This window comes from Epinephelus lanceolatus, chromosome 7, assembly GCF_041903045.1.
Source record: "Epinephelus lanceolatus isolate andai-2023 chromosome 7, ASM4190304v1, whole genome shotgun sequence".
Lineage (NCBI taxonomy): Eukaryota > Metazoa > Chordata > Actinopteri > Perciformes > Serranidae > Epinephelus > Epinephelus lanceolatus.
Window position 1 is genome coordinate 24,835,674 of NC_135740.1, and position 121,896 is coordinate 24,957,569.

The 121,896-nt window shown below is 41.6% G+C and overlaps 4 protein-coding genes across 7 annotated transcripts in view; 2 read left to right on the forward strand and 2 right to left on the reverse strand.

Moving 5' to 3' along the window:
* The window catches only part of dock2 (dedicator of cytokinesis 2), a 149,706-nt gene extending 140,282 nt beyond the window's left edge, over positions 1 to 9,424 (reverse strand). Inside the window, exons 1-10 of the mRNA XM_033633098.2 lie at positions 9,238 to 9,424; positions 5,888 to 5,971; positions 4,432 to 4,472; positions 4,218 to 4,273; positions 4,030 to 4,126; positions 3,801 to 3,949; positions 3,359 to 3,494; positions 2,579 to 2,736; positions 472 to 553; positions 91 to 226 (exon numbers count right to left, since the gene is read on the reverse strand). Coding sequence (XP_033488989.1) covers positions 91 to 226; positions 472 to 553; positions 2,579 to 2,736; positions 3,359 to 3,494; positions 3,801 to 3,949; positions 4,030 to 4,126; positions 4,218 to 4,273; positions 4,432 to 4,472; positions 5,888 to 5,971; positions 9,238 to 9,280 — 982 coding nt within the window. The 5' untranslated portion in view covers positions 9,281 to 9,424. The remainder of the gene's footprint in view (positions 1 to 90; positions 227 to 471; positions 554 to 2,578; positions 2,737 to 3,358; positions 3,495 to 3,800; positions 3,950 to 4,029; positions 4,127 to 4,217; positions 4,274 to 4,431; positions 4,473 to 5,887; positions 5,972 to 9,237) is intronic.
* An 8,735-nt stretch (positions 9,425 to 18,159) lies between these two features.
* hrh2a (histamine receptor H2a) lies at positions 18,160 to 36,285 on the forward strand. 2 transcript variants are annotated; one of them, XM_078169366.1, is made up of 5 exons: positions 18,160 to 18,266; positions 29,207 to 30,811; positions 32,427 to 32,598; positions 32,924 to 33,108; positions 35,049 to 36,285. In XM_078169366.1, exons 2-4 carry the CDS (start codon positions 29,806 to 29,808, stop codon positions 32,931 to 32,933), a joined length of 1,188 nt encoding a protein of 395 aa, XP_078025492.1. In that variant the 5' UTR covers positions 18,160 to 18,266; positions 29,207 to 29,805; the 3' UTR covers positions 32,934 to 33,108; positions 35,049 to 36,285. The 2 variants fall into 2 exon arrangements, with proteins under 2 accessions (XP_078025492.1, XP_078025491.1); XM_078169365.1 differs by having other exon boundaries at positions 35,082 to 36,285.
* Positions 36,286 to 55,660: 19,375 nt separating this feature from the next.
* On the forward strand, positions 55,661 to 58,380 carry tlx3a (T cell leukemia homeobox 3a). The gene is made up of 3 exons (XM_033633476.2): positions 55,661 to 56,235; positions 57,160 to 57,397; positions 58,046 to 58,380. Exons 1-3 carry the CDS (start codon positions 55,809 to 55,811, stop codon positions 58,227 to 58,229), a joined length of 849 nt encoding a protein of 282 aa, XP_033489367.1. The 5' UTR covers positions 55,661 to 55,808; the 3' UTR covers positions 58,230 to 58,380.
* A 1,008-nt stretch (positions 58,381 to 59,388) lies between these two features.
* On the reverse strand, positions 59,389 to 121,306 carry kcnip1a (Kv channel interacting protein 1 a). Of its 3 annotated transcripts, none has more exons than XM_033633478.2 (8): positions 121,020 to 121,306; positions 67,821 to 67,945; positions 65,764 to 65,833; positions 65,056 to 65,126; positions 64,847 to 64,954; positions 63,622 to 63,726; positions 63,080 to 63,142; positions 59,389 to 61,018 (listed from the first exon to the last, which is right to left on the reverse strand). In XM_033633478.2, the coding sequence occupies exons 1-8, from the start codon at positions 121,105 to 121,107 to the stop codon at positions 60,971 to 60,973; spliced, it is 678 nt and encodes a 225-aa protein (XP_033489369.1). In that variant the 5' UTR covers positions 121,108 to 121,306; the 3' UTR covers positions 59,389 to 60,970. The 3 variants fall into 3 exon arrangements, with proteins under 3 accessions (XP_033489369.1, XP_033489370.1, XP_033489371.1); XM_033633479.2 differs by lacking the exon at positions 121,020 to 121,306 and adding an exon at positions 101,192 to 101,838; XM_033633480.2 differs by lacking the exon at positions 121,020 to 121,306 and adding an exon at positions 81,718 to 82,003.
* Between the last annotated feature and the right edge of the window lie 590 nt (positions 121,307 to 121,896).

Genomic DNA, 121,896 nt, shown 5'->3' on the forward strand with positions numbered 1-121,896 from the left:
CTTCACACATTGCCTGAACACTTGGATTAGCAATTTAGCAGCACCTTTGACCAAAAAAAAAAAAAATTGCGTTGGCTGATCTTCAAGTACCTGCCACCCCAAATGGCCGCCTCAGGCCTTGAGTGCACTTCTTGTTGTTTGTCTCTTTCAGGTCCATCCTGCCCACTCTCACTATCTGACAGATTAGATAAATCTTTTCTCTGCACAGGTCCTTGTTCCCCAAGTCCTGGTGGACACAGACAGGCAAAGGAGAACAGAGAGAAAGGAAAGTAAAAGAAGTACGGTGTGGAAGAGGGAATAAGAGATACAAGAATAAACAGATGGAGGAAAGAGAAGTTGGGGAACAGAAGGTTAAATGGGAAAAAGGGTGAGGAAGAAAACAAAACAATGTGATCTTCCACAAGTGGATGAAGCCATTCATTTCTGTAGCGCTAACAAACAGTGTGATAGTGCCCTCCTGTGGCCACTTACTGTAAAGACAACCTTCAGGTTGTTGAGCATGTCGATCTCCTTGGGGAATCCTTTGCTGCCCCAGCGTACCAAGTAATTCTCACTGCACAAAGCACGGAAAATAGTTGTTGTCGTTATTGTTCTGCACAGGATTTTGATATACAGCCGCACAAAGTATAAAAAATTGCTGTCACTGTAAAGATCATCTCATTCTCCTTGACTGAAACACTCCAGATTCACTCTACTTGAGAAGATAAAATGTTGTTTTTTGGGTATGTGTATTTCCACCTTCAGGGGGTGATGAATCAAAAAGATAGAAACGCTATCTGTCCAGTCCAGGACTGAGTGTGTGCTTAGTCCAGATAAAGCTGGAGTGTTTGCTTCCCTCATCTTTTAGTGGTTTCTGGGAGAGGATCACAGAGCAGCCTGTCTGGTGTACATGAGTAATACTGTATGCAGTGTACTAATGTGGCATTAAATGATTTCTGGGAGAATGAAGTTCAAGGTTTCAATCACCTTCCAGACACTGGCTGAGGGATGAAGAGAAAGATAAATAGCAAGGTAGACACAGTGATGAGTGTCTATTGGAACAGCAGGATGAATCTAAACTGAGAAAATGTTCTTAAAACATTCCTGACAAGGTAAGAGGACAGGTTGTATGAAAATAAAAACCCAAGCGTTTAACCAATCAAACACACATAACAAGCAAATGTGGCAGACTTGTGCCAACTGGCAATCGGCTTATAAACCAACAATTGAAGGGCTAATCAATGCTGTTTTTCCCATGCTGACATTAAGGCGATTTTAACTTGCTTGCTGTCAGAACTACGATGTTATACAAGTAATCTCTAGAATCTGCACACTACTGTGATTTAGAGGTGTTGCTGGTGGATTGGCCTGTCTGCCCACTGAGCCCTGCTACTCAGCCTGAGTGACGAGTGAATTTTAAATCCTTAATTTCAAACCAGTTTGCCGTCTCTTTGTCACGAATCTGACACCCAGCATTTTCATTCTCCACATGCCTGCTCTACCAAAACTTTGCTCTACGCTCAGTAATTGTATTTAACGTAATGGATATGATTTGGCTTGTGATGTTAAAGGTGAGATAATACTAAACGGATCATGATGCTGTGATATTGTTGCACCCAGCAGAGACACACACATTTTGAAAGAGACTGATGAGACATTTTTTTCTATTAAATAGATTTTTATCTCAAATTAAATGTGTACAATCATTAATAGATGTTTATTCCGGTAACTTTAACTGTATTGCTTGCAAAAAGCTTAAAAGTGTGATTATTTCTGATGTGACATAAGTCCCCTCACCCCTTCCTACTCCCCTGTCTCCTAGTGATCAGATCACCACGATTGCACGATACAGAAATGGACACAATCACCCAGACTTAAAATGAAACAGAAAAACATCCGAATCCAGGGCAAACGCCAAGAAAAGAGACAAACAGTGGTGGATATATTGAAAAAAACACAATCGATCCTGGTCTATCTTAATACTGCCAGCTGCTGTGGTTGGGACCTAGATAGACCCAGTATGACAGTGAGTGACAGGACATAGCATCAGCACTGTCAGGCACCACACAGCACTGCCAGTCAGTATCTGCTGCCCTATAATTTAGTTTTCTTTATTCGTATTTTTGACACCCCGTTGTTCTAATCTAGAGGAGTTCAACAATGGATGAGAGAGGACAAGATGCGAGAGAAGGAGAAGTATATAGACACCAGAGAGAAGGGAGGAGAGTGTGTGTGGGCTAGAGCGTGTGTGTGTGCGTGCATTTTTCAGGGATGTAGGGGCTAAACCCACCTTATCTGAAGTTTCCTACAGTCTCATTTTATGTGATAGACAGAGTTTACTTGTTTTCTATCTTGATGTGACTCAATGCTACACTCCAAAATTAAATTAAACGCACAGAGGGAGAGTTAAATTAAATCTGCCAACCTTCAGGGCTAAAATTAGTTCATTATCTGAAGCCAAAAAAGAGACACATTTGAATCTGGAGCTTCAAATCCTTAAAATCAACCGAAAAGAAAACATCAGCATGTACTAAATCACCTTTTGAAGCTCACTGTATGAGGCTAGGGATTACAGCTAAGAAAGATGGACAAGTGGCACCTGATGATGGTCTGTTTGATGGGGTCATAGAGAGACATGAAGAGCTCCGAGTCCTCTCCGATGCGACAGACGAAGTTCCTGACAAAGACGTAGAGGCTGTGAGTGGGGGAAGACTGGATCCTTGCTGAGATCCCACTGTGGTCCGTCTGGACATTGGACTGCAGGAGAGGACATTAATTGTGGGAGGTTAACTTGGGACGAGGGTTAAACAGGATAAAATGCCAACTAAAACCTTTCATTTCAAGGTCCTGATGAATCTGGTTGGCTGGAATAACAATCAATAATAGCGGGTTACTGAGTTCTGGGATGTACCAGCTGCAGGATCCAGATTGTGGGTTTACGAGAGAGAGGAAAGTCATAGAATAAGAAATTCATAAGAGAGTACATTCACTTCTAACTAATGAATATAATAAGAAAAGGCTGTGCAGGGGTGGAAATAGAGTCAAGCCAATTTGTAATGAAGAGAATTCTTAATTATGCTTGACCAGCAGACATGAGTGGCAAGCAAAATATTTAGTCCATGGCATTCTTATGTTGACAGTACTTTTTTTAAATCATAAAAACACTAAATGAGATCACACAGTTTCCCAGGGAAACTTCCATGATACACAAATTTGTGGGAAAGTTTAGTGCTGTCATACCACAGCAATGTTTAAAGAATTCGCCAAATAAATTAAACTGTAATTACAACATCCACCCATTACGTTCTCTCTCTGCCCCATGAAAGTTTCCGTGTGGCCCGCTCCCTGCTGGGTTCTGCCCTTGCATCTTTTTCCTTACCTGCTCTTCTTTGATACGCTCGTTGATCTTGGCTGTGGCTTCCTCGTGGGCCCGAAACAGACTGATGACACTAGCCCGTTCTGGGTCCAGGATGTTCCCATTCTCGTCTCGAACTACCTGGTCCAGCTCCAGAATCCTGCCAAAGGCACAGGAGAGCTCAGTTGAGGATTGAGGAGATTGATAGTAGGAGTACAAATGAGCACATCTTGTACAAAAAAAAGTAGCAAGTGGAGGCATCAATGCTGAAGGGAAGAAGACAGAGGACTGACAGTTTGGAGCAGAGCGGAAAGGGATGAGGGGAGATGTTGCTGAGAATTATGTGGTTAGAAAGACGAGAGCAGGTGTGTGAGACAGGAAAAAAGTTGCTTGTTAACAAAGATCTGCTTCAAACAGCGAGCATATTAAAGTGTGACCAGGCAATTTTGTTTTTCAGCACACATACTTGTTGCCATAGTCGATCTTGGAGGTAACTTTCTGCTTGAGCTCCTTGAATTCATCACTGGGCAGAGTGCCAGACAGGAGCTGCGAACGCCACTCCATCAGCTCCCACATCAGCCTCTTCACTTGCGTCACACGCATCTGTTTATTGGCCTGGACAGGTAGATGTATGCTGTTAAACTCAGACACACACATTCATCTCGAAGTATTTTCTCTTGTTTGTTTTTTTTTACCACAAAGAGCTGCTTCCATATGCTTCCCCACTCCCTCAACGTGGTGGTCACCTCCTTCACCAAGGGCATCTCTGCAGACATCACGACCTCCTCGCCTCTGTAGTCGCACACACACACAAAAACATAACAAATTTAAAAAAAAGATATACGTTTTAGAGTCAGATGAAAACTTTTTTAATTCCACTCACCCTCGTTTTTCAATGATGACCTCCTTAAGATGGATGAAACTGGCGGGGAACACTCCCTGGAGAGGAATACATGTGGAGGAGATGAATAAGATGAAAGAAATAAACAGTGTTAGCTTTCACATTCACTTGAATGTGTTTTTATCACCTTTCTGCTAAAATCAATGTGATGCACAGTCTGGTGTAAAAACCAGGTGATGTGTGTATGAGCTCTTACCCGCTGGGCTTTGTTCCTGACCAAGTAGCCTCTGTACCATCCTGAAAGATAAATTGACTGTCACCTTACTGCCACACTGACATCTCTGCATAGGCAAGCCTTTGGTGTTCACAGTATGGAAGTGTTTAGACTGTGTGGAGTCCTAAAACCGGGAAATGTTTTGAAGTCAATGGATTCTTTGAATGGGATTTTGGTTAGATGCCTGAAATAAGTTCTGTGGTTAACACAAGCTTTAGAGTCTACATCAGTAAGTATCCCAATCCTGACTTTTTAAACTTTGTCCTTTAAAAGGTGGATGCTAACAAGTGGCTAAATGAGACTAAAGAATGACATCATGCCAAACAGCAGTGTATTTCGTTTATAGCTAAATGTTAGGATTTTATTTTTGGCTTTCGCATTTAGGTTTCAAAAATTATAACAGGGGTGTTCATTTGTGGAGATTATCTCACTGAACAAAACATGTAAGGATCATAAACTTTTGTTTGCCACAGAGCTCATCTTCTGCAATAATCTGAAATCCAACAGAAAAATCCCTGCAGCTTTCTGACAAAGGAACCAGGTCAGAGCTAACCTCCGCGTCGGCCTACAGAGAAATGTCAGCCCTGAAGCACTTTATGGTGCACACAATCTTTTAACTGATTTGATAATTACTCAACAGTTGCAGAGTGTCTACAGGTATCAGACAGTTTTATGTAATGCTTTGTCAGACCCATTCAAGACAGCTTTAAACCAAATTAAATACAGATTTTTGGACAAAAAACTATTTAAGCATCACAGGTTATCATTGCAGGCAAGTTGTACAGTATGTATGTGGTTTTGTGCAGAGGGTAAGTATGTAAGAATGTGGTTATGAGAGTAAGTTAAGTCAATCTATATTTAGCCAAAAGGTAAGTGCAAGTATGAGGTAAAATGACATTAGAAATGTGGGCTTTTACAAGAAAGGCTTCACACATTTTCATCAGAAGAAATTAAGAAATGGATAAATGAAATTAGATATAATGTCTGTAGTGGTTAAGACCTCTCAAATTCAGATTTAAGACTATTTAATGACTTTTAAGGCCGTACTGTTGTAACATTAACATTTTAAGACTTTTTAAGAACCTGTACACACCCTGTGCATTTATTTATCATGCAAGTTATTTTAAATTCTCATTATCTTATAATGTGAAATAAATAAAATATGAGTGACAGTTTATAAAAACTATAACTGAGCCTATTAGTATTTGTTATTTTTAGTGTGTTTTTCATTTTGTTTAAGGCAGCTGGTTTATAGGGGAAAAAATACGACACTAAGGTTTTAGGACAAGCTACATGCATAGGCCTGGATGCTAAATATTAGCACAGGGTATTTTAAATGTTAACTGATGGTGAACATGTTAAAAAAGGCTGTCTATGGGCATCATACAACATGAGTGATAATAACAGTATAATTTTTTATATTTTGAGATATTCTTACCATCACAGGCCTCCAGGATCTGGACTGTATCTCCTACCTCCAGGGAAAGCTGCTTCTCTCCTTTGCCGGCAAAATTCCACTTAACTAAAAGTTAAGACAGATGTTTAATGGTGACATAATGGGAAAAAAAGTCCAAAGCACACAAGCAGCATCTGTGCAAAGCTAATATGTGATTAATGTTAGCAGCAGTGACTGTATGATTAGCACAGCTGTAAGCTAGCTTCAGCAGTTCCATGGTAACCTTGGCAACAGTTCAGTCAATCTGCCACGTGCAGGTTTCAGGCTAAACAGCTACAGAAACAAAAACCAGCATGGAAACAACAGGACCTTTCATGACCGTGCACGGAGTGTAGGAGTGACACTTTAGTGTATCAATGGAGGAAAGCTACTTATAGATAAACACAAGTTAAAAATAGTTCAGCTCATGCCACAACTGCAGCATGGATCAGCTGTCAAACTGCCACAACCACCACAGTGACAACAGGACCAAAACACATGGAAATTTATTCCTGCCTACATATTTCTTGTCAACACCACCTTGGCTTCCTCGGTGCACTAAAAATGCATTTACATGGGCACACAAGTAGCAGGTCAGCTTACTTATAAGATGATTTAAAGGTCCAGTGTGTTGGATTTAGGGGAGTATATTAGCAGAAATGAGGCTAATCAGTGATGTAGTGGAGGGTATATGCAGGTATACAGGGTATACCCACCTCCACCAAAAAGCCACTGGTATACATAGGACAGTGTACCCACCTTCTCCTCAGCCAACTACCTAGTAGTACACCCACATCATCAGCTACCATTACACCCATGAATATGATGCAATACATACGTTTTGTTGCACTGCCATATTTCTACAGTAGCCCAGATTGGACAAACAAAACACTGCCTCATAGTTAGCAGCTCCAATGCAAACTAGCAGTGGTGGAAAACACTGATTTGTCATTGTGAAACTGCTTTATTCAGTGATTTTAATGGTGTAAATCCCTGGTCCATTTGTTTTGGAGAGAAAGAGACTGTGGAAAATTTGGCTCATGCAAAAAATGAAAAATGGGCCCTCTGTGGGGCTGACAAATGGCTCCATATTGGCCCAATGCTAGTTGCCCACATAAGTGGGTTTACCTAGGTGGGCTCCACATGGGTTATGCCAGGGCTACCTGGATACCAGGTGGGTATGGGCCCAAAATAGCTATGAGTTAACCCATCCGTGTGGGCAGTTGGCATGGAGCCATTATGGAACCTGTCAACAAACCCATACGGGGCCCATTTCTCATCCCATTTACTACCTACATGTGCCCCAAATACAAATGCTGGCCAGGTGTTAAAAACATCCTCAACGTCTGTATCAGAAATAAGGTGAGCACACAACAAGTTCTCTGAAAAAAAAGAAAGATGAGCACAAATTTACAAGTCCTGTGCAAGTGTGCCGGCTGTGACATGCCAGACAAGGTAGGAGAAAGGCCAATGTGTAACGTGAAATCACCTGGACCTCTGCAGATAATTCAGCTCCTGATAAAAAGCTCCTCAACAATGAACACTGTAGGAATTCTAACTAAGTGAAGTGTCAGCCGGTTGCAATTTGCAGTCTTCACCACTGCACGCCACAAAGTCCTAAATCTTACACACTGGACCTTTAAAGTTACATGGAGCTGAAATGATTTCAGTAACAGCTGGGTCTTAACGATGCTAACAGAAAAACCACATTGAAACTATTTTCAAAAGCGATTAACAAATGTTTTTAAGTCATTTTTTTACGCAAAAATGCCAAACCGTGTCTAGTTCCAGCTTCTCATGATGGCAAGGTAGCTTGATTTATATAGCACATTTCAAAAAGAGAGGAAATGCAAAGTGCAATACAGGATATTATCAATTAAGATGGAATACAATTTGATTTTAAACATAGATGAAATGAAATAAATACACACAAAATGAAATAATATACAAACACAACAGCCCAGAAATGATGGATTTAATAAACAAAATGCCTTAGATTTACTGTATGTGAGTACAAGCAGTACAGGTAACATGTTTACAGTAGGAATGAGCATCGCAGGAGCAGCTTGGTAGAGCAAAGAGTAAGCAGAGCACTGGCAGCAGCTCCTGTGCATTGGGTATCAGTTTGTTGCAGTAAGTAAGCGTAGCAGTGAAACCTGCATTAACTGTCTGCAGTAGCTCACAGGCTTGCTTTGCTCCATCCTATTCTTGACAAGCAGTTGCACAGCTACAAAATGACCGCTAATTAACATCATTCTTGTGACAGTATATGGTACACTATTTTTAGACCAACACTTGAGTTGCAAAAAGCTATAAGCCTAGTCTTTTAAAATGAAAACTGAGGTGTGTACAGTTTATAACACGATGCGGTTTCAACAACAGTACCCTATTCTGATGTGTAGCTACGAGGTACAAAAAAAAAAGAAGTCCTTCCTTCTTCTTCCACTTCCTGTGTTGTAGTCTTACACAGCACAGGAAGAAATTCAGTCTAGATACAGTAGATAAACAACACTTCATTTAGTAATCTTATTAGTGACTGATTCAAAATGGCTTCTGTAAATCCTTGCCATTGTCACTTTCAGTCTTTTAGCTATAAAGCAACGGAAGAATTTAAAAACTTTAAAAAGTTTTCCCTCACGTATACAACACAAACTATATGCCTTTAACTTACTGCAAGTGACAAATCAATGCATCGTCTGCAACAGGCCAGTGAACTTCTGCTCTTACATTTTGTATTAGACGTCAGAAATCTGTATTCATGGTAAGTTGTGTGTCTCGTATATCTAACAGCAACACATGCTGATCAGCTCAGCCATATTCAACCCACATACTACAGATAAACTAAAGATTGTACTGAGAAGTTGCTCCTTAACTATCTAGGATTTGTTCCTGGTGCCAAAATCAGTCATTCTGCACGTAACACTGTCATTTTCAGGAATAATTCATCTTCTTGCGTCTGCATTTATGCGCTGCGTAATGTTTAATGCATAAAAATTGCCTACCAACTGCCACTCATTTTTCAGTTCAGGATGGATGATGATTTATGATTTTATCCCCCTCACAATCTCCTACACTGTAGCACTTATAAGTTGAGTTGCATTTAGGGTAAATGGTAAATATGATTTTTGGATTTAAGTCTGTTACGGGAAATACATCTGATGTGTACATCCTAAAGTTCTGTGAAGCCGTTAGCACCTGCTCACATCCTGTTAAGTAGGAAGTGATGGGCATCTATTTTTTTTCGTTTCTTTTCACAACATGGATAGTCTACCATCACGTCAAAACTAAGAGATACCTTAGCAACATGTATGTGCAAACAAAGACACACACACGGTGAGCACAGAGTGACTTACCTACACCATACCGCTCCGTGGTGGTCCTCGTCCAAGGAGCCATGATTGCATGTAGCCCTTTACCTACTTTCTATTCTGAGTCGTGTCTTTCTGATTATTTCTCCCTCTGTGTGTTTTTTTGAGGGTGTCTGCTGAACTTCTCACTTCTGTATTTTTTTTTTACTTTAAATGAAAGCAACAAGTCCAGCCCTCTTTGCCTCTCTTCCTCTTCTGCCTCTCCTCTCTTCCTGCCTTCAGGCCGTGAAGGGGAAGTGGGTGAATACAACAAGGTGGAGTCCTGTAGAGCTCACAGGCCTGCGCAGTGTGTGAAGGCTCCATTTTGCTCATTTAGATGTAGATTACTTCGTCTGTAACCAAACACAAAGCATCAACAACATCTCCTGTTACAGAAGGGTTCAAATGTGATGGTGAGTATAAAATGCAGAATTACCCACAGAGTATAAACTTCCCATCAGAGCAAAACTGGGCCTGAACATGTGCTTTTCTTAAGATGCAGATGTCATCAAATATGACAGACAGCAAGTCTGCATCTGTGATCCACTCTCAAATCTGAACAACATAAGTACTGGATATCACACAGTGAACAAAGTCGTTGAACCGTGGATGACTTCAATCGATTGTCTGCCAGCTCACGCTGCGTACCCTCACCTCTTCTCTTTGTGCATCACCCTTTAAGCTTTTGAAATTCAAAGTGAAGATGCAACATCACTGGCAATAGCTTGATGTTGTGTTCCTGTGTAAAGAACTTCACCTCTGCTACTCTCTCCTCCCTCCACAACAAGAAAGACTGGGAAAAAACACCATAATCAGACTTGATAATTATATGACTTATAATTTCATGTTTCCAAAAGATCATTTTCAAAAAGGATGGTTGCAAAATGCTGATATCACATGTTACAAGAGGCCACTATGAACAAAAACTGTATCAATTATTTTAAAAAATCCATATATTTCAGCAACTTATCTCTACTTCAGGTTCAGTAAAAGAGATTTTAATGTCTCTGTGGACTGGGCATCAACTGTGTTTTAGTGTATACAAGACACATTAATACAGAAAAAAATCTGATTAAAATATTTTTAAAAAACCTATTTGTATTAGTGTTGCAGCAATAAGGTATAACGTGATATAAAAGTTGACAGTTATCGTACTGTGTACATTTGCTGATCTACGATATTGAAAAAAAAAAAAACTTTTAGTTATTTTCAAAAGGGACACTTTTTACACATAGTACTTCCAATAACAAAATAGTCTCAGGGTTTTAATTATAGTAATAAAATGTTTATTTAACCAAAAATAACCCTTAGGCCTAAATTTTCATTTCTTACAGGGCTACTCTGACTGATAATAAATCATACCATGATACCCTGAAACCACGATATTTTCTGAGATGGTTATTGTCCCGTGAAAATCTGGTACCGTTGCAACCCTTTTTGATACCATATATAATATACTAATACTAGGCTATATTAGGGATAAGATAGTAGCCTAACATTTGGCTTTTTAAATGTTTGATGTGGAAGGAAGTGCACTCAAAATGTAGAGCTTCATAGATACAAAAAATATATACTGGTGAGTAAGACGGAATATAAATGTAACTTTTGTATGTTTACAAGAACAAACTACACAGAATTATAAAGAACTATAAATACCTTATATATTAAACTCTTTACATGTATTTATACGTTTTATATTTATACCTTTCATTATGAACATTTCACTACACCCGTGTTTACATTCTGCTTATTTATTGCAACTACACACATTTATATCACTTTAATTTATATTCTATTTATGAAATATTTTATCTCTATATTTTAATTTGAACTACTTAATGTCTTAGATTCTTTTTGTTTCTACTTGTTTAGTTAACTGCATTGTTGGACAGAGCCTAAGTCCCACAATTTTCTTTCTTTCTTTTTAAAATCAATTTTTTTAGAATTTTACAACACATGTAAACTACTGTATATAACAGCAACGATAGAAGGGGGGAAAAAAATACATAAATATCATACATATATACATACAGTACAGGCCAAAAGTTTGGACACACCTTCTCATTCAATGTGTTTTCTTTATTTTCATGACTATTTACATTGTAGATTCTCACTGAAGGCATCAAAACTATGAATGAACACATGTGGAGTTATGTACTTAACAAAAAAAGGTGAAATAACTGAAAACATGTTTTATATTCTAGTTTCTTCAAAATAGCCACCCTTTGCTCTGATTACTGCTTTGCACACTCTTGGCATTCTCTCCATGAGCTTCAAGAGGTAGTCACCTGAAATGGTTTCCACTTCACAGGTGTGCCTTATCAGGGTTAATTAGTGGAATTTCTTGCTTTATCAATGCGGTTGGGACCATCAGTTGTGTTGTGCAGAAGTCAGGTTAATACACAGCCGACAGCCCTATTGGACAACTGTTAAAATTCATATTATGGCAAGAACCAATCAGCTAACTAAAGAAAAACGAGTGGCCATCATTACTTTAAGAAATGAAGGTCAGTCAGTCCGGAAAATTGCAAAAACTTTAAATGTGTCCCCAAGTGGAGTCGCAAAAACAATCAAGCGCTACAACGAAACTGGCACACATGAGGACCGACCCAGGAAAGGAAGACCAAGAGTCACCTCTGCTTCTGAGGATAAGTTCATCCGAGTCACCAGCCTCAGAAATGGCAAGTTAACAGCAGCTCAGATCAGAGACCAGATGAATGCCACACAGAGTTCTAGCAGCAGACCCATCTCTAGAACAACTGTTAAGAGGAGACTGCGCCAATCAGGCCTTCATGGTCAAATAGCTGCTAGGAAACCACTGCTAAGGAGAGGCAACAAGCAGAAGAGATTTGTTTGGGCCAAGAAACACAAGGAATGGACATTAGACCAGTGGAAATCTGTGCTTTGGTCTGATGAGTCCAAATTTCAGATCTTTGGTTCCAACCGCCGTGTCTTTGTGAGACGCAGAAAAGGTGAACGGATGGATTCCACATGCCTGGTTCCCACTGTGAAGCATGGAGGAGGAGGTGTGATGGTGTGGGGGTGTTTTGCTGGTGACACTGTTGGGGATTTATTCAAAATTGGAGGCACACTGAACCAGCATGGCTACCACAGCATCCTGCAGCGACATGCCATCCCATCCGGTTTGCGTTTAGTTGGACGATCATTTATTTTTCAACAGGACAATGACCCCAAACACACCTCCAGGCTGTGTAAGGGCTATTTGACCAAGAAGGAGAGTGATGGAGTGCTGCGGCAGATGACCTGGCCTCCACAGTCACCGGACCTGAACCCAATCGAGATGGTTTGAGGTGAGCTGGACCACAGAGTGAAGGCAAAGGGGCCAACAAGTGCTAAACACCTCTGGGAACTCCTTCAAGACTGTTGGAAAACCATTTCAGGTGACTACCTCTTGAAGCTCATGGAGAGAATGCCAAGAGTGTGCAAAGCAGTAATCAGAGCAAAGGGTGGCTATTTTGAAGAAACTAGAATATAAAACATGTTTTCAGTTATTTCACCTTTTTTTGTTAAGTACATAACTCCACATGTGTTCATTCATAGTTTTGATGCCTTCAGTGAGAATCTACAATGTAAATAGTCATGAAAATAAAGAAAACGCATTCAATTCAATTCAATTCAATTTTATTTATAAAGCTCAATATCACAAATCACAATTTGCCTCACAGGGCTTTACCGCATACGACATCCCTCTGTCCTTAAGACCCTCACAGCGGATAAGGAAAAACTCCCCCAAAAAAAACCCTTTAACGGGGAAAAAAAAACGGTAGAAACCTCAGGAAGAGCAACTGAGGAGGGATCCCTCTTCCAGGACGGACAGACGTGCAATAGATGTCATACAGAACAGATCAGCATAATAAATTAACAGTAATCCATATGACACAATGAGACAGAGAGAGAGAGAGAGAGAATTGAATGAGAAGGTGTGTCCAAACTTTTGGCCTGTACTGTATGTGCTTGCTGGCCATCAGCTGTAGTCTTTGCAGTGTGTTCATGTGCAACTTTTTGGCTGAGACACAGGCAACCTGAGGCAATGTGAGGAGATGCAGCAGAGGGCTTTCATTGTCGCTAGTTCTCTGTAGTCGAGTAGTGTGTGAGCTTTAAAATGAAGTAGACTGTATAAACTCATTAGAAGTAATCACAGAATAGATCCAGAATGTCTGGATTTGATCACATGACCAGGACAGGTGAATAAATGTATCTTTGTGTGTTTTACATTTATCACAGAGGTTTGAGTTGTTGGGGAAACAGTCTGACGGACAAATTTCAAATTCTGTTCATGTTTAGAATTGAAGTACATTTTTAAAAGAATTCCACTGCAAATCTTGGTCCAATCAGCAGGACTAAATGTAACCCCCAGATAGTGTCACTTCAATAGCTTCAGGGAGTCATAAACTGAGGAATTAAAACACTGCAGACGAGTATAAATCTTTGAGACTACTCCCTTGAGAGATTTGGCAATGCAGAGCCAATGGCATTTTTCAGTGCTGGCAGTTTTGGACAGATCTTGTTCTTCTTTAAAAGAGATTTTACAAAGTCACAGATTTGGAGATATTTGAAAATGTACTGATGCAGGATTTTAAAATCAGATAATTTGCTCAAAAGTGTTACAGAATCTGAGATCAAGAGGTCAGCAGGATCTGGAAAGGTCCTTGGAAATGCCAATACTCCTGATCCGGATTCAATGTCAGGGGACCAAGCAGAAATAACAAAGGGGATATTTAGATAATTTCTCACATAACTAAAGACCAGAGATGTGTTAAAAATAATTATACCATTGTTAAGAGAATTTATCAGGTCTATATTGTTGACAAAGGAAAATTACTTAAGCCTTCCATCTCTAGCTGGTGTTTAGCGTTAGTGCCTATACCTGTCAGGAATTCAAAAACTTCAAATCATTTATAGAAACAGCAGGGTACAGGAACTTCAGATTTATAAACGCTAACTACACAGTCAGCAGGAAGATACCCAAGCAAAGTCGTGTGAACTGACTGCTAGCAAAACATCTGCTAATCATGAATAACTAATCTACCCCTATCTCGCAAAATGAAATACATAACATTGGCCTTTGTGCCTCTCTTACCCTTATCCTCTTAAAATGGCTGACTCACTGCTGACAATGACACATTCCCACTCCCTATTGAAAAATATAAATTATTATAAAACTAAAAATGAAAATCATCTACCATCATGCTTGCTCCATCATGCTAGCGTCATAAAGAATTGCAACATGGAAATACAAAACAAAAATAAAATAAAATTGCATATCCCCACTCACAACCTCCAGCCCCCATGCCAAATGCCCACATAGATGGATCTACTCAAGTGGGCCTCATATGGGTTATGCTAGGGCTGCCTGGGTACCAAGTGGGTCTAGGCCCAAGGAATAAGTCCTAGAATCCAGAAACGAGTTAGCATTTTCGCACTCCTGTTTCCTCAATTCCCTCAGTCAGTGGGTTTTTTAATGGGTTTTTGGTTAGATGCCTGAAAGAAGGTCTGTGGTTAACACAAGCTTAAGGGACTTTCAGGTTTTGTTCTATGACATAAAATATGTCAGTAAACACCCCACTTGTGAACTCTGAAGCTTCAATGTGTCTTTTAAAAGACAGTTGCTAAAAAGTGGCTATGTTTGGTCATGCAACGGTGGTGCAAGTCATATAGCCTAATTAGGGTCCGGGCAGCTAAGCTGCCAGGACACTATTGTAATCCTAGGTCTTCTTTCTTCTTCTTCTTCTGCTTCTTCTGCTTCTTCTTCTTCTTCTGAGGAAATCATACTTCCCATGGGTGAAAACTCACCAAACTTTGCACAAAGGTCCAGTCTCATGCCAGATATCCTCAGCTGTAAACTCAAGCCAATAGTCCTGATGGTGGCACTACAGCAAGCGTCTAAAGTTCAAAACTTTGAAAATTCATAACAAATCAACCATATGTGCTACAACTTCACAACTTTCATCAAACTGTAGCCCCAATACTGAAGAGACTTTTGTACATTTAAATTATGGAGTTCATCACTCTGGTTTTTTTTTTTCAAAAACTGTAAAACTTATTAAACCTATCTCCTCCCACAATTTTTGCTCAATTGACACCAAGCTTGCTACAGAGCATCTTCAGACTGTCCTACACAAACTATGTTTCTCAGATTTTTGATTTATCAAAAATTGAGCCTACAGTGCATCAAAATGTTTGACTGTAAACGGTACTGTAAACATATACATGCAAATTCTTGCTAAATAAATCTTCAATGTTCATGAAAAAAAATGACAAAATTCTAGAGTCATGATAGATGATGTGTGGCAAATTTCAGAATTTTATCTCAAAAACTGAATTTTTGACAGCATTTTGAATTTTGCTCTAATGTGAACAATTGGAGTCAATGTAAAAATGGCAATTTTAAACATCAGTTTTTCACTTATGGAGCAAATCAATCATTGTTACAAATTTACAAATTAGCAACATCTCCATGCTGTCTAGATGCAATATGTGTATTTTCAGATTTTTGTCTTAATAACTGAATTTTTTACAGTGGTTTGAAATCTGCCTTTCCATGCATGGACGGCTGCTAAACCTGCACGTCTGGCTTAGTCAATTTTTGAAGCTACACATGAATTGTCACTGACTAAGTAGCTCAGTGAGATAGAAATTGATTCTTAGTCTCAGAGGTTGTGAGTTCAAGCCTCAGCTGATGCAAAAGGCAGATTGTGTTGCTAAATTCCTAAATGTCTTCCAATTCTTCTGCTTGTTGCTCAGAATTGCCTAAAAATGCCCGGACCCGACCCATCGCTGTGCAGCAGCTATAATTTAGCTTTTTACTTTTGAGAATTGTATTTAGGCTTCAATAACTATGAAAGCGGTGTTCATTTGTGAGGATTGTCTTGCTAAACAAAGTAAGTATGTAAGTATCATAAACGTGTGTTTGCCACAGAGGTCTTTTTTTTCATTAAAGTTCGGTGAGTTTAAATTTTTTTACCATCAGAATTAATTTTATATTTAACACAAAACACAAATATTAGTTATATTTATTTATATTTAGCTTATTGCTTTAAAATTCCACTTGCCCGGCTTCATTCAAGAAGCTTTTGGATATAGACAGTTTTTTTCGCCATTATCATATGTAGCATTAGTAAGGGATTTCTAAATTTGGCTAAATTTGTCTTGCCTGTTTGCCTGTGACTAACAAATGAATGATTTCCTTGATAATTATGTCATTACTTTGCAGATCCAAAAGAGGGTGGTAGAGTGCTGAATCATTTTTCAGCTTTTGTTTTATTCCCCTGGCATTACCTCATCTTATCTTATCAAGATAAGCATAGTTTAAACTGTTGACCTAGACTGGGAGCTGTGGTTTAACTTCCCATAATAAAGATTTATAGCACAATGCTAATGGAATTTGAGGTACCACTGCCAACTGCCTCTTTCACACTACCAGTTCAAATAAATGATCTCTTTCCTTACCCTGCCTTGCATGGGAACACTGGGGCCCAAAGGCGTCAAAGCCATGGAACACCCAACTATGGTGTTAATTACAAAACACATCACTTACATGACTGATGTCACAGCTGACCTAAAGGTGGGAGTGCCAGTCAGGTCACCTCAGCCAGCTCAAAAACATCAGAAGGTATGTTGTTATGGAAACACGAGAGCTGTCAACACACTATGGATTTAACAAGGACAGAAAATAAAGGTGAGCACAGAAACATTAACAAGTATGTGCATGCGAGAAGGTGACGCTTGGAAATGAGTGACAGACATTGTGTGCTTTTGAGAGGGAGAGTGCGAGAAAGACAGGCAGGTGGATAAAGAAAGAAGGAGAGAAGGACAGAAGAAAGAAAAAATGATAAAGAAAGATATGTTATCGCAGAGTTCAGTGTAGTGGAACAAAACTGGAACCTTGTTGCTGTGACACAAGGAGAAATAAGGGTGGAGCTTGAAAGGTGTGTGGAAAGAAAAAAGTGACAAATGGAACAGGCAGAGATGAAGCGATATGCAGATGAAAGAATGAAAAGAGACAGCGGGCAGAAGGACAGTCTATAACAGAGACAATAAGGTACAAAAAGACACAAAGAAAGATTAAATTAAGCAGCAGCTAAAATATGAACAAGGCCACAGAAAGAGAGACAGAGCCAAAGACAGACGGAGATGAGACCGATAAGAAAAATGGAGCCAAAAACGGACAAAAGTTATGAAAAGAGACGTGATAATGACTTATGAATGTTAGCCTTCAGCCCAGAAGATGAATTCACATTGGAAAGGATGAAGGAGCCACACCGGAGGCCAAAGCGCATGAAAAATAGATACAAAGGCTGAGTAAAAGGCTGCACCAGAAATAGAAAAGATTGATTTAGAAATCCTTGTGACCTATCGGGTCATTGACATCACACCAGTGCAACTGGTGCCAGTTCTCATAGATTTATCCGAAAGCCACCCATCCATGAAGCTCAAAAGAGTCGCTGAATTACTAAATTGTTTAAAGTTTAGAGAGATGTGGTATTTGTGTCAGCATGGGACATGAAAAGAAGAAAAAAAAAATCCTGAAATACAAGAAATGATGCGTGCATGCATGAATACCATGTCTTTCTGTGTTTTTATCCACTACAAACTTGACTTATTTGCCAGCTCTTCCATTAGGCCTGAATGCAACAGGTTGCTTGGATTATTCAGGTAACACAGGCCGGTCGCCAACGGCAACAGTTTTGCTTTATCGCAGCAGCTGGCACATGCAAGTTAGAAGGCGTGAAGAGAATGGAGGAGCTATTAAAATAATTTCAGGAGCAAATTACCCTGAAGAGACAGAGAAGAATAATAGGAGGAGATGCAGAGAGAGTGAAAGAGAAAGAGAGGGAGAGGGCTGTGTGTGAGGTGCTCCCTCGCTTTCTCTCTCTCTCTCCTCTCTTTCCCACACACTCTTACACACTCATTACGCACACACTTCACGGGCGAGACTGTTGTTCTCTCGTCTCTCAGGGAGCAGAGCAGAGTAGCGGGGGCAGTCGTCTCAGAGAAGGAAAAGCAGCACTGAGGTGAGTTGATAATTTCCTACTTTAAACTTGCTGAAATATATTTAATTTGTCACCACATTTGAATTTGAATGAGTTGTGTGCGTGAAAACATGGTGCATCCAGCTGTGTTTGTGGCATGACAGCGTAATTAAGTTTGGCTCAATATTTGCTCTAAGTCTGCATTGATTTGCTGGTGTGCATTTCAGCAGCCAAACAAGAATATCAGAGGAAAAGAAATCACACATGAGTTACATTCATTCAATATTTGTGAAATATTTAATAAACGCTTTACTTAATTACCAGCACAACTAAATAAAATGTTGCTTAAATCACTTGTTGATATTAGAGGGTGGAGCAATTCCTGCTTTTTAGAGTTATAATTTTTAGCATTTCAATGCAAAGACAGGAAAAAGTAAAAGATATAGATCGGGAAGCAGTGTGTGTGTGTGTGTGTGTGTGTGTGTGTGGTTACTGACACGTGACCTCTGTCTTCAGCAGACTCACAGCATCTGTTCCTGCCCTGAGTGTTTGTCAGTTCAGTTATGGGGAAACAAGGTCTTCGTCATTTTGGAATTCTCTCTTTAGTGTCGAAAATTCATCGGTCTGTGGGTGTGGAGAGTGTGACTGAGTCAATTCTGACCCTGTGAGCATGTGAACTCTGCCCAAGGGCAAATATACAAAGGGGTCATTTAATCAGTCCTGGAAATGAGGAAGTGAGATTATTCTGTGTGCGTGTCTTATTTATCTTTTAGTTGTTGCCACATGTCATACTTTGAAGTTCTACATTTGAACATCGCCTCTCCGGCTTTAAATTCCAATGTGTGAATTTCCATAGTAACACAATGACGGGCAAACATTTAGATCATTACAGATACACACACAGATAGACATAAAGAAAGATAGAAAGAAAGAACATAAGAGTGCAGAGGAGCTGATCACTGTTCCTCCGCTCATTTTCTTGTACTTGAGCACAATGGGTATCAGAGTTGCAAATTAGTAGATATGAATAGTTCATTATGATAGGACTTCTCTCTGACTTGCTAAATATAATGATTATATTCTCCACTCTACTGGAGCACTAAGACGGGAAATCTGAAAAAAAAAATTAAATCAAAATTAAAAAACTAATAAAGCCCTCCTAGAGAATTTCATCTTTATTTCAAATGATAATTCACAAGTTTTATACTGGCTGCATCAGGAAAGATAAAAAACGTTCATTGTGATGGTTTTCCTGCTCTGCACTTCTCGGAGATACGAATCATTCGGCCTGTACTGTGACAGCCCTGTCCTTGGGTTTTATGCTGATAAAGTTTGAGGGTTTTTCGGAGCTGGTGCGCTTTATCTTAAATGTTCAGAAATTGTGGCTTTTATTGCTAACTAATGCAAATCACTGGTAAAGGATGTGTGTGTTTAAGTTCTACCTTAAATGATTTCATGCGACATATAAAATGACTGATTGATTGATATAAAAAAAAATATTTCCTGAGCCCTCAGTTTGGATTTTGGTAGGTGCTCTTGTTCAAAAGATGCTCTGTGCTTTGTCTCCATTTAATAATCACCACTGTCTCAGAACATATGATGAGACATTGAACTACCCGTGGGAAGAACATGTACAGTACTAGTCTGTTCATTTTAGATTAAATGTTCTGATTTTGCTTTCTACTCTTCTCTCCATAGAATAAGCGTGAAAATAATTTCCTCTGACTCACTTATTTGTCCGACTGTTGTCTGTCACCTCATCTCCCCCGTGAGTGTAACTCACTCAGGTCGCAATGCTCATCAGAACACACAGATTTGTTTGGCTAAGTAGCATCACATGAAATGACTTGTGACATTTCTGGTTGCGAAACCAGTGCTACAAATACTATGCATGTGAAAATTGAAACTGATGTCAAAGTTTAATCAATCATTCTACACAATTTATTGGTTATATGTCTGGGTCCAGACCCCTGGTAAGGAGAGGGACAGATGGTTAGGAGGGACGTATTTTAGTCATTTTGCTAACGGCGTCCCCCCTCAAATTGCCACCTTGTTTTTCTTCTGTTGCCGTAATAAAAGATTTTTTGCAAGTATTATAGCACATCAGATATTTAAAACAAGAAATGTTAAATCTCTTATGAACTGCCACTAAGCTATATTCCTTATAGAAGAGCAAAATTCATTACAGTGAAAATGTGGCACACCATCACTTACAGAACTCAAACTGGGAAGGGCAAACCCCGGTGAGCAACCAAAGTCAATCAGCATCAGCTGAAGCCGCCAACAGAAGAGAGAGAGGATGTGGTTTAGTGTCATGATTGGGTCAGAGAACCGTGCGTGGTGCTCAACAGTTGCTAAGAAAGTTCCCTATTTAAATAGCTACTAGGAAGTGCAACTGTGAGGTATAACAGAAAATGTGTTGATTCTGGACTCCACTTCTGTACAAATATCTGAATGCGTGTCTACATGAGCCACTTCATACAGAAGCTGTAATGTTTAATAGAGGTATGGTGAGGACAAGATTGACACATTTGAGGGCAAGCCATTATCCCCATGTGACCTGAGCTTGTTTGTGTATGTATGTCTGTGACACAGCAATGCATGCTGTTAGCCTCTATGCATATTTAATGTGTCTGCCCCCCCCCCCCCCCCCCATCCGTCTGTGTACCTGTCTGCACTCATGTCTGTCACTCTGCATGTTTCGTTTTCACGCTTCGGCAAGATTCCACAGCTTCCCTCCGCTGGTCAGGATACACAACTGTTACCAAGCAACCCTCCATCCCAGACCACTTCCCTCTTTCTCTCTCTCTCTCTCTCTGGGTCTTTCTGTCAAGGACAAAAACAAAGACAAACAGGAAGACAGACGCACACACATATAGACCCCCCCCACCCCACACACACACACACACACACACAGACGCAGGCGCGGCACAAAAATGCAGACAGCTATAGATTTCTTTGTAAAGGCAGAGGAAGTGAGTGAGCCAAATATTTTTGCTCAATTGAATTATAATAGGACAACTGAAGCATTCAGATGTCTGATTGCATTATGTCGCTCTGACGGATGCTGCGCGCAGGGACAAAAGTTGCTTTCAACATCTGCCTGCCTGATTTGTCAATATGACAGACCTCACTAATTAAATGTTTACTGACCTAATAACAGTTGCGTTTCCCTCCCTTTCTGTTATGCACTGACCTTTTTAACTTCACAGCATTAAACATTCTAAATGGGTCCATTTAATCTGTTTTAATAACTGCTATTAATGTGTTTCTGTAATGCGAACATAAATAGACAGCCGAGATGCATCGCTGTTCACAAGTGTGTCTACCATGAATCACTAGCTAACCACTTGTGTTAAGATTTTGTTACTGCCTGTGTCACTACGAAAAGGTGTGAGGGCCCTGCGCAGTTATTACGTCCACACTCTTTAGCTGCTCGCTAGCATACTCGCCAGTCATGTAACCGTACAGCTGAAGACATCGCCGTCAGCAGAATTCAACAGGTCTCCCTCCATGGGGCAAAACAATGGACAGGTCAAATGCGTCCAAGACTACCTCCAAACCAAATGGTTGAAGTGCCTGAATCACAATGTGTCTTGGTTGTCATTTACACTTGTATTTAGCGCAGTCCACTTGTGATTGGATCACTTGAGATACATCACGTAATACGAGGTGTAAACAGGCTGTTTATATTCCTGTTGAAATTATTGTTAATGCAGTCACTGTCAGGAAGTAAACAGGGGCCAATGCTGTTATAAAAAGGCAATAATAAGCAAAATAGTAATAAAAAGGTCTATAGACTGAATCACCATGACGTTGCACTAACTCCTCCAGCTAGACAACATTTGTTTTAAATTGTGGATATATGTGAAAGGGGAAAAGTTGCTTATTTCTGTTCTTATCTTCAGCCATAACTTTAAAGATATATAGTTGCATAAGATGGGCCGACCTACCTGACGTTACTGCTGTGCTGATTTCATGTCCTGTGCTGCTCTGCTAGTGTCTTTGATTTACTAAATCTACCATTATGGAAGCTAGACAATGTACTGCTGTGGAGGGGGGTAGCAGCAAACTTATTTTAGTCACTTAAAGAGACCCACTTAAAAAAATAAATATCAGCCTATACATTACATTTGTAATAGGGAATACAGAAAAGGGTTACACAGGCTAACAAGTCTAAATTAGTCTATCAAAATTACTAAGGCTAACTGAGCATTGATTGATATGTTTCAGTGGCTACATTTGGCTAGTGGCTACTCTGCAGTGGGCTATTTATACTTTAGCTTAGCAGTGTTGATGGTAAAAGCAAACTAATCTGTCCACACACTACTAAATCCTCTGATTTCTTTCAAGACTTTTACTTTTTTAAATTTGGAATCCATAGCAAACCTAGCTAGGGAGACTCAGAACTAGCCACTGATATTAATGTTTTGCAAAATTTAGAGGAAAAGGCACCAGGCCGTAGAGGTGTGCAGCACTTTTAAGCTGACTAAACGTTAAAGCATTTTTTTAAATGCAATAAAGGGCTACACTTTTTTCTTTTACTTTTTTTGTGAAGAATAACTGCAAATCATACAGAATTACAATTGAAACAATACTTTTAATTCCATTTTTTCTTTTCTTAACAAACATCCCAGTAGACCTGCACCTCCCATATTCTGCAAAGTAAATTACTGTTTTTGTCAGTGGAGTTTGGTGGCTTTGAGATAGCAGCTTCAGTTCCCCGTCTGAAAGAGGCTGTCTGACAGCAAGATAAAGCTCTGAAAATGTTCTAAACATAGTGATACTTAAACTGATACTGATGGGCCTTTTTATAGGTGGCTTAAAACTAACCAATTCAGGCAGTGTTTGCTCCATGCAATTTCTTTTTATGTACATGATGTGGGGGTGAGGTTATTTTGAACAAACCCTGTGATTTGTGCTATATTAAATCTAAAATAAACAACCTACAGCTCTGAGAAAAGGTTCAGAAGATCACAGAATAAACACCAGCTACTGCTGATTTCCGTCTTGCGTTTGTCTAATTTTGTGGCCCCTCTGCAGTTGATCATCCACTATCAAAAAATCTTGTGACTGATGGTATCACTGCAGGTACTTGTGCATGCAGTGCTGCTGACACAAAACTTTCCACAAATTTCAGCAGCATTACAGAGACAAGGCCGGTGATATGGTTCAATGAGTCATTTCAAGACTATGGTCCTACTTCCGACGAACCGTTAGGTGGCAGGTAGGCTGACTGTGAATGAATTTTAATGGGCTGAAGGAATGAATAAGTGAATTAATGAGTGAGCGATTTGCAGTATCTGTGTCTCGTCTGTGGCAGCCGCATAGATAAAGTTAATTTCACACCTTGCTGACAATTCAGAGCTAATCCCAAAATTGCAGTGAGAGGGCAGAATTAATCAGTTTCCTGACCCTGTGTGAAAATAGTCCGACACATCACATTGCATTTGGGACATGATTATTTTGGTTAATGATCGGGCTGAAGAAGAACAGATATTCCTTATCTGTTTATTTCTAAAAACACACATCTGGCCGGTAAAAAAAAAAAGAAAGAAAAAAAAAATCACAAAATGAACACTTGGTATTCAGAGAATCTCACAAATCAGGAAGCAAGCCCCAGCTGAGAGGTAAATAACCTCATTACTCATCTCTGAGCTCAGACCGTGTCTGGTAAAGAGCTACTGTTCCAAGTTCTGTTCTGCCTTGCCTTTCATCTCAATACCCAAATTGGGCTCTTTTCACCAGACCACTTACTGAGTAATGGAAGGTCTAGATGGGGCAGAATGAAACCTCTCCAGCTCATCTGCATCGTTCTCAAGCTGGAGGATGGGAGACAAGAAGAGGAAACTGTCTAGGAGCTCCTTCACTTAATATTTCATCTCCGTTATGTCCACCAACTGTTGCTTGTGACACTCACATAGACCTGTCCCGGGATGAACCCTTCGTGCACTGTCCTTAACACCACATATGCACGTAACATTTTGTTGTCTCTTCTCGGTGCAGAAAACCACGGAAAGTAGAGCAGCCTTTACATCCTGTGGAAAACACAGCACTCAGCAATCATTACAATCCATTACAGTCCTCAAAATCCATTACTAAGACATATGTTTCAGGCTGTGTGCATGCACGCCTACATGCGAGTGTGTCTGCGATTGTATATACAGATGTAGCAACACTCACACTTGTTTTCCATTAGGGACAACTAATGAGAAGTTTGTGAAGTAAAACAGATGGTCAGTAATAAAGTAGCAGACTGTCTGAATGAGTGATGCTTTATTTACTATAGGAGGGGATCATACTTCAACATTGAGGCGGATGACTTTTCACTGACTTTCGCTGGGACTTTTTACTGTAACCGTAGACCAGGAAGACTCGGCTTGCTTTGCAATTTTGCAAAATGACAGGAGGCCTGGGGCCAGTTAATAAACAAACATTAAGAATGTAATCAGATAAAGTGAGTAAACAAGGCAAATCCAGTCGCAGCAGCTCCGCACAGATCAGACATCAGACATTCGTGGTGTGGCCTGCACCTCAAACAGGGAGTTGACTCCTCTGGCATTTTTTTTATATAAATAAGCTCAATTTTCTGCATTTTTTTTACAATTAAAGTGCACAAAAAATCCCAATGTGAATCAATGTATTATCACTGTGAATTAAAAAATGGTCGGCAGGCCACCCAGCACTTTATCGGTGGGCCAGATAGGGCCTATCTCGGGGGTTGTAAGTTGAGTAACACTGCTGCAGACCAACAGCGACTTGATAAAATAAAAATGCATGTACGTTATTTGCACCACATAAGTCTTACTTGGCTTACTTGGTGGTTCTTGATAAGTGAGTGGACAGGATTGTTATATTAATATGGTTCTTATAAAAACACAAATGTTTATGCAAAAATAAACAGGAAACCAATATGGTTGTGCTCTCACACACATGCACTGAAACATGGGAAAAGGAACTAATGCGTTTGGCTGAAAGTAGATATCAAGTATGCCTGTGTGAACACACACACACACACACACACACACACACACAGACACACACACACCCTCATATACCCTTATGTCCCAGGGTTGAGACTAGGTTACTGAAAAAATTCTAGTGACTGCAACACATGTCCATATGTGGACATTCCTCACAGGCCTGCGCTGGATCCAAGCCAAAAGTCATTCCTACTGTGAGCAAGTGTGTGTGTGTGTGTGTGTGTGTGTGTGTGTGTTTGTGTGGGAGACAAAGCAAGACAGTGACTGTCAGTGTGTGAGAGACAGATTTGGCTGATGAAAACAGCAGAAATGTGTGTTCCTGGTGAGTCAGCCTGTGGTTCTGTCAAATATAAAGACTGAGATGTCATGTGCATTTGAGAGCTGCACTTCATACGTTAGTGGCTTTGTTATCAGTGTTTGCGCTGGATGAAGTTCAAAGCAGCGAGTCTGTAACAGAAATGTGTCCACGGAACAAAAGAAGCGAAGATTAAAAGAGTTCAAAGATTAGAGATGGTGGTGTGGTTTTCGTAGACCGAGATTTAATTAAAACCTGTCATTCTGTGATTTTCTTTTATCATGTAAGCTAATGCTCTTTCTGCACATCTTCATGTGAAGCCGGTGGCGTTCACCTCTCCACCTCCCTCTCTCTCGTTGAGGTGATAAGTGAGCGGCTCTGGATCAAATCTGGCAAGTTTCCCAACATCCATTACAGTGTTAGAAAATAGACGAGCAAACATTACCCACCACCCACTGACGCAAACACATGGACTCCACACACACCGACACACCGACACACACACATCCTCACTTATCAAGTGGTTACCCTCATTCCACCAAGCACACATTAAAAACTCATGCCCACATGCCATTAATGAGTGAGTTCACAGAGGACAAATAAAACTCCACAAGGTCTAAGAAACAGAAACTTTAAAGGGAAAGTTCACCCCAAAATCAAAAATACATATTTTTCCTTTTACCCATAGTTTTATTATTATGGGTAAAATTATTAATCAGGACTATTGATCAATTATTTTTAATCTAGGTTGTTTTAGTGTCTTTGAGTAAATGCTCACTTCCATCTGCACAGTGACGCGGCTGGCAGGTGTAGTTCAATAGAAAAAAAACAGTTCCTATATGAAACTGCTCAAAACGTCATCTGTGGGTTATTTTGAGTAACCGGCTTATGATCTCTAGAAAGAGACATTGTGGTTGAATTTATCATCCATCCATCCATTTTCATCCACTTATCCAAGGTCAGGTCGCGGGGGCAGCAGGCCAAGCAAAGCACCCCAGACATCCCTCTCCCCTGCAACGCTTTGCAGCACCTCCTGGGGGACCCCAAGGTGTCCCCAGGCCGGATAAGATATGTAATCCCTCCAGCGTGTTCTGGGTCTGCCACAGGGCCTCCTACCAATAGGACATGCCTGAAACACCCTAACCCTAACCCTCATTTCGGCCGCTTGTATCCGCGATCTCATTCTTTCGGTCACTGCCCAGAGCTCATGACCATAGGTGAAGGTTGGAATGTAGATGGATCAGTACATCGAAAGCTTTGTCTTCCAGCTCAGCTCTCACTTCACCACAACGGTCCAGCACAGCGCCCACATCACTGCAGAAGCTGCACCAAACCGCCAATCCATCTCACGCTCCTTTCTACCCTCACTTGTGGACAAGACCTCGAGATACTTGAGCTCCCTCGCTTGAGGCAGTAATTCTCCCCCAACCCAGAGGGGGCAATCCACTGGTTTCCGGCAGAGCACAATGGCCTCAGATTTAGAGCCCATGGTTCACTGTCCGAAACCAGTGGTTGACTTTATCAGTTGTTTTGTTTTGCTGCTTTAAGTATCACAAGCCAAGTGCCATGTAGTTCCATTATATTGGAGTGAAGGCAAACACTGCTACGGCCGATATCGCCAACACTCATTAAGTCACACTAAAACCTAGACCAGTAGTTCCCAACTGGTAGATGCCAGTCCAAAAGTGGGTGTCGGGTCCATTCTGAATGGACCGCAAGTGACTCAAGTCTGTAGTCTGTAAAAACAAACCTTATTTTAAGTGCAGTGAATTTCTGGCACAGGGCTTTTATTTTGAAGTGCCTATTTTGATTTTTGTTATTTCACAGTCTGTAAGATGACAGCAAACTAACTCGATGACATGTCCAAACACAAGCATGACACTGAATGCATTAATCTGTGTAGACCTTGAACTAATGACTGAGAAGAAATCTGGACCCTGTGGCTGCACCAGATGGGAACCACTGATCTAGACTGATAAACAGCACTGCAATACTGTCACCTCAATATCGATAAGAAATTATCTTTTGCCAAAAAGTATTTACTTTACTAGCAGACGTTATTTTTACATGCCATTTGATCAAAAACCTGTCTTTATTATTCATGGGCATTATTTGGTCACTACATTTATTATCATATTCATCAGCTCTAATCATATTTCCCTCATCAGTCAGGCCGAACCGTCCGCCTGAGGCATTGCTACATCAAAATGTTAATCATGTTTAACAATACTGAAACCAAAACAAGACCTGACATCACCTCAGCTGCAGCAGATTGTTTAGAGGCACTAAGCCATGCTGGCTGTTTACACAGTTACACATCTTGACCAAAGCCAAACAAACTACTGTCCTGGTTCATGGTTTTATTACAGATAGACTGGAATTTCCATTAGCTGACTGTGTAAAATGACAGCTTTACTTTTGCTTGTAATAACTGAAAGTTATAAGTAACAAATACCTTTACATTTGACAGCAACTTGCAGCAGTACTGATACATAATTTTTGTGACTGGACTAACTATTACTGTGGCACTCCCATACTGAATTCTTTACCATGCACGCAAGGCTTGACTTTAGAATCACACATCAACTATGAAGAAGTTTTGTTTCACAACTCAGCAATCAAGCATGCCGGAACTAAATTTAGTTCACGTGCAGATGTGCTTGTAGTGCTGTCCTTTTGAGGACCAATTTTAGTTTTATACCTTCGCAGTGAGGCAAAGGCGAAGGTTTCATTTCAGCATGAGGGGTTTGGGGCTCCTCTGCCAGAAAATGATGAACATGAAACACTTAATTGACTGCATTGTCTTGATTTTTGATGCACTAAGTTGTGCGTTTGCTGCATCAATTTTTGGTGTAACTGTCTTAATTTCGTCAGAATAAAACTCTCTGCTACTTTCATCACACTGGGGAAAACAAATGTCCTAAGTATTGAACGTACTCCCCAGAAAAATGTACAACTATGTAGTGAGGAAAAAGGACAGGTATGGAAAGACAATTTGTGTGTGTGTGTGTGTGTGTGTGTGCGCCCACAGATCGGCAGTGTCTTGCTTAGTCTTGAGATAAATCTTTTCACACTGTTTATTTGAACCTTATCACAGAACAAAAACTGTGTCTCAACATAAGTCTTCAGAGTTTACTCGATCCAAAAGCAGATTTTTTCAACTTTTTCCAACAAGCTGTAAATCATTGACAGTGGGTGCTAATTTATCATTTTTATCAGCTGCTACAAACCTGTTGCCAAATCAGCACTTCACATATTTAGTTTTGTTTTACTTGATTTCTTTATATTCTCCATTCTCATGTCAGTTAGTGACTGTGTTTGTCCAATAATATTTTGAATAGTCTGCATTAGTTGATTTCGTCGTTTAGTGCACTGTATCAGTCCATAGATGGAAAAAAGAGGCTCAGAGGCCAAAGCTATACTACACACACAAAGACACATGCACTGATAAAAAGACTGTCTCAATATTTTACACTGAAGAGTAATGAGAATGTACCCATAGGTGTTTTTTTTCATCCAGTCATAGTTGTTTTATTTCAATACATCAACTATAAATTATAAACTATATATTAAAAGTTACAGTTATAACCTAACCAAAATGAAGTAACTGCTCTTTGTTGTGTGTATGCATGGCTATGCAGTATCTGAAACTACAGGAACCACTGTGCTGATTACTAACTGTGTTTTTCATCTCTGTCCACTAGGTGTCACCGCAGCCATAGAAGATGGTGCTGAAGCCAAAATGAGACCATGGACCACCAGGACTCCGCAACACAGACAGGAAGCTGTTCAACAGCCATCACAAATATTTCGACAGCCAGGCGTACTGCTAATTTAGTAATTCTCAGGAGCAGCATTTATTAAAAATGTTGTGCGACCATATTCCTGTAGTAGTTGTTTTGATGAATATTGTCATGAGTGCTGGTGTGGTCAAGTCCTAGGAGAGTTAAAAGCTATGATTCAGGCCCAGCAAGAACAGCAAACTGTCAAGTAAATTAGAAACGAAGAGGAAATATTGGGAGAAAGACGCTGAGGGATCAAAAGGGCCAAGATCTTAAGTCACATTTGACCATGGAGACCCCGAGATTAGATTGTATGCACCTTAATAAATGGGAGCACTCGAGCGCTCTGCGTGAACATATTTAATAACATTACATGCGAGCCTAAGGCTCATTATGTGAATGTCCTCTTTGCAAAAAAAAGTGAGACCTCACATTGAGTTTGAAACTAAAAAGTAACAATGGTTCACACAAAGCTCCAGTGATGACATCATCAGATTGTCTCCGGTGAAGCACCAGCGATAATGTTGTCACAAGTGCTGTTGGGTGCCATACTGTCCCTCCTCATCCTTCTGACTGTCGGCGGTAATGTGCTGGTGTGCCTGGCTGTCTGCGCCTCTCGACGCCTCCGCTGCCTCACCAACTGCTTCATTGTGTCTCTAGCTGTGACAGACTTGCTGCTCGGCCTCTTGGTTCTCCCTTTCTCCGCCCTCCTCCAGCTCACCAACGAGTGGCCGCTCGGCCCATCCTTCTGCAACTTCTACATCTCCATGGATGTCATGCTGTGCACTGCCTCCATCCTCACCCTCCTGGCCATCAGTGTGGACCGCTACCTGGCAGTGACCATGCCTCTGAGATACGCCTCACTGGTGTTGCCATGGAGAGTTGCTGTGGCCATGGCCAGTGTTTGGACAGTGTCCGTGGCCGTGTCTTTCTTGCCCATCCAAATGGGGTGGAATACTGTAAATGGCACGGTGCAGAACTATGGGCCTTGGGCTCAAGAGGGGAGATGCCGCTTTGAGCTGAACAGACCCTACGCCCTCACTGACTCTCTGCTCACTTTCTATCTGCCTCTGGTGGCTATGTGCTGGACCTACCTCCAAATACTTCGGATTGCACGGGCACAGGCCAAACGCATTGTCAGTGCCCGACCCAATAGCAGCACGAGTAACAACTGCAGGAACAATCCTTCCAGCAGTATCACTTTGGTTACCAGTATTACAGCAGTGGCTCTGCGGGAGCACAAAGCCACAATGACACTGGCAGCAGTGATAGGGGCTTTTGTTGTATGCTGGCTGCCGTATTTTATCCTCTTCACAGTGTTGGGCCTGGAGGAGAATCCAGACCCAAGCAAAGTACCATCATTCCCTGTTGTGTTGTGGCTGGGTTACGCCAACTCAGCCTTTAACCCTATCCTCTATGGAGCCCTCAACAGGGACTTTAGGTCAGCCTACAGTCATCTACTGAGATGTCGATGCCCTTCTTACAGTGGGTGGAGGAGCCGACAGCCATCTCCCACTGTGACAGCAGGTAAAGCTGTAGAAAGCTTAAAGGAACAGCTCATTCCAAAATCACGACGTCCTATTTTCCCTCTTACATGTATGTTATTTATCCATCTTGATTAATTTGGTATGAATTTCCGAGAGTTAGAGATATCAGCTGTAGAGACGTCTGCTTTCTCTCAAATATAATGGAGCTACATGGCACTCAGCTTGCTATATCTATTTTCTTTCTATACCCAACGACCGTATCACTGCGCAGAAGGAGGTGTGCAGCTGCTCATAGACGAGAGGCTAATGCTTGTGTAGGGCTGTACTGGGGATTAAATTTCCGCTGCTGTGATTAAGGGTGGCTCAACAGTGAGATATGCGATATTAACGTAATGTTTTGTTGATTTTGGGAATTATGTTATTTATCTTGATTTTAGAGCTTTGTAAATAAACTTTATTGTTAGGCTGTTATTAGGTATATTGCTGCTTTTTAAATGACAAAGATGACGCAGTTTTGAACCAAATTTAGTTCTTGTTTGTTGTTTAAAGCAAAAAAAAATATGAGAGTAATAAAGTGCAAAAAGGGACGCAGCATTTTCAGCTGTGGTTGCCTCTGGTTGCTGTCATACTGAATATCCACGAAAGTAAAGATATCCGCACAAGGAAGAGTACGTCCTCTGGATGAAGGGAAGGCTGAAGCAGGTGGGAAAAAAGGATGGACCCATCAGTATATGTGGGTTCAACATTCATTTTTCCTCTGGTGTTGCTGTTCAGCGATGTGATGGTTGATCTTTGTGATATTTGTCCCAACCCTCCTCCTCTGTGTGTGGACAGCTGTGTGAAAAGTGACAGTGATGAGAGGCGGCAGTGTTTCACACAAAGTTGAATAATTATGTTTCAACTCTCAGCGACCAGACAAAAACGCCCACACGTGCAGCACTCAGCAGGTAATCATGCTGCTGGCATTTGTAGCATAGTATAAATATGCAGTTCTCCCATAAAAAAAGAAAGAAAAAACATGTAAATAGCACACATAGAACATATTAATGTTATCATGACAGCCCTATGCTTGTGACAACGCGAGAAACAAACATTAATGGTGTCCTCCCCGGCTGAGCTGTAATGTTAGCAAGCTCAGTGGTGCTGGGTGTGTTAGCAGTAAATGCACGCTTCCTTCTGCACAGTGATACAGTTGGTGGGTGTAGTCAGTTCGAGAGAAAATAGTTCCTGTATGAAACTGCTCACAACAAGGTCTGTGGATTATCTTGAGTAACTTGGTTATGATTTCTGGAAAGAGACATCGCTGTTGAGTTTTTCAAATGTATTTTTCTGGTGCTTTGAGCACCACAAGCTGAGCAACATCTGGTTCCATTGTATCCAAGAGAAATCAGACATCTCTATGGTCAATATCTCCAACAATCAGCAACTAAATCCAAATAATTATATTAATAAACAGCATTACAGGTAAGAGGGGAAATATGTGTTTTTGATTTGGGGCTGAACTGTGCCTTTATAGTGCACAGGTAAATTTACAGTTTCAGAATTAGTTTCATTTGTTTATGACCAACACACTGTTGCAACCAGTGTGAATACATTATTTGTTCTCATCCTGTTCCTCCTGTTTTTATTCTTCCTGTTTGTTCTCCCCCTCTCAGCCAGAGAGCAGCTTACAGAGGTGACACTGCTGTGTGGCCACACCCCCGCCACCTGCAGGGCAGGTCTAGCAGAGCAAAACTTTATGCTTCAAGAAATGAACAGCGGGACATCCACAGCTACTATCCAAATTGCAAATGGCACTGCTGCCACAGATGTCAATGGCAATGAAAGGTAAATTATAATCAGCAAATACTTATCCTGTCCATGACTGAACATGATGCAGAGACATTAATGTCAGCAGTAGAGTTCTTGAATGTAGAGTCGTGACTCAAAACTCATCAATTATAATTCAACTACTTTAAAAAGAGTGATACTTCATATTCAAATTAGGGTGAGACAGGACTGTCATCAAGTGCATTATGCTGGATGTGACATGTTGCTCTCAGTAGCTTATTGCACTGTTTTATATATTTTATCTCTGTCTTACTATAAAACACAAAAGCTAAATCAGTCACACACAAATGTTCTACTTCTCTAACCTTTTCATTCATTGCAGGTCGTGCTGAGCCTGTGCTGGTGAGGTGGGTGCTGTGTTCACTGTACCGCGGCTGCAACCAAGAACCAGAATCCATCAGCCCAAGAGGAAAAGAGCAACAGACAGACAAAAAGATGGACAGAGATTTACAGCTCCTCTACTTGGAAGCCCTCAGCGCCGCAGTAGGAGCACCCATAATACACCACGTAAGTAGATATACACACTGACATCCCCATTGCCAACACAGAGCATGTCAGGCCCAGAACAAATGAACTGTGACACACAGATCCTCACAGTGTCTTTCACAGTGCATCAGGCCATATGGCAATATGCTTATTAGGCCAAGAAATTTCCTTTCAGCACAGAGGAGATACATTATCCAGTTTCACATCCTGCTCTCGTTTCTTTGTATTGACTAAGTGGTTTGCTCTTTGTCTGTGCTGCTTTGTAAAGTGTTTATTAGTTAAAGCAACAGAAAAACAAAAGTAGTTTTTGTTGCTTCTTGACTACAAATACATTGTGAAGGCTCTCTGGTAACTGCCGCATTCAATCTTGAGATCAGTAAATGCACTTTAAAGTGGAAACAGACAACTTTAACTTTAATTTTCTTACACAGTTAGTTCTGTTGTTTCACCGTCCACCATTTCCACTACTGGGCATAGTATCTGCACAGAAGTTACACTGTTAATCTTACGTAACTAGGGATAGCTACTGGGGAAAACAAAAGAGTTAGGCTATCATCTTCTTGTTTTGGTTGTGCAATGGTTTAAGAAATGGCTTTGTTCCCCCAGGAGATCGTACCCGGTGGCAGAAAAAATTGCAGAGTGGGGTGAGGCTTATAGGGAACCACTGTGCCATTATTCAACAGCCATTACATTGTGCAATCCAAATTTACTTCATAAAGGCAAGTTAAAGCAAAAATGTGTCAGTTGCCACTTAAATACATAAAAAGTGCAAAGTCAAACAACACTTATCAAAATTCACCATGTGAGCCAACATGAGCACTGTGTTATGATACTTGTCATACCAGTATATGATATTACGCTTGTCAAGCGAACTACTTTTGTTGGACAATTTATTGTCCCAAAAATAATTGTGATACAAAATGTTATTGTTAATTTAAGACCATTTTATTCCACCTATATGATGACAATATAACAGTATAATAATGTATGAAAACCATCAAAGAGCAATAAACATTAAATTAAGAATATTCTAATACTGGAATTGGAATGTGGAAAAAAAAATACATCTGAAATTTTTAAAAATGAATAAAATACAGAGAAATATAGCATGTTCTTGTTTGTTTTTTTCCTGCTCATTGACCTTAGGTGCTGCACCCAAGTCTCATAATGGCCATAAAGACTCTGCTGTTTATTCTAGCATCATGTTGGCTAAAACTTTGGTGATATTGTTATGGAAACAAATGTTCATGTAAGCCCAAAGGCAATATCATATGATTTATGGACATGGCCTTGATACTATTTGCTGACCTTGATAGGTTCATAACAGAAATATTGTGACAGGCCGACTGAATATAGTCAGATACATGGAAAAGAAACAAACTAATGATGCCTTGTCATGTCTTTAAGAGGAGAGATCCTGACAGCACTCGCACAGGAAGCTAATTTTACATCTCACAACTACTGTATTCAATTGGGAAAGATTTTTTTTACAGATAATACTGCAAATAGTGGATGATCGTTTTCACAAAAAAAAAAAAAAAAACAAGGTGGCTTCACTGTAACCAGGAAAAATTATTGTTATTCATTTTTTATTGTTAATTTCTCTACTTTATCTAAACTTGCTTACTTTTGCTTAATTAAAAATATCTTATTTTTTATTGTTTTTACAGCTAAAGAAATATAAAAAGTATTGTCTCTTAAAAATAGTATTATTACAGCAGTTTCTCAGCAATATTTTTTGTACGTGCACACAACCTTTAACCCCCCTAGCACCCACGTTAACCTCCTACAACATTAAAGTTATTGATGCAGCAAACTGACTTGTCTCTCTACCAAGAGTAGGAGCTCATCCACACTCACCATGGTGGTTATTAAGTGAATGATTCTTTCCTTTCCTTCCGCATATTGTTCCCCCAAAGTCATTGAATCCTCTCGATTTGTGTGTCTCTTCCGCCTGTTAGTAACCACTCTCTCTGTAATTCAACAAACAACAGTGGGACAAAATGGGACCTCAGCAACTCCACACCTCATCAGCAAGAACCAACTGTGCGCAGACAGCCGGCCTCCACCCGTCCAGGATTGAACATGTGATGATGCTTCTATGTGGATGGAGCTAAGTTGTCTAACAAAATCCTTCCACTGCAGCCAACCAACACACAGAGCAAAACATGGCCCTGATATGCTCTTGATCTAACTGTGAATAGTACTGAAGCTCTGGAGAACTAAATGAGACCAGCCCGATAACTTGTTGGTCATCAATTTAATGAGCTACATTTTTTTTATGCTGACTCAAGAGTGCACTCCAGTGGAAACACAAAGTATCACAACTTTAACCTGGACAAAATAATTGGAAATGTTTCACAACATGAGAGAATGGAAGAGAAAAAGTGATAAATGGACTTTTATTATTATCACTTTATGTAAAATGTGTTGTGACATTTGAATGTGTAGCAATTAATGTTATGTGTCTATTTCGAAGAACGCAGATCGTGTCTCTGCTGTTGCTCACTCAGTGGCATAAAGCTAGCAAATGTATTGTATCATACTGTAAAAGTAACTGAGAACTGTTTCTACAAAACAGAAAATTACAACCATACTGTACCAATAAAGGGCAGCTTAAATAAAGACTATAATATATACTACCATTCTCGGAGGCAGTACAGATGTGCTGTAGTTAAGTATGGATGGGGATTATCATGTGGGATGATGCAGAAAACACCATGAGTGGTAACACGAGTACATTGGAAACAATTCATCACAGCTGTCAGCACACATTGCCTCAAACTATTGCCACATTAACACTTAACCTTCTCCATACTTCAAGCTATTTCCTTTGAGGACTGACACTGAAGTGTACATAATATCCATCTGCATGTCAGGTACTGGCTGGAAACAAGTGATGGAGGTGGTTTACAAACCATTCAACCACATGGAAACACTTATTTGGTATTTACAACAACTAAGGTAGTCATTTCTTCAGTTCGGCTCAACAGATTTTACTCTGTCTTTCCTGTCTGCCAGGAAGTGATTCCTTTCTTCCATGACTATGTTGTAAAATATGAGGGAGGAAATACACAGTCCTCAGTCAGACAGAGACACTTCTGTCAATCCTTTAACTATTTATAGAAAATGGTTTTACAGTTTGATTTGGTGGAAAGGGCTCTGCTCTTTATGAGTTATGGTAGAGAGTCACAGATAGACAAAAACATACATTAACATTAAAGCTTGGCAACAACAAAATACCACACCTTGAATCATATCAAGGAGGAGTATGCACAGTGGAGAGCCAACTGAAACCCGGATGCACATGTGCAAAATGTAGAATTTATTATACCATCGACAATACTTGATGCCTCTTTCGATACCACAGCAAAAAGACAAGTCCTCGGCACACAAAATACTAGGATAATCTTGTTTTTTTTGCACACAGTCCTGGTACTGAAAAAGTCACTGAACACACACCTCCAGTTGCCTGGTGGGTGCGTTACTGGAGAGAATGTCGTAACAGCCACAGGTAGGGGTGTAGCGCTGCTGTAGAGCACCAGCACAGGGCTTTTTTCTACAAGTGAGGAAATAGAGTATTTCCTATAATCTGGTTGAAATGCATAGACATTTTTTATGTGCTTGAGGATCCAATCATCATATAAAAACCAGTGTAATGTTCAATGTTGTCATGTTGACATTTAAGGTGTGTCAATTGATTCAAAACATCAATTCATGTATTGAGTGACATGAAAACATTCTAACTTAAAAATTGCTGGTGATTCAGTGAACGAGTGATCGTGTTAACCATTGACTCTCAGCCAAATGCATCGTGTTTGGTTGTAGTGTGATAGCAGTTAAAAACATGAAGTTATTACTTATGGGCGGGGGTGCCATCTTGGATCATGCTCTGTTACCTGTGCCTGTTAGGAAATGGTATTTGGACAAACTACTTTCGATAAACAACACTGAATCATACGACTTTGAAGCCCAAGCCTAGATTACAGACCCTGGTGCAGTACCACCACTCACATTCCCAGACATTGTAAACTACTTTGTTTTTGGACTGAGTGCAAACACTTTGGTAGCAGAGAAAACAGAGTGCATTCCTCAGATGACGGTGCTCACATCCCACATGGCATGACGTACCTTTATATTCTCTACAGCTGCTAACTGTTAACTAGTAAACACGAAAAGGCAGCAAAAAAAATCTCTTTATTTGATAGTTACAGTTGACGAATATAGCCTATGTAAACTCATAACCATAGGCACAGTGTTATGCATGTGTGTGCGTCCAACTCATTCGTATTCTGACCTCATCACATATAGATGTTTAGTCATGGACTTTCCACATCAAGATACAACATACAAGGTACCATGGGTGCGTTGGTTGTTGACGTTCCAGGACGCTGTGTCAACTTTAGCCTGTTACATGCATCGTCTGTTTTCAACATACTCTTATGTTTTCACAGGAAATGTACAGTTTGCATACAGTCTCTTTCAAAATAAACGCACTACGGCGGTACGACAACGTATTAACGTTTTTTTTACTTCAACAACAAACGCATCTGGGTGAAAGTTGGTGGCTGTTTGACCCACCAGCCCTACGCGGATTTTCGCCACCTTAACTTTCGTCGCGTGTCCCCCTGATGCCGCCAGGCGCCGTTCAACTATAATGCCGACTGGCTGTGTATCATGTCAACATGAAAGGATAGCTTTATTCATCAGTGTCTGACACGAGAAATCACTGACCGAGTGCCAAATTTCAACAAGTTTGGAGTGAGACCAGGTTGGTGCATCACAGGTGCACTCTGGCACTTAAATAAATGGCAACACACTCCTGGCCATGGGTTGAGGACATAAACATTTTCCTGTCCGTTGTTTCATCTGTGCAGCATTGGTTTGGAAACCTGACTGTAGATCTGTTTTTGATAGCTTTGATACCATCAAATGCATAATTAACTGTAATCGTATCATGTTAAGCATGTGGTATCTACAAAGTATCAATACTTTATATACACACATACATCATCACACTTCTAGACAACAAATTATAGCGTTGCTTTCAAACAGTTCACAGTCAGTGTTTTGAGCAATCTTTATTCATTACCCTCATGAAAAACCTCAAAATTGTGTCTTTTTTTTAATGCTGTGTACAGAGCTATTTTGTTGAACAGAAGGGTAACAGGACCGTATCTTTAGCCTGGCAGTTTGTAAAATACAGACATGTGACTACAAGGACGTATCCTTCCAGTGTGGCTCCACAAGAAACATAAAGAACAATTTCTCACTAAAGAGACTGTGACTCTGAAAGATACTCGCTTAACTTTGGCTGTAGCGCGACCACTGAAGCCTCTTATTAGGCTCAGATGAACATTAGGATGCATCTTTGCACGGAACAAGGACTGGATTTAGTCCCCAGTCACTTACAGTGTATCAGCGCTAGAAGGGATTACTTCTTGGGGAGGAATGATTACAGTGAACAACTCTTTCCATGCACTGAGTAGTGAGTATTTTATTAACATAATAACAAACAATGTATCATTTAAGTGCCTTTAAAAAGGCTTTTAAAAAATCTGACTCACAGTGAGAGGAAAATGACAAACAGATGCAGTAAATGTTTCATTTGGGGTTTTTCATGGCTGAAAACCAAAGCAGTTAATAACTCAGAGAGTTGGTCTTATCTGTGCTCCGTCCGCTCTAACTGAAAGACATTTATTATGCTTTCATCTCCTTGAGTGCCTCTGTTGCTACATAAACATCATACATGTGTCTCTTGGTAATTCTGGTCACTCGCGACTCGTCTCCATCTCCTGACCATCAACAGCTCAAACGACATGAAAACCATTCATCATTGCTTCTTTAACATCAGATTAATGTGGGGGGGAAACAAAACATATGGACTCTCTTTCTGTCACTCTCACACACACACACACACACACACATACACACACAGACAGACACACACAAATACAGTACACACACCCGACTAGCTCTGTATAAGCTATCAATCATAGATATTGTCATTATTCAACTGTGTCATCGACAAGCCCCTCTCCTTCTTCTTCTCTCTCTCGCCTCTATCTTTGTCTCTCTTTCTCCCTTTTTCCTTCCCTCCATTCTCTCTCTCTCTCTCTCTCTCTCTCTCTCTCTCTCTCTCTCTCTCTCACACACACACACACACACACACACACACACACACAGAAGAGAGGGCATCATGAATCATAAATCTTATGAATGCCATCTAAAGACTGTTCAGCGCTATGAGAAAGAGAGATGATTGATAGATGTGAGTGACTGTGGCGAAAGCAAAGAAGATGGCCAGAAGGTTGTAACCAGCAACACCAAGGTCAGAAACCGCATGTCAGGGGTCAAACATATCGGAGGAGGCACAATATGTCCAAGAAGGAGGGAGGAAAATGTGTGGGGGGAAGGAGGGGGAGGGAGCAATTGGTTGAAGGGGAAGGGAGAGAGGAGGGAGGATGGAGGATGGAGGGAGGATGGGGGGCGGGGGGGGGATGCTGCCACAGTGAGGCTAAAGCCATAACTCATCTTTTATTAAAAATAATGAAAAAAACTTAATGAGTTAATAATATCATGGAGAAAGAGATGGGGAGTGAGACAGAGATGAAGGAAGGGACGGGAGGACGGAGGAAAGGAGAGGAGGAGAAGAAAAGGAAATGAGGAGGGAGAAAACGACAGAGATATAAAACAGAACGGGGTCAACGCGTGTCTCTTTTCACCCTTTGGTCATTTATTCCAGTTTTCAAAGTTCACACAAGATCCATTACAGCGGCAGGGACAATCATAGCAGTCCCCCTCTTTCTGCCGACCTAAATCCCAAAGCCTGCTTGGTAATTAAAGGCACTTAACAACCAATTAACAGTGATGAGCTAAATTAGCAGGATATTGTCTCCTTTGACTAGGCTACTGCATTATCAGTGTATTGAAACAGCGATGAACAAACCTCAGTGGCCCGTGTTTGCATGTAGGCAAATGACGGATTAATTACTATTAAAACATCAGCATCTTAATGAGCTTGGAAACAATTAGAGAGGTCGTTAGCATGTGGAGAGCGGCTGAGAACAGAGGAAGGGGGGAGCAAGCGCAAAACAAGAGAGAAATCTTCATTGGGAAGCAATACTGATTAAATGGACGCACGGTCGCACTCATCGCCCAATATCCGCGGACCTATTAAATACATGACATCACCATTTGTCTTTTCTACCATCAAGCTACTTTTCTCCTGCCATTATCTTTCCCCCTTCTTCTCCGGCTTCCCCAACTCTCTGCCTTCGCCTCGCCTCTCATAAAAAGCCTTTTTCTTGCTCTTCCACTCCTTTCTCTACTTTCTGCTTTTTCACTCCCATTTCTTCCTTCCCTCCTTCATGCTTGGGGGGCACAGTCCTGTGAAGGAATTTAATATGCAACTTTTATATGAGAAACCAATCGCATACGTCTGGGTCTATTGGGCTCGCAATCTATCGGCCCGGACGGCTAATGCAATAGAGAGAGCCGGGGCTATTTATCACACGGGGAGCTATCTTTTCCTCTCTCCCTCTCTCCCACTCTGCCCTCGCTCTCTCTGTCTTTATTCAAGCCCAGATTCCTGGCTGCCACTAAATCAGGCCAACTATGAGCTATGGCTGCCCAGAGGGCATCTCCTCTTTTATAGGGGGATTTGGATTTTGTATCTACTGGTTCCTCAGTGGTCGTTGAGACTGTGCTAACGGAAGCTATAAACATTCGGCAAACAAAAGGCAACCACTTAAATGTCCCTCCATCCCTACTGTAATGATCATGAACGTGCCGAGATATATAGAGGGATGCATAAACCTGATGAATAAGATATCATTGGCATTTACAGTGATGCTGCAAAGATTTGTTTCGGTGCTTCAGACAGAAACACATGCAAAGACTACACATGAACAGACGTGTGCGCACACTTACTGTTATAGTAACGTGCTATACAGACTGAATCACAATGTTTATTTACAGTAACTTCCAGGTTGTAAACCCCTGCATCACGTACATAAATTCAAATGCCGCTGAACAAACGCTGCCTCAGTTGGTTCGATTTTAGCCACATTAAAAAGGCCACCTAAAACAATCAGTATCAGATTAAGTGTACACTATACTTAGAATATTTTCACTGCTTTACCTTGCTGTCAGACAGCCTTCTCCGACGGGGAACTGAAGCCGTTATCTCAAAGCCTCCAGACTACACTGACAAAAATTCATTTTACTTTACAGAACAGGGGAGTTGCCCACCTACCACTGCCTCCATCAGCTTACTGAGGAAGGTAAAGCGGTGAAACTATTCCAAATAAAGCATACACGTATACTGGTGTTGTTTTTTTAGATGGCTGAAATATATTTTGCTGCGGCCCCTATCCACAGCAGTACATTGATTAGCTGCGGTTTATCAATGACGCTAGCAAGGTGACACAATACATAAAATACAGCACAGCAGAAACGTCAGATAGGTCCGACCACTGTGTTTAAAGGAGCTATATGTAAGAAATCTAAAGCAAATAGTCATAAAATCATCCTAATATGTCACAGAGACTAAGGATTAATGTTTATATAACATACTGATCTCACCGACAACAATAGTACAGCCAGAATATTTGCTTTTAAAAAACATTTTTACAGTCTGCAAATCATGTTTATGTTTTGAATTTGTGTTTTGGCCTGCACCACCCACCGCCGTCTACCAGTCACGCAGTCAGTAGAGTCTCAACATCAGTTACAGTTATGACTGAGCTACAAGCAGCACGGCAAGCAGAGTTAGCAGTGTCCCGGTACATGACATTAGCAGCCGGCTCCTCCTCAGCTGTATCCCGGCAACAGCGTTAGCAGTGTCCGGATACATAGCATTAGCAGCCGGCTCCTCCTCAGCTGTATCCCGGCAGCAGCGTTAGCAGCAGAGAAGCCGGACTTGCTCAAACGGTCCGCTGGAAAACCGAAGATCAAGGACACGGCCCTGCCACGGCAGCCACCCGTGGGCAAACAAATCAGTCTCCAGTGTGCCGCTGTCCAGCAACCTCGAATCTGTAGGGGAGGGGGGGCGGACACGACTTGCGGCAGTATTTTGAATTTGAGTGCAGTAACCGTTTTGGCCACATTCTTACATACAGCACCTTTAACTATGTGTCTTTAAACGTTACAGTCACAGCTATAAATGGCAACAGAAATAAACAATTTTTCTAATGCCACATATCTCCACAGTTTAAAACAGTTGCCAGCTGACGACCCAGAAGTGACTGTTGCTGTTAGCGTAGCGTCACAGTGATTCAGTCTATAGGGCCGGGTGAAATGGAGAAAACCGGATACCTGGATATAGATATTGCGATGATATTGTAGGGTTGACTACTGGCGCTTCCATTAAATGTTTAAACAATGAGATTTTTGATAAATAATCCTCCGTAACATGGATGGATGACTGAACGGGCCTACTGGGAACAGGCCCAGGGGCCCAATGCGTCAGGCGGCCCCTGCAAAGAGTCACTCAAATGAACAAGTATTAACCAGGAAGAGACTCAAAATGACCACAAAGCGACGCAAAAGAACTGCAGAGAGACACCAAATTAACAACAAAAACAGCCACAAAATGACAACAAACGACATAATACAACCACAAGGAGACTAAAAATGACCAAAGACAGACAAAATGAAATCAAGGAGACACAAAACAACCACAAAAAGTTGCACAATGACGACAAAGAGACGCAAAACCACCACAAAGCCTGTGTGTCTTCCTCCATGGTAGAAGAGGTGGTGGGGCCTTTTGCAAATCTGTGCTCAGGGGCCCATTGTCTCATAATCTGCCCATGACCAGTGATGTGGATATAAAAACTAAGTAATTGAAGGCAAATAACAGAACAGAGCAGTCTAGTAAACTCAGAAAATTTCACTTCACCGTAATGCAGCCTTTAACACCAGGAAAAGACAACACTTAGGATATTACAACATCCAAAATCTAAGACAACATTTAGTCTGATATCACGATAGATATAATATTGATTTATTGCCCAGCCCTAATGTGCTATAATTTACACAACATTACTAACACTAGTCACACAGCAGCAGCAGCAGCAGCAGCACAACTTCAAAAGTTTCCTGCTGAAAAACAAAAGCGACAGTGTGCAGGGGACGCTGCCCACCTGCAGCAATTAAAATGCCTCCGAAAACCCAAATTCATTTCAACAAATTAGCCACATTACTGGCCACTGTGTAATCGCTGATGGCAATTAATAAGAAATTAGTCACAATCAGCCCTATATTAACATCTCACCCAGGGGCCGCGGCTGGAAATTAATAACCGGAGATTCATCTCTCTTACTGTCTTTCTGGCGCTCCCTCTCTCACACACACACACACACGCACACACACACACATACACACCTATGCCCACCTATATTGTTCATGAATCTCCTCTAAGACACCGATTTTGTCTGTGTGGATCGTCTCATATGATCCGCAATCTGCTCATGTCAGCGAGCCAGCTTCCTCTTTACTGGGGTGTGAAAACCCCCTGAAAGACGTGTGTGCGTGTGGGTGTGTGTGTGTGTGTGTGTGTGTGTGTGTCTGTGAGTGAGTGAGTGAGTGAGTGTGTTTTCTCACCAGTGCATGTACAATCAACACATGTGCTACAAACAGTTTGTGGACATATAAAAGATATACAATACACTATATATCTGTGTTGTGCGTACTGTACATGTGTGTGTGTGTGTGTGTGTGTGTGTGTGTGTGTGTGTGTGAGGGAGAGAGCAAGAGGTGCTACACAAATGGGGAGGGGGCATCGGTGGAGACTGGGCCCGCCTCTAGGGGTCCTCACACCAATCAGCAAAGCGCACCAAGAATCAATTAACACCAGTGGGAGGGGGCAGAGGGTACGGCACCACACACACTCAGACACACACACGCTGTCCGCACGCACACTGCCCACACACATGGTACTGTCTGAGGAGATATCCATCAGATCACACGTTGTGCCAATGTGTGTGAGCGCGTGTGTGTCTTTGAGCGTGTGTGTCCCTATCCCGGTGTGCCCCGGTCTCTCATGGTGTGAGGTTGGGGAACAGATTGGGGGTCAGCGGGGGGGTCAGGCCAGGGTCACCCCCGTCTGAGCCGTGTGTGTGTGTGTGTGTGTGTGCGTGTCTGTCTCTATGCGTGTGGGTAGCCTGACCACTACTTCCAGGGCTCACTGGCAGGCAGAAGTGAATAAGATGGATGGTGTTGATTCATACTCTGAATTCATTGCTCCCCCTGAATCCATGGAGAATAAATACATCCACAGAAATTATGAAGCAAGGGACCAAAATGAGTATCTCACTTTTCATATTCCTCCTTCACTTTTTCCTCTCTCTCTTGTTTGGGGACAGCTGCTGGCTACATGAAAACCATTCATCATTGCATCTTTACCATAAAATTATTGACAGAGAGGAGGACGAGGAGCTTTATTGGCTGCATTTTACAAGGTTGGACAAAGACAAAAGTCACCCGTCAGTGAAAACATCAAAACTTAAATGAAGCAATAACAAAAGGTAACCATGTTTTGGGGGACGGTGTGGATGCCTGGCTAAAAAGGAGGACAGTGAAAAGAGAGAGCAAGAAAGCTTGACAAGACATTTCCGCTGCAACAGACAAAACACAACGACCAGATAAAGTGATCAAAGAGTGTCTACCATTTGCCCGTGAACGTTCCACTGCAAAACCCCACCTCTTTCCTCTTTCTCCCTCTCCCTCTCTCTCTACACATTGCCGTCTCCATCTGTTAGCCCGTTGCACTCGTCCGTCCACTAAACCCCCCCCTCCTTCCTCGCTTCCTCTCCTCCTCTGCTCCTTTCTGGCCTTCCTACCCTCAGGGAGGTAAGGTGATCTCCCTGTGCTGGTGTAAGTGACTGGTATTAGTCTCCTTCTCTGTCTGTCTGTTTGATCCCGGCACTAATGACTCCACAGGGACTGGGGTCTGATAATGGGAAATCAATATAGAGAATAGCGCTCTGGAGTGGCCTCACTTAGCTCTCGCTCTTTCACGCCTCACAGCAAAGTGCCTCTGTGTATTTGTGTGTGTGAGGAGGGGAGTAGTGTACTCTGTGTGTGTGTGTGTATGTGTGTGTGTGTGTGTGTGTGTGTGTGTGTGCGAGCATGTGTATCAGGGAAATCTGTGTGTGTGTGTGTGGAGCAGAATTTAAATAAAGGCCTATTGCCTGGTGGATGTAAGTGTACAAAATATATAACTTTTTCAGGATTAAAAACAATGACTTTCCAACTTACTTAAAGGTTGCCAGTCTGAAAACCATCTGAGGCATTAAAAGATAATAAGTAAGTTAAAATCCTTTATTAACAGATGGATGGCCAATGGGTTTTGACGAGGGATGGCAGTTTTGGTTAACGTTGTGTAAAAACCTTTCAAAGCATTATCCATTTAGAGGTGATGAAATTGTTTTGTGTTGTAAATGTCTTGCCTTTTATTTTCTGTAAGCTTTTCTGACAGACAGCCAGTTGGCTGCATTAGTATACAGAAACATAGTGCTCACTGCCCACCCTCTGGTCTCCACTGGTTTGCTTCGCTTAGCCTCTGTCGCTCTCCGGTGTGCACCAACTAGATAGGATGGGAGCTAACTAGCAGTGCCGCTCATTTGGCGATTACCGCTAGTAACAAAGTCCTGGTGGCGGTACAGCATTGCTGAAGAAACATTGGGCCTTCCCTCTGGTCTTGCCCAGGTAACACTAGTGACCAAGCAACTTTATTTTGAGCCGCAAAACCCTTTAGCACTGTTAACTATGTTAGCACCACTGGCTGTCCTGACACTGCTAACGGCATTAATAGAGCTAACAGTAGCGATGCTAAAGGAGGTTTCGCAGCTCAAAATTGTAGGGCTGTAGTCTCCTGGTCGACTAGTCGATTATTTGGTCGCTATGCTCTCTTCCAACCAAATTCTCATTGGTCGAATAATCGCCGTGTTACATTCATAAGGAGAAAATTGCTAATCCATTATTTCCTGCGGTAGGGGGACAGGCTAAGTTACCTGTGAAAATGGGGGTGTTTTCAAAACACCCCCTTTGTTGACGGAAAGTTGGACTCGCCCACCCTCACGCTCAGCGTCGCGGTGACGCAGACCTCCTGTCAGTTTCTGTAAGCTGAAACCATTTCCCTCAGTGGAAACGAAGCTTGTATTTACTTGTATTTCACAGATAAGAAACAATAAATTGTGAAGACAGTAAAGCCTCCGCTAAAATAGCATTTTAAGTCTTGTGTGTGATTTATCCTTCAGGGATTTATACTTCAGGATTTATCCTGGCTTCATATGAGTAGAGGAAATCTCAGCTCATCGCTAGGCTAATGTATACAATGTAAAATGCCTTAGGCTTGTGCTAATAATTTTAGCATGTTGTATTTGCTTGGAAAACATGTTTAGTATAAGACAGTTGTTTTGTCAGTGAACCCTGTGAGCTGTAATGGAGCTGAATTATGTGCTGTTACCTTTGTTACATGTTGCTGTTGTCCCTGGCTTCATATGAGAAGAGGAAAAGATCACTAGACGCTAGACTAGTTTATACAATGTAAAATGCCATAGATTTGTGCTAATAACATTAGCATGTTGTGGGTGGAAGTGTTTGTCGGTGAATGCTGCGAGTTATAGTGAAGCTGATTTGCGTACTTGTGTTTGAAACTGTCTCTATTAAGCCATGTTTAAATTATGTTTTGAATCAACTATATAAATAAAGTTTGATTTGAACTAAACTTAACAGCACTTAACACAGTCCTCCACCGCTGACTAGTGTTTTGGAGGCATAACTGCAGAGTGACACAGACACACCACCGCAGAAGTAAAAATAACGTGCATATTTTTTTTTTTTTTTTTTTTTCCACGACTAATCGATTAGTTGAAGATAATGTGCAACTTTAGTCGACCAAGATTTTCTTTGGTTGACTACAGCCCTACAAAATTGAGCCATTTACTCACAGAGGCTCAAATTTGTGTGTCCTAGGATAGCAAAGTCATGACCCCAGCCCTACTCTCCTTATGATTGGCTAGTATTCGTTGCCTTTGTTGGTTGGATTGGTTAGGACTGGCCAATGTGTTCTCATCCCAATTTGTCAAACATTACCATTTGTTAGCTGATGCGTCTACATATGATGCACTAGCATCCTCCTACATCTGTTGTTGATCTTCTGGGACGCTGTGTCAGTTTACAGTTGTTACATACATTGTGTCAAAATACACTTTCTTTTCGCAGGATATGTACAGTTTCTGCTCAGTAGATGTATACAGTCTTTTACAAAATAAACTTACATCAGTAAAACACCTCGTATTTAGATTTATTTCCTACTGCAAAAAAATCATGTGGAACAGCGAGCTTTCAGGTGAAAATCTCCTCTCTCCTGCCCTACAGCGATTTTCCAACTCCTTATGATACGTTGTCCAGCTGCGTTATAAATTGACGATGCCCGGCGGCATATCATAGAGCTGTGAAAGGTGCCTTTGAGTTGGTGTCTGATGCCGAAAGCACTGACAAAGCAGTGGTTTTTAACAGTTGAGAATGAGAGGGCTGGTTTAGGCAAGAAAAGTAGGATTGGTAAGGGTTTGGGTAAGAATGTCAGGATAAGTCAATCAGAAGCAGAGTACGGCAGAGTAAAGGGGGCCATTCCTTTGCTATCCTAGGAAACAAATCAGCCACTGGGGTGACCCTTGGGGACAGACAATGTTTCCACAGCAACGCTGTTGGGTCAGTACGACGTGAGAAATAGTAATCATCGAACGAGTGGCGCTACTAGCTAACATTAGCTTCCACCAGACCTGGGTGCTGTGCAGTGCAGTCAACTGAGGAGAAGCAAAATTAATCTACATACGAAACCAGCCAAAAATATTCTTGTCAGTTAACCGATTCACGGTTTACTTTTGACCCCCTAGTTTCAACTTACACAATCTTCACTGGAGCACAACATGCATAGTTATTCATGTATTAATAAAGGATTTTTACATACAGACCACATTTGATGCTTTTTAGGCTGTCAGCCGTTACCATGGACTTCTACACTAAATAATGTTGACTATCATTGTTTTGTAATTCTTTTCTAACTACTTACCCTGTATCCTTGAGCAGCACCTGATTTATTACTATCACCAACACCTAATTTTTAGACCCAGTGCAGCAATCCCAAACTTTTCTTAATTATATAACTTTTTATTTTCCATCATTTGTAATTCAGATGAATTATAACTTGCACTTCTACGGACCGTATGAACTCTTAGATTACAAAGCATTCTAAAGGCACATTGGAAGTTACCAGAGAGTTGACATTTTTGGGGTCATCCGGCAGTAATGTGCATATGTGGCTGTGTATATCTGAGTGTGTGTGTCTAATCAGTCACACTCCTGCGCCTGGGGCCAGACAGGTGGGGCTGGTGGCATGAGGCTGGTGCCCCCCCTCCACCCTGAGGGGCCAGAAGGCCCAGCAAAGCAGGGGGCTGGAGTAGCTCCCTCTGCCAGGCAGCAGAGCACTATGGCTGGTGGCAGCTGGTCCTCTGTCCCTCCCTCCCCCTCCTCCCCTGCCTGTGCGCCCCGCGGGCAGGCAACAGGAGGGGTGAGGAGGTCAAGAGGCAGAAGAGAATGGGTGGAACGGCGGCGACATGCAGGATAATCAGCTTTTATGAAGCGGAGAGGGCACAGACAGCGAGAGAGACGGGAAACACGGCTCTGACACAATGCAACTGACTACAAGCAGTAATGAATTAACACATTAGCGCCACGACCAGGGGCGTTCAGGAGCACTCAGCTGCTCTTAAACACAAACCCGCACTGGCACGCTCCCTCACACACACATAAATCAGTCATAAGTCATTAAAGCAGTAGCAAACACACGCACTTATTAATTACATCAGTCATTTTGTGGATGGCAGATCCCCCTGAAAGCCATTGAGTGCGATGAGAGACTAAAAATGTCTCCACAAAAACAGCAGAGAACTTTTACTCAGCACTCAGAATAAAGACAGAGATTAACCCTTGAAGCACAACCGCACACACACGCACAAAGACGAGACAATGCGATGAGAATCCTCCCGTCCAAACTCAAGCCATGTGTTCAATTATCATCAGCCCCAAATGATCCCCATTAATGCTTTAACTCTTTCTCTCACATCTCAGTCTTAGCCATCCATCCATCCTGTTTTTGCTCTCTGCTCTCCGTCCATCCCTATAATTCACGTCTGTGCGGTTTACTTACTTCCCTTTCTCACTCTCTTCCTCTCCATCCTCCTCTCCCTCCCTCCCTGACTTTTAACCAGCGTGAAGAGGCAGCCATGCATTCAACCATCAGACAGGCTTACATGGTCTACCCTCACACACACACGTACACACAGAGTCAAAGCACATTGTTCCTCAAGTGTAACAAGAATGCAATGTTCACTGAAACAAATATCTACCATATCAGGGCATCTTTATGTGGTTAAATGTGCATCCTGATACTTGCAGAAAAAAAATGACTGATTTGTATACAAGAAAATCACACCGAGGGCCCGTCTATTGGTGCTGTTTGACTCCATGTGAGGAATATATCAAATAATCCACCACAAAGTTTTTATAATCAGCTGCTACGGCGTTTAAAAAGCTACATTTTTGCTGTCAGCCCTCATTTAGGGAAATGTGACTTATCTTCTGGTTAAACATGCATCCTGATACTTGCAGAAAAAAAATCTTACATGACTGATTTGTATACAAGAAAATCACACTGAAGGTCTGTCTATAGGTTGCTGTTTCGCTCCATGTAAATACATATCAAATAATCCAGCACAACGTTTTTATAATCAGCTGCTACGGCATTTAAAAAGCTACATTTTTCCTGTCTTGCATCATTAAGGGAAATGTGAGTTATCTTTCCTCTAATAAAAGAACCTTGTGGGATGACAGCTTTCATATTCGGTAATTAAAATCCTTTATTATCTAACAGGCCGTATATGTGACATTTACAGTGACATTTTACATCAACGGTGTATAGGTTTCATTTCAACATGGGGAGGGGACACATGTGAAACAGAGGCTGGGAGTTCTCCGCCAGAACATTTTGAGCATTGAATAAGTTTTTACACATCAGTATATGGTGTAAACATATTTGGTTTTGTCTACTATTTTCATGTTTTTCTTGGGGGAAACCAATGCACATGTTCTAAACCTTGGGTCTTTAACAGGGTGTCCCCAAAGTTACTGCAGGGGAGCTGCCAAATTATTGTTTGATAACTTAAGTTTTAATGCAAGTAATATTTTGTTTTGTTTATTTCAAAAATTAAAATATGTCTAAAAATACACATAAACATAAATCCAGCATACGTGTAAAGATAAATTGGCCTATTCATTAAAAAAATAAAACTAATTTACGGTACACAACATTAATGACTGGCTGACTGTTACCTGTGAATCCTTGCGCAATCATGTGAGCTAGCTAAAGCTAAATCACTGTGCAGCACCTATCCATAATGGCGAGGAGAATTAGATTGCCAACATGCATGTTATTGAAAAATATTGGCCAATTAACTGCATTATTATTAAAAGTGTATGGACATTTTGAGCCTCAATCAAAAATTTGGTAACTTTTCAAAAAAGAGACTCCAACACGCCGTCCACATCAGAAAACACCAGCAAAAGTGCAGGGTGAGGCTAATGAGCCTCACCATGCTACAACTGCTGCTGACTTAGCAGCTAACGGCAAATATAAATAAGAGAAGACCAAAAAATATTAAGAGAATTATTTAAGTGCACCTCAACTGTATACAATATATGTAGCCTAGTAGAGGGTCCCTGCTCTGTCTCTCTTTCAGTTAAGGGGTACCTACTTAGATATCTATCAAGCCATATATTTGACATTTTTCAGCAACATTTTACATCATGTGCGTTGCTTCACCAAAGTAATCCAACTTATTACATTTGATTACTTTTCAATTACTTTTCTAAAGTGGTAATAAAAGATTTCCACACACTAACATCCATGCAGTGTTTCACTTTATTGTTGAGCTTTCGGTCTATTTGATCTTCATTGGAGCAGATGTATGCTCTGATGAAGGTCAAATAGACCGAAAGCTGTGTGTGGAAATCTTTTTCAGTTTGGACTTGATATTTCCAGCACCTTGCCAAGACCAAGCCAGGTGGAGCGGTGGTTGTTCTGCATCATCATGATTACTTTTCTCACAAATGTTTTAAACTGGGCAATACAGCTGAAAAATGTCCAAAAAAAGGCTACGCCAAAAGAAGGCGTGCCTGCACGGTGACAAGATGCCAAGCAACAGAATGAATGTTAAATTCTTTTTACCAAAAAAAAGTATGTATTTGGATGTAACCCCTTTTCAATTTATGGCGTCAATGTCTTTAAATCTGTCAAAATTAAAGTCCTCTGCTACTTTCATGTTTTACAAATTAAGGGGGCCATGATCTCTGCACCCCCCCACCCCCCACCCCCAAATCTACGCCTCTGTCTGACATGGTTTATCCGTTTTTTTAAGGGTCTGGCAGATAAATTGTGTCCACAGCTTACAGAGCAGAGGTCCAGTGACAGCCCAGGGATGATGATGGCCCTGACAGGGTCCCTGATGGGGGATCCCATTCCTCTCCTCTCATCCAACAATCCCACTGAGCATGTCAATATGAAACACTATCCCCCCACACTGGGGCCACGCTAGGCTATCCCTCCCATTGCAGACAAGACGGGCTCATATTGATAGGATGAGCCTGTAAACTGCTGTGTGAGAAGATGCATGGCGTGCTATGGAGAAAAGTGTAAATTAGACTAAATCAAGTCTCCCCAACAGTAAAACACATTTTCTCTATATTGCACTCAATGTGAGCGTGATTTACTACACGCCTTTTGTTGTATGTGGGCTGAGGGAAAGAGGGGCCGTAAAGCTTTGTTTACCCAACTTTAAAAAATCCACAGCCTTGTAAATGTTGTCAGATGGCCGATGCCAGTGTCTTTCAGCTTAATACTACCTATATTAAATAGTTTAAATATTTCATAAGGGCGGTTTTTAGAGCGAGGGAGGGGAAATCGTTAGCTGCGGTAAAGTTTCATTAACTGGTCCCCATTTCGCTGCGAGGCAAACTCATCTCCTCTTATTGTAATAAAACAATCTCTCCCTCTCTCTCTGGGTGCTGCTATCCACTCATCTCCCTCTCTCCACCGCCTCTCTCCTTCTCTTTTACATCATAATAATACACTACATCCCCTTTAAATGCACTATTACTTACCGCTGCCTTTTCATATTGTAACATCACGGGCACTTTAGCGACAATATAAAAGCGTGTCATTCATTATTCAGAAGCAGCCGGCCTCGTCCCCCTTTTAAAAAGTCAGGCGCGCTGCTGAAATTGATAACGGCGAAGAGACGCGCAATAAAAACGCAGCCCCCGGGTACCGAGCTGCAGCCCAGACCCCCGATTATGCAGATCAAGTGGTAATTTCTCAAACAAATCGCACTCTTTCACTCTTTTGTTGTCGTTTCTTTTTGGACTTTTGGAATCAGGGTGTCAGCTTTTATATTGCCTGTGGAAAAAAACGAGGATTGATGCGCATCTTAATTGCTGGTGTGCGCTGCAGGCTTTCCAGAAACACTATCTAAATATTTTGGCCTAAACGAGATAACCTCAAGGCTGCTCTGTGAAGGGGGCTTTTTTTTAAGTGGACTCTTGGTATCAATTATTTTTTACCTTTTCTGCTGTAATCATGAAGCAATGAAATGATCCGACACTGTCTTCAACATTCAGAGCATCAATAAATTCAGAAAGGCTGGCTGGAGGCGGGCCGGGGCTGCTCCTGGTGGGTTTAGGATAACGGGTGTCACGGTGGTGTCCCGGTAGGTCAGAGATAATGTGTCGTAATCACTCATAATCATTGGATTACACCGGATTACTAACACCCAACATCTGCAACCAGTGGGACCCCGTCTGCTGTGTGTGTGCGCAGGCTGGAGAGGACTGCCTTCACTCTACAGAGCAGCCATCATAAACGCAATAATTGTTAATTTACACGAAGCAGTTGTGATATGCGTCGTCCTATAAGTGGCGGTGTAATTGTTATGAATAAATTAAATCAATTTAAACACGCGGCCCCTGTTCGAGTCACAAACTCATAGCCATAATTACTGTCGGGGAATTATTCTTTGCAAATGTCATCAAGAGGAACATAAAAATGTCCACAAAGATGACAGCTATAACAGACCAATTCTCCCCCATCAAAAGCCACCGGTGAGCTCACATATGGCAGGGTGAAGCAGCCAACACTCAGAGTCTGTCCATATTGCCAAACAAACACCTCGGGCCTTGTCCCATCTCATATTGCTTCATAAGACTTTATTGTGAAGGGCGAGATGCGGATCTGGGTTTAAATATATATTACCCCACATTATCTTTGCATTTGCGCGTGGTGTTATGGCGTATAACCTCACAACTTACACTTTAAACATTTCATCTTCTTTATTTTAAGATTTTTTTTGATGCACTATAAAATACAGTATCAGATAAATTCACTTTACATTTAAAATAATGGATTGTGATCACAGAAACAGTACAAACACAGGAAATATTATCCAAGGGCGTAGGGTTCTTTTAACATTTGGGGGCACACATATGAAACAGGGTGTTAAGGGGGTCCTGTGCCAGAAAATTTTGAGCATCACTTAATTTCCTGCATTTCTGGCGAATTTTTATGCAACAATTTGTGCCTTCAGTGTCATTAATTTGGTCAAAATAAAAGTCCTATACTACTTTTATGTTTTCATGTACCAAATATTGAGGGGGGCATGCTCTCTGAATCCCCCCTGAAACATGCACCAAATAGCCCACATTAAATTTGCCAAAAACACAGACTACCCCAAAAACATTTTAGTTATGATATAGTTCAGACATTAAAACACATGGCCACAAAAACGATGATTAATGAACAGGTTTGAGCAGATCTCTTAAAAGCCTACAAATTTAACCCTCTTTGTCACTAAATGAAGATGTTGGGCATTAGTTTAAGTACTGTAATGTGATATGTGTGAGCCTAAAAAGCCACCTGCCGCATCCGAACCCGACGCGCATTTGTCTGTCCCTGAGACAAGTTAGTGGAAATGTGATTATCCGGTCACTTTGGGCGCCTGTTACATTGAATCTGAGCGGTGAGCAGCTTCCAGAGCCCGGACACTTTATCTGAAGTAGCCCATGGCCTTCCCTTGTCAGGTCATTTAATGTGGCACACACTGGCTATCCAGGAACAAATAAGGCCACGTAACGCTTTGCCATGCTCAATAGGTGCTGGTGATTCACTGACAATGTTCAATTAGGCTGCTGTCCTTGTCTTTTAAAGAGAGACGTGGTGGGTTTCCTGTGCGTAATTACGCACCAGTTAAATGATCATTTTAATTCTGCCTCAATAATCCCACACACATCACATTTAATACAATGTGTTAAAATGGATTATTAAGTGTTTTTACATTATTTTTTATGTAACTTCACCAAGCCAGCATGAATTAACGCGAATGTGGCTGCTCTACATTTGGTTTTAAGGTGTGAACATTTAAGGTTTTTAATTCGGCGTATTACGAATATGGGAAAAACATTCCATCATTTTAGGTTCCAGGTGAAAAATCAAACATTTTGAAACTGTTAAACATTAAATGTCACAGTGCAGGCGAATGTCAAAGGAATACAAAAAATAACTCCCTACATTTGATTATAAGGCGTGGACGATGTGAAGGATTTTAATTAATAGGAAGAGAAATTCAGACCGACATTTCTTCCTTTTGGTCTCTCTTTTATAACATATCCATGACGAATCGTCTTCAGGTTATAAAGCACTCCTTAATAGCTTTGGAGCAGTTTTCCTGTAAACGTATTATTCGTGTACATTTCACGTGTGTCAAACGACACAAATTGAAGAGGTGACACAGACACCAAGAGGACAAATGATGCGCATTTTGTGTCTCGCCTGAAAAGTACGCAGAAACATCAATTCATCAGACCCTGGGGTGTGTAAAAAGTTTTTCTATCTTATATCATTTGTCACCAGAACTTATAAACCCGTACACAGTGCAGACATTTACGGGAATGAGCGGAACGCTGACAGATGACTGACCAAACACCAGTTGGTTGAAACGATTAAATATTAGACGTTCGTCACTAAAGACGCGTAAAAGAACATTGATCTTCAGTGATCCCTGGTGCGACTCTTTTTACATAGGCCATATAAATTTCCATGAAGTTGTCGCTCGCTCCTTACTCTCCATAATAATGATAAAAAACGACAACATCAAAGAGTGACTCACTCAGAAAGGCACGAAGATGCCATATCTTGCCATATATATAACAAGCTGACGCCCGTGGTTATGGGAAACCTTGTGCCAAATTGTGGGCCTACCCCCATTAACATTCAATCAGTCATTCTGGTGCCAGCCAATGAATGGTGGAGAGGGATGGAGGAGGACGGAGCTGCTAGACTGAGCGTTTTGACGCGCTGAGAGGAGGACAGAGCGTCACATCTCTCCAAACGCCCATCAAACTTTCACCACAGCCTGTAGAGAGGACCCAGTCCTCTGAAAGAGGCCTGTTAGAGACAACGAGGACACGCTGGATTCTGCTCACACGGCCGGACAGCGATGGAGACACTACTGGCGATTACTTTTGGTTCAGTTTGACCCTGTTGTTCTTCCCCTTGAAAACATCCTGTTCAGTTTTTGCGTCCTTTTTGCGACAAGGCGACGGGGATGGAGCAAGCACCCAGCGCGCCGAGCCCTCCTCCAAAACCGGCCCATCACGAGCCCATCAGCTTCGGCATCGACCAGATCCTGGGAGCCGGTACGGAGCCAGAAAGCGGGCGCACGGCTGGAAGACAAAGTGGATCCGATTTAAGCAACGGGGACGCTTATTACAGTTTAGGAAGCCCGACCGGGGCCAGCGCGCCCTCATACACCGCGCTGTCTATCTCCCTCTCCGGTATAATGCCTCCGGTGGAGGCTTCAGGTTCATACGGGGAGAGCAGGAGTCTGGGCAGCCGGGGAGTGATTCGAGTCCCGGCACACAGACCCATGACAGCCCCGGGACCCCCGGCCCCCGTCCAGAGCGCTGTCCCTGGGTTTGGGGGGTTGTGCTTCCCTTGGATAGGAAACAGGTTCGCCAAGGACAGAATATCAGGTAGGCCAGCTGTTACACCTGACGGGCTCCTCTCATTTATATTTTATTATGTTTGTTGAAACATAAAATAACACGTGACAAATATCTGTAAAGGTTTTTTTTAAAGCCAAGAGAAATGTTTTCACTTTAATTATTAAATTGGCTTAAAATAACAACAGGAGACAAGTTTAAATGTTTTTCTAAATCATGACGTAAACTACATTTCCAGATTATTATTATAACATTGTGTTTGTGTGACTGACTTCTATTTGGGAGCTGAATATTTCCTTCCAAACAAATACTAATGTGCAATCACACACTACTTTCATAAGGCGTTGTTTTAAAATAGCAAAAGCATTATTTATCAAAATGTACTGTTGTAGTGAAAATAACTAAAATGTTATTCATTGGATAAATTGAAGATAAATAAGAAAAAAAGCCTGTTAGGCTGTCAGATTATTTATTTTAGAAATTGTAGAGAAAAGTAAGATGGAAAAAAAATCATCTAAAACAATAAAAATGTGTGATATTATCTGTGTATTTAACATAAATGTGGAGATAAATTAACAGGAGCTTTTATTATTAAAGGCCTAATAGGTATGGGAAAATATTAGGCCAATAGGCCTGCTGTCCTCTCTGTAATTAGCAGTGCGGATATTATCTGTTAAAGCTGTCATAGTTAAAGCTTTTTTTAATATACTTTTTTTATAATTACATTGTTTGCCATACTTGGCCAGACCCATCCTTCACAATAAATTTCATCTCTCATATCTCACACGTGGCTTACACAGTCTAAATAGGGAATTGTTGTCAAACAGGGCAGATATCTGTGATATATGGCCTTGAATTTCCATACAGAGTGGGGAGTGAATTAGTCTGTTTGGTGCTGTAGCAAAATCTCATCTTCCACTCACCGCTGTGTCTCTGCTCTCTGCTCCCCTGCAGCGGCTCTGGTGCCGTTCGCCGTTACGCGGCGGATAGGACACCCGTACCAGAACCGGACACCGCCCAAACGGAAAAAGCCCCGCACGTCCTTCTCCAGAGTTCAGATCTGCGAGCTGGAGAAACGCTTCCACCGGCAGAAGTACCTGGCCAGCGCCGAGCGGGCGGCCCTGGCCAAGAGTCTGAAGATGACAGACGCACAGGTGAAAACCTGGTTCCAGAACCGCAGGACCAAGTGGAGGTTGGTATGACATTTCATATTTGAGTTTGAGTTGTCCGTACTTACACTTGGAACTCAATCTCATCACATTTTGTCTTTTAAAAACCCGCACTATAGCACGTTTACGCAAATAGGTACACCTTGCTTGTGAAACCAAACTTTCCTGGTTGTGCAGGTGACCCCACGCGCCATTTCCTGTGGCTTGACCTCATCGACACGGAACAAAAAACTATGGGCTGAATATAAACTGCAATTTAAAAACACAATCCTGGATGTAGTTTTATTATCATATTGTCATTTTTCTCTTCTTCTGTTTCGTCTTTTACAACTAATTAGGCCTATATTAAATATTAATTGGAGTAAAATCGTTTTTAAAAATCTCAAAAATGCAGTTTCTACCAAATATTACAGCCAGTCAAATACTATATATTTTTGTCATGTTTTGCATATAATTCATGCTTGATACAAACCTTGACATCCTTGTAAAGCTCTATACATACATTTATTTTATTCTAAGAGCTCACCACCGCTGTTTTACGCAGCCACTGGGGTGTTTTCACACTTGCACCCTCTTCCTTGCTGTCCTTTAATCTTACATAACTCCTCTTTTGGTTTATATATTCATAAATATATGAATGTTTCACATATTTTCCCCCTGTCTTTCTCCAGGAGACAGACAGCCGAGGAGAGGGAGGCGGAGCGTCAGCAGGCCAATCGTCTCATCCTGCAGCTGCAGCAGTCCGCCCTCCAGAAGTCCCTCAGCGAATCAGCGGTGTCGGATCCACTGTGCGCCCATAACTCCTCCCTGTACGCCCTGCAGAACCTCCAACCCTGGGCCGAGGAGAGGGAATAAGAGACCAGACGCCATGCTGTAATCAATAAGCATCAGCTATTATCCCTGGGAGGATAAAAATCAATTTAATTAGGCCCTACATGAGGACAGTGGGACTTACTTTTTTGATCCATGCAATGGATTTAAAATTAAAAAAAAAAAAGAAAAGAAAGTTGGAGCAGAAAAACTGAAGAAGGGGTCACAGCCATTTGAGTGGACGGGTGAGAAAATGGACCTGAAGTGATGGAGATGGTGAGTGATGCCTGATTTGAAAGAGAAACAGAACTTTTCTTGGAATAAATCTTGCAGCTCTGTGCTTGGGAAGAGACTTTTTCAAATTCAACAACAAAAAAAAGGAAACAGAACTTGTCATTAAAAAATTCTGTGATTGTCCTCTAATGCTTGTACTTATTCTGTTTACTAGAATAAGAGGGAGAAATGTACCCCTTTGTCTTCTCTCTCAAGCATCAGACACATTGTTCAACACTTAGAAAGGGAAGAACACCAGCCATATAAAGGCAAGGCCTACATCCCAACACCTATACAATAGAGTACTTGCATACAAATGTGAAAATGTCTGTTTTATTAAAATACACACACAAAAAATGCAGATATGAAAGCTGCTCCAGATATTTTTCTTAACTGTTCTGGTGCTTAAACTTTCCTTCCAATCTCATTTATAAATGTACCCACTCCAGCTGCAATGCACCACCACGGTCACCTGTCCGTCTCCAGGTTTAGTGCACCACCTCAGCCCAAAAAAAAGATGCCTAAAATGTTTCATTATGGGGGAGAAATGCTTTTGTTGCGCAGTAATAAAAGGGAAATAGATGTCAGGATAAGAGGGGGGAGAGAGGAAATATGAAAGAGGCTGCAAGTTGGGTAATAAAGGGAGTGATGCATGTTCAGTGATGGTGGTGACGTTTTTTTTTTTTTTTTTTCATATGCACATTATCATGCTTTATTTGTGTGTCCTTTGGGAATCGGGGCACAAATGTACAATTCCTTTTGTACTTTCATTGTATATGTGTAAATAACAATATAAACTGTTCTTGTGACTCTTTCTGCTCGTGCTGTTTATGGTGCACCATAAAAAAATGATTTTAAGATTTTAACACACCATAATTATAAGCTATAAAAAAAGATTATGGGGTGACAAGGTGAAAGAAATCAGACGTGATTTTGTTTCTTGAAAAGTTTATTGATAAATATAATGATTTTATACAATATTTCAATACACACATTATTTCATTATGACAGTTTGAAGCTGTCTGTTTGTCTTCCTGTCCGTCAGTCTATCTGGAAGTATGTCTGGGTACATTTGAGATGAGCCGCAACACATTTTAGCTTTTTTTTTTGCTTTTTTTTTTTAAATCACGCTATTGGTAGCACAGTGAGTGGGCATGACAGTAAAGCATTAATAAATCTGTGTTCTTTTTGTCCTGCTCAATCGTCAAAACGATGGCTCTTGTTCGAAACATGGCTTCCGTTCCTTCAGAATCAGTGAAAGGGTCTCTCTCGTCTGCCTCTATTCTGTCTCCACATCCCTCCTCCCTGCTCCCCTCTACTGTCTCTCCCTCACAGTGAAAGGTTGGTTGCTCCAAGTCGACTTTTTTTTTTTTTTTTTTAACAGACAGATCTGACGATGACACTCTCCTCTCTGGCACAGACAGCTCAGCTGGACTGATTAGTGTCCACAAGATGAATGCTTGTACATGCTAGGAAAAATGACACTAATATTCAGGCAAACTTTTACACCAGGACACCACACATAAACACATGCACGTCCCCTGTGTCACTCTGCATCTGTACGCCAGTGCTCTTTATTTCACAATGAGTGTCAGGTGGAATAAGAACAGGTAAATCTAATTAGACAGAAAGACAGACAGACAGTCAGAGTCAGAAACACGCAGACAAGACAGGAATGATTCCACACAGCAAGAAGAACCCACGAATACGACAGTTAAATATCTACAGTTGGGTCGTTACAACATTGAAACACTGACTGACACCACTGGAACACGCACAGTGGGTGTAGAGAGGACCGTAGCAAGCTGTCACAGGACGTAAGACTGATGCAAGCTGGCTGAGGTCAAATTCAGCTCTGCGAACCTTTACAGTCTGAGAACAGATGAGGTGGCTCTGTAAGATGCTACGCCCAGACCTTCCCAAATGTATGCACATATAGCTGAGTATATCGCCACGGAGTTCTTCATGGCACATACGTTAAATACGCCGTATAGGCCTCTGTCTTGCATGCTTCACAATATTGCTCATGTTTTGTTGCGTTGACACAGATAGTCATGATGAAAACAGCTATTATTTACGCCTCTTATGCACTAACTATGCATCGGGTTGATCTCGCCGCTGAGCTGCTTTCGGGAATTTCAGTCCTGCTTGATAAAGTTGTTCAATTTACACGTTTCTGAAAAGCGTTCAACCAAATGTTAGATAATCAGTATTTACACAATGTCATGGATACACAATGTCCAAGGCGACGGTAACGACACCAACAAACGAGGAGGATGGAGACGAGGTAAATGGTCACATGAGGGGTTTGAGTCCATTTTCCAAAACCGGTGATGGTTTGTCGCCATGGATTTGTTTCGTGGCAACCATCCCACACAAAGCGACAAGATCCATGTTTCCTATTGATTGCACGCCATCCTTTTCTCTTGCATGTTCATCTTTCTTTCTCCTCCTTTGTTCTTTTCTCCTCTCTGTGTTTTCATCTATTGCACCGTCCCCCTCTTCTTCACTGTCTAGATGACATTTTCAAACAGCTGTAGAGACCTCATGATGTTTTCATCCTGTAAAAGAGGAGAGATGGAAAATTAAGAGGCTGACTGTGAGAATGAAGTCATCCAACAATCACCACTTAATTCAGTTTACTGGCCACTAGGGGGCAGTAAAAGCCTGTAAAATGTTGGTCAGTGATCTCTGCAGACAAACACACACAGTGATATAAAAGGTCGCAAAGACCTTAATTAATTGCCAGTATAGTCAGACCTGCATCAGACGAACATAAGAAAATAATCTGAGGGAATAAGACTTTTATGCAAATAATAACTATAATAATTTGAATGTTTCTTTTAAAAGCTATAATACCCATACTACCATACTGAGATTTTGTATGTCCCATTACATTGCACTTCAAACGCAGTGTGCTGAAAATACCACCATTTCCTACTTTACCCAGTCACATTTTGCAGTATGCAAGCCAGCATGCCTTTCTGGCTATTCTGACCCACAATCCTCTGCGCAACAGAAGATTCGTCACATCAACTGGGCCGCAGACAGATGACAGCTCGTTGACAGCTGACAGAAGTCGCAATGACGAATGACATTCAAGTGTCAGTACTACACATTTTTTGCAACTCGTATGAATAATTAATACAATAGGCTTGTTTAAGATAAGATGTTCTGTAGAAAATCCTAATTTTATGTGTAATTCTAATATTTAATGCTAGATTTTAGGCTATTTTTCTTACGTTGTGCAATGGAGGTTTAATTTGTGAGCAAACATACCTTGTGTGCTTGATAATAATACTAATACCACTAATAATGATAATAATACATCGTCTGCAAACTACAGGTAGCCTACAGATTAATGTAACAGGATTTAAATAGTTCTGACTTCCTGTTCATTCTTTGAAGGCTGGTGGAAGTAGAGCCACTTTGCAGCAAACTGTCTGATTTGACTTTTTCTCACCGCCCCCTGCTGTCTTCTCATGCGAGACACAGGGAGCGTTCCGAATCGCACACTTTTTCTTTTTACTTTTAGTAGGTTCTGCAGCTGCCCTTAAAGAGTATGTACTGTTGCATGCAGTATGCACACAGATGAGACATACTACTTTCTCATAACATTACACGATGAACTTGGACCCTCTTACTCATATACCCATTACCATGGAGATAAAACAAAATGCCGTTCACCGAACTCTCCAGAGACAGAGGTCAACCCGGGAGTTCTGCTGTTGTTACTTTGCAATAAGTAATAACTGCATACACTGAGGATTCTAACATATTATAGTCATGATGATAGAATTACAGAGGCTATACATTTCTCTGTTAGTGTTATTTAACACGTATGCTCTTTTGTTGTTGGTTATATTTCTGATTTTTTTATTCAATCAAACAATTAATATTCCTAATATTACCATTCAACTGGTCATCGGTCACTTGAATGCATTTTCATCCATCACTGTGACTTCTGACAGCTGTCAATGAGCTCTCATCTGTTTGCAGCTCAGTCGATGTGATGTATCGTCCGCTGTACAGAAGATCGTGGGTCAGAATAGCCAGAAAAGCATGCTGGCTTGCATACTGTAAAACTGGACTGGATGTAGTAGAACATCCTGGTATTTTGGCATACTGCATTTGACATACTATGTACTGGGACATACTAAATCTTTTTCTGCCAAACTATACAGTATGATAGTATGGGTATTGGAAAGCACAGACAGTTCATCTCAAACAAGCCCTTTAACATACATTAGTTTTGCACTTTGCATTGTGACGAATAAGCAAGAGGGTCAAAGTTCAAGGTGCAATGTTATGACTAAATAATATCTCCCAATTGTATGCATACTCCATCAGCTACTTTGTAAGGGGAGCTGCCTTACGCACTGAAAGTGAGAAAAGTATGCCATTCAGAACACAGCGTAGGTCTTTTTCAAAGCAGACATTGTGTCACAGCAGGAAAAGCACAGGTGTTATTGACATTAACAATGACTCTGCTCTATAAATGGAATTCAACCATTTTTAATTTTAGCATTTACACCTGTGCATTTCCTGCTGTGATGTTAAAATGTCTGTAATGTAATGTGTGTAAGGGAGATGTGAACTCTAAGGACAAAACGAAAGAGTACCTCTTGACAGGAGAGGATGAATTCATCCAGAGTGACCACACCGTCTCTGTTTTTGTCCATTTTCTGTGGAGAGCAACACACAAACGGTCAAAGTGAGTCAGATATTAAGATTTTAAACAAAGATACTGGGGCGTTGGTGGCTTAGTGGATAGAGCAGGTGCCCCATGTACAAGGCTGTTGCTGCAGCGGCCTGGGTTCGAGTCCAACCTGTGGCCTTTTGCTGCATGTCACTCCCTCTATCTGTCCCCCTTTCACACTCACCTGTCCTCCCAATTAACGGCTAAAATGCCCAGAAAAATATCTTAAAAAAACAAAAAAAAAACAAATGTAGTTTGTAAATAAACAGATTCTTGTTCTGTGAGAGACACTACAGCACTTCTCAGAGATCACCTGCTACTAGTCAGTGTGTCCAGCACGTCTTGTTCCTGGATTTTTGGGTATGTTTCCTTAATTTTCACCCTTTTATTTGCTCTGAAGCCATGACAGATATCACTGCTCATGCTTACTACCCAAATTTGGTCAAAGGGTTCAGTTGTTGTTACCTGAAAGAAGGCATCTACATGCTGTTTGGGTGCGTCGTTTTTCAAGACAGGGTAAGTGTACTTCCCCATCATGTCGTATATCGCTCTGACGATGTCTGTCATCTCCTGTGAAACAGAACAGAAGCACATACACATAAACACAAGTGAGGCCTGAAGTATGAGATCAACATAAAAATACAAACACAGCGGGTATATGACCACAATAGCTTGTTTGGAATCAAGTGACTATTAGAACACGAAACTCAGATGGAGAGCAGGAAGTGATAAATCCCTATACTGCATGAATTGGAAATAGAGGAAAGTGTCTACATAAAAAGGCTGGATGAACCTGCAGGCAGCACGTATCGTCAGAAACTCATTTCAGATGTGATCCATACAAAGTGAAGAAAAGTGATTTAACACAACTTGACCCAGGGTGGAGAGGATCTTCATTACAAATTACATCGTCCTCCGGACCTCCTGATGCATGGCAAGCCAGATGAAAGAGTCTAACTTTAGCAGACTGTAACTGCTATATATCTTTTCATATTTCAGCTCTGTCTATGGATGCACAGCTAGTGTCAGGCTGTGAGCTAGCTAACTTTACCTACTATCCTCTACTTGGTCACCAGTCCCAGAGGTCTCATGAAATGTTGTTAAAAACAGAGAAGTTGTCACAGCACATTATAATTGCATAGCAATACCAACTCAAGACATGTTTAACACAATATTTTAACTGAGTGGTTCTCAAACGTTTTCTGTCAAGCGCCCCTCAGAAGCCATAAAAGATTAAATGCCCCCCACCCCACGTTTTTTGTGAATCATTAACAATAGTTGAGGAAGCAAATAATAATAAAAGAATGTTGAAGTTTAGTGAATTAAAGGTGACAGTCAAGTGACAGCATCAGCAAACTCTTGTTTGTTTATTTTCCCTACATAAATCATATACATTTAACATTATTTCACTCCATATTTTTCTGCTGGTCATTCACGCCCCACCTGCAGTGGCTCTATGCCCCACACTTTGAGAATCACTGCTTTAACTTAATGTTAACTGACTCCTCTTCTCTAGACTTAGGATGGTTTTTGATCCTTGTTTGGCGCCATGTTTCTGTGTGCCCTAGTTTATTCCTGATTTGGTCTATTGGAGTGGCCATGAACAGCACAAATCATAGGCATTTGTTTGGCAATGGTAGTTGTTGCCGCAAAACCTGTCTACAGCTGCCTGCCCTTCACAAACACACACCTCTTTGTTGATGTATCCATCTCTGTTGATATCGTAAAGGTTGAAGGTCCACTGCAGCTTCTCAGTGATGGAGCCTCTCAGCAGGATGGACAGGGCTGTCACAAAGTCCTGATGGAGACAGGAAGGACAGAGTAATAAACTGACAAAGGAAAGATAGTTTGTAAATAAAAATAAGAGTGTTACCACGTTAAAAAACAAATCGAGCAAACCTCAAACTTTATGGAGCCACTGTGTGCTGTGTCAAATGCATTGAACAGGTAGTGTGCATAGGTGCTGGCATCTGCAGGAGGAAGGAGAAAGTGCTTGTCAGAAGCGATGGGTACCATTAGGATTTCATTGGTACTGATATCAATGCCTATCAGTAAAGACTACTTTCCATAGTTTGATCTAAAAACATAAAGACATGGCATGAAAAGATGTGAAAAGACTCAACAGTTTGTCCTGCATATATAACAAGGGATGAGAAATTGCTACAGATGTCTGATCAACAAATGTCTGTTGGTGATGTGTCTTCATGCTGCTTCACTTCAAGAGACTAAATTTAAACACTATTACAAATTACCACAGAACTCCAGTCCTTGAGCTTCACAGACGTCAATAGCAATAGATAACAAAGAAAACAATGCAGTTATACAACATCAGACATAATTGCCTGACGCCAGCAGCTTCATCATCAATAGGGGAGGTTAGGAGTTTAAAAATGCTGTCTATGTTGAATGAATCAATGTTATATAAAAACCAATAGCATCATTGTTTGTCCACAAAGTTATTGACATTTTGGTACTGAGCAGTCAGGGACTGGAAACAAATTTTTTACCAGTTCTCGATACCCATCCCTACCTGTCAGTGTACTTGATGGAGACAATACAGAGACACAGACAGGTATAGATTCAAACAGCACAACACTCTCTCTTTACCTCCATGAGGGAAGAACTGGGAGTATATTTGCTTGAACGTTTCCTCATTGACGACGCCACTTGGACACTCCTGGAAAGACAGAAAGAAGCAGAAAGAGAGAGTGAGGAGGAGGAGGGAGATATGAACTGCAGATACCAACCTGAGGGACACGTCAAAGAGAGACTGATGGAGGGTTTATCAGAATCAGAATCAGAATAACTTTATTGTCCTCAGAGAAGAAATTTGTCTTGGACAACAAGGCGGCTGCAGCTCACAATTTAGAATACAAACGACATTCACATTTGAATTATAAACAGCATTCAAGACAAGACATAAGAACATACAAGGACAGTTCGGTGCTTAGATGGTATCCGGATAGTCCATCCGATTTTTTTGCACATGACCCAGCAAGAATTTATTGCACAAGTTCAAATGTTTGATGGAATAAATTTAAGAATGACACAAAGCTGATTGGAGACTGGCATTTGGTTAAATCTCTAAATTATAGTTTTAATGTTTACCAGTTTGTAGTTGGTTTCAAGCATTATTGCGTTATATCACCAAAAGTAGATCAAGCTGCAGTTGCACATTTTGACCACCTGTCCAGGGTGTCGCTGTTGAGTTTAGTTTTACATGGAGCTTTAATTAAAGTGTAACTTAGCAAAACAAGCACCAAAATTGTTCCTGTGTGATGTCTGCTTCTATTGTAATACTCATAATACTTATTAAAAACAGCATTTATTAAAACTAAAATGCATTTTTGAAGGGTTCACTTGCAAAAAGACATCTCAGTTCTCATTTTGTGTGTGTGCAAGCCAGGGAGTATTAAACTGGTATAGACTGTTTATTTATTTTTTACCATGCACTCATATGAATATCAATCAGACTTACTGAATGAACTCTTTATGTTGTATAAGTAAAAATAAAGGGCAATTGCAAACAAGAACGACATAAAATGAATATTAGCAGTAAAATCAGAGGGAAACACCATTATAACCAAATATACACAAGCATATTTAAGTAAGTAAACAAATGGCCCTCAACCCAAATTATTTGTTCTACCTATGAAACCCGAATACATTTTTACTTTGTTTTTTAATACACTGAACCTTTACAGAATGTTTTAATAAATCTACTGTAGCTACAGAACAGCACTTCAAACATATACCATGATGTCATTTCATTTCATTTATTTGACTAACCACTATTATCACATGGTATGGAGTACAAACATTACACACAATAACAAACAATGACACAAGACGTGACTAAAGTTCAACCAATGTTATTTTAACAAAGGAAGCACATTCTTCATAAAAACACCTAGTTTACAAATTACTTCTGGCTTATCTGATTGTATGACAAAATAAATTTACACATAGATGGACAGTTTAAATAACACTCTAGCAAACTGTTCAACAGTTTTAACCAGCTGATGTTGTTACACGTTTTAATCCAGCAAAAATTATCTCAGTTCATCCTTTAATACTTTCACTGGAGGCAAATACAGACTGATACTGTGGACAACTCCTGGTGCTGAGATGATGTTTATTAATTGATTTACCATAAGAAACCTATATTTAACAAAATCATGTCTTTAAACCTAGTGTTCATCAAATTATTCCTTAAACCATAAAGGGATCTTTGCTTTGCTTTGCTTTTATAGAGGCATCCGTTTCAGTTTTTGTCGTGCACCTCTTTTTCACTCAGTTCGGAGAGAGAGATGATGGATTTTACCAAGAGGGCTCATGAATGTTTGCATGGTTACAGCACAAGCCAGAATGAGACTGAAGGATTTAAGGATTCATTGTTTCAGAAATCTTTTATTCACAAATAAATAAATTAATATCCAACATAATTTAGAATTCTTGTGTGTGAAGGTATTATTTCTTTCTTTACTATTCTTTTTTTCTTACACATCCAATATGTTAATATACAAAATCACCAGTACACTTGAAATACTGTCAATATTGAGTGTAGAAGTATCTTTTAAAAAGTGTATAAGTATAAATATATGTCCTGTACGTATCTATGAGGAGGAAAACATCCTTTGAAATGAACCTGTAGTGTCACTTACATTCTTAAAGCCCCGGTAGAGCACTTGGAGCTCTCTTTTGCTGAAGTTGGTTTGAGCTTCTAGTTGGTCGAGGCCCTCCGGTCGATGGCACACCATGGTCATCTCCAAGTCATCATCAGCTTTGTCTGGAAAAAACATAAAGCAATATTCCTTAACATAAACTGCAACACACGGTGAGCGAGAAAGCGAGGGAAAGGGAGGATAAATAATCCAAGACACAGCGCCACAATAAAAATGATGTGCGAACTACAAGTTTGAAATATCTTTAAAGTTTTTTTCCACTGGAAAAGGCAGAAATAATAAGACTGGTTTTAAGAGAGAAGGAGGGGAGAGGATGAGACGTAGAGGTCGGTCTAACAGCTCCATGTTCCTCCTCTCACCGGCCCCATCATTAACAACTCATTGCTCTCCTCGCCGGAGGGGAGGAGAGAGAGGACAAACCGTTGACTCTGAGACAACACGCGCACACACACACACACACACACACACACACACACACACACACACACACACACAGGCACACACACAGGCTCAGAGTGCCTTAAGTTCAACATGACAGTATAAAAGCACATTCGTCTACACATTTGCACGAGTGCGCCCGCACTCCCTGAAGCAATCTACAATGTAATAATTATGCATAATATTATTACTGTGCATAATTTAATAGAAATAGTCATAAAAATTCAGAATATGATAAAGTGGTCATAATGTGCAGTAGTGAAATGCTGGACAAAAAAACCCCCCTGATGATTAAGTAATAAGGCGGTACGTTTTATGGACACCATTTCAGAATAATGACTGTCTGATGGTCTGTCACTGACCTGTCTGCACCTGTCCAGCCGTGTTTACTTTAGTGTGGAGCACTTATCATCTTCTCCTGCTTCATTAGAGTTAAAACTCACAGACTGATATGAACGTTTAACATGTTTAAAGATTGGTGTTACAGTCTATATTGCTGCCTGCGTAGACCTCTATTTATAAGAGCTAACTTCCCATCTGAAGTGCTGCGTGGTGATCGAGTATAATCGTCTCTGTCCTTTTAGCATTTAAATGCAAATTACGGTCATTGAGCAAAACTGATTATTGTTATCAGAGGATATAAGCAGACAGTTTGAAAGAGAGCTCCCACAGTCACAGTGTCTGCTGCAGATTCAATGAGTAAGCTAAAGTATTTTTAAGTTCTCCTGTCCCGCTTTAATGAAGTGTCACAGAGTGCAGTGTTCACACCGTCCTTGGCACTCCACATTTTAAAACATCAACAGTCTTGAAATAGAAACGTTTTTATCTGTGTGGCGAGACCATTAGCGCTTTGTAAAGCTTCATTACACCAATACCTCTTCAGCTCTGTTCTCACAGAGAATCACGGGCAGCAGGTCGGCATTTTTATTGTGCAAGCGGAGACAGCTTCATCTCACTGCAGAATTAAACCTCAGTCAACAGTCTGGTGTTCACATTTGTTCACATCAGCAAGACTTTTCAGGTAAATAGTCACATACAAGTGCTGCCATCATGGTTTAAGAGCAAAGGTGGGTTTGAATTCATAATTTGTAGTTGCTGCACACATAAAATACAATAATATTTTATGTCATCCAGCAAGGGCTTATTACACCGTGCCCATTAATTTTCTACAGAGCATTATTACAGTATATGATGACTTTGTAGCTTCTGTTGAGTTGCTAAGCAATCTCTCTTTATATAGCTCCTTTCCCCATCACACACACACACACACACACACACACGCTCTCACAACCCCTGAAGGCCAATCGTTTCATCACTCAGGCAGTTCAGTGTTTCTCAGTGTCACATTAGAGTGGAGGTTCACACTCCTGGCTCAAGGTGAGATTATTCACATCCAATTCCCAGTGACGTTCAGGTATAGCCCATTATATACTGCGTAATGACACACACACACCACAACACAGACAATACCAAACTAGTGTGCGAGCATGTATTTAAAACACAGATCCTGATGTGATGCTCTTAAGTACTGTACACTGTATAATAAACGTTCTGGTGTGGCGTAACATTGTTAAACCCACACAGCATATGATTCATGCACCTACAGAGATAAAGCTCTCCACTGAAAGGCTTCACTGTGACTCTATTGTCCATGTTAAAGCCCTGGTGGCACCTGCACAGTCACCATCACACTCAGTGCTTGCACTAAAAACTAACACAGCTCAGGATGTTCCATCTCAAATTACAGCACAATGCATAGTTAAGCCTCTGAAAGGAAAAAGTTACACCAATAACTTGAATGGTTTTTGAATCAGCATGTTTTTTATATCATCTAACAGGGCTGCAGAACTAAAATCCTTTGATAAACACAGCATGTATAAACATGTAGAGCACAAACAGTATATTGTGGGTCTCGATTCCACATTAGTCTTGATTCTGATTGGTCGAGTGCATCATCCCACAGTCTGTTATTTCTGCTATGGACACACTTCTGAATGAAGTCGATTTTTAAGATTACTTTTTCGACTTCTGCCTTTACTTCACAGGACAGTATTTAAGTGTGGAGGGGGTGAAGATATGCAGCAGAGGACCACTCACTGGAATCAAACCCACAGCTGCTACAGCAAGGACACTGCCTTTACATGAAACCCCAGCTCTCCCCACTGAGCTACAGGGCTCCTCTACAACATTTTTTAATCAATATTTGTGTCAAATTATTGATTTATTTAGTAAGACGCGTTGTAATAAGCTGGATAATGTACAGCTCGCAGGTCATTATTGCGAAATAAACCCCCACAGGGTGATTCAGGACTACAGTGTACGACGCAAGGCTGTACATTATTTCTTACAATGAGCCCTTTGAGGCAGTTTGTGGTGCCATTGAAAGAAAATTGACTCGACTTAATTAATAACACAACTGTGAGAGTCAGGATCAGTTAGTATTCAGGTTTAGAATTGCTTTTTATGCCTTTGTTTTGTCATTTTTTCTCAGCATGATCATATGGGTTAGGTGGGTAAGGACACTGCAGCATGTTCAGAGTATGTGCATGCAGTTAAGACAATCAAAATAGATAAAATGATGTAATTAATGCAACATTATTATCATACATGAAGACACACAAGTTCAGATTTGTAAATTACAAGCTGTGGAAAACATGAGTCAAAATTAGGGTTGTAATAAGATCACAAGTGATACCATTTGTTATCACTTTCAGTTAGTTATAGCTGTATTAGACTCAGTTTCCTGTGTCTTGGATGATATCAGACATTGTAGCTATAGCAATATCTACTGAGTATTATGTCAGAATTGTTATCAGTAGATAAAAAAAGCATGAGAGAGTCGACCAGAGGAGATTTAGAATATCAAAAGCAGCAGAGAAAAAAGCATGCAAGCCCTCAACAGCGAGCAGTTGTTAAAGGTAGTAGTTCAGAATTCAATACCAGTACATGGGGTTGAGAGTGCAGTCAGTCTATGTCCCAAATATCCAACATTCCCACATAAATAATACTTTTTTTTCTTTAAATCTCAATAACTTGCTTACAGACAAACAGTAGTGAAAAACACAACCGCTCTACAACTTTGTTTGTTTTGTCGGAGCGCTGGATCGCAGTGATAGTAGCTGTAGTACTGACTCACCCTCCACAGTGATGACTCCCAGTAGGTGCAGCATTTTCACGGCCCCGCAGCACAGCAGGATGATGGCTATAGTGTGTAAGCTGTTCTCACTCTGCTCCTCTCTTTCCATTCTGATTCACTTCTTTGTTTCCACTGGACTCTAGAAGCTTTGTGCCTCCAACTCACTTTCCTTTACTTGTTTTTAAATTCTTGGACTTTTACCACATAAAAGTATGCAAGAGAGAAGCTATTCTAAACTTTCAAACTTGCTTTTTACCCAACTCTGACTACAGTTGGCGACCGTTTCTCTCCGCCTCTCTTATTTAACTTTCTATCCATCCTGCCTTCTCCTACAATGAGATCAGCACTCGCCTGCCTCTCTCTGTCTCTGTCTTTTTATCCCCCTGTCTCTCTACTCCCCAGGGCATCTCCCTCTCTTATCCTGACCTTCGCTCCATCCCACTAACTCTCTCCCTCCTCCCCCCCTCTCTCTGTCCCCCTACACAGTCACTGTGTCCTTCACTCTTTGGGAACGTGGCTCTAACTTGAGGGTCCGACCCGAGCGCACTGTAACAATGATAAACTCACCTTCTGCTGTACGGATGTTTGTGTTTGTCTTGTGACTGTGCGCCCCTGTGCATGTGTGCATGTGTGTGTTTGTGAGCAGATCAGCACTTGATTAATTGGCCCCATTAAGACACACGGTCAACCCCCAACAACAGGAGGCTTCATTTACTGCAAAGTGACTTTTGTAACTGAACATGGCTGAGTCCCTTTAAAATTATTTAATCCTACAATGTAAACACTTTTTCTGAATCTGTATCATGAAGACACCTAACAGGATCCATCCCTGATTCATTAAATCTGGATAAAATTCAAATAACTGCATCCCTAGTTAAAAACATAATAAATACAATGTTAAAAAGGTAATACTGGTTTAAAAAAAGGGCCAAAATACACAAACTTTAAATAATGTTTGATTAAAAACTTAGTACTCTCTTACAGATGACCAATGGGACTCCATCTTAGACTCGATACACACTTCTTTCACATGAGCTTAACATTGCTTAACACACTGAAAGTGGTACACAGAGCTCATTTTACTAAAGCTAGACTAGCAAAGATCTATCTGAATGTGGCACCAATGTAGAGGTCAGCCAGTAGACTTAATGCATGGGTTCTGGTTATATCCAAATCTTTGCTCCTTCTGGATAAGTATTCTTAAAGCTTTAAGTGACATGTCTGCAACCCAATTGGACCCTAACCCAGTCTGCACACTCTTTGGTTTAACTTCAAAGGGATCCCATGCTATCTTGCCAAATAAAGCCTGTGTGGTCAAAGCTTTCACTACTCTCCCTCATCCTTTTCTCATTTGGTCAAAGACATGTATTTCTTACAGCTATAAAAAATCAAATCCTTGTTCAAAAGGTCCTCTGAAACCTTTATTAAAATATGGAGACCCTTTTGGACTTTTTTGATTCGCGACAGGACAATTTGATAAAGAATAGGATGGTACCTATAAATGTTGCATCTAAGCATAGACCTTTTTCTGGTTTTCTTTTTGTTTGATTATTTATTCTTTCTTTTTCTCTCTCTTCCTACATTTGTTTGGGTAATAAATACAATTACTTGAATGTATTTTGTAATCTGTAAACCTATGGGTGGGTGGGCAGGGTGGTAGGGGTGGAATCAGGAATTCCTGATTTAGATTTTTATTTGTTAGCATATTTGAGGAATAGTGTTTCTTTATAGTCAAGGGGGAATGATTAAATTGAAGTTAAATATACATATTTTGCATTCTTGTTTGAGGGACAAGGACTTTAACAATCAATAAAACATATTTACAAAAAAAATAAAAAATGTATTCTTGGAGCGACCTCTAGCTCACCTGGTAGAGTGTGAGTTTTTTTCTCCCATGAATTAAAATATGTCTGAAAATACACATTAACATGAGTCATTCATATTTTGTCTTTTGCAACAACTTATCTTTGTGAAAGCAGATTTTTCTCCCTCCCCTACATGACAAGCAAATACAGCTTAAGACTGCAACTTGAGGCTGATATCACGTTCTGCCTCCGTCCTCCCTGAGAGAGACGAGCTTTGTGCCACTCACCAGGGCAGATAGCTCACTAAGGTAGCCATCCACTGATACAGTTAAGCCTAAGGATTCACTTTCACTGTGCCTTCCACATGTCTGTATAACAATAAAATATGATGTATAAATCAATGAGTCTGTCAGTAAATATAATTTTAATAGCATCACATTATATCTATAATAAAGAGGTATGTTTATACATAATTATTATTCAATTCAATTTTATATTACATATGTAGCAGGGGGTCCCTGCCCTCTGTCAGCTGAGGGGTCACTGGTCTATACAAGAAGAGCCCTGGTTTAATCAGTCTGACTGAGGAGTGTAACCTGCTATAACCAGAGAATACCAGCAGGGGGCAGCAGTAACTAACACAGGGGGACACCAGTCTATTTCAAAGCTGCTTACAGAGGTGTGTTGTACATTTCATTACATGTTACTTCAGATTTAGCTGATAACGTTCAGTCACATCATGAGAAAGCTCTGAAAACACAACAAAATGTCACCTTTTTTAAATAAAACCTGCCATCTTCTAAAAATATAAAGCATGAAATGATAAAACAAACATGGGAGTATTCTCTGTAGTCTCTGAGCACTGTGAGCAGCTGGCACTCGTTCATGGTCTTAATGTGAATGTAAAATAAGGAGCCGTGATTGCCCAACGAGCTGAAGTGTAGCCGCTGACTCGCAGGCTGCAGGGGGCTCTGCTGTATCAAGAGGTTTCCCACAGAGTTGCCGATTGAAGGTTCGCTTTATTTACTGTTCTGGGATTAAAGCGGCAGTGCTGGGTAAAATTAAATTTATTGGCAAGAGTAGCATTTAATTTAATTTGCCTGACATTTAAAAGATGCGCGGTAGTGTAAAACATCACTTGTTAAGGATGATTAAGTGTATATTGTGTTCGTTCATGTAATCAGCCCTCAGCTGTCTCTCACTGTGACCAATCAGCAACGTTTCTGTCATGGTGTAATGCGCAGGCACAGTGGAGGAGAAAGCTTCCTGCCTCAGTTTATTTCTGTAGGATCCTGTACCTCCACCAAGGAGGCTATGTATTCTGCCCAGCTTGTGCGTTTGTCTGAGCCTTTATCTGTTTGTCAGGAGGATTAAAAGAAAGAAAAACATTCACCTGATGTTCATGAAGCTTGGTGGAACGTTGTAGCACAGGCCAAGGAAGAACCCATTAAATTTCGGTGAGGATTCTAATGATTGGGCGGATACACAAATTGCCAGTCCAGGTGTGCCGTGGGATTTTGTGATAACTGCACATTATTATTGCATTATTCACCTGGGCCTAAAAAGTTATGAGTGATTTTTTTAATTGACTATCAGTATGTTGTGCGCACCCATTTCCTAATAAAGAGGCAAACTCTTGCTAAAAATGTAATATAATTGAATTGAATTTAAAAAACCTTCACAGGGAACCTATTTGTCGCCATTCTTGCGTGGGAATTATAAGTGAGTGACACATCAAAAGCCCTGACTGGCAGCCAGTGTGAGGGATGATAACATTTAAAAGCAGAAAGTAGTGAGTGGGACAATGGATTGCTTTACTGTACGGAGCAAATTACAACAAAGCACCAGTGAAGGTGACCTACCACGACAAGAGAACAAAAAAAAATGTCAGTCGACAGAATCACAAAAGCTACCTGTCTTATTTTTTCTTATTCTTATTGTCTCATGTCGTGATAAAAGTGGTAACACATGCTATTGTGCACAGATATAAATACAGGTGTGCTTTGAGATTTTGGCTCACCCTTTGGCAAGTCTTGGGCACATAAAGTTTGAAAACCACTGATTTAGGTAGCTGAGCCAAAATGGTGGGGGCAGAGCGAACAGAGTGATCATACGGCCATGTGAGAAGTGCTTCCCCATGCAAGCCCAATCCTGGAAGTGCGCAGTGAATGAATAATAGTAGTCTGCTGCTAAATGAATGTTCTGAATGTCATAAATTCACCTTCACCAACAAGATAAGGCATTCGTCTGAGTGTCCTTCTAGTGTCTGAAAGAGAACCTTTCAAACATATTAAAATTGGTTAATGTGCTCTGAGCACTCACAAAAAAGCCCATGTGAAAGGAACTTGAACTTATCACATGTGAAACACAGTTCGCATGTTTATCACATAACAATGGTGAGAAAACTTAACCTATATAACATATTACATACAAAAAGACGCACTGCAATGTGCAACAATAAACATAAAAAGTTGGATGCTGGAAGCAGGAAGATTACAGATTTTTTTTCATAATCAAAGTGGCAGTGGCAGGCTGGGATCGGCTGAAAATAAATTTGATTAGGTCATTGCTACTTTAGACAGAGTGGTTTGACTTTCAAACAAAAAACTTTTAATAACAGCAACTTCAAAGTGAGGCTCCGGCTTATGGGCCCCCTGACCAAGTGGGCCTGAGTCTGTTCAGTAATCCATTCATGGATATTAGTGGGTGATTTGCTCCTGCTACCCTCTCACAGTCCAAGTGCACATTAAGCATCCTGTTTTTCTCATTCTTAAATTGTGAATAATTTGGTACTGACTGCAGAGTGAGAAGCACTTTTATGAGCAAAGGTCTGATTCCAAGATTCTGATGCAGGAAACATCTTTTAAAAAGGGTAAAATTAGCATTTATAAGTGGCAGTGTGTAATTGAGTTCTGGAAGGGCAGTGGTGGAAAGAAACTAAGTACATTTACTCAACTGCACTTAAGTAAAGTACAAGCACCTAAAAATTGGACTCAAGTATTTCCATTTTGAAGTACTCACTACTCCACAACAATGAGGCTGTTCTCATGCACTGTTAGTACATTTTTCTACAAAATGGAATGCACCAAAATTCCTACATATCCTATGTAATTGTGAGCCAGTAATTCGTAACTCACGTTATTTGGGAAGACTGCAATCACATGACCAATGCACTCCCGGGAGTAAGGAATAAAGAAGGAAGCTGGGCTGTAAGTTTGGAGGTGGGGGTAGTGGACAGGTAACAAAACACAGGACTTTCCCACTCTGAGTCATTTCAAGGCACGTCCTCGCCATGTTTCTTTTACTAAACCCAACTACAGTAACTGTACTTGCCTAAATCTACCCTCCCTAACTTCACATTACAGTTGTACATGACAAGCTGCTACAAATCAGACGATAATATGGTACTTATCACCTTTTCTAGGTGCTTTCAGACCTAGAGTTGTCTTGCTTTGATCCGAATCAGGGACTAATTCTGTTACAAAGCTGCTTAATTGCCTAGAGTTGGTTCGTGTTCTCACGGCAACATTTACAAACGAACCAGATCAAATGCCTTGTGTGAGAAAGCTGCTCTTGACTGGTCAGAATTTCCATGTGGGAAAAATCCAGGAAGTAAACCAAACACTTTCTAATGTTACAATGGAGGGACAAGTACGCAGGTTGATTTTAGCACTGCTAATTGTGGACTATATTGCTGTCATTGTTCATTTTAGTCAAACCATATAGTTTGAAAATGAGGCACGGCTACAACTAGAAAACAATGTTTTAATGCATTGGATGTGCTGAATGTGCATATTAAGGCAGTACAGGAGGAGGTGCACATTAATAATCCTCCAGGACTGTGACATGCTCATGTTTAACCCAAACAATGTGTCATGAGACTGCAGTTGGTTCAGATCGCAGTCTGAACACGTTCTCACCACAAACAAACCGCACCAGAGTTTGTTTGTGACAGGACTGAGACCACCTCTTCAAGAAGGTCTCAGTCCGGTTGTTTTGGTGCACACCCGAGTGCAATTACTGTGTTCACACCTGCCCAAACGAACCGCACTTAGGGGGCAAATGAACTTGAGTGCCATTGAACCGAACCAAACAGGGCAGGTGTGAAAGCACCCTAACTTACTTTGTAGGTTTAGATCAGTGGTTTCCAACTCGTTCAGCCACAGGGTCCAGATTTCTACTCAGTCATTAGTTTAAGGTCCACACAGTTTAATACATTCAGTGTCATTCTTGTGTTTGGCTGTGTCGTTGAGTTAGATTGCTGTGTCTGTCAATTAGCTGTCCATTAGTCACTCACTCTACAGCAGGAAACAGCACTTAAAGAATGTGGCTCTGTGACGGAAATTCGCTGTATGTAATACTAAAGAATGCTTTTTAAAAACTAGACACATTTGCAAATCACTTGGGGTCCATTCAGAATGGAAATCCAATAGATTATTACTACAAAATATGAATAAACTAATAAATTATGACATGCTATTTTAGATTAAGCTACCCAGTAGTGTACAAATTAATTAAAATTAGCCCCACATTCATCAGCTGCACTATTAAAGTAACTGTACACATTAATGCATCACTAACTCTAATCCAGTAACATAAAATATGACTCTGAAATGGGCCATTCTGCATACTGTTGGCACTTTAAGGATATTTTGATGCTAATACTTTTGTACTTTTACTTAAGTAACATTGTGAATCAGGAAAACATCTGATACTTCTTCCACCACCAATATTTTTTTAAAGTATTGCTAGAAACCTGCATGATTCATGATACTAAAAATAAATCTTTAAACTTAGCAGGTTAGGAAAGCCAATATAAAATCAACCCAAACAGCCACCTTGAGAGCTTCTCTTCCATCTGTTATACAAGCTAGTATAAGACATGGAGTTTGACAAAACCCTGAACCCATTTCTTTCAGAGCTTGTTTGGAGTATTAAGCGGTGACCTGAACTGTCAGGAAGGAAAAGACTGGCTGTCACTCTCCCCAGCCAGCACCCTGTCACACAAGAATACCTCTCACATCAGTACACACACACTTCCTCCAGCCCAGAAACAGGATTTAACTCCTTGCTTTCCTACCAACTACTGCTGGCTCACGCATTCAATGTTAGCTCTCACTTCTCCTCCCTCTCCTCCTTTCTTCTGTTGCCCACTGATCCCTCCTTTTTTCCTCCTGCCAAACTCTCGTCTCACTCTGCCACTCTGTCTCTGCCATGCTCCCTCTTTCCTTCTCATGCAGTGTCCTGTAATCCTTGCCAGGGAGTGTTTCATTTGCATAATCTGAATTAGCCTAATCTGCCGTCCTGGCGGCGACGGAGAGGGCTCCCTCTCACAGGCCTCTTTAATGGCGGAGAGCGCTCTCCAAGAAAGTAGCGACTGGCCGTGGGCTCCCTGGTGGTACTGAGGAAGTATCTTAAAAATAGATTCTCCCTGCATCAGTCCGATTTACGCCGTGCAAAAGCTGCGCAACATAATCATGTTCACGGCATGAATTCAAGCTCTCATTCTGAGACGCATTGTTTTCCACAATAAACATCCAAGTCAGAGGACAGAGGGGCCAATCCCTATGTGATGGTTCACTGAGAGTCCAACGGCTGGCTCCGCTTGAAAACACACACAAACACTTGAACACGTAAAGAGCCACATGCATCCAGTTGCAAACATGACAAACATGAGCACATTATTTCGAGGGTCATAGATAAAATATCAAGCACCCGTGTGCATAAAACAATACACACTCCTATGCTTGTAAGCTCACAAACACACACATCTGTTTGCTTACTAACCCTCAGCCTGTGACTGAAGCGCTGGAGGGTGTTTGCTGTAATGTTTGTTTGTACGTAAGGCAAGGACACACACACACACACAGAAATCCACACAATGTCACTTCCTCACATGTTAGTGTGTCACTGCTGATTATGTTTGGGAGGAGTGAGTCAAATACAGCTCATTTACACACACGCACACGCACACGCACGCACACACACACGGAGACACACCTAGCGGCATGCCAATATTGATCTTTGAGTAAATACATGTCTAGACTCAGAATCTGCAGAAGTGCTCAAACACACACAAAAGGCACACACACACTCTGCTGGATGCCAAGAGAGGGGAATGACGAGATGACTTAATAAGCACTCACACCAGCTAATGGGAGCGTGGGTGATGGAGAAAGAGAGCAAATGAGAGGAAGAATGGAGGCATAAAAGAGAGTGGAGGGAAGAGAGGTATGGAGATGAGGGGCGCCAGGAGCAGATTGTGGCAGCGGCATGTGAGAGTGTGGTGGGGAAAAAAATTTGAAGTAAAGATAAAGGGAAACAAGGGTGGAGGAGGAGTGGGAGGGAGGGAGGAAAGAGGGGGGAACAACAAGGAGAGGAGAAAGCAGCAGGGTAAAATGGAAAGAAGAGAACGATGTGAAAAACACAAGAAGAAGAAGAGGTTGAGGAGTGGGGAGGGAGGAAGCAGAAAGCACAAAGAAAGCCAGATAAGAAAGGGAAGCTGAGGAGTGACGGAGGAAAGACAGGGAAAAGATTGAGACAACATTGCTGAAGGGAGTAAGTGAGGAAGACGGTGGTACAGGGGCTGAAAAAGAAATGAAAAATTCACCAGGGAGAGGAGGGAAATGCCAGGTGAGAATGTTGCTGGAGAGATGAGTTGTCAGAGGCCACCACAGCAGATGTGAGGGGGAAAAACAAAACAGGCAGACAAGACAACAGGTGGGAGAGAACTACAGACAAAGAGAGGCTGTCAGGAAGCACCTGACAGAAAATAAAACAAGTTGAGAGAACAACAAACAGCCTTGATGAAAACAGACAGAACAGACATGGAAAGAAATTTCAGGAAGGTGCAGGATGCAAACACGGCGAGGTGGGGTTTTTTTTTCGTCTTCAGAGCACACAGTGATGAGCCTGTGCTCAGAGGATCAATCATGTAAGAAATCTAATCTCACAATATTACAGCCGTGCACCGTCTTCCCCTCTCAGTGTCGCTGTCAGTGTCACGATCCCGGATAACAAGTTATCTGCAACGCCACAGAATAGGAGGCTGCACACGTACAAGCCCCCATTGCACTAATCCTGCATACAGCCAACATGTTAGAGCGGGAGAGAGAAAGGGAGACGCTCAAGCACCACAACACAACAGCAGAATTACAAACAACCTCCAAATAGCTCCAGCTCTACATCCCACTTTGTCATGTGTTTGGCTGAGGAGAGGCAAATAGGCTTGTTTTTCATTTGCAGGTCGAGTCACATTTCACAGGTTCCCACAATGCGATCACCTCATTATTCAAAATAGCAACAAATTTACGCCTTGTCTCTTTTAACACCCGTGGGGTTAGGTGTGTGTTTGAGCCTGTGGGGAGAGAAAAAAACAACAGGGAAGCTTATTCAAAAGATGAAACGAGCCATATGCACTCACTTGAAAAATGTCCTGTATGGTCTAATTTGCACTGAAACACCCATAATAGCCTGCCTCGACAAGTAAAGTTGAAATGACTGCACACAATTAATAGGATATTTTCACTCTGGCACCGGTCTCCTGCTCGGCGTGCCCATTCATCGGAGCAGCCAGTGTGGATTTGTTAGATTTGTATAAATGAGGTTTACAGGCTTTTATCAGAATGAGTAACGAGGGAGTCAAACGTTTCACACAGGCAACAGGTCTTCATAAAAAAAAAAAAAAAAAAAGCATCTGCATATTCACATCTCTCACTATCTCATTCTCTTTCACATGGCCTTGACTTACTTAGGAATACCCCAATCTCATCAAGCCCCCCCCGCCAAAACCCTCCCACCCCAAAACTGACATCTATTGTTGCCATGGCTACCGTGCTTCCAAGGTAACAGCAAGACGAAAAAGCGGTGTGTGAGCGGAGTGACAAATACCTTCGACATGTGTGTGTTTAGCAGTGTTGATACCCGAATCTGCGCGTACGCACAGACAGACAGAGCCACACACATACACATACACATACACACACACACACACACACACACACACACACACACATGCGCATGCAGTCAAATAAGCTGTCTCTCACTCTCCTTCCTCGGTTTGCTCTGTTAAAAAAGATAAGCTCAGCAACAATCACATGGCTGCACACACACACACACACACACACACACACACACACACACACAGTCACACTAAAACTTTGTTGTGGAATAAAAAGATGCTCTTTTTCCTCTGGGAACACCTGTTGGTCTCTCTCTTTCAAACACACACACTCACACACACACAGTCCAAGCCACATGCCCTCTTTCTTTCACTGCATCTTAACTCAAATACCAGCAGTTATTATTCTTTGGTCTGCAGCTTGCGTACGTGCGCTGTATATCTGCACTGGAGTGAGTGTGTGTGTGTGTGTGTGTGTAAGATACAACAAAGACACACTGTTAAAAGTTTCACTCTCCATACGTGCATTGTGTTTACATATGTGTTTATGCACATGCATGTGTGTGTGTGTGTGTGTGTGTGTGTGTATTCCCTCACCCCTGGACGGCCTCCTCGTTTTGGTCTGCATGGTCAGCGTACCCACCACAGCCCCCATGTTTGCCGTCGTCGTCGTGGAAACAGGCGCGTCTGTGAGCTGAAGTCTGTATCTCTTTTGTCACGTGTTTGGACGGCTACAACGCACACACACACACACACACACACACACACACTCCTTCGCCCTCTTTCCTCTCTCTCATCCTCCTCTCCCTCCCTCCCTCTCCTCCTCCTCCTCCTCTCTTAATGGCTGCTCTTGGCAGAAACCCCTCTCTCTATCATCCCTCCTTTCACGCTTTCTCACTTCATCTCACGGTGCTCCTCCTCTCTTTCTCTCTCCCCTTTTTTTCTCCCCATGTACTCCCACACTCTCTCTCCCTCCCTCCCTCCAATTTCCTTGTTTTTCATTAGGGGTTTTAGCCTCAATCCCTCCCTCTCTTCCTCTCCTGCTCTCTCTGTCTCCCTCCCATCTACACCCGCAAGCCAAGAGCCAAGCCGAGCATCAGTGATTCAGTTTGAAATCGCCAGGATGTTGATTCACTAAATCATAAATTAATGCGACTGTACCCATCGATTTGTAAATGATAACACTCAGTGAATCACTCAGAGGAAAGAAAAACAACAAACATGCCCTGTTACATTTCACACCTAAACGCATCTGTTTCCCTCTGATGGAGGACAAATATGCAAATAGATACAGCCTGAAATATTGATTTGAGAGGTAAATATGAATTATGGAGTAGAGGGAAAACATGTGCATGTGACAAACATTATGAGGAGCCCCGTGCATCACCTCTGTTTTCCCTCAACATCACGGTTTGTTCATGAAAAGGCCACTTCCATCCATCAACACCTCCACTTACTCTATCCATCATTCCTGTTCGTCCATCCATAATACCCCCTACACACACACACACATACACGTTAACAGGGGATGGATAAAGGGATCGAGAGTGTGTGTGTGTGTGTGTGTGTGTGTGTGAGTGGTGGCAGATTGGCTTCCAGGGCAGGAAGGAAGGAAGAAAGGGAGAGACAGCAAAGGCAGCAAGAGTGCAGAGGGAAGGGAAAAGGCTTAAAGTCAAGGATGTAAGAATAGAGGGAGATTAAAAGCAGGAAAAGGCAGGGGATGAGAAGAATGAGATATTTAATAGGGTAGAAATAGAGGGATCAAGACAAGTGTCAGATAATACTGCAGGAGTGTGTGCTCCTGCCGGTGAGAGCTGCACGCACACACCAGATGAAATCACATTTTAATTAAAGCCCGATCAATATAAACAAGGTGTACGGTCTTACTTGATGAAAGCACAAAGAGACAAATTCAAAGACAGTTACAGATGACAAACAACATGTGATGTCCTCGCACAACACGCAGACACTGCACATACAAAATATATAACAAGGATGCAGTGGAGGAACAAGTGGAAGTCGCGACACCACACTTGTACTCAAGTAAATGTGCAAAATTTTTAACAGCAACATCTACCTAAAAGCAAAATAAAATGCAGAAAGATCCCTTTCTAAATGTTACATTGCTATTCACACTATATGGACACTTCCTTTGGTACACCAATACAATCTCATCCAATCCAGAAGCAACAGTTTTGTCATAAAGTTGACTTTTATGATGCCTAAAATCATAGTTTTTGTTAATTCAACACGTGTTAGCATTGAGGTTATAGTTGTGACCGCATAACAACCAAAGGTGTTTCTCAAAGTCTGCCTACCTGTCATGTGTGTAAACAAGTAAGGACAAAAACATGGGAAACACCTCTTGATATAGTTTAGTCCAGTACAGCCACACCTTTATGACCTTCCTAAAGTTAGAATTAGTGACAGAGCAGTTGTATTGAGTTTCAACAGGTTGTACAGCTGTACCTAATAAAGTCGCCTCTGATTTATTGTTATTACAGTATTATAACTATATAACTGGAGAGAAGAATTTTAAAGGAATACTTCCCCTCCAAATAACCATTTGTATATGAATTACTCACCCCATGTTGTATTGAATTCATGAAGAAAACTTTTTTCTTGCAGGCCTTCGTGATGAACAGAGAACCCAAAATGGAGAAAAATCTTGATGAATTGAAATCATAGGGGCTCGCATTTAACAGCAAAACTATATCAAAACATCCATTTACAAACTCTCACAAAACTCTTGCAGTATAACCCAAGTCTCATTTATCCAGTCATACACTCAGTATTTCCCAAACAGACAGCTCGTTCCATCAACAAAACCGAACTAAAAGTGAAACTTATCTTTGCTCTCTTCTCAGCCAGACTCCCTCCTTTACCTTGCTGAACACTGGAGTTGCTGGTCTACTGCCGTCTCTGTCACTTAGTCAATTAAGCCCCATTTCCACCAAAAACTTTAGGTATGGTACCTTTGGAACCAAAAGTAACCCTTCAGACATGGTACCTAGACCCTAAGGTTTCCACCGCAAACAGTACTCTTAAATGTGGGCTGGGTTGTTGTCACTCACTGCTCCATCCAGCACTCACTGTATTTCCTCATTATCGGTGACACAGATGAAGTCTGCACCTCGTTTATCGTCCACAGAACGAGGCTGCACGCAGACATTTTCAGAGCAAATTTGAACAGACTGCAGTGAGAGTCTCTATCCATTAGGGGTGGGGGAAAAATGGATTTTTAGATGCATCAAGATTCTGTCTTGAATGATGCGAGCATCGATTTGGAAAACTCTTAATCGATTTTAATTTTATTTTTATATTTATTTTTCAAATTACTGTAACTCCTCGACCATTCATGCTATCGACGTAATTCCAATGGATTCTGAAAGCAGAGAAGCGGAGCTTTCCAGTGATATATGGTAGTGATGTCATTACTTGTGGAGGAGGGGAGGGAAGTGGGCACAACAGGAGGAGAGTGCAAGTTGGAGTGATTTAGCAGTGTTTTGGTGAGTTTTAGTGGAGTTAGGGTGTCGTTTTCTTTGTAAATAATATTTAGTGTTGTAAATAATAGTATTTGTGTTTTTTTGAGAGCTTTTGAAGTTTTTTATGCCGTGTTTTCATCATGTTTTCACCATAGTTCCTAGTTTTGCCATAGTTCGTCTTTTTTGCAATAGTTCGTGTTTTTATAGTTCATAGATAGTTATAGTCAGTTATAGTTTTGTAAATACTGGAGGAGAAATCTCGAGGAGGTCAACAAGGGACAGGAGAGTCCCGATGAGATTTGTGGATGAGGAGGATGGACTGGAGGAGACTGGTGGAGTGTAATCATCTCAACCACAGTGAGTAATACAGTTTGTATGCACTGGATATGTATTCCCAACTTTATTACAAAAATGTTTTTCAATATCTAGTGTAAATTTTCTTATTGGCTCGTCTTATAATCGAGAATCGTTTTATAATCGAAATCATTGCCCTCGGAATCGGAATTGAATCGAATCGTGAGGTGCCTAGAGATGCCCACCCCTACTCTCCATGGGTTTTGAAAAATAGCAGGTTTGTGCATTCAGTCCTTCTCAGGCAAACTCAGGGGTTTAGTGTTGCTGCAGCCCACACGAAAGATGCTCCGCGATGCTTTCTTTTTCACCAAGCAAGGAATGGAATTTATGTCATTCACATATCCCGCTCGAAATTAATATATATACAGTACAGGCCAAAAGTTTGGACACACCTTCTCATTCAATGCGTTTTCTTTATTTTCATGACTATTTACATTGTAGATTCTCACTGAAGGCATCAAAACTATGAATGAACACATGTGGAGTTATGTACTTAACAAAAAAAGGTGAAATAACTGAAAACATGTTTTATATTCTACTTTCTTCAAAATAGCCACCCTTTGCTCTGATTACTGCTTTGCACACTCTTGGCATTCTCTCCATGAGCTTCAAGAGGTAGTCACCTGAAATGGTTTCCACTTCACAGGTGTGCCTTATCAGGGTTAATTAGTGGAATTTCTTGCTTTATCAATGCGGTTGGGACCATCAGTTGTGTTGTGCAGAAGTCAGGTTAATACACAGCCGACAGCCCTATTGGACAACTGTTAAAATTCATATTATGGCAAGAACCAATCAGCTAACTAAAGAAAAACGAGTGGCCATCATTACTTTAAGAAATTAAGGTCAGTCAGTCCGGAAAATTGCAAAAACTTTAAATGTGTCCCCAAGTGGAGTCGCAAAAACCATCAAGCGCTACAACGAAACTGGCACACATGAGGACCGACCCAGGAAAGGAAGACCAAGAGTCACCTCTGCTTCTGAGGATAAGTTCATCCGAGTCACCAGCCTCAGAAATGGCAAGTTAACAGCAGCTCAGATCAGAAACCAGATGAATGCCACACAGAGTTCTAGCAGCAGACCCATCTCTAGAACAACTGTTAAGAGGAGACTGCGCCAATCAGGCCTTCATGGTCAAATAGCTGCTAGGAAACCACTGCTAAGGAGAGGCAACAAGCAGAAGAGATTTGTTTGGGCCAAGAAACACAAGGAATGGACATTAGACCAGTGGAAATCTGTGCTTTGGTCTGATGAGTCCAAATTTGAGATCTTTGGTTCCAACCGCCGTGTCTTTGTGAGACGCAGAAAAGGTGAACGGATGGATTCCACATGCCTGGTTCCCACTGTGAAGCATGGAGGAGGAGGTGTGATGGTGTGGGGGTGTTTTGCTGGTGACACTGTTGGGGATTTATTCAAAATTGAAGGCACACTGAACCAGCATGGCTACCACAGCATCCTGCAGCGACATGCCATCCCATCCGGTTTGCGTTTAGTTGGACGATCATTTATTTTTCAACAGGACAAGGACCCCAAACACACCTCCAGGCTGTGTAAGGGCTATTTGACCAAGAAGGAGAGTGATGGAGTGCTGCGGCAGATGACCTGGCCTCCACAGTCACCGGACCTGAACCCAATCGAGATGGTTTGGGGTGAGCTGGACCGCAGAGTGAAGGCAAAGGGGCCAACAAGTGCTAAACACCTCTGGGAACTCCTTCAAGACTGTTGGAAAACCATTTCAGGTGACTACCTCTTGAAGCTCATGGAGAGAATGCCAAGAGTGTGCAAAGCAGTAATCAGAGCAAAGGGTGGCTATTTTGAAGAAACTAGAATATAAAACATGTTTTCAGTTATTTCACCTTTTTTTGTTAAGTACATAACTCCACATGTGTTCATTCATAGTTTTGATGCCTTCAGTGAGAATCTACAATGTAAATAGTCATGAAAATAAAGAAAACGCATTGAATGAGAAGGTGTGTCCAAACTTTTGGCCTGTACTGTACATATATACACACTTGAAGATCCACTCATCACTAAGTGTATGTCATATAAAATCTAAAGTAATGGTCAAAGTTGTCACAGTGAAATTTAAGGTGGGCTGATTGATTCATGTCGTCAATATCAACAACACTGAGTAACATTACATGATAACGTTCCACCTAAAACGTTGCTGGCAGTCGGTCCAGTGAATCAAGTTGTTTTGGGGGTGTTTTCCTCCAACAACAGCTGCTGGCAGAGGCAGCAAAACATCCTTTCATTTTTTAGTTACAGTTTACTAATATATGTCAAACTTGCCACGGTATGAACAGTAGTTAAGCCTTAAAATGAGCAACAACTCAGCCCTGAGCAGAGTGACAGTTAGCTGTTCACAGCTCCACCTTTTAGTACCAGATCTGTGTTCTAGGTACCCCAACAGAGGGGCTGACCAAAAATGGGGAAGGTATCGAACAGTTCCATTGGTACCATCCACAACTTTTCACAGTGGAAACAGAAAAAAAGTGTACCAAACTGAACTGTACCGTACTGCTTGGTGGAAATGGGGCTTTAGTGTTGTTGTGTGACTTAGGTGTTTTTAAGGGTTAGTTTAGATTCACCAGTCACACAATAACACAAACTAACTGAATAAGACAGAGACAGAGCATCGGTTCCTGTGTTTGGCATGGTAAAGTTACTCGCCCCTTTTACACTGCCAGATTTTCTGCGAATGTTGGGCCATTTTGCCGGCAAGCTGTGAGCGTTTAGACACACAGAGCTGGATTGGCGAGTTGATCTGAGGTGCCCAATTTTCCACCTCGTATGGTAGTCATATTGGCGGAACCCTCTTAGTTTAAAAAGACAGAGGCGGCGTTCCACAATGGAAGGGGCTGTTGATGACTTGTGGGAGGAGCTGTTGATGACGCTGCATGTGCGAGCCACTGGCAGTGGATAAACAGGAAACAGCTGATAGCAGGAATTAGCGAGCAGCTAGTAGCAAGAAGGAAACACAAACCTGACAGACACTGTAAAGATGATCAACTGGGGAGACAAAGAATTGCACGCTCTTCTTGCCCTCGCAAACAAAGAGGCCATTAACCGTCAGATGACAGGAATGGTGAAGAATGTCCGACTTACGAGAGAATCGCCGAAGGACTGACTAGCCGCAGCTTCCCTCCCACGTCACTGTTTACGTCACACGCTGAGCTACACGTTTTGTTACTTGCTCACGCCCCCCATTGTCCTGAAAAAGGCACATTCTGTATAAATAAAAGTAGGTAGGCGTCATTTTGTCGCACTCCCCGATTTTGATTTTATACTGCCAATGCTGAAAGAAGACTGATTGGGCTTTCCTGCAAATTTGCACAACTATCTAAAAGGGGCTACTGTTTTTTGTCAATGGAGTCTGGCTTTTAAGAGAGCATAGATGAGTTTCACGGTTAGTTCAGTTTCCCATTGGGAGGGACTGTCTTTGTGGGAAGTACTGAGCATACCATCGGATAATGAGACCTGGATTATTATGCACGAGTTGTGTCAGAGTTTTAAAACTGATGTTTTGATGAAGTTTTGCTATTGTTAAACATGTTCGACTGTGACTTCAATTCATCAAGAATTTGCTTGGATTCTCCATTCACTGTGGAGGCATGCAAGAAAAACAATGTTTTCTTAACGTTCCACAGGGGGAGTAATTGATATATAAATGCTCATTTGGGGGGTGAGGAATTCCTTTATTTTTTTTTTAACTTTTTATTTATGCTGTGCAGTTCATACATTTGTCTTTTCACAAATAAGCATTTCACATTTCTCTTTAACTTTGTATGAATTTAAGCAAAGAAAAAAAAACGATGAATTCTTTTAATGTTGTTGCTGGTTAAGGTAGAACTTAATCATACATCTTTATATACTGTCTGGTCATATATAACGCCTGTGTATTTGAATCTAAATGAATAAATGTAATGGAGAGAGCACTAAATACTGCATTCAGATAATAATGTTGTGTGTCAACAGGAAGTTGCTGGATGCTCGGATCAACTCATCACTGGCTGATGGCCTGAGCTTTCAGATTTAAAAGCTGCTACCCCGAGGACACAACATGTAAAAATGTCACTGTCAACTAAGAGCAAAGTTACAGTTTTGCTCCAAGGGTGAAAACATTTCAAATCTTCTCTTTGCCAAAAAATGAACATAATGTCTAATAGAGTTGCAATTGCCTCTGCAGATGATGATGATGCATATGTCAGGTTTTACAGCCAAGTTTTCAGGAGTCGATTTGGAGAATAGACACGCTGTCCTTTTATATCAAGCCAGTCATCCGTAATAATGTTTCTGCAAATGTGGCAACTGCTCCAAATATGGGCCACTTTTTGTCTGCTGATAGTGAATAATGAACGAGGCGTGATTGTTAGGAAGCCATATGGGAAGATTTAGCTGGAAAGATTTAGTTTGGTGAGTAAAAAAAATCTGCTATCTGCTTGTGTGAAAATCTGCTCATGAATGCATGAATATGTGTTTTTTCTTTTTTTTTTTTCACAACAGCGAGAGAGACAGAATGGACAGCAGTGGGGAGTCACGCGTTCACCCTGCCTACACACACACATGCTCACACATACACAGAGAAACACACACATATGTACGCACATACATCCTGGACATGCACCAACTGTGGGCAGAGAGAATGGTTGATGATAGGAAGAGGTCTCTGTGGACTCTAGTGGCATCTACACAGTGTGCAGCCCCGTGGAGTGTGACCATTTCCTGCTACACACACACAGCTCTTCCTCACTGCTACTGCCTGTGTTATGCCTATAGAAATTTACAGGCTATCAAAGTCATTTCTTCCTATCTTCACTGCACCCTACTTCATCTTTAACCCTAAACCATATCTATCCATCTCGCTCCCCCCTCTGATCTATAAATTTGTCTCTAGGCATACGGCCTTCACCAGTACACATTTATCTGCCCATCTCTCCCTATAAATCTCTGCGAACATATCAGCCTAGTGTTCTTGTCGTTTCAAACGCTGTTCCCAACTTGTTCCAATCTCAAATCTCCATCCTTCTCTATCTCCCTGCGGTCTCTGACAGGCCCGTTTCCACACACTGACAGAAATGTTTCTCCTTCAAGTAATCATTTCAAAGTCTGTCTGTAGAGCAGAGAGAAGGAGCCAGAGGTTGGAGAGTGTGTGTACGTGTGTGTGTGTATTTGTGTACAACATTGCAGCCGAATTGCCTGGTGTTTCCCTGCAGGCATCGGCGGGAATGGCTGCAGACTGTTTTACAGGACCCCTGTCACACTTTTGAAGAAAGAGAGGATAAGAGACGGAAGAGAGAAGAAAAACTGCAAGAGTAGGAGGTAGGACGGCAGAGCATCAGGGGCAAGGAAAAAAAAAAAAAAACAAAGCGGCGAAGGCAGAGATGGAAACATATTTGGCAATGAAAGATAAAGAAGGAGAAGGAGGAAACACACCAGGAAAGCTTCCAGCTGGAGATTAGAGTGCGATGCAGAGAGCAAAAGAAAGAGAAAGAAGAGAGTAACAAGAGCCAGGAGAGTGGGCGAGCGGCAACGCAAGAAAGAAAAGGCAGAGGAGAGAGCGAGTGGGACACACAAACACTAAATTTCCAGAGAAGAGGATGGAGGAACAAAGAGAGAGAAACTGGGAGAGAAAATGAAACTCTAAAGATCTTTATTAAGATTAAACCGCCGTGTGGAAGCTTCCAAAAATCAGCTCAGCTCTCCAGAGCACATTCAGACCAACCTCAGCGCTAATGTGCAGGCCTGCCACATAAAAACTCACCCTTACCTCCTAAAAGGTTCACACTAACGGTTATAGATTATGAATCTATCATGCAGCTGTATGACACTGTCTTGTCGGCACACAAGGCCTCGGCAATTACTCACCAGGAGCAGTGTGGCTTTGGACAGGGAAGAACATGTCTATTAGGAAAATCAATACTAATATCTGCTGCTGTCCAAATGACTTCTCACACAGACACTCGTCTGTATCTTTATTAGTGCATGCATGCTGAGCCTCCTGCTGGCTCCCATCACATTATGAAAAAGGGAATAATTAAAGGAGCGTCCGCTATTGATCTGTCATCATCTAGGAAGAGAGGGAGACGAGAAAAAGAGGGGTGGAGGGGCAAAGTAGGGACAAAGATAAATGGAGAGAGTGAGAAATAGTGATGCAAGAGAGGTGGGAGGGGGGGTGGGGGTGGAGTGAGAGAAAGCAAAGAGATAAAGTTTGAATGGGAGATAGAGAGTGATTAAAGAGGGAATCAATGAGAGAAACTAAAGAGACACAGGGAGAGAACGACTGGGCGAAGGGAATAGAGTTGTCTTCCTCTTCGACACGGTTTCTGCTTTCACTGTTATTCTCAAAACTAACTACTCTGACATGAGGCGCCTTAGTAAACACACACATAATGTTAGACGGAGGGAGCTGCAGGAAAATACTCTTCCTGATTCAGTAGGTTGTTGAAAAGGGTTTTTTCCTGCAGGATTTTAAAAAGAGGAACAGAAAAGCTAAGGGGTCGAGTTCCAGCATTACTAGGTAGTTTATGTTGCAACACATTCTCACTCCAACCTCTCTGCATACTTGCCACTTAGTCGTGGACTTTCCACGTCTACATATGACGTGCAAGGTATCCTGAATGTGTCGGATGTCAGGGTTCTGGGATGCTGTGTCAAATTCAGCCTGTTACCTGCATAGTTTGTATACAGACTCTTTCAAAATAATCGTACTACATCAGTACTACATCACAAACAGACATTTTTTCCTTCAACAACAAACGTACATGGTTACATTGAACCAACACACGCACGTTAGGGCCGTAACGGTACATGTATTTGTATCGAACCGTTCGGTACGCGACTTTCGGTTCGGCACGACCCTGTACCGAATTATTGGGCGCAGGATATTATTTTATTTTATTTTGTTTTATTTTAATTCCGTTTTTGCGAGCCAAACCATTTAAAATATCTAGTTCTCCGACGGACATAATTGAGTGACGGACCGAGTCCGACCGTAAATCTCCGCTTTCACTTTGTGCAGCGCATTCTCGCATTTTGACAACATGGCAAATGAGCCTGACGAACCTGAAGACCCACCCGCAAACCTTAAGTCCTCCATTTGGGAACACTTTGGTTTCAGGGTAAAATACGAAGATGGAAATAAACAAGTTGACAAGACAAAAGCAGTGTGCCGACACTGCAGAACAGCGGTCGGGTATGTACTTGGAAACACGTCTAACATGCTAACGCATCTAAAGCGACACCACCCGAGTTTGAACGTTAACCGGCACGACTAGAAAAAGCAATCTGGTGCAAACTACGATATCGTCGTCATTTAAAAAGAAAGCGTTCCCTGACCATCGCGCTAAAGAAATAATCAAGGCCATTGGAGTTGAGTAAAATTGTTTAAGCTGCACTTTAGATATAAGCATGTTTTGTTTACTGCACTTTAACAAAGTGGGAAAGCTAAGTAAGTTCCTAGTAAAACTGAATCTGAGCAGGCTTTAAAGCTGACCAGCTGCACTATACTTTTTATTTTAATTGAGTAAAATTGTTTAAGCAGAAATTTATATTTATATTTTTCATTCAAACAATGTGTTAAAAAAACCAGCAGGATTTTATTTTTCACTTTTATATTTCTATTTTCATTCAATGTGAAAAAGCAGGATTTTATATATATTTGTTTCATTCAAAAAATGCGTAAAAAGAGTTAACTGCTGTGGTGGTATGTTTTAATAAGGTTACCAATAAGTAAAAGATATTTAATAGTTGTCTATTTTTTTCATTACTGTACCGAAAAAAAACGAACCGTGACTTGTGTACCGAGGTACGTACTGAACCGTGATTTTTGTGTACCGTTACACCCCTAACGCACGTGGTTAGGTTTAGGCAACAAAAGCACGTCGTTAGGTTTATAAACAAATAAGAGGGTTTGGCTTATATGGGAAGTGAACACCGCCCTCTCTGGTGAAAGTCAGTCATTGCTGGACCCACCCACCACTGCTCGCACCCATCATACTCCAGCCTTCTGCCCCCTTAACTGATGTTGTTGTCTGGCCGCGTTTCCCCCTGATGCTGCCAAGTGCTGTTTAGGGTTACAGGAGAAACCAAACGTTTTTTCAGCTTCAATCTGTGACTTTACAGTTAACATAACTTTTCAGACACACATAATTGTGTTGTCCTGTTAAACTAACATTGTCTATTAATGTTACAGACGGGCATGACTGACTAAGTTTTCTGCTTAGCTCCCACATTAATGTTAGAAGTTATATTTTAGTTTGATGCTGGCGACACCAGCTGCTCAGCTGCTAGTGAGGGGAGGGGCTGTACCTGCCGTCTGCAGCGTGCTGTGTTCACTTCACTAAATATTTCCAAAGAGTGCTTTTTCCTTTATCATTTTTGACCAAAACTGGCTGCTCTGATCCTCCTGCAGCCGCGCTGGCCATATTACAGTAACAGAAATGTGTGCATGCATGCAGAGAGACGACAACAAGCCGGGTTGCAGCGAGGGCTCTGTGCCTGCCAGACGCTGCCTGCACAGCGCGTCCATTGGACCCATCGCACGCAGCCGACAGGCGCTGAGGTGGCGTGCACTGTTAGTATCGATACTTTTGTAAATTAGTATTGTATCCGGATACAGCGTTTGAGTATCGATACTTTTCAGAGGATGGATGGATTGACGGATGGAGATATTAATAGTCAATTAATCAATTAGTCAGTCAAGAGAAAATGAATTATCAACTAGCTGAACACTTCACTGGTTTTATCAAGGATATTGTTGCTAAATGTGACAGTAAACTTTATGTCTTAGAGTTTAACAGTTGGTTAATACAACAGTTCATATGAAATCCTAATGATATGCATTGTGTCTTTAACATAAAGTTAAGTAATTAACATAAAGTTACGGATGTTACAGTAGGTTTAGGCAAGTTAAATTACTGTGGTTAGGTTTGAGAAAAGAAACATGGTGAGGACGTACCTTAAAATGACTCCAATTTGATTTGATCCATTTTTTGACGACATAATTGATGTGCTCACATTCAGTGGTGCTGTTCTGGATTAGTTGGAAAGGTGGATGGGCCAGAACTTGATACCACAGAGATCGCCACTGCACAGGCGTTTAATACAGTCACCAGTGCCAGAAGGCAGCGGCCGTATCTGGGATATTTTGGCTGCAAATTTCTACACTGGAAGTAAGTGGAGACCCGTCGTCCAACTTGTATTCAGTCTCTGACCGCAGCTCTAAAGTGCAACAACTGTAAACTGAAAAACATTTGTTGATTGTCAACTTCCAAATTTTATATTTCTTTGTTGCTTCATTTTACACATGCAGAGATGAATATGAATCTATCATGTGCATGACACAACTGTGAACCATGAGTCACTGACCTGATGCTCATAAGGGCACAGGGATACTCCATGCATTATTTACAGCAAAACCACAAGCGCATACACACACACACACACCCTTAGAGTCGATGACGCACTGTTTTCAGTCACTGTGTTATTTCCAGTGTCACGTTGTTGTGCAACACAAACAGCGGTGCAGTGAAACAAACAGAAACACTACAAACTGTCTGAATGTCAGCGATGATAAATGACCCCCATTTCTTTCTTTTTTTTCTTACACATTCACTTGAGTTTTTTATCTAGCAGATAATTGAGGCTGTTCATCTTTTCTCTGTCCTTCATTCACACAGCAAAATGTTTTTTATCTCTCAGAGGTCACAAACCAAACTTCAAGATTCAAGTCTCCTCAGTTACAGCTTGTTCATCAATAGTTAAAAAAAATGTCTGTGTAACATTAGTGAAATCGTTATCTCCTGTTCTTTTGCTGCCCCACTTAAAAGTTAAAAAATAGATGTTTTTTCATCAGGCATGAAAGCATTCCTGTAGGGCTTAATTAGTGTAATGAACATGTAGATAGAAATGACTAATTTGTTGTGTTTACATAACCTCCACCTCCTCATTTTTATATTACACAGATACTGTACAGGCTGGAATGGGAATGTAAGATAAATTAAATTAAAATATGAAATTTGCTCCATATTCAAAAAAGGTGTTACTCTCAGAGTGAGTCTGAGGAAGTGTTTTTATTCATGTTGTTCTTTTGTTTCACTCAACATTAATTATTTGCTCAGGGGACAGCATACTCACTCTTGATGTCCAGTAGCTGCTGAAAAGAGAGAGTTTTAATTTTAGTTTGTCATCATGTATGTCATGGTGTAATCTCCTACTTTGGCAATATCCAGAGTTTACTCTATACAAGACTCATTTCAGCTGTCGCATTAATTCAGTTCAAGCGATGTGCGTCATCACTGTCATAACTGCGCATACAGGCTAGGCCATATAGTCAGAGCTAAGTAGCTATCTATATTCATCATCTGCATTTCTCTCATTGGCTCCAGTATTACAAAGGCCTGAAGGCAAGCACAGGGCTGAGCTGTCTACGGAGATAAATTGCATGGAAAATGTTGTTTATCTTTGAAGAAGTGAGTCAAAGCATTTGCCTGCAAATATTATGCAAATAAAGTATCTTTATTTATACAGTATATTGATATTTTTATTTAATAAAATGCTCCGACGTGGGTTTAATTTGCAACACTGAAAGATCAAACGCTGACAGAGGATCTTAAACGACGGGCAGATTTTTTTCTAAATGGAAACGATGCTTCCTGTGAAGATCCACTACAGACTGGAGTGTCGAGAAATGTGAGATACAGTATGAGGTTGTAATATCAAAATTCCATCATTACACACGCAGTCACACAATAACACACACATGCTTCGGGCATGGGATTAGCCAGAAACCAGTTTTCACGTTGCCATGTGCCTAATAAAGCTCTTTTGCCGTCCTAATTGGCCCTTTTGGTGCACTTCTTTTGATGTGCGGGGATGAGAGAGAGGGGTGGAAACTGTAAAGCCTATTAAAGAAACAAGGCTCCTCTCCTCTCAGCTCCTTGGCCCTGAAGCAAATGGAAACATTGAACCAAACGCACTTGTTCTCCAGACGACCCGCATACACTCGCACATGCACAAACACACGTATATTTACATATATTCTGCAAGGCCCCCAAACTAAAACTCCACATGAAAGCAGTCGGAGTGATCTTAGAGTAGGACAAGGCTATCTGCAAAAACTCAAGACACGAAGAGATGTGAGGGTTCAAGCGAAAGAGACAGACGGAGAGAGATAGAAACCCTGAGATTAACAGCAAAGTGAGACGAGTAGCCATAGATCAAGGAGAGAGCGGCTCGGGGAGCAGAGGAAGGAAAACTTGAAGGGAGGAACACATAAAAGACAAAATGAGGAGGTGAAATGAGGTGAAAGCGAGCAAGACAAAGAGAGAGAGGGTGAAAATTCACTTGACAGAGCGAGGGAGTGCAGAGAAATGAAAGTGGAGGCAAAAACAAATGGAGCGAACGGACAGGGAGATGAATGTGTCGGCAAGGTGCAGGTTTTGTAGTTTATAACATACCCTCTGGGAAATATTTCACAGGAGCACAGTAGTTTGTGCACAGTGACAGTGGATATATTTTCTTTTCTTTTTTTGTGTGCTTCAGGTGACACCAGAAACACATAGATAAATTTTTTAATGGCAACCTATGGCCATATGAACTGAGCAGGACGCTGGCTAATATCTCAAGTGAGAAAGCTATGACTTTATGCAGGCCACAGCATCAGTTTGCCTTCTTTCAATAAGCCACACGAAAAACAAAAACACCTGCTTTAGTTTGTACAGCATCTCTCTTGAATTCATTTCAGTCAATTCATCACTATAAAAAGCTCTGAATAGGACTGTAAATGGACTGCATTTGTTTAGAGCTTTTATACCAGAGCACTGCGCAGAGTGCCTCTCATTCCTAATGCACAGCACAGGCATGGATATGGAGAGCAATTGGTTTAGTGTCTTGCTCAAGGATACACTGAACTGTAGGAAGCATGGGGGATCAAACCACCAACCTTGCCATTAACAGCCAACCTGCTCGACCTCCGGAGCCACAAGAGGATTAAATCCAAGGTGTGCACTGCTCACCTATCACTCTGGAACAAATGTTCTCAACATTTTTGATGAGTGTCCCCTTAGAATAAAACATTATCTACTAATGACCCCTCATCACAGCTTTAATTCAGTGTTACAGCCCACTAGGGACTTTCCCTTCAAGTGTTTTACATTTCAGCCGTTTTTAGGGGGCTGAAGAGATCAACTATGCACTAGTTTACAAACAAAAGCAGTGATTACAAGGATACCTGGTGGTCAGGTGATTAAGATGTAAATAATCCAACAAGGACTCCAACCCATTCAACCCATTCCTACCCTCAGGAGTGTTTTCTAAATGAGTGTCCCTACTGGTTGCAGGAGATCAAGCAGTCCGACTGGTAGGAGGCCCTTGGGCAGACCCAGAACACGCTGGAGGGACTACATATCTCATCTGGCCTGGAAACACCTTGGGGTTCCCCAGAAGGAGCTGGAAAGTATTGCTGGCGAAAGGGATATCTGGGGTGCTTTGCACAGCTGCAGTTTGGTTAGGTTAAGAAAAGATCATAGTTTGAGTTATAATAAGTATATTTGATACGTAGTTTAAATGTTGAACGTTACATAAGCTAACTTACGAACGTAACGCAAAATAACTCAACACTGACTTTGGTTTTCCATGGGGCACAAACAGTGGTCTCCTGGGTCGATGTCGCTTGATGTTTGACCCATCCTGACCAGATTTGTTGCTTCCTTCTTTGCTCCCATCATCATTACTGTGGCCACTAGAGGTCACCACGTAACAATAAACATATATATGGATCGTAAAAGGTTGTTTTCACAAATGACCGATGGGGTTGTCTTCTGAGGGGGAGGGCAGTCTTATATAATCTCAACGTGGGGGACCTTTGCTGCATGCCATCTCACTCTCTCCTCAGGTCTGTATGTCTTGTAATAAACAAATCAGCATGGGCTAAAATATATATTTGATTCTTTTCTATCCCATTAATCATGTCATGAACCTCTTGAGACATTCATTTATCTTGAGACGCCCAAGTTGGGAGGCACTGTTGTAAATAGCTCCTGCCTCTCTCTCAAGGCATCACACCGGTTTGTTGTCTGCATTTATGAAGACGTCTTGTGCAGCAGAGCATTCACTTTGCCACAGGTCTGAAAGCATAAGCTCCACAACAGTCCAGATAGAAGTCAGCTCCCAGTCAGGGTAAGAATGACAATAACTCAGGATCTCTGTACACCTGTTTTATCTGTGATAAATGGTTACATATTTATTGTTTAATCATCTTATGTAACTGTACTGTATAATATACTACTGAGGAGGCCTGTTCGCTGCTGTTGACTCAAGTCCCAAGTCTTATACTAACAGGTCCTAAATCAAGTCCAAAGCTAAACGTTGTGTCTTGAGTCCTAAGTTGGCATGCACCACTGCATTTCTACTGACGTAGTACATTTGCTTTGAAAGAGACTATATGCAAAGTGTAAATCTCCTGTGAAAACGGAAGTGTATTTTGAAAAGACACAATGCATGTAACAGGCAGAAGTTGACATGGCATCCCAGATGTCAACAACAGATGCACCAAGGCTACCTTGCACGTCATATGTTGACGCAGAAAGTCTACGACTAGGCGGTGATTTGTGACGAGGTCGAAGTGAGAACGTGTTGAAGTTCGGAGTTTATTTGATCCATCCATCTGCCCTCCCAGCTGCCCTATGCAGACTTTCTTGCATTTTAAACTACAGCATTTGCTCAGACTGTCAAAAACTGCTGCCACCCGGTGCGTCTTACACTGCTTCTGTGTGTCGGTATCTGATGCCAAGGGCCACTGCCCAAGCGTCAGTGTTTGATGAGTTGAGATTAAGAGCAGGTTGCTGGAACATGTCCAGTTGTGTATAAAAGCTTAACTGATGATTTTTCATGATAGAAAATGTAGCCATTTTTTATAGTCATTTCCCCAGCTGCAATGTTGGTGCAGAGACACCATGATGCATCAGACCTGGAAACACTGACCGATCAGAGTAGACCAGGCTTTTTCAGGAGGGGAGCTTAAAGAGACAAGCGCTAAAATGAGCATTTGAGACAGGGGTGAATACAGGTGTTCCAGCACAGTTAGTACGAGGAAAATAAAGTGTTTTTTGAACATTAAAGCATGTAAACATGTTCTGGTACAAACCTAAGATATGAGTATGAACCTGAAAATGAGCAGACGAGGCCGCCTTTAAAGACACGATTGGCTGCACACAATTTTTTTCTGCATTATTTATAATCTTTGCGCTTCTGGGAGGATATCAAGTCACTCCAGGTCAGGAGTCGCAAGGGTTAAGCCCAAGAGAAATCATGTCATACTGCAAGTCTTTTTGATTTTGCCTTGTCACATCTAGAGTGATCACATTCATGAGTTTGACTCATGTGTGTCATGCCTCTGCCTTGCGCAAAGTCACACTGCATTTTAGAAAATAATTTTTTACCCTGACAAAGTTCTGTATCCTCAGCAAGTTAACTTTGGCTCAGTTGGTTGCTGCCTCATGTTGGGTGGTGATCAAGGATGGGCCAACCTTCCATGCAAAATGAATCCTGCCCTGCTTTCATTAGGACACTTTTTATAAACACAGCAGCAGATGGTGAAACACACACACATTCGCTGACACTCACACTGCAGCCCCCTGAGGAGCAACCTCGCCTCCTCTCAACTTTTCTCAATTTTTCACTCCCACTTTTACTCATTTATCGGCCTCCTCCTCTCACCCTAACAGCACATACTTCAAAGTGGCTGCTGTTTGGAGGTTATCCTAACTAGAGTAGAGCCTTTCCCGCGCAAAAAAAAATAGCTAAAAATACATCTCAGCTGCTTCGTAAGCATTGTTGCTTTCCCCAACTAGTAAATGGGTTAGAGGACAACACGGCTGACACGTGTTCTCTCTGTGGATCTTGCTATAGTTTTCATATTTTAGGGCTCCACCTTGAAACTGTGCCTCGTGTATCGGTTCAGCATGGATCTAAAGTATCTGAGCTGTTGCTGTGCACTGAAATGAGGCGTAGGTCGGGAATTAAAATAAACACCCCACGCAGGATGCTATATGTGCCTGTATTTCACAAACACATTTATAGGGTCTCTACAGTGTTTTATAGCTATTTTGAATACTCTGTGTGATGTTTGACAGGTATAACACTGAAAATACAGACAGCTGAGAGGCATTTTTCTTACACAACATTCACAGCCCATAATTTACATCACTTACATCGCCTCCGCAGCTTTTGTCAAAGCATATGTAACACACAACCTGTTTTACATGATCTCATTGTGGGTTAGGGATTTCTGCATTATTTTCCTCCTCTTTCCCTGCATGTGACAGCGCAGGGGAAAACAAGCTCTGACTCCTGTTTTCTGTCCCTTCAGTCTGTGGGATGCAGCTATGTGTCTGATGGTGATAGCCATCAGGTTTGAGGTCAACAGACAGGACAGACCATGGCCAAAGGCTGACGGATTACACCACACTGATTTACTGCGCACAAACACACACACACACACACGGCTGCCACAGCCGCCAGACAACATACACAATTATACGCCTACATTTTAGGAGTGAATTATGTGCATAAATATTTTCATGGACAAAGGTGCAGTTACTTATTTATGGCTATAGGCACACACATATTAGTATGCATGCATCAATGCATAATAAATATTACATAAATGATGAATAATAAATATTTTCATGAACAAAGCTGTACACTTTTATGTATGTGAGCGCACACACACACACATTAGCATGCATGCATCAAGTGTCAGTGCCAGTTTCCTCCTGTCAAACAAACAAGGCAGACAGGAAGCAGGTTGGTCTGGAGAGGGGTAAATACCATCACCTTTTATAGACATCCCCAGTGGCACAGCTGCACACACACACACACACACACACACACACACACACACACACACACATAGGAATACACACATGTATTCCTAAATCCACAGGGCAGATGGCCTGGAGATTGCATCATAAACCAATAATGAATGACATTTTTTTTTCTCACCAACTTTACATCGCTGCTCAGAATACTGTACGTTCAGCTCATTCCCATAATGCACTTCCTGTGCAATATTCATGACTCTGAGAGCAAACGTACATGACTCCATCATTAAGGCTCAAACAACATGACAGGTGCTCCTCTCATATGACAGCCGCATGCATGCGAACACACACACACACACACACACACACACACACACAGAAACCTGATCATTTGAAAAAATAAATTCTTACCTTTGTGGTAGTTCACCTGCTTGGTTTGCATGGAAAAGGTTCCCATCACAAGACCCATGTTGACTTCTGGCCGCAGACAGGTTGTGTTCTTGCGCCTCTGTGTGTGTATGTGTGTGTCTGGCTGCCTATAATCAAGGTGTGCTGGTGAGAGTGCGTACAGTACAGTAGGTGTGTGTGTGCTGTAATTAAGTTAGTCCATCAGCCAGCTGTATGTGTAGAAGTACAGATATCACTTCTCATGCTGCCTCACACCCACACTGCTCTGCTGCTTCTGCTCGAGGGTGTGTGCGTGTGTCTGTGTGAGTGAGTGAGTGAGTGAGTGAGAAAGAGAGAGAGAAGATGTGTGTGTGTGTGTGTGTGTTTAAAAGATAGAGAGTGTGTGAATGAAATAGAGGGCGCACATGCACTCTGAAGCTACCTTTGTCTAACGCTGTCACTAAGGCTGCCTATTTTACATCTCTTCTATATATCTCTCTCTACCATGCAGACCCTCCCTTTTTCCTCTCTCCCTCAGTGTGTCGCCCGCCACCGGACTGTCATTCCATCAATTCCTCTGTGGCTCTTTATGTATCTGCCTCTCTCTGTCTCTGCTTCTCTCTGCTCCCTCTTCCCCTTCTATTCGTCTCAGTCGCTTTCTTTGTCTGTCTGGTGGGGAAAGAGGGATTGCACACTGTTGCACAGGAAGAGACAGAGACGGAGAGAGGGAGAGCAGAGGGGTGTGCGAGAGGAGTCTAGGGGAGGACAAAACTCAAGGGAGAGTGCGAGAGAGAGAAGGGGAAGAGGAATGAGAAAGCTGAGAGGAGGAAGAGCAGGAAAGGGGGAGGAGAAGAGAAAGAAGAGACAGAGACAAATTAGGAGGATTCAAAAAACGGCGGGGGAGGCAAAGTGAGAGGGTGAGGGGTGGGAGGGAAGGGGGTGAAATAGAGAGATAGAGAGGGATGGAGAGTGCAAGAGGTGAGGGGGAGATAAGGGAGGGCTAGACTGATCCATCCCGCTTTGCTATTCAGCAGGCAAACGGTCTGACTGTGGAGAGTGCATTTGCTGCTTTATCTCTACATGCACGAGTCTGACAGGTGGTGTGTGTCTACTTGTGTGTCTGCTTGTGTGTCTGTGTGTGTGCGTAATTATTCTGCTAGCGGGTGGGACACGGACAAAGCCCTGTACATCTGACACCACTACATTTGCAGAAACACTGCCTCGCATATGTCAGCGCCGGCATCAGCGCGCTGTATCAGACATGTTTTTGCTCTCGGCTCGCTGATGTATCCATCACAGGAATGCACAACAAGGCCACACACCCTCTACGACAATACAAACAGGGGGAATGACGCCAGTCAACAGCACAGTCCACCTCACACATGTACTCCTCTGTCAATCACACTTAACCCCTTGCTGCCCCCCATGTAACACCAAGCTGTTGAGATTGGCGGGCTCTGCCGCCGCCAAATCGACTGCAGCCCCTATTAAGATTCCTCACGTGGCCTTAGTTAAGAAAACAATTTACAGCCGAGCCATCGGCGTGGCTGAGCTGAGGCCATCAAGGCCAATGATAAAGCCATTAGGCCATGGCATTCATTAAAAGCTACTGGCTGCAGCAGCTTGCACGCTGAGGATCAATGCAGAGTAAAAACAAGAGTGAAGGAGGTGTGGAGTGGACGAGAGAGCAAAAATTTGAAAAGAGAAGAGAAGCAGAGAGGGGTAGATAGACAAAGAAGTGGAAAAAGGAGCACTGCAGGGTAAGGGTAATGATGAGAGACATTTTTTGGGTATGCAAGAGCTCACCCCACACCTCCTCTTTCTCCTTTTCTAGCTGTGCAGACAGAGGCAGATCTGACAGCAGCCTCTAATCAAAATCAAACAATAACAACCGCATTTCACACACAACCACACAGGCACACATGCAAACACCCACGAGTAAGAGTGGCAATATATCAACAGAGAGAAACAGGTTTTTAAATACACACCACAGCAGCGACACACAGACAGACACGCTGATTAAATTCTGAAAGCTCGGCTGAACAGACGAGATAAGGAGCGTGATTTGCTGTAGTGATGATGTTTAACTTCAGTGAAGGGGTTACGTACACATCTAACAGTGGAGAGAAAGCCTTTGGTTGATCAAACACGTTGAAAATCCACTGGATAAACTGAAAAAGCACCACAGTGGAAAAGCTGAAAAAACAGGCTTTTCTGATCAGTTGTTTTCTAAATACTAAATTTTCAAACAGCCCAGAATGAACATATTTGAAGAGGACAGAAAGCAATCAGTGAGTAAATACAATAGAACAGCTTCTCAGTGGACCATTTGGTGAGATTGGCTTGTCAACTGGAAAAGAACTGTATTAAAGTTGCTCAAAAACCCCAAAACCCAGGTGGCACTGGAAGAAAACAAACCTCCTACAACACTAAATTGTTCTCGGAGTTACACACATAAATACATCATTCTTATCACTTTAATTTTAGGATAAGGAGACAAGTGGATCTGTAATTAAGTCCTCTGTTTCCAGACTAGCCTCAAAATTGGGTGGAAATTGTCTAAAAGCAAAAATTTCAGACATACTGTTTGACCAAGGAGATTCCAGAGACTATAACCCACGAGCTCCTTCAGCAAATGGAGTCGACTAAAATACAGAACTAAATATCTATGGTAATAATTTGGATCTCTGCTTACAGATAGTAAACCCAAGAGAAGAAGACTTGGCAGGTACACTTCTAGAGATCAAGGTCCTAACTAGAACCTTTTTGATACGATACAAACTTTTACAAAGGTTCCAATTGCAACCCTTTCAGAGGTTTCTACCTTGAACCCAACATTAAGGGGTGTGCCTGGAACCATTTATGAAAGGTTCCACCCTGAACCCCCAATAACAGGTTCTACAAAGAATTCTTCTATGGTGCAATTTTCCACCCAAAACCCTCTCTGGGGCTTTCTCTTTCCACCCTCTAAGTGTGCTAACAAGGACCCACCCAGTAGGGTTCTACCAAGGCACCCTTTATATTCCAAGGGTGTTACCTAGAACCCAGGGGGCTCTAAAAATAGTAACTGACTACATTAACCAATAGCCTACCCATAGATTTCTCTCCTACTAATCATGGTTTTAGTAACAAGTTAGCCTGGGACAAAGAGAACCACATCCAGCAGCCTAAAGCCTCGTTTCCACCAAACATTTTTAGTATGGTACCTTTGGAATGAAAAGTAACCCTTCAAACATATACCTAGAACGGTTCCATTGGTACCATCCACAATTTTTCACAGTGGAAATGGAAAAAAAACGAACTGAACTGAACTGTACAGTGCTGTACTGCTCGGTGGAAACGGGACTCTAGGCTTCATGAGGCTCTTACCAGGGCCGGAACTAATTTGGTCCAGCGCAACCCACAACACTCATGGTTCACGGTCATCTTTTGTAGGGGGTGGAGATTTAACGAAATTGCTACGACATCAGCCTTTACTCTTTCAGTGTTGCAGAGGAGCTGGATGAAAAGGGATTCTTAATGGAACCCTTAGCCTTCCAAAGAATCCTCCTAAAAACCCTTTCCTGAAAAAGGGTTCTTCAGAAGCAAATGGTTTTGTGTAGAACCTCAGCTTTTCAGGAAGAACCCTTTTGCAACTCTTATTTCTAAGAGTGTAGCATCACTTGCAGTAACTGTGGACATAAGGGCAGGGAAACAGCAAACAACCTGCTAGTGAGCGCTGGAAACAGACTACATCAGCTGTCTGTGAACATCAGACCAAAAGAGGTCAAAACATCAATTGGAAAGAGGTCAGTAATCGACCAGGAGTCAGTGGGCAGGTGGAAAAAGATCAAGGCAGATGCTGACATTCAAAATCAGAGATCGTCACGCAGAGACAGTGTTTATAATCCATCCAGTCACTCTGATCGCCAACGCAACTTTCTACTTTGCTCCCAATGAAAAAGAGTCATTATCCTGACAATATGACAGTATAGTAAAGCTTCATCCCTTAAACCTAAACAAATGTTGTTTGGGGGGCATTTTCTGAAACAATCTATGCTGCCATTTTTGTTTGAAGTCTGTAAGGCTGTCCCAAATACCCATTTTTGGGGACTAAATAGTGTTCAATAGTGGATATTGGAAGCTTTGGTTTGGGTTGGGGGGTGAACATAACTCCGACCAGAAATTTCTGTGTTCTCGGCAGCTGAGATGGACGGCATAGCACTACAATACTTGACTTTTGGTTTAACCGCATTCATTTTTACAGATTCTATTATTCTTTTTTTTTTTTTTTTTTTTTTTAGATTTTTTTGGGGGGCTTTTTGCCTTTAATGAACAGGACAGAGTGAAATGGGGTGAGAGAGAGAGTGGGGGTTGACATGCAGCAAAGGGTCGCAAGCCGGAGTCGAACCTGCGACCACTGCAACAAGGCATCGCCTCCGGATTCTATTATTCTATAGTATTATTGTTTGTAGTGTTCTTTGTCATTAAATACATTTTCCAAAAGGTTTGGTGTGTTTTATGTTGGTTTGTATTCCCAAGGGTTTTGGTTGAACAAGGTAACATCAATGCACTTTTTGTGACATAATAACAGCTTGTGACAATTTTCTTATCTTGGATAAATTGTAGATATATATAATAATAACCGAATCAGGGACAACACCTGACAAAGCACTGTTAAATAAAGAGAAAGATATGAATATCCAAATCAAAAAATTGAAAACCAAAACCTTATCTATCCATCAAATGAAAGCCGTTATAGTCAAATATTCTGGTCTAGCTCTAGAGGTTTTCATAGATGTAGACTAGTATGTCTGTCTGTGGACAAGTTTTTGCATGTTACAATGACCTGCTATGAATTCTCTGATAGACTCATGAGTGTTGTAACTGATCACTCTTTGTTTAATCCATAATCAATCACAAATTACATGGTTCTTTCCTTGAAACTTGGTGAGAAATCATTAGGAACTTACAGAACACTAAAAATAAGTGTAACAAAAAAAAAGTGAGTGGGTGAATCTTGTTTAAGTTAATATTCAATGTGATCTCATCCCTTCTTTTTAAAATATGACAAGTATGGATTTTTGTTTGGGCAGAAGCCAAGCAGCTGCTATTTGCATTATAACTTGACGGAGGGGATCAGTAGTTAGGTTTAGGCAGAAAAATTACTTGGTTCAGGTTAATAAAAGATTATGGTTGATGTAAGTCACATCAGTCGACTCACGTGACTAATCAATCAATGAATCAGACTTTACTTATACAACACATTTGATACAGACTAGCACTAAAATAAGAGTACTCCTTAAAAACAGAGACTGAGGAAATGCTAACATCAACATAATGACTGATGTGACTTTTAGTTTCACATGGGACATGAACACCGGTCTCCTGTGTCAAAGTCCAATACTTGTTGGACTCATCCACCTTTCTTTCCTCCTGCCCTAAGTGGACATTCTTGCACTTCACACTATGTCCGTTGCCCTGAATGTCTATTAATGACGCAGATGGGTTTACACTGGAGTTGGCTGGAAGCCCGGTACATTTCACAGACAGACACTTAAGGGTGCACTGGGCATCCGAATCTGATGCCAAGGTCCACTCCCAAACCGGCGTTTTTATGCCCTGGAGGTCGACCAGGCTGGATCACATATATCGAGATCTGCTGTAAATCATCACCAATATTTAATCATTTTCAAGGGATCTAATCCATAAGCCTTTGAGGTATCCTGCTGACGAACACAAACAGACAAAGTAATTGAGGCATTAACGTCTAAGTGCTTTAAACAAGGAAACTAAAATAGCTTTGCAGACCATGCACTTGCAGCGCAATAACACTGAACAGCAACAGGTTCATCACATTAGGCCGAGCGCCAAATTCTTCCAAGACTTTAAGCCTGACATCGTCTGTGCTGCTACACAGTCCTGTCCAGGGTGCTGTGGATCATTCCGAGTGCCAGCCTACCGCTCTCTCATCATTTATTAACCATTACACAACGGACCTTTTACTAGATTGAGATAGCTGCCAGGATGAATGGATGGAGGGCAAGCAAAGAAAAGTATGGGGTTAGGCAGTGGGGTAGTAAGAAGGGGGAAAGGCAGATAGCATTTGACAGCAGAGAAAGAAAGTGTTGACAAGCAGAGGAAATGTGGCGAGCTGGCAGTGAATAATAAATTGGCTGGTTAGTCGCTGCCCAGTCTTATCAGACAAAGGCTGGATGGAATCTGTCGTAGTGATGACCACAGAGAGGAGAGGAGACGAGCGCAATTTGAGCAGAGGATTGGGAGGGCAGCGTGGAGGGAAGGAAGGATGGTGCAAGCGAAGGGAATGAGACAGGGGAGCAATAAGTATAGGAAGGAGGGAGGAGAGTGTGGCTGATGAGAGTGGAGAATTTAGGAGGTATGAAAGATGGGAGGAGGTTAGGGAGGAAAAAGGGAGATGGTGGGGAGAAGCGAATTAGAGCAGAGAATTGGGAGGACAAAGTTGATGGAGGGGAGATAGGTGAGGAGGGAAGGGGTAGATGGAATAAGGGAGCGAGGGAGATGAAAATGACAGAAACAAGATGGCCGGGACAGAATAGAGGGAGAGAGAGAGATGAAAAAGAGCTAGGTAGGCGGAAAGGAGAGAAGCACTGTACAAGGAGGGAAAACTGCACCTGGCCACTAACAGGCTCAGTGTCGTCTGAGTCATCAGAACAAACAGATTGATTTACTGGAGTGAGGAGGAGTGGAGGAGACGAGCTCAACCACCCTGACAGACATGGGAATGAGGTGTAACGCCGCCGAAATCGGCTGCTCCCACATAGACTACAAACAACAGAATCCAAGCTGTGCAACAAGGCCTGACTGCAATCAATGTGCAGGGAGTGAGTTAACACTGCCAAAGTCATTTTGCCTCTAGAATGGCATTGTGCTACAAGTGCTGATACATAATCATCACTAAAAGGATCATTTCACCCGAATCACAAAAAATAAATTACCTCTATCAGTATGAAGCCGTGCAGATCTCTGAGATGTCCATTTCTGAGATTTACTCCTGCAAAACCAGTACAATGGAGGTGAATAGAATGTGTGGTGCTAAAACATTAAAAGCCTACTTTTTAAGAAACAAAAAAAAAATAGGGTGACTACTGGGACTATTTCCTCAGTATTGAGTGCCCCAGGAATGAGTCCTAAAACCCGGAAATGAGTTAGCACTTTACCACTCATGGTTCCCTCGTCTCAACGTCAATGGGTTTCCTGAATGGGTTTTTGGTAAGATGCCCGAAATAAGGTAAATGATAAATGGACCTGCATTTGTATAGCACCTTTCTAGTCATCCAACCACTCAAAGCGCTTTTTACACTACGAGTCACATTCACCCATTCACACACACACATTCATACACTGGTGGCCAAGGCTACCATACAAGGTGCCATCTGCTACTCAGTTTTTAACACACTCACACACCGATGGAAGTATCATCGGGAGCAATTTGGGGTTCAGTATCTTGCTCAAGGATACTTTGACATGCAGACTGGAGGAGCCAGGGATCGAACAGCTGATCGGTGGACGAACCGCTCTCTCTGTGGTTAAAAAGCTGAAGAGACTTTCACGTTTTGTGCTATGGCATCAAATACATCAGTAAATAGGGTTGTGAATCACTAGTTTCATCATGATATAGGCTAATATTATATGGATTCTTTAAACAACAATATGATATTTGCTGATACTATAAAGTCTGCTACGATACAGTTTTGATTTGATTTGATTCAGGAGCCTGTGATGCCCATTTAACACAGTCTGTTAGAGAACAATCTGCCACTCCTTTCTTTCTTTTTTGCTTTTGGCCATTAAAGATAAACACAACACCTAAATAATGTAAATAATTTTAACCAATTAAGTGCAGTGGAGTTACCTTTATACTGACTCCACTAACACAGCATTATAAAGTTAATCTTCAGGGCTTTCTGTCACAGACACCTTTCTGGAAACAATCTTTTCATTTGAAGCCAAACTATAATATTTTCATAAAACTTCAGGGCTATCTGGCTCAAAGCATTGACAGCAAACTCCGCCCAACAGCCATGGATTAACAGCGACATTTAACAAAGGAATAAAATTCAGCTCAATAATAACTGTCAAGGTTCAGAGACAAAACAGTTGTTTTTTGGTTGTCACCCATTATAAGCTCAAGCATGTTTACATTATATAAATTAGCTTAGCAGCTAGCTGTGTTTTGTCAACTTGCAGCTTAACGTTAACAAATTTCCATCTAACGTTATTATTCATATTTTTTTACTACTCACTGTTGGTTTAAGTTGCTGCACCTCCCGACAGAACAGCACGTTTGACATTTAGCCTGTGTGCATGTTTTTTTCAGCCCAACATAGTTAAAACTGAGAACCTACTGCTGCCAGGAGTTGGCTGCGTGAGATCCCCTGCCAGGCAGGTAACGTTACTTCCGGTTTTAGCTCGTGATGGCAGTGTTTACATACAGCACATGCTCTGTCTGTTGACCTGTATATTCTCCAAAATCGAGAATATTTCCACACTGCTAATTAATTCCCGTGTAAATAACGATATCCTCATTTATCCTCAGCATCTTGGCTGCATGCCATCTGCCTGCTGCTGTTTGACGGTGACACAGACTTTCAAAATAAAAGCATATCGTAAAGATGACGATATGGCTCGATGTTCTTTGCATCAATGATAACGGATCGTTTATCACTGAATCGATATATTGATCCAAATCAATGGATCGTTACACTCCTAATAAATATCCCACTTGAGGACTTTGAAGCTTCTATGTGTCTTACAAAAGGTGGTTGCCAACAAGTGGCTAAATGAGACTACAGAATATCATCACAGCTGTACAGCCTCACTGTGGTAGGGATGTTAAATCATATGGGACCATAGTGTAGTTCGTTTCTGACCTAAAGTTACAATTTTACTTGTGACGAATGCATTTAGGCTTCATCAGTTCTGAAAGTGGTGTTCACTTGAGTGTTACTGAACAAAACGCATAAGTAGCCTATCTAAATATTTCTTCGCCACAGTTTATTTATTTGCAGTAATCCAGAATCCGATGAAAAAATCCCATGGCTTTTGACAAGAGAACCAATGTAATACTAACTCCCCCACTGGCCTACAGAAAAATTGCATATCTGGGGCACTCTGTAGAGCTGAAATGTTGATTAGGTGATCATTCAATCAAAGAAAATTACTTAAGTTATTTATCGAGCAAAAATGTAAAAACTGCTGACTCCACTTTCTTAAAATGAGTATTTACTGGTTTCTTAGTGCTCTCTCATTGTCTGTTAATATCTTTGGGATTTGGACTGTAATCTATAATTTATATTTTCACTGTATCAGTGAATCGCAGGATCACTCTCCACACCTCAGTACAAGCTTGTTTGGATGTTACTGCCTCAGGTGCTGCTGTTTTGGTTCACTCTCACAGGCAGCTGCTTTCAGTGGACAATGCCTTAAAAACCCACATGGGGAGTAGGTCCTTGTCTATGGAAGTCGCCATGTTGCACCACCATGTTTCTACAGTATCCCAGAACAGACAAACCAAACACCAGCTGTAAATGGCAGCTCCTCCGCAGCAAAAGTGTCGGAAACTGATTTTTTAATGTGAATCTGCTTTATTCAGTGTTTAAACTGGGTTAAATCACTGGGTGCATTTGTTTTGGAGAGGAAGAGACCTCTGCGGATAACTCATCGCATGATTAAAACCACCTGAACGCTGGATCTTAAATTATCAGAGTAGAATGGTGAGCACACATTAGTAGGTGCAGGGTTAACAACCTGTCTGCCACATGCCAAACAGCGTAGAACACTGATTTGTAACATGAAACTGCTTTATCCAGTGTTGCAGTTTTGATAACTGGGTTTGTTTTGGAGAGGAGGAGACCTCTGTGGATAATTTGGCTCCCGGTAAAAACCTCATGACCAATGGACACTGAAAAAATCCTAACTGGAAGACCTTTAAGCTGTTTGCAATCTGCAATCCTCACCACTAGATGCCACTAAATCCCACGAAATCTTACATATTAGAGCTTTAAAGCACTGCTGTTTCCAAGGCTACAGCCCTGCAAAGTTTATAGCCAGTTACTGGCATGGTTGTTAACTCGTAAGCACTATGTTAAATGTAATTTTTCACTTAATGCCAAAAACAAAATGCCATTCATCTTTACAATATTCAGATCTATCAAAACCTGGACAAATTAAACTAAAACCATGTTTTTCATACAGTAATTTGGGTGTGCTGACCCCGTAACTGATTCAAAATAAGATGGCTGGTGACTTTTCTGAACTGGTGCCCACTCCTAACAGACTGATCAGTGGTAACAATGTTATATAGGAAAGACCAGGGACCTGTATGGGTGAATCTGCTCTGTTTTGAGTTTTCTTTCCATGACAACAGTCTATTTCTCTTTTCAAGGCCACGGCTGCTGTTATTCTGCCCCACAATGAATCTCTCAGGAAGATTCAGTGCTGTACGCCGCCCACTTACTTTATGTCACCTGTCAAGATGTGAAAAACTCCTCTCTGCTGTGACCATCTAACCTACTCCCTCTGGTCGATACACAGATGGCACATTTTGCAGAACTCTTTAAAAACCCAGTCAGCTCGAGGTGAACTTGCACAGGACAAAAAACAGTAAATGAGAAACACACTCACACCAAGCTGTGAAACATTCATTTTTCAGCCTGCTTTAAATATTTACTGTTTTTTTTATGTCATAAATGTTTAACAGACAGCATCACCTTTCCCACGGGTGCTACTGTACACGATTCCTGTCACTACTATTCCTGGATGACACACCAGGGTGTTAGCTTCTTAAAAAGTGCAAATGAAAATCACATTTTTGTTTACTGCTGCTTATTTCTTTACCTAAAGTACCCGATTGGTCTCTGTGAACTGAATACAAACACCTCTATTGACTCTCCCCCTCTGTGTCCCTCGTTTCCTTCCTCCTCAGCAGATCAGAGTGATGGAAGTGTTAATTGTATGCAGCTTGGGGATTGATTACAGCATTTCAGGGGGAAGAACGGCGTCTCGTCCCCTGAGAGCCTCTTCCATATGAATTATTATGCATTATATTTTGTATTAAACATGCACTGTGTCCCCTATGGCACATTAAAAGTGATATGACAGCATTTTGGAGCCATAGTAGAGCAGTACACACACACACACAGAAGGTGCAGAGCACACACACACACACACACACACACACACACACACACACACACACACACACACACACAGGGAAAAGCACACACATTAATATCCACATCAAAGCTTGTGTGCAGTGTGCATACTCACATACATGCAAAGAGTGCAATCATGCACATACACACACACACATACACATGCTCCTTTTGTCTCCTCTCTGTTCCCATTTACTCATCCATTCTCCTTTCATTCCTTTGCCTCCCTGGATACAAAAGTGCAGCCAAGTCCCCCCGACTCAGAGAGGAGGGACCTGAAGCGAATATCTAATGAAAAAAAGGGGGGCTGCTGAATGTTTCATTAAGCACTTATGACGAACACTTCGGATCTGAGTCCGGTGAACCCTCAGCTGGAGAATCCACCTCAGTGTCCGTCATCATTCATCAACCATCAGAAGAAGAGCTGCTTCATCAGCGAGCACTTTAAGTCTCTGAATATTTAATACTTCATTTGGTTAAGATTCAACTTCACTTTTGTTCTGATCTGCCCTGACAATGTGGGATTACAGGAATGGGGAGGAAATGAGGAGGAGGAATCAGACGCCCTCTGCTGTGCAGCATGAGAAACTCAAGAATGGAAAGTAAAGAGGCATGAGATACTGAGATTTGTTTAAAAAAAATGCAAAGAAAACACCTTTTTCTTGACATTTAAATAATTATTACTAAGGACTACTCAATTCCCAGATATTGAGCAATGTTAAAGAAATACTTCACCCCCCAAATGATCATTTGTAAATCAATTACTCACTCTGGTGAATTCTTTTTCTCGCATGCCTCCATGGTGAACAAAGAATCCAAAAACTGGGAAAATTCTTGATGTATTGAAGTCATACGGAGCCGCGCTTAACAACAGCAAAATCAAAATATCAGTTTACAAACTCTCACAACTCGTGCAGTATAATCCAAGCTTCATTTATCCAGACGTATGCTCAGAACTCCCCAAACATATGCATTTTTCACTGGAATCTTACAATTTAAAGCCTTTTTGCATACAATCCCAAGGTGCACTAGTCGTCCATGTTTGTAGCTGTTTATGTCTGGATAAATTAGATTTGGATTATGCTGCACAAGTTGTGCTAGAGCTTGTAAACAGATGTTTTGATACAGTTTTATTGTAGTTAAGTGTGGCCCCTTATGACTTCAGTTCATCAAGATTTTTTTCCTTTCATACACTATGGGGGAATGTAAGAAAAACAAAAAATGTCCTCACAAATTCAACATAACATGGGGTGAGTAATTGATACACAAATAGTCATTCAGGGAGTGAAGTATTTCTTTTAAATGTAGGACAGTGGAGTTATCTTTTGCTATTGTAAGTTCTTGCCAATGAACAGCAGCTTGCTTGTTTGCCTTTCAGTCTCCAGCTCTTCCTGCCAAGCTGGTAAACAGACAGGAAGGATGAGGATGATTAAGATTGCATGTTCCTGTTATTCCCAACACAAGAACGCTTTGAGGACTAAGAAGAGTCAGCACATTTAACTTTTTTGTTTTGTTCCTCCAGGAAAGGTTCTTCTGAAGGAGGGTTGTTTCTGATGACTAAGAAACCTCTGGGGACAAATGTGGAAAAGTTTGAGTTCAGTGATTTTTTTCAACTATTTCGCCCCATGAAACAGTGCAAGGTGGTAAAACGAAGAACTGACTGCAATACAAGTCATAAGCTACACTAATATCAGTTAGCTGGAGGCTCCCTTGCTTTACCCTGGCTGGAGAAAAGAAGGGATTCATTTGTATTTTCTACGTTTCACTGTGGATTTTCACCCAAAGACGGCTTTGTTTGCTGATAGCTGCCATCAGGTGCCCAGACCACCTTAAAGCGCACTGCTCTGCATCCAGTCAGGTTGGATTTGTATGCCAGTGGGAGGCACCTGAGGGCAGGCTGCATGGATAGGATAAGTGAAATCATGCAGGCTTTTTACAACTCTGCCTGGCTTGACAGTATGTTTACAGGGTTTTCAGACATGACAGGGATTTGGTCTAATCAGCCTGCAGCTAGAGGAAGTGAGCAGAGCTTAAAAGAGGTTTGGAAACTCCAGATTTCAGTGAAATAGAAGCAAACAAATCAGACTTTCAGCTTGTGTGGTTGTCTTTGAGATTATTTACTTTTATTTTTAGCTTTAATACACTGTTTATACTAGAGATTGACAGGAAACGGGATAAATGGCTTTGGCTACAATGAAGCAGGAAGCATCAGTGTTATATGTTAGTGCCTCAGACTGCTCAGCAGAACAACTGACAATATCTCACAACAAAACAGTGCAACAGAAAACAATGTAACATAGCCTTAAAGTTGTTGTTGGTAACTTTTATACACTGCTCAAAAAAATTAAGGAAACACTTAATTGCCACAATCTAACACTAAGTCAGTTAAACCTTTAGGGATTTCAGTCTGTCCATTTAGGAAGCACACGTGGTCATGAATCAGTTTCACTTGCTTTGGTGCAAATGACAGACAGCAGGAGCAATGGAGAGGCAAAAGCAAGACAACCCCCAAAAAGGGAATGTGTCTAGTTTTGTGTTCTGCTAGTGTCCTTGTCACTACTGGTAGCATGAGGCGGTACCTGCAGCCCAATCAGGTTGCACAGACTCCATGAGGGTGGCATGAGGGCCCAACGTCCTCCAGTGGGATCTGTGTTCACAGCCCGGCACTGCACAGCTCGATCGGCATTTGCCAGAGAACACCAGAATTGGCATGTCCGCCACTGGTGCCCCAGTCTCTTCACAGATGACACATGTGTGAAAGAGTCTGGAGACGCCGTGGTGAACGTTATGCTGGCTGTCACATCATCCAGCATGACCAGTTTGGCGGTAGGTCAGTGATGGTCTGGGGAGGCATATCCTTGGTAAGTCGCACAAACCTCCATGTCATAGCAAACAGTACCAGGATGAAATCCTCAGAGCAATTGTCAGACCTTACACTGGTACAGTGAACCCTGGGTTCCTCCTGGTGCAGGACCTCATGTGGCCAGAGTGTGCAGGCAGTTCCTGGATGATAAAGACATTGATGCCATTGGCTGGCCTTCTCGTTCCCCTGATCTAATGAGCACCTATGGGATGTTATGTAGCCAAGTACCACCACAGAGTCTCCGATCCAAGTCTGGGAGGATCATCTTATACTTATCTTATATGTATAATCATCTTCCTCATCCTCCTTCTGCATTTAATGGTCCACAGCTGACCGAAAAACAATCAGAGCCCAGGAGTCTCTTACCCAGCTGTTAATCATGTCAATCACTGCTCATCATCTGCAGTCAAACTGCCAAACTCGGCAGTGCTGATTAGGGTTTGGCCGCTGTAAAAAGTTTCAAACTGGTTTGATATTAGGCCAAACACCGGACTGGACTGATATAACCAGATTTTACCAGCAGCTGCTCCTAAGTGAAACCTAATTGAAAAGTGTCCTAACAGCAAGCAAGCTTCCGACTATCACAATGCATTACGTAACATCAGAGCTGTCCACACTGAATCCATTAAATATTGCGCCTCTGTTACATCATGTAAACAAACCACATAAATATCAGCTGTGTGCTCAAGATCAGACGAGAGACGTAACAACTTTAAAGATGAGTAAATAGCCGACTTGCTCACTTCCTATGTTTGTCCTTTTAAACAATTAGAGACAAACAATTGAGACAAAATGAATCCCCGCCCACTGGTCGGAGCAACTTTCTCATTTGACAGCTAAACAGTTCACTAAAACATGTTTCTAAAACCTTAGAGGCAAGAGAAAGGCAATGCAGTGACAGAATCTTGATTCATATTTGATCAGCGCTGCCAGTTGCGTCAGAGACTCCTCAGCTCTTACTGGTTGTTTTCATTCAGACATGGTGGGTTTTTGTAAAAGCCATTAGAAACACGACAAGGAGGAAGATTATGATTTTTGTCACAGCTTAACAAATTTTACACTATCCCTACCATATTAATGCCAACAAGCCATATCTTATGTACTGTGTCCATTAACTTACTATTTACCATTAAACTTACAAAGTCTGCAACACACAGCTTCTTAATATAGAAAAATGTTCCATAATTCACCCCTTTAACTGAAATATAGTGATTTTTACATTAGTTCTGACACCTTGCTTCTCCAGCATGCATATTCCTCTCAAATCACTTTGACTTTCTCTCATTTAATTAACAGTGGGTACTCTGGTATGCAGCACGTCTGTGCCATGAATCTCAAAGAGGAAACAGGATTAGTAAGATCAGAATCAAGTACAAATCCTTGACTTTGAGTGAGCTAGTGTTTGATAGTTAAACATGACGTGTGCGCCTGTGATTTTGTCTGTTAACCTGTATTTTCTCAGTGCAGCCAGCAGAGGTCAATGCTGCTCTGACAGTCACTCCACACAGAGGTAAATCCTCTGAGCATACCTGTATGTGCTTTGCCTGTCAGTGCACTGAACACACAAAACCTCAGTGTTTTCTCAGTGCTTTTCATGCAGCTGATGGTGTAAAGCTCCTGTTGCTGCAGAGAGAGGAAGAATACTTTTCTTTCCCCAGAATTTATTACTGTGGCTCTTAAACTGTCCTGAAACGCTGACTGTTAAAGGTCATCTGAAAAAGAGTCTGTAAGTTACAGTGAAGTGTTGAAAAGGCAGTCAGGCCCGTCGGCTACAGAAAAGTACTGGAACCCTGTTTGCCCTTTAATGTCAGCATCTTGCTGAAGAAAAAGATTAGGCGGAGCGTGCTAGTGAGTGGATTGATAAATAAATGCATGGATGGATGGATGGATCAGTGCCTTAAAATTTGCAACTTAAAATTAATCACACATTATTTCTGACAGGAAGGGTCAGTTCAGTTCAGTGTAGGACTAGATGTTGAGACTATAAGTAGGAGTAATGGTGCCATCTGGGGGTTTCCGAGTGCAAGCCAAAGGGTTAAGATTAGATTGATAGAAAAGTAGAAAAGAGGAGGTAGACAGAAAAGCAAGAAGGAGCCAAGGGAAGGTTGCACACTCTACATTCCCCTACTCCCTCATTTTGATGACAGGTACTAACTAGTAATGGCAGTCATAGTTGTAGTATCTCAAAGAAAATTGAGAAAAATAAGAAAGGGTTAAAGGTCCAGTGTGTCATTGTGTTTTTGAGCCATTCATATGTACACAGGGAGCAGGTCCTTGTTTATGGAGTCTGCCATGTTGCACCGCCATGTTTCTACAGTAGCCCAGAATGGACATACCAAACACTGGCTCTAGACAAGGCCATTTGTGTTTGTGCATCAACCACTGCAGTTACAGGCCCCTCCATGGAGAGCAGCATGAGGAAAACAGAGATTATTTTTTGTAAAATAAAACTGCTTTATTCAGCGTTTCCACCAGTTTAAAAATCACCATGTCTGTTCCTGACAGCAAGAGACCTCTGCGGATAATTCAGCTCGTGGTAAAAACCGCCTGAACATCTGGATCAGAAACAAGGTCAGCACACATTCAGTTATCAGAGAAAAAATGTGAGCACACACAGCAGGCACTGGGCAGGCAGCCCGTCTGGAACGTGCCAAACAGTGTAGAAGAAACAGTGAAACGGTGATTTGTAACAGGAACTGCTTGCAGTGTTTTTATCGGTTTTAATTGCCTGGTTTGTTTGTTTTGGAAAGGAGAAGACCTCTAATAATTGATTCGGCTCCCAGCACAAACCTCCTGAACAATAAAAGACTGAAGGAATCCTAATCTGGAGGAGCACCACTAAATATCTTACACACTGCTCCTTTAAAGGGGCACTCCATGAGTTTTACACATGAGGATCAGTTTACTCATCATACAGAGTACCACACAGCCTATAGGAGTGTGGAGCAGTTTAGACCAAAGATTCATGATGAGACAAGCTGAAACTTGCAACTACTTGAAACGCTCCAGTCTGCAACATTCTGAAAACCTGTCAGTTAACACCAAAGTGACAAGACGAGATGTGTATTGTCTCCATAACAACGACTCTTAGTACTTTTGATCCCGCTTTGGGCTTTTCAGGCTTGTTTTATCGCTGAATATTTGTAGCTTCTTAAAATATGAATGAGGATAGTGACAGTGAGATCCTTGCTACAAGTGAAAAGGGCAAAAATGATTAAAAAAAAAAAAAATCTTAGCTTCAGATGGGTGGTATTTGTAGTAAATACAACACAATGATTTAAATAACCAGCACCATTTAATCATGCATTGAGGATTTGTGTGTGACATGCACACAGCAGCAACCCACCACCCGACACTGACACATCATGAGGACAGAGACTGTAACACTGAGAAAATTCAAGCTCAACTCGTACAAAGGGCTGTTGTCCGAGAAGGAAACGAGTGAACACACCGTCTGCCAACAGTTTGTAACTGACTTGGCTTCACTACAGGCTGATTGGCTGTTGAAACAGGTCACATACCTTTAATTTTAAAACCAGCCACTGGTGACTTGACGAGCTGAGTCGCAGGTGACATCATCGGCCAGTTTCAGTCCAGCTGAGACCAGCCAGTTCACACCACTGCAATATTCTGTCTCATTGTGAATCTTGGGTCTAAACTGGGCTTAAGAGAGTCCAATCAAAGATGCGAACAAGTTGCATCATGGGAAGTGTAGTGTGTGGGAAACGTTAGACTATCATGGCCTCTGCTGCTTCAGTTTTGTCCAATATTTTTTTAATCTGTCTCTGACAAGTTCCGAAACTTTTTGGTACTGCAATACTAAATCAATGGAGTACCTCTTTAAGAGAACAGCGTTCAAGCTAGATTCATTAAAGTCCTCTGTCAAGGTCCTGCACACTCCCCTCACTTTCACAGACACATTTGTGATGCAGCATTTGTGTCATGTGACCGTCATCTGGAAAACTGATCCTTAGAACAACTGAATATTCGAACCCTAACCACATTAGACATCATTAGGCGCCATTAGAAAAACACGAAACCAAGAAAAAGTACATTAGATTAGACTCTCGTTCCATGCTCTCCAAATGGCTCCATGACTAACCAGTTTACAATGATCCAGTTCCTGGTGCGGACAGTCTCTGAAAGTCACTAAAAATGGACCACAGCTCTCAGTGAAACCTCAAGTTAAAGTGAAACTCAGCAAAGAAAGAGCTCAGTGTTAAATGTTTTCTATTTGCTGTTAAAATACAACAGCAGAAGTGTGTGCAATCAGTGTTTCAGCCCTCGGTGTGCATCGGTTTGCAGAAAGAGGGCACCGGGCAGCTTCTGTTCATGCCCAGTTAAAACACCAACGTCCCAAATTGAAAAGCAATGGGTAGTAAACACAACCCATAAAAGTACAAAATTGTAATGGCCCTTTAAGGAGCTGGGATTTGTATTTGTGTGTGTGTGTGTAGGCCATTTGCCTTTATGGCCATGGTCTAATCTGATGTTGTTGCAGATGTAGCTCTCGCTCCCACCGGAGCTTTGAAAAAGAGCAGATGTAGACCTGTGCGTTTGTGTGTTCATTGTGTGTTTCTAAGTGTGTGTGTGTGTGTGTGTTTCTAAGTGTGTGTATGTTTGGGTGTCTGATATTTTGCAGACCCGGATCTCGTCTTCCTGCAGCTCATTTCCTTATTGTCTGTGTGGGTGTTTTAATGGTCGTGTCTTAGTGCCATGTGTGTCTTTTACATATGTGTGCATGTGAGTGTTCTTGCAAGTGTGTGTGTTCTTAAGTGCTTTTAGACAATTGTGTATTTTTATTTCTTTCTGCTGCATTACGTTCTTCTTTACTGCTGTTTCCATTTTTGACCATCTTTGAGTTTTCTTCTAAGAAGTAATTTGTTACGTAACCAAACCTCAGCAGCAGCTCCTGTATAACGATGTGTGTCTGTGTGCGTGCATGTGTGTGTGTGTGACACACCTTGAGGGCAATTCTACCCACCGTGACTGAATGCTTGAACCATCCTCAAACACGTGTGCAAGCGTGTGTGTGTACATCTACTGTATGTGTGTGACAGACTTCTTAGATGTTTCCCATCCCTCCAGACAAAAAGTCAATGGGCTCAAAGAGCATTATACTGTAAGTGTGCATGTGTGTGTTTGTGTGTGTGCCTCCAGGGTGCTGCCGTGCTGCACAGTTTTCTGAAGCTATGTGTGTATTCCCCTGCACTGCTTCGATACTAAAAGCACCAGAATACCACTCTAATGTTGCATGCACACACAGGAAAATCACAGGACCCTCACTTACAGGCACCAAACCGTGGACGCACACACACTAAATACCAGCAAATGAATCACAATAGTAAAACCCTCCCCTTCCTCTCATCATCCTGTGTGTATGGCTCCTCTTCCCTGTTGCCACACCGACACGTTTTATTACTCACATTCATCACAAGCGCACACACACTCTGCCCTATATCAACTTTATCTCTCCTCTCTATTAGCTGCTTACTCCCTTCATCTCTGTCTCCTTCGGTCCTCTCTCTGGAGAACATATACCGAACAGAACGAGGTCAACTGCAGACATGAGCGGAGATGAAGGAGTGTGAAGGAAAGAGTTATGAGAACTAAAGATGAACGATGAGGTGGATTAGACTTTCACTTCTGCTTGTGTGTGACACTAATGTTAACATGAGGCCTTGACTGCTACAATACAACTGTTCACACTCAGGACGACTTTCACTGCTGGGAAGTTACTCATGTAGAGGAAGTTACATAAACAGAAATTTGCACTTGCACTCACACAAAGTAATAAAGACAAGCACTTACATACCTTTAATGAGAGTCCCTGTGATCAGTTTGTGCAGGGACAAGGCAAACTTGACAAGTCCCTGTTTGCAGCGCTTGGCACACCCCGCCATCCTGGCAGCAACCTGGGACACGGCAGGCTGAGCAGGGCCAGAGCAGGACACGTTCAAATCTGCACTCTCAGGTCGAAGTGGCAATCAATACAACTTCTGGTGGAGTGTATGAATCCAGCAGAGTGAAAGAAGCAGAGGAGAGGGCGCTCCTCTTACTGTGTCGCCCTGTCGAGCTGGAGGAAGAGAAAAAAAAAAGAAATGGTGATCTCCCCACTGCTTTCCCTCCCCCACTCCACCTCCACCTCCTCCTCTTCCTCCATCCCACCTCTGAATGAGTCTAAATTAGTGACTGCTTGAGCGCGAGGTGAGCATGTAGAGAGAGTGAGTAAGAGAGAGAAAGGGGAAGTGTGCGGAAGAAATAAACTCTCAGTGTCCAAGTAAGACAACCGGAGCTTGTTAGAGGTGCTCTTACAATCCAAGTTTCCAAGAAACTTCCTCCCAATCTGCAGGCAGCCTCTGGGATTGTAGTAATGAAGCAATCTCATAAGCTCTTCTATCACTTCTTCTTCTTCGTTGTCGTTTCTTCCCTCCTGCTGATCAAATATATCCTCCCTTTTAAGTGGGGGAGCCGTAATCCATTATCAGCACCAGTGACAATGGACAGCTCCTCACAATGCAGAACAAACACACTGCGCTCGGTCTGTTTCTCTCTCTCTCTCGAGGCACACGCACATATACACACACACATACACACTCCTCCTTCAACCCCTCCCACAGTCCCTATAAGACAGAAATACTCTCCTTCAGTTGATAAAATGAGCTCTGTGTCTATTTATGACTATTTTTAAT

Excerpts from the sequence above, each read along its gene's own strand:
- hrh2a (XM_078169366.1), top strand. The coding sequence starts at position 29,806 with ATGTTGTCACAAGTGCTGTTGGGTGCCATACTGTCCCTCCTCATCCTT. Across the intron at positions 30,812-32,426 it reads ATCTCCCACTGTGACAGCAG|CCAGAGAGCAGCTTACAGAG; the intron begins GTAAAGCTGTAG and ends TCCCCCTCTCAG.
- tlx3a (XM_033633476.2), top strand. The coding sequence starts at position 55,809 with ATGGAGCAAGCACCCAGCGCGCCGAGCCCTCCTCCAAAACCGGCCCAT. Across the intron at positions 56,236-57,159 it reads CGCCAAGGACAGAATATCAG|CGGCTCTGGTGCCGTTCGCC; the intron begins GTAGGCCAGCTG and ends GCTCCCCTGCAG. Across the intron at positions 57,398-58,045 it reads AACCGCAGGACCAAGTGGAG|GAGACAGACAGCCGAGGAGA; the intron begins GTTGGTATGACA and ends GTCTTTCTCCAG.
- kcnip1a (XM_033633478.2), bottom strand. The coding sequence starts at position 121,107 with ATGGCGGGGTGTGCCAAGCGCTGCAAACAGGGACTTGTCAAGTTTGCC. Across the intron at positions 64,955-65,055 it reads GTGGCTCCATAAAGTTTGAG|GACTTTGTGACAGCCCTGTC; the intron begins GTTTGCTCGATT and ends TGTCTCCATCAG. Across the intron at positions 61,019-63,079 it reads TCATCCTCTCCTGTCAAGAG|GATGAAAACATCATGAGGTC; the intron begins GTACTCTTTCGT and ends CCTCTTTTACAG.